This window comes from Idiotropiscis lumnitzeri, chromosome 4 (assembly GCF_059441095.1).
Source record: "Idiotropiscis lumnitzeri isolate Australia: NSW breed Sydney's pygmy pipehorse chromosome 4, RoL_Ilum_1.0, whole genome shotgun sequence".
Classification (NCBI taxonomy): domain Eukaryota; kingdom Metazoa; phylum Chordata; class Actinopteri; order Syngnathiformes; family Syngnathidae; genus Idiotropiscis; species Idiotropiscis lumnitzeri.
In genome coordinates this window covers 23,671,541-23,815,719 of record NC_142394.1, presented here as the reverse complement: position 1 = coordinate 23,815,719, position 144,179 = coordinate 23,671,541, and the positions used below count along the sequence as shown (strand labels likewise).

General features: G+C 41.1%; 1 long non-coding RNA gene across 2 annotated transcripts; it reads right to left on the bottom strand.

The window, feature by feature from the left end:
• Nucleotides 1-26,935: 26,935 nt before the first annotated feature.
• Nucleotides 26,936-132,641, bottom strand: LOC148338644 (uncharacterized). Of its 2 annotated transcripts, none has more exons than XR_015842970.1 (6): nucleotides 132,621-132,641; nucleotides 107,788-107,919; nucleotides 30,503-30,571; nucleotides 27,648-27,889; nucleotides 27,096-27,243; nucleotides 26,936-27,017 (listed from the first exon to the last, which is right to left on the bottom strand). It is a non-coding gene; the product is annotated as an uncharacterized LOC148338644 (long non-coding RNA). The 2 variants fall into 2 exon arrangements; XR_015842969.1 differs by lacking the exon at nucleotides 132,621-132,641 and adding an exon at nucleotides 122,857-123,079.
• Between the last annotated feature and the right edge of the window lie 11,538 nt (nucleotides 132,642-144,179).

Here is a 144,179-nt window from a genome sequence, read left to right as displayed (position 1 = left end):
AAAGCCCTTTATTGAAACCTTAATCCCATTTCAAAAGCATACTTTAACACCGTATCCCTGATTTGAAACCCTAACTTGTTTAAAAAAAAAAAAAAAAAAAAAAAACATGAATCCTAAATTATAACAGTACTTTGAAACCCTAAACCAGTTTCAAACCGTATTTTAAAACCCTACTCTTCGTTTAAAGCCCTGATCTAAAACCCTACTTCAACTCTAGTTTAAAACAATAATTAGAAACCCTAACGCTACTTTCAAACTGTAACCCTTGTTTAAAATCCTAATTTGAAACCCCAACCATGGTTTAAAACTCTATGTTGTAATCCTAACTTTAGTTTCAAACCTTACTTTGAAACCCTAATCCTAATTTGAAACCATATTTTGAAACCGTAACCTTTGATTAAAACACAACTTTCAAACCCTATCCCCCAGTTTTAAACCCTACTCTGAAAACCTATTCTTACTTTAAAACTCAAACCATTTGAAACCCTAACCATAATTTAAAACACTCAAACCCTAGTTTAAAACCCTACTTCCAGTTTAAACCCTAAACGTAGCTTCAAACCCTACTTTGAAACCCCATTGCATCCCCCGCCCCTCCTTTTGCACACCCCTGCCGTTGGTTTACAAACTGACCATCTGCACTGTGCATGAATGCGTGTGAGAATTTCTGGCTTTCGGAGAGAAAAGTCCTCCTGGCGTTGCTGCAGGCGGTCCGGCCCGTCCAACAACACACGTGCATGTGCACACACTCACGCACACACACACGCGCACACACGCGCACAAAATCTCACTTCCGTTGATTTACATTCAGATCCAGTTGTCGTTGGACTTTTTCATCCTCACAAATGTTTAACCTGCATGTCAACAGTTACGCTACAGCGTCTCACAGGTGTGGGCACGCACGCGCACACGCATGCGTGCACGTATAGAGTGAGGAACAAAGCGATTGATTGTTGAAGGGGAAGAAGCTTGCGCAGGTTATTTCCCCAAGGTCTTTGTTTTCTCTTTATTGTGTTGAAAATATATATTTTTTTTATTTTTATTTGTATTCTTATTACCTTCCGTGAAAAAAAAGAAGACGCAGAAGTGCGTGTTTCATCCCAGCAAAGTTTGACGCATTTACTTCTGTGGTATTGGGAATGAGAAATGTAGAAAATCGTTTTTCAAAATTATTATTATTTTTTTAATTTTTAGAACACATTTTTAATGATATTGTAACCATGACAACTAGATGTAAGTGAAAGGAAAACGATTAAAAATAAAATACCAATGTGCATTCTACAAATTGTTTCTTTTCTCCTTTACCGATTAAAAAAAAAAATGACATTAGCAATTATGCTCAGTGGCCGACAATATGTTTTCCATTACAAACTTTCAATCTAAGGAATGAAAAGTGCATTTGAAATAATATATAACGTAATAAAAAGCTAACAAGCTAACCTTAACCCGAATCAATTCCTGAATCCTAATTCGAAATGAAACCCAAACATAAAACATAAAATAATTGAAACACTCAACACAACTAAATTTCATGTTTTGGAGCAATTTAAAAACAATCTCAGCAGCATAAAAAGAGCAGTGCAAAAAGTGAAAATCAGAGACAGTCAAAACAATAAATTAAAAAACAGTAAATGTTATAAAACAAAAAAAACATTCCCAGTGGAAAAACAAGGAAGCAAGTCTGGACCTCCGAGTCCCGGGCAATTTTTTTTTTTTTTGGCACTCCTTAAATTGGAATTCTGAATCTTTGGTGCTGATCCAGATCCTAAAACTAACCAAGAATTAAATTCTAAATGTCACCCTCAACCTAACATGGCAGCAATTTCTTGTTTTGTTTCCTTGATGAGCATTCCTGATCTAAAAAGTGGTGCATCGTTCATCCAAACCCAGCCGTCATTAAAAAAAAAACTTGAATCGTGCTCTTCACAAACGCGAACAAATGTTACTTTTTGTCCAGCTAAGGAGAAAGTTCTGATCTGGTTTCAAAGTGAAACAAGTGGACACAAAGTCTGAAAGTCACGAAAAAAGTTAATTAAAAGCAAAGCAGTGATCTTAAAGGTGAATGTTAAAGGAAACGGGAGGGGGGAGGGTGTGCGTGTGCGTGTGTGTGTGTGTGTGTGAGAGTTACAAGGATGGGGAGGGTGAAGAAGATAATGAAAATAGTCCCTGAACTTGATTTCCTTAATCACTGCATGTCCCTCTTTCTGTTAATTGAAGATAATTATAGGATTTTAATTTCCTTATGTAGGTTAAAGAGGAGATGAAGACGGCGAGGCACACAAACTTTATTAGCCCGCTCGCACGCACGCGCGCGCGCTCAAAGCTTCCGCTAGGCTCGCTAATCACGTCTCGTTAGCGCAACGAGCCCATTGACGAAACAACAGCTTCGGTTAGCGCGGGCCAGCCGAGCGTCGCGTTATTAGCGCCTCGTTTATGCAACTAAACACACGCACGCAAATGGTGGACAATAATTTATGAACGTCGAGCTGAAAACGCTGTAAATCCATTACAGCGCCTTCCGCCCCGTTGTAGAACCTGAGGCCCGAAGTGAGGCCGGAATAAATAAATAAGCGCATGAATAAAATAAGACGTCTTACGTAAGAGCTTTTATTTGATACAAGAGCTTTCACACGCGCGAGTAACACGGTCGCGTTTACGTGACGAAAATAGAATTCAGGCCGCTGACTCACAGCTGCGCCTTGATGGGTGACCTCACTCGAACCCAAACCGAATCCTGTTTGGAGGTGATCCAACCTCACCGAACGACACTCAAGACGAAAGCCAACCCAAGTTACCCAAAGGTCGGGGTCTGACTTGGCGCTGAAGGGTCATTTGCCCGTAGTTTGTGGCCCTACCCCGAAGGTTTTCCGAGACTTGAAACACGTCTTGTTTGTCGTGAACTCGCATTTGAAAGAGGACGGGACAAGACGAGATCTTCGCCCACGTATCAAAACAAAGACTAATTTAAAACGTCAATTTTGTCATTCCAATATTCATCAAATTATTAGCAAGTGTTTAATAAACAAGCCACGCCCCATCAAATACATTTGTGATGAAATTAAGGCGACATGACAATAGTTGACATTTTGTTTCAGGCTTGACTGAAATAATATAAGTCGATAAAAGTCTGACAATGATGCCACTTATGCATTTGTTTTTTTTTTTTTGCATGTGTTCGTTGCCATAGCAACACGTCATTTCCAGGCATGGTGGCGTCCCCTCGGCCTTCCTCCGTCTTTTAAAGTCATCCGGTTCTTAATGCGTCGCCGAGTGTCTTCAAGTGTTCAACCCCGTCGAGCATTTTTCTCATTCCGTCCTTTCTTCTTCTTCTTTGGTGCTTTTTATCTGCGCCAAATCCAAGATGTCAGCCCGCGGAGAAGCCGAGTGTATCGGCGCATCAGAAGACGCCGCCGCCGCCGCCCGCTTGTCTTCAGGGCCCACATTCTCTCCCCCCAGTTCCTTTTTAAATTTTTTTTTTATTCTTTTCCTTCCCTGATGCGGGGCACATTAATTGAGAGACGGCGGGCCCAATGAAGGTTGGGGCGGGGGAGGGGGGGTTGTGGGTGCGCGGGGGCGAGAGGGTGGGCGGCGCGCGGCGGAAAGTGATGTTCCTCGATGTGCACGACAGCAGTGGGAGGGCTGTGATGAAAAAGTAATGATGCTAGTTACATTCTATTAGAGGAAATGTGAAGTCCCCGCCCCTCCCCCCTGAGCGCCCCCCCCCCTCCAATATCAGCATCAGCCACAGGAATTCTGGGACATCGCTCGCACGCATACACACACATTTTTTTTTATTTTTATACTATCTCCTTCCATGTGTTAATTTTGCCGCTTTCATGTATTTTTAATGTGATATTTCACACAATTACGACTTTGTAGTTTGTGTTTACGCGCATGCTACGATGCTGAGCCTCATTGGAAAATTCCATTAATGAACTGGCAGACTTCAACATTCATGACATCTTCCTGAATATTTATCATTTCCAGATTTCATATTCATGACTTCATTATTTAATATGCGCCTTTTGGTGCTGCAGCGCCACCTTGGTGAGGTGTGAGTATTACAAGGACAGGCTCCAATCTATTGTGCTTTAAACCCTAATAGTTGCATGATGGATGATTTGGAAAGCATAATCTCGGGTTAAAACCCGAATTTGAAATCCTGAACCTCGCTCAAAACCGTACTTTAAAGTGGGATTAAAACCTCATTTTATGAACAGGAAACTACAACCTTGCTTTTGAAAACACTAATTTAAAAACCTAACGTTGTCTTGAAACCCTAATTTGAAGATGGAATTTGGAATTTCGATCCTGGCTCGAAACCATAATTCAAACATTACCTCGGATTTGACGCAATCTGTTGCAAGCTTGAAATAGGTTTAGGGTGTCAACATTTCAAATAAAGATTTTTTTTCATCTTTGGTAATTAGGGTTTCAAATCTGAGTTTCGATTTCAGTTAAGGTTCAAAGCACGATTTTTTTTCAATCGTGTTACTGAATCGAGATGGAAGGCAATTAGGGTTTCAAATCTGAGTTTTGGTTCCAGTTAAGGTTTCGAGGGTTCAAATTAGGGTTTTTATTCAGCCAGGTTACTGAATCGGGTTTGAAGTCCGTTCGGGTTTTAAGTTAGGGTTTCCAATTAGGGTTTCAAGGCTGAGCCTAATTCAGGTCAGGATTGAAGTTTAGGTTTGAAATAAGGTTTTTGAAATATGTTAGGGTTATGGTGTCAAGGTTTTGGTTCAGGTTTCAATCCCAAAACTCACGCTTGAAACCCTAATTGAAAAGCCGAAATTTATTTTTAAAATTATTGCTTATTTCTTCTTTACGACTTGATAGTTTTTTCCTGGTTCTTTTTTTTTTGTTGTTACTTTTACCTTTTTTCTTTTTTTTTTACTTGACATGTTTCATGACTGTTTTCGTTCTCAGCATTTTTTAAACTTTGTTTCTGACACAGTTATTGACCTAGTTCTTGACTTGGTTCTCGAATTGCAGCTCTTTGTTTTTCTTGGCTTTCCGTGTTTTCCGAAATCATTTGTGACCATTTCAAAGTTGATTTTGTCTTGATTTATTCATTAGTTGCTGCGCCTCGTGGCATAAGGAAGGAGGAGGAGGACGAGGCAGCCGAGCACGGAGCCTTAAAGCAACATCATTTAGCGCATGGCTGCACCGCCGCCCTTAGACACCCCCTTCTCGCTGTCATCCACCCCCTGCGCAAGAGATCACAAACTCTCACAAGTGGACGATGAGCTGTCCGCTACATAAAGGAGAATGGACAAAGCAGCATGTAGAAAACTCCCTTCTGTCACGAGGATTATGTTCCAGACTTGCCCTGCAATAAGTGATATCCGCTTTTTTTTTTAAAAATACTCAAATGTTTTGCAGCAATTCAATTTTTTTCACATATTTCAACACACTTTAAAAATGATATACAAAAATTAAACAAACAGTGTACCGATCAATGCCTTTATTTTTTTTTTCGGAATTATCATCTGATAATAAACATCAATAATCCAAAAATGTAAATCAGTAAATGAAACTGGAGCGGTTGCTTTCTGTCGTCGTAAAACGCAGGATTACAAACGGTTGCCATTTAAAAATCGTCAGCAAAAATTTTGTACATCCTGTTTGCGTTCCCCTTTCAATTCTTTCAAACTAGACAGCGTGCCACCATCTAGTGGTCGGAAGTGGTATTGCACCGAAAATTAACAGGAGGCAGGACAATACTGAGTAATAAACGGAACAAAAAAAAATCTGCAAAATTGCAACGCCAGAAAAACCACAATGAAGGAGGGATTTATTTATTTTACTGCCGTCACTTGTTTGGTAACTATGGAGGCCCCTTATGATCACAAGATGTTTTTTCAATTGGATCTTAATGTGGGTCTTGACTAGATTAGACAGGAGTGGTTCTGATTATGGTTCTTGACGTGGCTCTTTTCTGGGATTTTGGTTCTCACTGCTTGACGTTTTTTTTTTTTTTTTATGTGGTTCTTGATTGCTGTTTGTCTCGGTTCTTGACTTCCGCTTCAACCTAATTTATTGACGTGAAGCTTAACTTGATTCTGTCCTGGTTCTGAAAGTGGTTACTTCTTCATAGTTCTTGACTTGACGCGGTTCTATAAAGTGACTATTGACTTGGTTTAAAACTTTTTAGCAGCACGATTTTTGACAATTTCCTTCCCTCTGATTCCGCAACGTTATTTTAGTCTCCGGTTGCAAACCAGCGCTGGCACCAGCTCGTTGTGAAAAGGGCGTAACGGTAAACAATATAATCGCCACATGCGGTGGTGTCGACGTGAACGGAAACACACGACGACCCTTCTCATTTCCATACCTGTGAAGAAAGTTTTGGCATGTGCTAAATTTGCACGTCAGCTTCAGAGTCACGTCACGGCCTTGTTACCACGCCGGCCTCGGCGTCACCCGACCGCCCGTCGTCCAGGCCCGTCTCGTTAGCCGGCGGTCTCGCTCACGATCTAATTGCCGGCAGGGAATGCGGATCCCCGTTTGTAAGCCGTGGACGTGTCGCAAACAATGGCGGCGAGCAATTACGCCAGCAAGGCGGACAAATGATTGCAGTCCAAATCTTGTTATGGTTAGACGGAGAAAATAAACAGTTAATGGGGTAATTACAAGTCGGCCGGCGAGTCGCGGGCGCACGCGGCGCTCGGTCAACACAAAGGCGACGGCTCGGTTTATGATGGTAAACAGAGGCGACTGCGGCGTAATGCCGTCTTTCTCTGATTGGCCGCCGCCGACCCCGCAAACAAGGAGGGCCGCGGCGAAAAAACGACACGGCTGCCAAACGCAAAAGTTTTGGACGGAGGAGGAACTGAGTTTGCAAAAAAAATAAATAAATAAATAAATAAAAGATAAATGGTGGAGGGAACTTGATAAAAGGGTGGCAATGTAATTATTTGTTGGCAAAAAGTTTGTTGTTTTGTTGACTTTTTGTGCGCCGCATTGGAGTCCATTCAAACTGATTTTCACCCCATTAGGAACTCGACAAATATGAGAAAATGGTTTTCTTTGAAAAGTGCACCATGGACCTCCCGACATCACTACATCATTATCGGACACGCGGTCACAAACAGTCGGGCAAGTTTGGAAACCACGTTTAGGTTTTCAAATTATGTTTTCACGCCATCATTACGGTTTCAAATTTCAGCTTCATGTCAGTTTTAGCATTTAAATTAAAGCTCGGAAGCAGGAATAAGGTTTGGAAACAATGTTGAGGCTTCAAAGCCAAAGTTAGAATTTTAAATTAGGGTTTTTAAGACAGGCTCGGGGTGTCAAGTACGGGTGAGGGTTTTGAGACAGGGATAGGGATTGAAACAAGGGTTATGAATCAAGAGTAGGGTTGCAAGAGAGACAATCCCGGGTTAGGGTTTCAAATGTGGGCTTAAAGTTAGTTTTAAAATATCATATTCGGGTATTTATGCAAGAATAGGGTTTCCAAACAATGTTAATCCTCTGTTAGGGTTTCAAGACCAGGCTGGGGTTGTAAACCAGGATTAAGGCTTCACAATAGGGTTTCAAACAAGGTTTAGGGTTTCAAGATAGGGTTGGGTTTTAAAGACAGAGTTAAGTTCGGGTTTTAGATTACGGTGTCAAGGCTGAGTTATTTTTTTCAAATAAAATGTGGGCTTTCAAATTAGGGTTTCAGGCTACATTTAGATTTAAATCCAACATTAGGGTTTCAAATTTGGCTTTCATGTCAGGATTAACGTTTCAAATTAAGGTTCTAAGGCAGGAATAGGGGTAAAAAATGATAAGGCTTCAATTAAGGCTTCCAAGCCCAGGTTGGGGTTTCAAATCTTGGTGAGCCTTTTAATGAAGGGTTCTTCGACTGGGTTAGGGTTTCAGGTAAGGCTTTTATGGGAAGGTGACGGTTTAAAAAAAAAAAAAAAACACAAAAAAAAAACGGCGGAGTTTTAGACTGTTTTAGGATTTTAATTAAAAAAATAATAATTTAAAGTTTGGTTTAGCATTTCATAATAGGGCTTGTAGGCAGGAATTTGGTTTTGAAACAATCTTAAGGATTCAAATTAGGCGCCCTACTTTGGGTTTCAAAGAAGGATTAGGTTTTGAGAGTAGGGTTTCAAACCTGTGTTGTTAAAAATTAGGTTTAGGGTGTCAAGTTTGAGTTTTAAAGTCGGCTTTTGAGACAGAGTAAGAGTTTCAACCAGGGTTAGGGTTTCAAAGGTAGGGTTTCAAGTCAGTTTTAGCATTTCAATTTCAGGTATGAAGGCCCGAATAAGGTTTCAAGACAATGTCAAGCTTCAAAGTAGGCTTCCTAACTCAGATTAGGGTTTTGAGGCAGTGGTAGGGTTTTAAACAGGAGTTTCCAGAAAAGGTAAGGATTTCAATTCCGGGTCAGAAACCAGCTTGAGGATTTGAAAATCGTGTTAGTTTCATCTGTAAAAATGTTGTCATTGTTTTGTGCACATTTTGCAAATCGCTGTCAAAATGTTGTTGCGAGTTAATCGAGGCCACAAAAATTCACACTCAGTGTAAACGAACCCCAATGGAATTTCTGATGAAAAGAAAAAAATGCTGAATTTGCCATAATTCATATTTACATCACAAGCGTCAGCGAGCTCGGCGCATATCTCGGCCAAAGAGGCCTTATCTGCCCGCTCGTTATCAGCGTTCGGATGCGCTCGTCGCCATATCCGACTTGATAACTTCATATTTCCGAGCTCCTTAGCTTGGGAGCTCATGGTATCTGCGCGCCGCACACAAATCAGACGGCTTTCATAATCATAATTCACGCATTCTTCAAATCAACGCAGGTCGCAGGCGGAGGCTGACTCAGGAGTTTGCCGCGTTTTCCTCGAGGTCGCTTGAGTGCTTTTTTTGCGCGCCCGTGATATTTCTTGTTCCAGGCGAGGCTTTTAGAGGCTCGCTGGAAAAAGTCAGCCGTCGAGCGGCCTTGAATCAACACACTTAGTAAACCAGTGATGGGATTGGACGATAAATGGCCGGCCACATGCGGCTGCCGCTGCTGCTGTAGCCTCCAGCTGACGTTTCCGCTTTCACGCTGACACTTTGTAGCCACGGCCAACTCTGAATGGTCGGAGAGGTTTTAAAAATCCAGCCGCTGAAGCCAGTTGCACGTATTTCTATCGTGAGTAAAGTCCAAAAAACCCCAAAAAAATCATAATGGAAAAGACACACAAAGTCAGACATTTTAGTTCGAGGCAGAAATTTATGGCTCTTTTTTTTTAATTAAATTATTATTTTTTTTAATCATCCCCCGCAACAATTTTCACAGTGTCGTGAAGTTCGGTCCACGTGTCATCCATGAGCAGACCCACAAAAACAGTCTGGAGTAACCATGCCTGAAAACAAACAGGAAGTCGGCCATTTTGTTTCCAATCCAAAAGAAAATTGAGGATTAAATTAGCTCAGGCTAGGAATATATATTTTTAATTTTAGCACCTGAAAACAGCCTAAATTGACGACATGATATTTTGTAGTCTATCATGAGTAGACCCACAAAAATGTCTCAGGAAACCATGACCAAAATATATCTCAAAATATCATTTTGACGCCCTAATTTAAAAATGTAATTTAAATTGAATTTAAAACCCTAACCACTAATTTTGCCTAGCAGGAGTCATCAATCCAAATGCAAAGTCCAAGAAACAAGCTGCTCATTTTATGTCTGGTGAGGTTGGACCCGCTCCTGATTGGCTTTGGTCCACAAGTTGTCTCGCTTCACGTCTTCCGCTTCGGACACGCGGGAGCGTTCAATTACGGCGACGGGCCGACCGCGACCGTCTCACACCCGCCCTTGAACGTTCGCCAGGTCCTACGCGGATTTCGCCTTCCCAGGCATTTTTTTTCCCCCTTCGGATCGAAGGCCAACGATGTTCATGTGCCAAAGGCTTTCCAGTCCATTGATCAGCTGAGCGTGATGGAGAGACTCTCTCTCCGGTCTGTGATTGACTGACATGTGCTCAACAGACTCAAATGCTCACTCAGGAAATACTCAAGGAAAGTCCGGTTGGAATAAAAAAAAAAAAGTCACCTCTCACCACCAATAGATGCCAGTGAGTATTTTTTTTTCTCTTTTGAAAAATCAAGCACCTGAAGCAAGATTTACTCAGCAACATGAAATTTGGTGGGCATGAATAATGTGAGAAGACTCACCAAAAAAATCTCGAGAAGCCATCCCTTAAAATGACCCATTTAGCGAGATCCTAGTCCCTAGGATTATTATTTTTTTTTTTTTGGTGGTGCGCGGGGGGGGCAGTTTGACTTTTTGGTCTCTCTGTCTGTCATGTGAAGACTCACCAAAAAGCCACAACAACCACTTTGCTTTGAAAAAGACCTTTTTAGCCCTTGACAAATTAGAAAAATTTTATTAGAAATTTGGTCGAAATGTCTATTATAAGTAGACCCACAAAAAAATATCAGGAAGTCATGTCTGAAGAGACATCATTTTGGTTTGAAGGGGTCCAAAGGACTTTTTTCGGAAAATGTTTATCCCCTAAAGCCAGTTTGACTTAGCGTCTAATCACTGTGTTTTATCACGAGCAGACCCACAAAAAATGCCTCAAGAAACACTGCCCAAAAAGGACGGAGGCACTCAACTAATTTGTTTGGAAGTGGACCACAAAGCTAAATTTCGCCACTATTAAAAACTTCCTTAATTAAAAAGGACAACCGGAACTTTTTTTTTTTTTTTTTTTAAGCAATGATTCAAATTGGAAGCAATTGTTGTCTCCTGTCTTGAGGGACTCAAAGTGAAACTTTTAAAAAAGTGTTCCCCCTTGCTATCAAGTCACAGCCCGCGGCCCAACGTCTGAGCGACGCTTAATTAGCGAGACGCCTGACTGACTGGAAGCAAAATAATGAAATAATTATTTCGTTTAGCTGCTGTGCGATCGTCACTAAGATTGAAATCTGATAACAACATTGAAGGAGGAAAAAAACAACAACAAATCTCCTCTTTGCAAACCTCTCAAAATTGAAACCCAAACCCGATTTGAAACACTAGCCTGTGTTTCAAACCCTAATCCAGAGTGGAAACCCTAATTTCGAACCCAATCATGTCTCGAAACTCTCGCCCCCTTTTTGGAACTGTCAATCATGTTTGAAACCCGAATTTCATACCTTACTTTGAAAGTCTAACTCTGTCTTGAATCCCTTATTTGAAACCCTAACCAGTGTTTCAAACCCTAACCCAGGATAAAAAAAAACCCAATTTCAAACCCAACCATGTCTTAAAAATCTCCCCCCGTTTGAAACCACAAATCATGATTGAAACCCTAATTTCAAACTATCATACATCTTCAAAATCCAAATCTGGTCTTCAAACCCTAATTTAAAACCCTAACCATCGTTTCAAACCCTAACCCAGGGTTGAAACCCCAATTTCAAACCCAACCATATCTCGAAAATCTCCTCCCCATTTTGAAACCACAACTCATGATTGAAACCCTAATTTCAAACTATCATACACCTTCACAATCCAAATCTGGTCTTCAAACCCTAATTTAAAACCCTGACTCAGTCTTAAGAACCGATTTTGAAAACCTACCCCGACATCTGAAACCAGAAAGCTGCTTGGAAACTCAAAATCTATTTAAAAGCACGACTCTGAAACGCTTGCTTGAAAGTGTATTCAAACTGCGTGAATGCCTTGACGCCTTACTAATTTATGGTACCTTTAAACTGTTTTAAGATCCTAATATGACACCCTTAACGGTGTTTAAAAACTAACCGAGGATTAAGACCCTAACTTTAAACACAATCCTGCCTTGAAACACTAACCCTGTTTGAAAACTCTCATTTAAAAATCCTAGCCCCCATTTGAAACCCTAACACCGTCTTGAAACCCTAATTTGAAACACGGGCAATTTTTTGAAAATTTTAAAAACAACTGGTTTGAAATTTCACTCTCAACTAAATTCTCAGTTGAAACCGTCACCGTCTGGGAACCGTAACCCAAGTTCGACCATCACTTCCAGGTTGATCTTGACGCCCAAAAAAAGATCTTAATACATAAAAGTGTTGTTGGGTGGAAAGAAGAAAAAAAAAAAATACAGTTCATTTTTAATTCCACCTGTCCTCCTCTGGGAAATAACGTTTGTGGACAAGAAAAGAAGCTTTCAATATTGTGTTTGCTTGGCATCGTCATTATTGTGGATATTCCTGCAGCCCCGGGGTGTGGGTGCGGTGTTGAGGGCCGGGTGGGGTGATGAGCTGGCAAGGGCGCCTTTGGTTGGACCTCGCTACAGGAAACACAGAATGCCCTCAAGCCAAAAAATATACACGCTGAGTCACAGAACAACTTTACACAACTTTTCACTCCACTCCAAAGTTGAAATTGTTTTCACTTTATCGGTCATCTCATATAAATTCATTGTTTTATTATTAGTGAGACTTGTTGCTGTGAAGTAGAGGGCTGTTGTAGTTCCTGGACTGACCTGTGAGAGGCAGTGTGGTGCGGCCTGACTGCTGAGAAAATACAAAGAAGAAGAAAAGTGCTCCAAGTTAGTCTCATGTTAGCTTATTTGCGACGCAAATCATCTTTTTTTTTTTTTTTCTTTTTGTGGTAAAAGAGTTTGAACATTTCAAACTCTAGCCCAGGTGTCCTCAATCCTGTTCCTGTTTTCCGTCACTCCCTGCTGCAACACACCTGATTCAAACGATCCGACAATCTGCAGAAGCTGGATAACGATCTTGATCATTTGAATCAGGTGTGCTGCAGCAGGGGGGAAATGGAAAACAGGCAGGACAGCGGCCCTCGAGGAACAGGATTGAAGACCCTTCTGCTAATCCACGTTTGAAAAAGAACCCCCGTCTTAAAACCCTAATTTGATAACCCGATTCCTAACCCTTGTCTTAAATTGTCTTGAAACCAGATTTTCAAACCCTAACCCAGCGAAAGCCCTCATTTGAAACATGAAGCTCAGGACAATCCTGTCCTGAGACGCTACTTTGAATTGCGAATGTTGGCTTGGAAACTGACTTTGAAAGTTTGGACATACGCAGACGATGAAAGTATCGTATTGTTGTTGGTCTTTTAATTAGATGGCGTGATTCTGGGAGGGCGAGGGCGAGGGCGGGGGGTGGGTTTGATAATATTACCGGACGATCCTGTTGTGAAGCGGCGGGTGGCGGTCCAAAGAATTCCCCCCCATCAAATGGGACGCAAGAAGTCTCCCCGGATGCCGTCTATAAAGCCGTCGAGACATTTGGGCGGCGCACGGGCGGCTCGGCGTTTGATTGATGATGTCTGGGTTCAATCAGAGAGGCCATTCGTCAGCGCCGCACTTTAGCGCCTTTCGGATTCTGGTGACGGCAGATTAGGGATTTTTTTTTTTCCCTGATGTTTTGAGGATGTTTTTTTTTTTTTCCTCTCCTTTTTCCCGCCGTCCCGATCGCACGTTCGATTAGCGTATGTTAATCCGCCGCCGCCGACACTTTATTTTGCCAAGTTTTACGAGGTGTTTACGGATGAATAAATTCCGAGGAGGACCTCCGCCAGGATGATTTAAGATGCGGGAGGAGCTACTAAACGCTCACTCAGCGTTTTCGCTTTTGATTCTGAACATCCATCCAAACGTCAGCGACTCACTCACATGACGTCAAAAGTTTTGGACTTGTTGTTGTTCAGCCAATCAAAGAAGGGTTCCCCATGCAGCAGATGAACCAAAAGGATCAAGTAAAATAATCACGTTCGGGGACCTCATAGGACCAGATTTTTGATATTGCACAAAAACTTTTGCCAAAAAGGGAACGTGATTCTTTCGGACACAAAAATCATCTAATTACGCGAATTCCAAGCAGATTTATGACCGACTGTCATATTTGCGAAATCGTATCACGTTGCTACTTTAATGTTGCTGCTTTCTTGCAGTTAGCGATGTCGTTGTTTCTCCTTGTTTTCTGTTCACACCGACATCAACGAAGAACCCCGCGCGGTCTCGAATTGCGAAACACGCAGACGTCCGCCGGCGCTTTCTCTTCCGATGGTGACGCGTTTCCGATCCAGTATTTCCCAGGGAAGATCGGAGCGTGCAAAGTGACTGCAGGGCCTTTGGGGCCACGAGAGGATGCACTAAAAGGCGCTGCCGCCTCGACCCTGACAGTTCATTTAATCATATTTATATTCACAGTGGAGGAACGTCTCAGGGTTAAGCTGCGCAAACCCGCTGCAGTCAGTGCTTTTTATCTCGCCGCATACTCACAAAAAAAAAAAAAAAAAAAAGCTGACCTTCCTCTGTGAAATTCCAGCAAGGAGGGGAAGACGGAAAAGTCGTCGCTATTGTCAGAACACTCGGATCCGCTCTTGTATTCATTTAGCCTGGCTAATAAGCCGCGCCTCTTGTATTCATTTGCCTCGGCAAACCGTCCCGGAATGTACTCGATGTGTTCCTACATTTGCTTTTCGATTCGACTGTGAGCCATTAGCACGCGCGCACATTCAGCGAGTGCACACACGCGAGAGTAAACAAGGCCTCGCGCAGAAAGGCAAACACAGCAATATCGAGCGGCGCTGGCGCATTTGCATTAGCCGCCATCTCCTCGCTCTAACCGGTCCCCGCAGTCTCGTTTAATTGAGGGCCGCCGTAAATTTCCAGCGAGGCCCCCCCCCCCTCTCCTTCCTCCATATTAAGCAAATTAAACAGTAAATTCCGAGGCTGCTTTTTGGGCGGGAAAGAAGCTCGGGACGGCACGATTGAGAGCGAAGCGAGCGGCGCCGCTGTAAAGCTGTCGCGGCGAAACGGATTCCAACGTTTGGACACTGGTGTTTTTCAACGGCAAATCCCAAACGGGTTCTTGGACGTTACATTTAGCATCCTGCCGCCTTTTTCAAATTGCTCTTTATGTACTTCAGTGCCACGAGTTTTGCGATCTTGTTGATTACAGTTTTGTTTTTTGATGATGTTGCGGTTCATTCGTGTTGCTTTCAAGGCAGCTCATTTTTAGTTTTTCACTTCCTAAATTTAATTAATTCCGAGACTGTTCATGAGTCGAGGCGATTTTTTCCCATTAACTTGCTGGCAATCAGAATTTTTTTTTTCTTTTTGTCTTTTTTTTTTAAATAATCAGCAGCAGTTGGGTTGGTTTCACCAAAACCTCCCGTTAATGACAAAAAAAAACTGAGAAAATGAGCTTTTAGTGAGAGAAACACGTCAAGGAGAAGAGTGACTTTGATGGTAATATTTTTAGTTGACACTTTATAAAACCCCAAAAAATCAAGACTGAGAAAGGGCTTCTGTTGGCCAAATGTAAACGAAGAAGGATTTTTTTATTTTTTGCCCATATGTGGCGTCAATATGAATAGCACAATTGTTTGACAAAGTTTGACAGTTAGGAAAACGTTTCACAAAATTTCTGAAGTTGCCAAATATTCGTCAAGACTGAAATGGATACGTGAGGCAAAATGTATTTCCAGTAACACCGTGCCACGTGACGTCCTGTTTTTTTTTAACGCATTCCGTTCAAATAAGTTAATAAATAAGTAATGTGGACATAAAATGATATGATTTTTTTTAATTTTTTTCCTTAAAAACAAAACCTTCACAATATATTTTCCACAATTAATGGGGAGGAAAATCAATCTCATAACATAAAAATTTATAAAAATAAAATAATAAAAAAATAAATTAATTAATTAATATATTTGAATATATTAAAAGAAATGAATTGGTAAAAACATGAATCTGTGGGAGCACGTAATGTTGGTTTCGTGCTCAGCTGTTTTGTGCCGTCCTTGAATGGGAAATTTTATTGGAGTCCTTTGCAATGAAAAAAAATACATTTTTATTTTAATTAGTTGTTTACTTCAAACCCTTTGTCGTTGAGTTAGGATAATAGATAAAATATATTAACTCATTCGGTTCCAGCCGAGTAAAAAAAAAAAAAATGGATCTTTGACGTATTTAGCCGTCAATGGTAATAAATGAGTTAACAGCATTTTTATATTATTTAAAGTAGCGCTTTTGATTACTGAATATGTAAAAATGTTGCATTTTGATCATGTTGTGGGATTATTTTGTGTTGTTGATGCTTTTAAGTTTTGACATTTGTTTCCCCTGGTTTTTGATTTGCTTTGCTGTTTTGGTTGTCTTATCGAAAAAAATGTCAACCCTTAATAGACACTTTGAGACAAATGAGAGGACCAATTGAATAAAAACGTGCATGCAAGAAGACAGTTTAAATACCAGTCGGCTGGCGGCTGCCAAGAAGGGCCTAATTATTATTTTTTTGGAGTGCAGTCATTTAAACCAACATGAGTTTTCTTCCGCTTTGACGCAACGCCTCATCTCGTCTGCTGATATCGAAGTCGAGAGAAATGCGACAGAAGCGAGGCGGCCTTTCTTGTTTTCACAATGGAGCCGAGTTACGACGATATTCGAATTGACGCGATGGAATTTTAGAAGCGCAAATAAATATTTTTCAAACAGCACTGGTGAGCGTGTTCTGCCGATGGCAAAGCATTCAATTAAGTGCAAACAATATCATGCTAATAAGGGACAATCAGTCATCGCTGATTAGGATTTAGTGCCTTTTACAGCCGTGGCGCCGCTTCCGAACACTTCCTTACACTTGTGCGCCGCCCCCACAAAACGGGCCGCTTCCATAAATCAAGCCGGCACTTCATTTAAAAACTAATAGAAGCGTGGAACCCCCCCCCGCCCCCCCAACTGTCCCCAGCGGTGCTTCTAATCGAGCTGTTTTAATCTGCAACCAAAGTGAGCGCTCTCTTTCTTCATGAACTAACCACCGCCGCCACGGCGACGACGACGACGAGGCGGCGCTTTGAAGCACCTGCGTCGTTTTGTAAGACCGCGAGCGACGTTTTAACGAATTGTCAACGCTGCGACGCTCGCGACGAATTCCAGGAAAAAAAAAAAAAAAAAAAAGAAAAAAAGCCACATTTGTCTATGTTGCTTTTATTCTATTACGATATCAAGTGAAATACAATTTAAAAATAAATTAGAAATAAAAAAAAAATTACGAGGAGTATTGCATCAGAGAATTTCTGACGTAAAATTCAATTATTTCAATAAATTAAATTGTGCGGGGCTAAATTAAAATAATGATCACAAGTAGTGTTCTATGCCACTAAAGTATGCCTAAATAAAATAGAATCCAACAAAATTAAATGAAACAAAAAAAAAATTTAATTAAAACTAAGTCAACAAAATGAAATTAATCAAGCGATGCTGAGGGGGGCACATGTGACCGTGGGGAGCATGCTTTTTTTTCTGCCATATGACAATAAAGTGTAATTGCACATTCACTCCAGTAGTTGGCAGTGGCGCTCTCCTTGCTCATTGTGCGCAGCAAGTATTGTGTAGGTTTGTTTTGCAACGAAAATGAGGGGCGCAAATTCTTTTCTTCTTGCTAGGGGGGGGGGGGGGCGTAACAGAAAATAATTGAGAAGCACTGGCACAAGCGAAGGTAAACAAAATGAAAATTCATTAATTGAAAGGAAATTAAATGAAACAAAATCACAGGTAATTAAATCAAGTAAAATAAAATGATTAAAAAATACATGAAAAATCTAATAAAAAATAATTAGTCATGTAAATTAAAATATTAAACGAAACAAGTCAATAGAAAATAATATTTAAAAAAAAATAAAATTAGAAAGATTAAATGCACCAAAATAAAGAAAAATCAAGCAAATCCAACAATAAATTTTAGAGAAAGCAATTAATAGAATGAAATGAAATAATGAAACTAAATCAAATGAAAATAAATAAAATCGGGCAGCACGGTGGATGATGGCCTCACAGTTCAGAGGTCATGTGTTTGATTCCGGCTCCGACCTTCCTGTGTGGAGTTTGCATGCTCTCCCCATGCCTGCGTGGGTTTTTTCCGGGTATTCCGGTCTCCGCCCACATTCCAAAAACATACAAGGAAGCCGAGGTTACGCCTCTTGTCGTATGCCGTCTGACCCACAAATGTTGCAACTTCTTTTTAGCCGGAGAAATTTCGGCCTCATCTCCCTCATTTTTGATTTGTGTTGACGTTTGTTTTCTTCCAAGCCACACATACACACACACAGAAATCAATCCGAATCTCCGTTCATCCGTTTTTGCGGCGCCAAGACGTCGCTTGCGTGATTGACGCGTTTACCAAGCGGAGAAAAACAACAAATGTTTTTGTGTGTTTTTAACGTGGCACAACAAACGCTTCCTCTAATCACCGTTTCATCACTTCTTCTATTTTCCCCAACGCGTCGCGCGCTTTTTGCCGTTTAGCTTCCGGCAATCAGACATTTGAAATGTTTTTTTTTTAATTTTTTGCCTTCCAGTCACGCTCGGAGGCCTGATGTTTGTCCCAAAGACATTTTACGTCGATCAATGTTTGATTTGATGTTTTAGTTTTCAGCGTGTTGAAGGCAGCACAATGATGCTCAATTTTTTTTTTTTTTTTTTGTATTTAGAAATTACTCCATCGAGGCAGTCACTGGAAATCTACGGGAAAAAAACTGCATATCCCACAAATTTTGTGAGCGAACGCAAAATATTTTACGGGGGAATGCAAAGTTGTTGTTTTTTTTTGTTTTTTTTAACTTCCATGTCATCTTACGGATTCCATAGAAATCAGATGGGAAAAAATGTGAAAACCTTTAGACATCAGCCAGTATGTCGGGCAGCAAATCAAAGCTGCTATCTTAATTTCCCGTGAATTCTATGCAACTTTTTGCAAAAAAAAAAAAAAAAAAGTTTACAATTGAAACGCTGAAAATTCTTCACATTGTACTTTATTTTGATCATTTCCTAAGGAGTTGTAAAAAAAATAATATTGTTCAGTTTCATTCGAACATTTACAAATGTATATAATAAAAAAAATTACGTAGCAAAATTATTATGTGCACAAAAGAGAATTTTTTTTTTTGCAATTTGCGTATCATAGAGTCACCTATAATTTTCGCGATTGTTTCACCTTGCAAAGTGGAAAGGTTTCAAATTTCCGTTCATTTTTACGTGAAATTATTTTTTATGGCCATATTGTCTTTTCTTGACTGTTTGGGGCAGCATATACATAAACACATACAAAAGTTAACTCAATTTGCTCCACAAAAAATGTAAATTTTTATTTATTATATTAGGAGGCGTCACATACTCCGTAAATTACCGTTGTCACACTTATGGATCGCAAAAAAAAAAAAAATATCGGAAAGGAATTGGATGTCCAATTGTCAATCAATCGCTATCGACTGGTCGCCAGTCAATGAAGAACGAGGGACTGGTCGGTGAAGCTCACAGCAGGGATTCAATCCCACAACCTCAAAACTGTGAGGCAAGCATGCTAAACAATAGTTTGTAGTTGTCCTGAAAAAAAATTTGACTGTATGTGTGTGTGTGTGTGTGTGTGTGTCTGGGAGCATCCGTATACAATGTGTGCACGCGACACTTTCACTTGCTATTTGCTGAACTGGTTGAAAACAAGCTGCTGAAGATTAGCACACTGTATCTTCACACCCGAGGCTTTATGTCACAGGTACACACACACACGCACGTGCACACACGCACACACACCCCGCACAGAATAAAAGCCGCCCTTCATGTGCTGTCTGGGCGGCTTAGGAAGCTTCATCATGATTCAGACATCAGTCAACACGCGGCAGCGTGAGATTAAGATGGCTTTATTTGGGCCACAAGACAAGACAACTGCACTTCCTCTTCTCACACACACACACACACACACCCCAAACAGAGATACAACACAACTCTATCACAGGTACACGAACACACTGATGTTCAGAAATGTTCTGTTTGCGCTAAAAATTGGTCATGTGACACTTTTCCCAGCATACCACAAACACACACACATTCTGTACTCACACGACACACACATTTCTCTCACAGTCGTGCGTGAGAACCCACGTTAATATTCCCTCTCACTCCCTGCGCATGATCTGGCAGACGTATTCGTTCTTCTTACACACGTCCATGTACACACTCTCCGACACACACACATGCACGCACACACACACATTGTGTACAAAACACACTCTTTGTCAAACATTCACAAATATGCACACGTATATACACAATCAAAAAGTTCTCACACACAAACATACACAAGGAGTCAAACTCACACACCATTCTCTCCCCCTCTCTCTCTAACTCTCTCTCTCTCTCTCTCTTTCTATATCCCCCTTTCTGTCTCTCTCTCTCTCTCTTTCGCTCTCTCTCTCTCTTGCTCTTTCTCTCTCTCTCTGTCTCTCTCTCTGTGTGTCTCTCTCACACTCTCTCTCTCTCTCTCACTCTCTCCCCCTCTCTCTTCTCTATCTCTCTCTCTCTTTCTATATCCCCCTTTCTGTCTCTCTCTCTCTCTCTCTTGCTCTCTCTCTCACTCTCTCCCTCACATTCCGTAACACATTCTGTCCATCATAAACACACACGCACACACACACACCATCCTTCCGTCACACACTTACTAACACGTATACACTCTCTCCCACTCGCAGGCGCACACTCAGGCCCTGTCTTTCCAGCTTATGCCCACATGCTGGCACACACACACACACACGCACGCACAAAATTAATGTAAGGGAAAAAAAATAAGTGCTGCCGATGCAGTAAAGGTGTTCCTGCGACAGTGTTCACAGCCTGCTGCATGGGGACGTCCGCCTCCACACTCTGGCGGCACGCGCACAGCTGAGCGTTAGATTCCCCCGACCTCCCGCCGCAGGATCCTCCCGCCCGCCCGCTCACTGGCGGGTCCCGGCGGGCTTCATTAAAGCCGCGCTTAGCGCTTAAATGGCGTCCGCGGAGACTCCGGCCCGTCCCGTGACGACCGAGAGTTTGACGGAGTCGCTGACTCGTGAGTAATGAAGAAGAACGAGAGCGAGAGAAGGAATTTCACTCCTCCAGTGGGGATTACCGCTACGTGTCATAACATTATAAAGCTGTGGTGAAGCAGCATGTGGCTCAGGTTACTCACATAGGCCGGCGTTTCATGTACAGTGGTGCCATTGAAGTACATTTGAAAATTCAACCTTTGAAGCCAGTTTGATTGAGCAAAATGACATTTGGTAGCTCTGTCTATCATGATAAGACCCACAAAAAAATCTCAAGAAATCATATTTTTGTTTCCTGTCAGGCAGCCATTTTCGTCTTATTTTTCCCATTTCGACAGAGCCTTCAACTCCTCCAGCAGATTTTGCCTGATTGCTATCAAATCTGAGCCTCGTATTCTAGACATATGGCGAGGGCTCGTCCAGATTTGTTTTTATTTGCCCATTTCCACATCAACTTGAAATAAACCCCCAAATGCTTAAGAGCTCAAACTGCCACCTGACTTCTCAGGGAGGAGCGGTGGAATGATGGTAGGCTGGCAGAAGGTCTCGGGATGGGCGTCCTTCAAATTAATCTTTTTTTTTTATTTTATATGTTTTAAACACACAAGTGAGTACAAAAATTTACGATCGTCATTCCTGGTTCTTCATTGGCAGCTGGCAAAGCATCTTATAGGCATACTGATGGTGATCATCATTTTTCAAAATGGACTAATGTTACTGCAGACTCCTGAAGCGACAAGCACGAGCCAATAGGAGGAAAGTGACGGAAAGAGAAAAAACAAAGCCGGTGATCATTTCACACTTGATATACGAAGCAAAAGTGCAATATGTCTACTCAGAGAATAACTGAGTGAAGTTACGCAGAAGCACGTCGATGGTAAATTAAACATAGTTGAATATAGACTTCTACCACTGGTTAAAAACAAAAAAAAAGTATGATACTATCGCAACGACTCATCGAAAAACAATCCAGTAACGCATTTTCTTAGACTACCTGCCGATGGCCTCAAATGACGCCGTCTCAACACACGAACAGAGGCTAACGGTTTAGCTTGTTAATAGCCAGCTAGCTCTACATTCTCATTCGCTGACTTCCACATCACTCGACAGGCCAGGCACGCCTTTTAAAGGCACACACACATTCAATGTCACGGATACTACAGTAGAAAGTGAGTGAACTGCAAACTGAAATAGTGATGATCTTGTCTCATTTAACTCCCACATGTAGCTTCAACTTTCTCTTGTCAAAATGACGGAGATAGGCGCCAACACAGCGTCGCTGTCGCATCTGCCATCGAGTATTTAATGGTTCAGCCTGGATAGGTGAACAACAATTTCATAACAGTTTCTTTCAATCGGAAAAGTGATCCAGAAAAAGTGGAGTATTTTTATCCCGAATAGGAAGTGTGAAAATTGGTTCTAACATAACCACACACACACACACACACGCACACACACAAGGTCCATATTTTTACCGACCAACTCTGCTTTTACAGGAAGTGTCTTTAGACATGTTGTTGGAATAAAAATGTCCTCCAGGTGCGCGTGAGAGTGGCGACATGAAAAAGCCTTCCTTCAAGCCGCCTGCTGATGTTTTGACCTTTTCCGTATGAAAGGCAAGATAGAACGAGGGCGGACGGGATTTGTCGACTTTGTGGGTTAAGTGGGCATTTTTTACAGTGTGTCAAGCGTAAAAAAATAACTTTCTTTGCTTGGATTCACGACAAGGCGACTTTGGAGAAAGGGGAAAATGTGTCCTTCTCCATGGTGAGCCGTCTTCAAAGTGTGCGCCGCGATGGCGGGCGGGGGGGGGGGATGCGCGGAGGGGGCGATAAGTGTTGGGGATGTGTTAAATTTGAATACAATAACATAAAATAAAGCCGGTTGTCACGCTCAGGCAGACCTTTCCTTTCTGTCCAAAGCTGCTCGACACAGTTACGGATTTACCAAATCCTCCCGAGACGAAACCAACTCTGTCGCTTCATTGTGTGAGAGGACGCCCCGCCCCCCAACCCCAGCCTCCTGTTGCTCCCCCCACCCCTCCCACCCCCCGAAACCCTCTTCTAGCCTCCCATCATTCTGCTGCTCCTCTCCGGAAAGTCAGGTGGCAGTTTGAGCTTTTAAGCGCTTTGGGATTTGTTTCAATTTGATGCGGAAATGGAAAAAAAACAAAACTATGAAAAAAAAAAAAAATAAAGATGGATGGTCCCTTGCCGCATGTTTAGTATACAAGGCTCAAATTTGACAGCAACCAGCGCTTTGTCTTTACAGGATCGCTGGGAAAGGACAATATGAGGTTAAAATCTCGGCTTCAAAGCAAAATTTTTCAGGCATGACATCTTGAGATTTTTTGTGGGTCTGCTTAAGATAGACATCCTGACCAAATTTCATGTTGATTAAAAGACTGACCTCAGAGGCTCAATATTAAAATTTGCATGACTGGCTAAAGCAGGCGTGGGCAAACTACGGCCCGGGGGCCACATGCGGCCCGTTAAAGGTTTTAATCCGGCCCGCCGAATTTGAAAAAAAAAAAAAGAATAAACCTTGTTCATGTTTTATTTTCTAAATACTGCGGTTTTTCAAAGAAATATTTATTGTAGTAATGCTTCTGGTCACTTTTATTTCAAATTAATTGTATATTTTTTCTCCGATGAGGTGAGGTGACCAAAACACTCCAACCATCTGCTCCTGGTCCGGCCCCTCTTTCAAATTTTAGAACCCATTGTGGCCCGCCAATCAAAAAGTTTGCCCAACCCTGGGCTAAAGCGATTGAAAATGGCCAAAATGGCAGACTTCCTCTGATTTTTTGGGCATGGCTTTGTGAGACTTTTTTTGTGGGTCTACTCATGATTGCTAAATAAAACTGAAAAAAATTCAAAACATTCTGAGTCGATTTTCGAGCAAATTCAGATTCGAAGAAGTTTCACCAGGGCGAACACGACTGGAAAACCGGTGAGTTCTTGATTCCACTAAAATCTTGCAAAATAGTGATTCATTTGTCCTCAAAATAACAACGCATAAGAAACTAAAGTATTTAACTACATCCTCGGGCCTGAAAAGAAAAAAAAAATCTATTATGAGCAGACATGTCTCGAGGGTCACCTGGTCCACTGAGCAGCGTGGAATCGCGAGAAGATATTGAGATTGAAAAAAAAAAAAAAAGTTAAAAGCCGGGAAATAACTCCTGACATTTTTTGGATGATTTTTTTCCCTTTGATGTGCTTGTAATATAATCTTAATTAGCAGTGTCTGTTTTGCACAAGTGATCTGTAACATTTATCTCCAAACGGGAGAAATAAAAGCTTAATAAGAGGTAAAAAAAAAAAAAAAAACTTTAATGAGGAAGAAAAACTATTTCAAGCGAGAGGTGAAAAATGGAAAATATTCCCAGAAAGGGAATGATGATAACAATAAAAGGCAAATGGCGTGAAAACATCTGGTAAAAATGGCCACGGAGCTTCTGGGGGGGAAACATTGTGGCGGTGTGCTTTAAATACGCGCAAATCAAAAGTCGGCTGGCTAAAAACTGCTTGGGGAGCCGCTCCGTGCGAAAAAGATGCCAGCGGGTTTGAGTCCATAAAAAGTCAATGATGGCAAACGCGGCTTGAAAAACACAACCGCTCGGGAAATCTTCTCTAATGGAAAAGACGCTGCGGAAAGGCGGAGCTGCGGGAAAAGAAAATAAATAAACATGCTGCAGATATTTGAAGATGAAAGATATTACCAAAAAATAAAAAAAACACCAATTTCAACAAATCAGTTTACTTTCGCCAAGATGCTCGCCAATATCGAAAAGACTTGATTGCATCAAACAAAAACAATCGCTTTGAAAATTCAAACCCCAAAGCCGAATTTGGTAAGCATGTCTATTACGAGAAGACACACACAAAAAAAAAAAGTATCAAGAAGCCATGCCTGAAACGACACGGGGGCGGGGGGGCTGCCATTTTGGTTGGAAGTGGCCAATTTGGTCTTAATTGACTCAATTTTGGTGAACATGATTTTTTTTTTTATATGTGGCAATATGGAATTTGGTAGGCATGTCGAGCACAAAGAGACACACAAAAAAAGTATTAAGGAGCCATGCCTGAAACGACACGGGGGCGGGGGGGCTGCCATTTTGGTTGGAAGTGGCCAATTTGGTCTTAATTGACTCAATTTTGGTGAACATGATTTTTTTTTTTATATGTGGCAATATGGAATTTGGTAGGCATGTCGAGCACAAAGAGACACACAAAAAAAGTATTAAGGAGCCATGCCTGAAACGACACGGGGGCGGGGGGGCTGCCATTTTGGTTGGAAGTGGCCAATTTGGTCTTAATTGACTCAATTTTGGTGAACATGATTTTTTTTTTTAATTCAGTTCTCCAAGCCAGTTATATGTGGCAATATGGAATTTGGTAGGCATGTCTAGCACAAGGAGACACAAAAAAAAGTATTAAGGAGCCATGCCTGAACTGCAATTTCAGATGGAAGTGGTAATTTTTGTCCTAATTGACTCTATTTTGGTGAACGTGATTTTTTAATTATTTTTTTTTATTCAGTTCTCAAAGCCAGTTATATGTGGCAACATGGAATTTGGTAAGCATGTCTATCACAAGGAGACCCACAAAAAAGTATCAAGGAGCCATACCAGAAACGACACCGGACGGCTGTAATTTTGGGATGTAGTGACCATTGGAGGCTCAATTGACTCCATTTTTTGGAAGCTGATTTTCTTTGAAAATTCAACACCCAAAGCCAGTTAAAAATTTGCTCAGCATGTCTATCAGAAGGAGAGGCGCAAATAAGCCACAAGAAGCCATTCCTGAAAAAGTCACATTTGGCATTTTTGGGCAAATGCCCTTTTTAGACTCATTTTGTCCATTTTGAGTGTTTTTTTTTTTTTTTTGTGCGATTCATCCACATCATATTTGATCGCTACTAAATTTGGATATTTGATGCTTTTTGGATCATTTTAGTTTTGGACTTTGCGTGTGGCTGGACCGTGGCGGTGAAGTTGCATTACAAGGGCCCAAAGGGTCAATATTGGGCAAAGCTTAGTAACGATGATTCATGAAAATACGTTGAAACTAAGTCTACTACTGACGCTGAAGGATCGTTAGTAATCAGAAGACTTCATCGAAATGAAGGTGACACACAAATTCACTTTGGAGCTGGTCGAAGCTCACGTTGGTGTAAGCGAGGAAGCCGACGACTCGCGGGAGGAAGCAGCTTGAATCGCGGCCAAAAAAGCGAGAAGAGCCGACAGGACTTGAGAAGCGGCGAGGCGGCGAGTAATTAAAGGTGCTCCTAACGGGAGGCTAGTGGGAGGGGGGGGGGGGCGGTGCGTTTGATGTAACACTTCCCGGCAGGACCGCCTTTCACGCGTCCGACAGGAGGGGCGCTAACATGACAGTTGGCGATGAATACGTTTGTTCCGCCGCTTGGATAAACACGCGGAGCGGCTGACAGCAGATCGGGAAGCTATAAATACTCGGCGGTTTAATTAGGGCGGAGATGACCCCTCCCGCCTTTCGGGGGAAAAAACACGCTTTCATGCTGCCTGCCTTTTGTTACGCACACACACAAACACATTGAAAGCACGACGGCAGTTGACTTTTTTTGTAGATCTATTAAGGATGGATATTTCTACTAAAGTTCATGTTGACAAGTCAAACTGGCTTTGGAGGATGGATTTTTTTTTGTTGTTTTTTTTTAACTTATGGAGGTGGGCGCCGTCAAACCAATTGAACATGAAATGGTTAGTTCAAACCAAAATAGTTTGGCATCATGAGACCTCTTAGCAGGGCTACATATGATAGACATGACGACAACATTTTGTTTTTGAGAAGCTGACTTGAGGGGCTGAATTAAAAAAAAAAAACGAAAAAAACAAAACAACTCCAAGGCCTGCTACTGTTTTGTATTTTATAGCGAGTCATCAAATCTCATTAGCTCACAGGCAAAAACACAGAAAAAACCCCATAAGTTCTGAAATTTACATTTATCTGTTCAGTATACTCGGTTCAAATCTGCACGCAATTGGACCCCACAAAAAAAAAAATGGAGTCAGTTCCGTCATGAGCTTCTATTATCACTTTAAATTCTCTACTGATCTTCAAACGATTGTGTTGTATTTACCCAATTCGGTGAATTAGATGGGATCCCACTTCTGACACCGTCTCGGAGTAGATGAGTCGATTGCCAGAAGCTTCCATGTTTCCTTTGGCTTCACGCTCTTTCCCTCCTGGGGAATAAAAGATGAGGGGGTAGAAGAAGCGGGGGAAAGTGGAGTGATGGTAGAAGGCGTGTTTACAAAGCATACCATCTGCAAAATAGTCAGGACGCATCCAGGAAGCGGAGGCGGCGCTCGGCCTAATGGAAGCTGATGAATAAAATGTTCATCTTTCATCTATTTCTCCATTTTCTCGCTAATATCTGCCCGCTGTCCTCTTCGCTTCTCCCAACGCCGTCTGGAGTGCGGCAAAGAACATTTGGTAATTGAAGATCATTGTCTCCGCGAGGGCCTGCAGGATTGAGAAAGTCTCATCATGTGCGCACACACACACACACACAATTTAGAAAAAATAAAAAAATAAACCCACTAAGATGGCTTGACGCCAGTAAAAAAAAAAAAAATGTATATATATATATATATTTAAAAAAAATATAAAAAAATAAAATAAATATATATATATATATATTTAAAAAATATATAAAAAAATATATATATATTTAAAATATATATATATATATATAATGAAAATATATATATATATATATAAAAAGAAAGAAAATATATAAATATAAATATATATATATATATATATATATAAAATTATATAAATATATATATATGAACATATATGAATCCCACCTTCAATCTCAGACCTGCTCCTCTTTCCTTCATTCTTTCTTTCCTTCCTTCCTCCCCTCAGACCTTCTTTTCTTGGTTAAATTGGATTTTCATTTGTGACCGAGCAAAAGCAGCGTCCGCGATCTCGCCGCCTGCCTCGCATCAATTTTCTTCCGTCTCCTTCTTCTTCTTTTTGCTCTCTGGTGAAAAATATGCCCTCAGCCTCAGCCTCGGACAGCAGCTCCATTTTCCTCTTGATGGATCTTGAGGAGGAAGAAAAAGAAGTGGAGAAAAAAAAAAAAGAACTATCAATCTATCCGTCCGGGCGCCTTTGCCGTCGGTGTGAGAAGTTCAGAAGATGTTGATCGGGCAGAGGATGTTCCTGCCGCTCGCTCTGACCTCATGCATGCACACGCTGCACAAAAACAACTTGCTGCTTTAAGAAATCTGTCGATTTCGCTGCATGGTCGGCGAGTGGCTGTCACATATGCTTCGCAGTCGAGGTTCAGGGTTCAAATCGTGTCATGTTTCATCCAAAAACGTGTTAGCATGTTAGCTTCATTGAACACCCTCAATTATCCCCAAGTCCCGAAATTGACCGACAACATGTGCAAGCCTTCCAATGGGTTACCTATCGATACAGGTGCGTAAACAATAGCGTGTAGAAGATGTGTGGGTTGTACGATATCATCGTCCCACTCCAACCGCCGCTTTGCATCGATTTGGCTCGAAGACGATGGCGATAAAGCCGGCGCTTCAAGTGAGGCGTAATTAGCTGGCATCCCTCCGACTAATGAAGTGGGCGCCGCCTGCTCCGCGAACCGACGTCGGGTGATCAATAACGGGCCGGACAAGCTCATTGCTCAACGAGCACAGCGCGCCGATTCCTGCAATATCGGCCAGGAGTCATTTTGAATGCGCCACACAAACGCGTTCACTGTAGTGATTGATGTGGCTCTTGCGAATTGGGAAGATCACTTTCTTTTTCCTATTTGAAAAGCTGTCCACGGTCATGGCCGATGCACCAATTTTTACATCAAGGCTGGTTCCAAGAGAGGAGAGCATTTGAATAGTTCTCCACTGTAGTCACTGATTACCAACTTTGACAAAACAGGCTCTGACATCAAGCTTTTGTAAAACATCAAAACTCAAGCGTACTGAAGAAAATACCTTTTATCAATAACTGCCTTCTGTAGTGACTGATTTCCAACTTCAAAATAGATCAAAACTAGCAACCTCGCTCATATCATATGGAAGGAAACATCTTACCAATATGTGTACACTGTAGTAAATGATGCAGAACATTAATATTAAGTTTTTATGAATATAAAGAAAAATAGCTTCTGTCCACTGTAGTGACTGATGAACATTTTTGACAAAGCCAACCCAAATATTTTTTTCGGTAATGGCCTACTGTAGTGACTGATCTAAAACATTTGAATCAAAAACTCAAGCATATAGAAAAAACAAATATTTTGAATAGCTGCCATCTGTAGTGACTGATTTCCAACTTCAAAATACATCAAACTAGCAACCTCACCGATAGCTTATGGAAGGAAATTTTGGATGTGTTCCCTATAGTAACAACTTTCATATTACGACTATGAAGAGGAAAAGCTTTTTAATTTCTGACTTCTGTAGTGACTAATCGACAAAGATTGGTGCCGACTGTAGTGACTGATGTACAACATCCAGCCACGAGATTCAAAGCTGGTTTTTGAATTGCTGTACGATGTTGTTGTTGATGTGCAACTTGCACGTGGACTCTTATGAATGTAAAAAGAAAGCGCTTTTGCATTCTTGTCCACTGTAGTGACTGATGCGAAGCTAATGTACTTGTAAATTGTCTGTCATCTCTTGAAAACGTTCCCTTGATGTTCCAAGGTTGTTGTTTCCAAAGGATATCGCGCTGGTGTCATTTGTGAGCTATGATATATTTGAAATATTTCTTTATTTGACTGGCTTCGGCCATTAAAGGCTGAAGCATAACCGCTGCGTTCTGCAGCCACGTGCAAAACTGACGATAAAACAAATCAGTCTTTTTTTTTTTTTCGCAGCAGCCTTTCCTCTCTTGTCCAAATCAAGTCTGCTGGCGCTCGATAAGGACGCCGCCCCACTCCTCTTATCAGACAGGAAGTCAACAGCGTGATAGAGACGCCGGATTTTTGATCAGGTTTTGTTCCCGTCAAACACTTTGGCTGAAACTAATTAGCGAGCGACACTCTTCTGGAACTTGACACGCCTCTTTCGACATGAGACCTAACTTCATTTGATTGACCCCCTGATACTGCGAAGCCCACAATGTACGTCCACCTTTACACACTCTTAAAGGAAATCCGTATGATTGTCGATATGAAATTTAAACTATGGGATCTTTTCGATTTTTATTAAGTCATTCACTACCGGCTGAGTGTAAAATAAAAAATAAATAAATAAATATTATTATTATTAATTAATTTATTTATATAATAATTTTTTCATATAATTATTTATTTAAGCCGTCAATGGTAGTAAATGAGTTAACTCTGATATTAATGAATTATGCAAACCTTAATTAAGGTTTTTTTTTTTCTTTTTTTTATGGGTTACATCAGTGGCTCTCAAAAAAAAAAGTACCACCATAATGAAATTAAAATACAGTCCTGTAGATGGGCCAAGTGCTCATCAAAAATAAGATTTTATATTTCTCTAAAATACTATTTAAACATGGACGCTGGGCTTAAATATAAGAAAAACAACTCATTAGAATTCAGGGGAGCAGGAATATTCAATCAAAAATAATTTCTTTCAAAAAAAGGGAAAAGAAGAAGGATCAAATTATTCAAAACCCAAATTTAAGGTGACAGAAGCACAATAAAAAAAAAAAAGGGACTTACCACCAAAGACTACAGGCGACCTAACGTGACAAGAGAACGTGACGCACGACATCAATGACCCGAGACAGACTGAAGGAAAACAGAGAACAAGAAACAAGTTGATGAGACAACAAGGCACACAAGAGCAGCCCACAAGTGACTGGAGGGAGCTGATTTGTCAACATACGGAACAAAATTAAGCAAAGGAAAACCGGACAAAATTAAATCTAATCAAAACAATGCAAAAGTCAACAAAAGCGCGTAGTGATAACTGCACACAGATGTTGTTGTTACATATTGTCACGTGACATCATGGTGAATAAAAGGTTTATAACAAGGTAATAACAAGACTACATTTGTAACAAATATATTGGGAGGAAGTGAGTTGCAGTTTGGGGGCAGAACTTTTGAAAAGATATCATAGTCAGAAACTGCGGGAACGGAGTGTGTGTGGGGGTGCGTGTGTGTGTGTGTAGTGGTATGCATGGTGAGCTTTGAGCTAAGATACGGTGAGGACTTGCCAAGGAAATACAATGTTCCCATTTTTGCCAACTTTCTCAGTGCACACAAACTTTGTCGTATCCCTCAACCCAAAAATAAAAATGACACTTTAAAGTATTTCGGGTCATTTTAGCAAAAGTAACGACAATTCCGTTTGAAACAATGGAATGCTGGGTATTTTTCTGCTCTCAAATGTCAAAACAGGTCAAATTAAAGCCAACGAGGAGATAAGGGTTAACGCACCATCTCTTCCCTCGCCACTATCGCCTCAGCCGTGGAATTCCCGCTCGCTTATCCCGGCACATTTCACTAACGGCCCTTTTTTGCCGAGACGCTCCGTTAATTCCGAAGTCAGCACAAGTTTTAAACGAGCCCCTTCGACTTGTACCGCCGTTGCCGGGCGGATTAAACTCAGTATTTTAAGTGTCACAGATGCAGCGGACGGGAAAAGCCACCAGAATTTTTTTTTTTTTTTATATGCTGATGTAATGAATTGATTCAGTGTGCATATATTTGCATAAATTTGCATAAATCCGGGATTGGCCAGCCCGAGTGCATACTACAGTGTCATTTAAGGGAAGCAACTTTTAAAAGTGAATTTGCTGGTTTTACTTTGTTTTCCTACGTGTCGAGATTTTGATGGATGAAGGAATTTGGGAAAAGATGATGACGACGTTTGAAGATGATCAGATGATGGCCTGGAAGTTTTGGCGGTGTCCTGAAAATTGCAGATATCTGACATGATTTAGGGTTCGTCATTTTCAAATCAGCTTTCTAAAGAACCCTTAAAAATGTAACGAAGATCATCCGAAAACAGATCTGCTGTAGCCTGAGTCACTGACGCAAAAAAAAAAAAAATAACGTATCATCCTACGAATTTTGTCACCAGATTCCTGAAGCAGTTTGAGGTCCGATATTGCTTCTTTCTTCAGGGTGGGAAAAATAATCCCTGGTAGGTTGAAGACACCCGATATCCGAAGCATCTTTTGGAGATTAAAAATCCATTATGTGTTGTTGCCCTGACAAGGAACATGATGTATCAAATGGATTTTGATCCGGGCTATCCTAAAGCACCTTGGGGCAAATTGAATTCCAAATGCTCAATTTTCTTGGTTGAATTTGAAATCGTCTGAAAGGTTGATGACACCTGAAGCATCCTAAATTCAAAAAAAAAAAAAAAAAGATATAGTTAGTGTGACTGCTCCGACATGGAACATAATTAATTATATTCATGAGGGTCCTGGCTGGAAAAACAAGCTCGCAGGAAATGCATATTCCAATGAGTTTTCACACTTGCTTTAAAAAAATTAAAAATAGAGCGACACCTCTCGACATTCCAGATCCTTCCTTTTTTTTTTTTTATCAAAATCAATAGGAAAAGTCCAGAAAGTCGAAAGTTTGGAAGCTTTTCATTGCCCCGTGGGAGGTTCAGTGAACTTCAAACCGGTCAGGTAAGAGGAGAGTCGAGCAGGTGGATGGCGAGACGGGGGACACCTTAAACCTTCGTTATCTAATCGCTGGTCGCCTAATGAGTCGGTAGGACAAACGGCGACTCCCATGTGGGGCCAATGGGGGCGGTCGGGTCCTATTGTGCGGGCCGGGCTAATTACACGGCGGTCGTTTAATGCGGGACAAGGTAGGGGGAGGGGCGGATCTGGTAGAAGGAATGCGGTCACTCGGGTTACCTGTGTTTCCTCCGAAACACACTGCGTCCTTGTTGAGGAGATCCGTCAAGGGTGAGTGGTCGGGAGGGGCGGGGGAGGTTTGGGCGTTTGATCCGGCACATTCCGTCTTCTCTTCCCAGGAGGATTAAAGCAGGAGCAACTCAGGAAAGACGAACAATCAATCTCATTCTTTTTCTCTGATTACCTCCCTCAAGGAAGACGTTTTTGTACGTTAAGTATGAATAGGTGACAGTTGAAATTTGTCCGACAAACGGCTGACATTGGATTTAAAAAAAACAATGGATGAACATAACTGGACAGATCGGGTGGGTTAGACTTGAAACGGGAAACATTTTGACACCGGCTAACCTAAAGAAATGTCAACCAAAAATCGGTTTTTTTTTTTCAATTGAAATTAATCGATTGTTGCTACAACATGACACAATGCACAACAATAATCAGAAGATCAGAAAAAAAAAATGTGGTCGGCAATTCAGAAGGTATATTTAGTTCTTGATCGAGACTGAATGGAGTCCTCAATCCTTAGTATTCCGGCAAAGACCCCGAAGGCCACGTCCCGTCAGATCTCCTAACAGGAAGTGCCTCAACGAACTTGGTGTCAGAAGTGGGATCTCTTGACTGAGCTTGACGATTATTCATCCTTGTCCTTCCAGCAAAGATGCTAAGCAGACCTGGACCATGTCCATCGGGATGTCCTCGGAAAAGAAATGCTTGGGCCATTTTTCCGCGTTAACTTATTCACATTTTTGACCGTGTGACTGAACTTCACGCACACACATTTAGCTATCAGCTTCCTGCGGAGTGTAGTCCACCCCTGATGTACACGGTGTTCCTGCAGGAGGGCGGATGAATAATGAATGTCTGGAAGGAAATGATACAACATTATGGCCCAGTGTGTCCACTCTAATGGTATGTGGCCCAATTTAATGGCTGGTCCAGCCCACAACGTAACAATGGCCCCCGCCCCCGTCCTTCGGGACCCCCTAGAGTGGCTGAAAAGCCACGGGCCGCCGCGGGCGTGCCAGATGCCTGATTTATGGTGCGCATTTGCTCCTGTGGTTCTGGTTCCGGTTCTGGCAGCGCGACGCTAAAGTCTCCCAAGGCAAGCTGTCCGCCAGCCAGCAGGCAAACGGAGATTCTCTCAGGATGCTTTGCTGGAGATGCAACAATTCCGACAGTGGTTCATTCATCATTCTGCCATGGCTTGGCTTTTTTTTTTTTTTTTTTACATTCATACTCACAGTTATTGTGAAAAATACAGGAGCAGTAGCAAGTGTGCTAATTTGTTAGCTAATTCGTTTCTCTGTGTTAGTGTCAGTTACGTTGTTTTTTTTTTTATTCAACATGTCAAATTGTTATTCAACGAGTGAGTGAGTCAGTCAGTCAGCTACATTGCTAGTTATTTAGTTAGTTAGCTAGCTAATTTGCTAGAGATTTTGTTACTAAAAAAGTCAAATTGTTAGTCAACGAGTGAGTGAGTGAGTCAGTCAGTCAGTTAGCTACGTTGCTAGTTATTTAGTTAGCTAGCTAATTAGCTAGCAATTTTGTTATGAAAAACCTCAAATTGTTAGTCAACGAGTGAGTGAGTCAGTCAGTTGGCTACGTTGCTAGTCATTTAATTAGCTAGCTAATTATCTAGCGATTTTGTTATTAAAAAACTCAAATTGTTAGTCAACGAGTGAGTCAGTCAGTCAGTTAGCTACGTTGCTAGTTATTTAGTTAGCTAGCTAATTAGCTAGCAATTTTGTTATGAAAAAACTCAAATTGTTAGTCAACGAGTGAGTGAGTCAGTCAGTCAGCTACGTTGCTAGTCATTTAATTAGCTAGCTAATTATCTAGCGATTTTGTTATTAAAAAACTCAAATTGTTAGTCAACGAGTGAGTCAGTCAGTCAGTTAGCTACGTTGCTAGTTATTTAGTTAGCTAGCTTATTAGCTAGCTATTTTGTTATGAAAAAACTCAAATTGTTAGTCAACGAGTGAGTGAGTCAGTCAGTCAGCTACGTTGCTAGTCATTTAAATAGCTAGTTAATTAGCTAGCGATTTTGTTATGAAAAAACTCAAATTGTTAGTCAACGAGTGAGTCAGTGAGTCAGTCAGTCAGTTAGCTACATTGCTAGTTATTTAGTTAGCTAGCTAATTAGCTAGCGATTTTGTTATGAAAAAACTCAAATTGTTAGTCAACGAGTGAGTGAGTCAGTCAGTCAGCTACGTTGCTAGTCATTTAAATAGCTAGTTAATTAGCTAGCGATTTTGTTATTAAAAAACTCAAATTGTTAGTCAACGAGTGAGTCAGTGAGTCAGTCAGTCAGTTAGCTACATTGCTAGTTATTTAGTTAGCTAGCAAATTAGCTAGCGATTTTGTTATGAAAAAACTCAAATTGTTAGTCAACGAGTGAGTGAGTCAGTCAGTCAGCTACGTTGCTAGTCATTCAATTAGCTAGCTAATTAGCTAGCAATTTTGTTATTCAAAAAGTCAAATTGTTAGTGAGCTGTTAAGTCATTTCGACAGGAAGCTGTTTAGTATGTGAATTTGTTGGCTAGTCAGATGGTAAATTATCCAGTCAGAAAGCCGGTCACTCATTGGCTAGTTTGTTCGCCAGTCAGTTACTTTGTTAGTGAGGAATTGAGTCAAGTTGTTAGTTAGCTAGATCATTTTTCAGTAAGTGACATCATAAGCAAGCAATTCAGTCAGGGAGTCAATCATTCAGTCAGTTGGTTATTTAATTGGTTAGTCAGTAAAATTTCTGTCAATCTTAGCTAGTTAATTTATCAATAAGTCATTAGCATGCTATTTAGTCGGTCAGGCAGTAAGTCAGTGAGTAAGCCCTTGAGTCTATCAATAGATAGGTCAGTTATTTAGTAAGCTAGTCATCAGTCAGTCAGTCATCCAGTCAATGAGTTACTTTTTTAGGAATTGATTTAGTCAGTCAGGTTGTTAGCAAGTTTGTGATTCAATCAGTCAGAGAAAAAGTAAGTTACTCATGAGTTGGTAAGATATCAAGTCAGTTAGGGAGTCTGTCAGTGACTTTGTATTACTCAGCAGGTCAGTCAGTTTGTGTTGTCCGTAAGTGAGCTATGAAGACAGTCAATTAGCGAATTAGATAACTATTCAGTTTAGCATGCTGTGGCTGTACAACCAGCGTTGTCATGGTAACCACACACCGATGCGAGGCTTCCACTTTAGCAGGATGCTGTCATGGTGTAAATGAAGGAAGAGGTGGTCGCTAAGCTAATCGCTTGTCCTCGTGCGTAGCGTAGCGTCGGATCTCATTACACGCTGGATGAAGGCAGCCGAGAAGTGACTGACTGAGTGCACCAACTTCTTCTTCCTCTTCTTCTCCTGCGAGAGGCGGCAGTGGCGTGATTAAGACGCATCGTCCCACTTGGTGCATTCATCAAGCGCCGCCTTAATGAAGAGATCACAGGCGCAGATGCGACACGCTGAAATATGATGCCATTAGACTCTGACCCGCGGCATTTAGCTTGTTTACCCCTCAAACCCGATGCCCAATATGTGAAGTGTAAGTGATGACCTGCCACGCCGGCTCGGAGAAGGACAATCTTTCATCCCCGGCTCTTCAAACAGGAAGCACATGCGCGCTTGCCTTTGCCGCCTCTCTGGTGGCGATGATGCTAATAAAGTGACAGCGTGTAGCGCTTTGTAATTGCGTTTGTGCCTTGTTGAACAAAGAGCGAGCGGATAGTTGGGGAGCGGCAGAGTGACAATCTGTCCGCCTTGCCGGGAAAATGAGCAGGAAAATAAAACAGCCGCCTCATAAAAGGTTGCGTAATGGCGCCATCCAGACGCTGGCTGTGACCTCATCGTTTTGTTTGTTTAGGATGTTTGGATGTCGTTTCGATTCGAATTGAAATGTGAAGAGGGCCATCAATTGTGACGAGGGGCTCGGTACTAAATCATATCCGCCTTTGAAAACGTCAGTCTTAAAACACATTAGACCAGAACCACCAAAACAAAAAACCCACATTGCTAACAAAAAACTGTTTCCAGCCAGAATTAACCTTCCGAAAACTAAAAATATTGTTTCAATCCAAGAAGATGATTGTCTCTAATTAGCATGTTACATAAATCCCAGCACAACGTGACCCTGTGTCCCCGCCCATCCCGCCAAAAGCCGGACGGGTATGGACGGCGTCCAGCTAACACGCTAGCGCGCACTAATCCGCCATTCTTCTGTTGAATGTGCATTAGCATAAATGCTTGGCAGCTGCGGTTAGCATTGTGTCGTTAGCGACTCTTTTGTTTCAATCAACCTGTTGTCCTGGATGGGACACAGAATCTTGTTCCATTACGTGACACTATGGACTCTTAACACCAGGACCCACAGGCCCGTCTAGTCAGGAAAGTGGTGGTGTTGTGTTGATTTACTAAATTTGTGTTCTAATGGCACAAAAAAAAAATCCTAGTCCTGAGTCAAGGTTGCTCTGGTTCACGTCAGCCGGGTGCCATGTCACTTAACAACAACAGTAAATCAGTCCTCAATTGTCCCAAATCTGATTATTTCCGTAGAACCTAAATCCTGAATCCAAGCAGTGTAAAACTACGACAGAGCTGCATCAGTATATCAAGTCAAAAATCACAAATAAAAAAAAACAAAAAAAAAAAACATTAGGGCTCAAAGATCAGCAGAATAGGATCAAGTAGTGGAGCCCAAACATGGTGAAGCTGCATTTTGCTGTTATGCAGCACACAAAGAAGAATAAGATGCCAATAGAAGTGAAGTCAGCCCAGAGTGTAAATGCTTTTAAATCCAGGGTAAACATTTTTAAAGGTCTTTTAAACATTACACATCTTTTTTTTTTTTCCTTTTAGTTATTTTATAAAGCGAGCCTGAGGGCACGTTGACATCAATTTTAGTTGACAGCAGAGGGCGGTATTTGGTGCCTTGAAATGCATGAAAGTGGTGAAATAATTTGCTTAATTATTATTCCACAAACACAATATTTACGGAATACTGTGGTTACATTAGAAGGGACAAGATATTGCTAAGAACATTTCTGATTCCCATTAAAACCTCACAAATCCCATTCCCAAGTAGTTTTTTTGCCCATCAAAGTTAAAAGTTAGTCTTGTTTGGTTTGATTCACGGTGAGAATAAAATGCTCTTGTTTTATATGTAAAACGTAAAGCAAAGTTCATAAAACATAAGTATGACTCTGTGTGTGTGTGTATATATGTGTTTGTGGGTGCGTGTGTGTGTGTGGTCGTGTGCGCACGTTTGGTCGTTACGCATGATGGATGCGTCCGCGCTCTGAAACGCTGCACTTCATAAACGCTGCCGTGGCTTCCGGGGGGAGATAACGAGGGGAGGAAGAGTGAGATGGGAGTGGGGGGTGTGGGGGTGAAGTGGGGCTGTGTATGTGTGTGTTAGGTATGAAGAAGTGGCGGTACGAGGGGTGGGGGGGTTGGTGAATGATGGCGAAGCGCTCAGGTTTTAGGGAGGCGGAGGAGTCTGTTTTCACTCTAATCTGTTTACTCTGCAATTTGTGTTTTCACAGCCAGTCCATTCATTCTGCTTAACCTGACACTTCACTCGCCGACAGGAAGTGTGTGTGTGTGTGTGTATATGATGGAGTTAGAGAAGTAGAAATCTCATTTAAGCCTCCATTTTATAGACATGCAATGTGTATGTGGGACTGCATATTCGGCGTGTAACACATTTACAAGATCTCCTGTCATTAAAACTGAGGAAAGAGCATTTGGGATTGTCAAGTGCTTTAATGCGGATGACTTTGGCAATTATCCATGATGTAACCAAACACTGGATGATGTGTGTGTGCGACTTCATATGTGGCCCTTAGCACATTTACTAGAACTCCTGTCATTAAACATGAGAACAAGAGTGAAACGCATTGTGAAGTGCTTTAATGCGGATGACTTTGGCAATTATCCATGATGTAACCTTACACGGGACGGTGTGTGTAGGACTCCTTATATGGCGCTGAACACATTTACTAGACCTCCCGTCATTAAAAATGAGAACAAGAGTGAAACGCATTGTGAAGTGCTTTAATGCGGATGATTTTGGTAATTACACAGGACGCTGGTCTAATACATTTGTTAAGCGCTGCGCGAATGTGCATTTGACTCCTTATACAGAGCTTAACAAATTTATTAGCCCACCAGTCATTAAAAAACGAGAAGCATCATGACGTGCTCTAACGCGGCTGATTTTGGTAATTACACAGGGTGGTGGTCTAATACGTTTGTGAACCACAGGATGGGTGTGTGTGGATGTTGAGCACATTTATGAGACCACCTGTCATTAAAGAAATGAGAAGGATTATGACTTGCTTTAATGCGGTTGATTTTGGCAATTAAACTGGGTGGTGCTCAACTAATACATTTTCTTAAGCACTGTGGGTGTGTGTGTGTTGTGTGTGTGTGTGTGGATGTGACGCCATACTATGTCTAGAGCTTAACAGATTTATTAGAACACCTGTCATTAAAAAACAGAATCATCATGAAGAGATTTAATGCGGATGATTTTGGGAATTATACTAGTCGGTTAATCAATGTACATGCCGGCGTGCGCCTGTGTGTGTGCATGCAAGAAACATACGCAGCGCTTAACATATTTATTAGGCCACCTGTTAGCAAAAACAAAGAAGCATCATGAATTGCTTTAATCCAGATGATTTGGGTAATGGCCAATGTTCTAACCTTACTGCGCTTTGGTCTCACACATTTGCGCGTGTGTGCGCATGCGATGAGCACATTTATGAGACCGCCTGTCATTAAAAGCGAGACAGTAGCATTGGGTGTTGTGAAGTGCTTTAATGTGGATATTTGAGTCATTACCGGTGTGGTAACCTTACACTCAGTGCTGGTCTAAAACATTTGTTAAGCACTGCATTGATTGTGTGTTTGTCTGACAGCTCGTTTACTGGGACGCTGTGTCTTTAACTGTGTGTGTGTGTTTGTGTGCGTCCATTAGCAAGGTGGGATTGTAATTATTCAGCGGCAGTAAAGCCATTAGCGGCGGTGGCGGTGGACAGAATGTCCTCGCTGTCGCACTTCGCTTTGCTGTACTTTGAATCGTTATTGATTTGTTATTTTTCAAAATTTCCTCCTGAAGGATTAAATGAGCATAATAAATTTGAAATAGAAGAGGGGACTGGAGTTGATTTCCACAACATTTGGGGACACGGAGTATTATCAAGGCCTACTTAAAGGCACTAATAAACCGTACTAGTTGTTGAAGCAGCTCGTTTCAGCAATGACGTACGTGTTGGTGAAATCAATAAGTTGTGAGTTCACGCAGCAAAATATTTAATTTTTTTTTTGGAACCAGTCTGCTTTTAAGGATCTGCTCACGCAGTCTCAATACGATACTTCTTCAATGCATTACACGCGATAACTTAAATTAATCTTGAAATTTGCCTCATGAACCGTTTGCATTTTTTGACTACGCAAGACGACACTCTCTGTTGCTGAAAGCATTTCGTAAACCCCTGTCTTTAAACCAACGACGCCATAGAGAGGAGTCCAAAAATACAACTGGTTCATGAAGCATACTTGAAGCTTCATTTTCCCCATCACTAACAAACCTCTATAAGAGTCAAACAGACAAAAAAAAATATACAATCGCGTCGACTCCCATGACGAAAAAAAAGAAAAACTAAAGTTGCTCCATTTCTAAAACAAAGCAATAAAAATGACAATTGCTATTCTTTTGGGCTGAGGAGAGCGGGGGTGGGGGGGGTACACGCCTGACTGGGTGCCAGTCAATCACAGGGTACAAACCGACCAAATAAGCGTTCACATTTATTGTACCTAAGCTGCTGTGAAGACTCGATCATCCTTGACAGATGAGCTGCGTATTGCAAAGGCGTCACGTGACAATCCCATAATTATTATTTACTTGGCAGACAGTCGTAGAAGTCATTAAATAAATGATGAAGTGCACTATGACCTCATTATAAATGCATTAGTTAGTCTTCATCAACACACCTGCCTGAATTATAAGTGAGCACGCTAAAAGTCGGGGGTTGAGCATCTCACAGAAAAAGAACTGAATGCTAGCGTTGATTTTTTTTTTGTGTGTGTGTCAACATGAATGGATTTAATGACAACTAACATTTAAAACTTGTGCTTCCAAAAGCACCTCCAAATAAAATGTATTATTATTATTATTATTATTATTAACATAAAACCTGTTAAGTAAGTAAAGTCTAAATTAAATAATGCTGTGTAGACTGATTAGCGATTAATCGATAAATCGCTCAACATATTAATCGAAAAATATTTTGGGATAATTGATTAATTATTTGGAGACAATCACTATTCTAGGATATTTGTAGTCCTGCATTCAAGCAGACTGATTATATGCTGTCTTTTTTTCAAACTAAAATCAAGGCTTTTTACGAAGACGCTCAACTTGAATTTGCCGATCCAATTCAAAATCACTGACCGTTATAAAACTTAACTTGACACGACTAATGAGAATTTACGAGATCACAAGGACTTAATACTCCATTTCACCCGCTATAGAACAACAAAAGGAATTATTCTAGTTTAGTCGCAAAATATAACTAAATAAAATGCTGACACTTTTTGAAGAAAGAAAAATAAAGTAGTAAGAGTCTAAACAAAAGTGGCTCCTGCAGACCGCCAAACCGCCGCATTGTATGGTCCGCATTCATATTTGATGGCGTGACGTGCAGACAAAGCACGAATCTCGTCTCGAGGCGACGAGCTGCTGTAAATCTGAGCAGGAATCAAAGGCGGGCGCAGGTGAAGAGACAAGGTGAGGAGGCCCGTGGAGCTCAGAACAAGCGGTCGGGTTGCTTTTGAAGTGTCAAAACATCGGCAGGTCAAAACCGCGCCGGCCGCAGTAGAGCTCGGGCGGAGCTGACAGCTTCCCCGGGCTGAGACTTTTGCCGCTTTGACAGCAGATGCGACCGAGGCGTCAGACCGCCATCAAAGTGGCGGCAAAGCCTTGAGACGGGCCGGCAGGAACCGGGCGCTTTTGTGATGTCACAAGGGGGCTCGGGGGAAGTTGTACAGTTGGGTGGACTGCAAAGTTCTGGCGTACTGGCACCTTGACTGCGTGCCCAAAAGATGGCAAACATGCTGCATTTGAGGTTTTTTTTGTTTTTTTTTTTAGATACAAGTCATTCGGCTGATTTTTTGGCTTTGACATAAGAGCCCTGACTTGAGATATGAGCGATGCAATGCAGGCAGTGAACTCAATTTATTCGCTTAAAGATGTTTCTTGCCATTCCCAGTTGAAGTCGACTGCCAATCTAAAAATCTAATTTAGAGAATTACATCCTCCGTGAATGGCCAATGTGTAAAAAGAGGCGGGGCTTATGCACAAATCTACAGGTTTCACAAAAGTCACATAGGACAAAACATTTCAATTAGTTTTGTTAAGACTTCAAGAAAAGCAGAATATTCAGATTTTGGGATGAGTCAAGTTTGATTTATTTATTCCTTTATCACAAAAGACTCTCAACAGGCACACGGTTGACAAGGATTAGCGACATCCTGATCTAAATCGTAATCGGCCGCTGCAGAGTCCAAAAGAGCAATCGCCACTGAGCGAACTATTCAAGCGAGAGAGAGGGGGGGGGGAAGCGGCAGCAAAACAGGCCTAAGTGCGGTTGAAATCAATGCAAGAGTATCAAAAATAACTCCAGATTGAAACATTTCTGCTGAGTGACTGCGTGTTGTGTGGAAAAGAGTGAAAATAAGAAGAAATGTTTCAAATGAAATATTTACATTGAAGTAATTGTAACTTTGCCATCACAACGTGCATGACATCACCCACGTCGACTGCAGAAGTCCGACTGTAAACAAACGACTGCAGTTTTCAAACAGCCGTTAGTTTGTCCATTGGCAAGGAAGACGCATGCTCCAAATCTTTTGTCCCATTTACTCCTGCCGCTCATTTCACTTTGACGCCAGCTCCGGTCTCTCTCCAGAGGTCCAATAGTTTTGAAATAATATTAGGGCTAAAACTTGGACAGCACGGCGGCCTCACAGGGTTCGATTCCGGCCTTCCCGAGTTGAATTTGCATGTTCTCCACGTGTCTGAGTGGGTTTTCTGCGGGTACTCCTGTGCCCTTCCCCCATTCCAAAAACATGCATGGTAGGTTGCAAAAAATGTCGCTTGGCGTGTTTGCAACTACCTGGCAACCAAATGAAAAACAGCGTCCAAAGTACGAATAAAGTAGAATGTCAATGGGAGTGAGCTTCAGATTTACAAGCGCACACAACAACCAGCGATATTCTCTGCCAAAAGTGTTTTGGCGTAACATTAAAAAAAAAAACAAAAACAGGAGAAATCGCAAGATGTAATGTAGCCGCCGCTTTGAATTCTCACGAGTCGAGACATTAAATATAACGTAAATACAGTACATTAGAGGCAAATTGAGCACAAAATTAGAGGCACGTGCATCAAAAATGATGTAAATATGCTTACATGATTAGCTTATTAGAGAAATGTCCCAATCGCGGGCCCAGAATTTGGAACCCCAAAGCAGAGCCAAAGCCAAACTGGCGCAAAAACAGAACTTTACTGAACCAAAGGCGCACACGAACGTGAGAATGAAAGAAACGCAAAGTAACCAAAACAAGAACGACATCGGCAGGATGCAAATACAGCACCAGGTAAACGGCAACAATATTCCGGCGACTAGCTTCCACTTCTCCAACATCTTTCTACCCAGCTGATTGGAATGTCAATCAGGTGTGCACTGGAGGCTCCGCCCATGCACCCGACCAGGACCGGAAAAACACGTCATCCAGCGAACGTGATCATAAAAAAACAACAAAAAACAAAATGCCGACTCCTGATTGGCCCCCGCTCTTTGCTCGCACCCCCGCCCGGCCCCTAAACGCTGCGGCGTGACAGGCTTAGCGGCGATATGAGCGGACGCCTTATCTGCTCAATTCCAAATTCATAAATCTTTGAGATCAGATGAAATTGAAGCAGCTTGAAAGGCTAGAGGGTGGGGGGGGGGGCGTTGCGGTTGACACGTCTGAGTGGCTCCGCGGGCCGGCTGCATGCTAATGTAGCATCACGCGCGTGTTTGTATGTACTCAAGAGCCAGTGTTGTGGCGTCCGCATGCATTTATGCATTTATGCATGAGGGTCCACTTGGGTGCTGATTCACTGTCAGTGCCGACCGGCCGGCTTGTTTTACATTTTAATTCTGTAAATGTTTAACATCCATATCTCGGCGTCGGCTTTAATGTTCATGTTTTTAAACTGAAACAACCTTTAACTTAAATGAACCCCGCTCCTTTTATGACGCAACGTGACCCTGAATCAGGCAAACATTTTAGATTTCAATTAATAATTACAGTATTAAAATGAGAGTGGTGCAGATTATGAACAGAGTACCGATTAAATATATACAAATGTTTGTTGCTGACACTTATCGACTCCGCTGGGTCAAACTGACCCATTACTACAGTATTACGGATTAAGTTTTTTTTTTTTTTGGGTATTTAAGCTAAAATCAGCATATATTTGCTTTTATAATTAAAAATGTTTGACAATAATGGATTATGATCCCTTGGTAATACACACGATATTTATTGAAACGCTCAGTAATGCGTTAACAATGATGAACCGTTTTGTACTTTTAAGCATCCTGTTAGCTTTGTTTCTATATGGTCCACAAAGAATGCGCATGGGTCAAAGTGACCCGCTGCATCATTTACAAAAAAAAAAAAAATATATATATATATATATATATATATATATATATATATATATATATATACACTTTTGGGTCACAGTTGAAGTGTGTACATTCCACAATATTTAAAAGAAATATACATAAAATACATTTCCGTTATTTATTTCTTTTTAAACAATATTTTTGAGGTCAATTTGACCCACCATAAAGCGTCTTCAACAATGTTTCTGCCATACAGGGTTGAGGGAGGATACTGGATCCTATTCCAGCTTACTTTGGGCAAAAGTCGCAGGGAACAAAGAGAAGAAAATATATAAATTCTAAATTATTATTATTATTATTATTATAGCTCATGATATTATCTCATGAAGCACAAAAAAGTCACAACAAGCCATGCCTGGAATCAAACAGGACGTCGTCCTTTTAGGTCTGAAGCAATTATTTTGGTGTCAATTCGGCCATTAACGCTAATTTGAAAATTTATCCCCAACACCAGTTTCAACGATCGATACTAAATTAGGTCGATAAAATTTTTTTTTAAAAAAGTCCTAGAATCAAACAGGACAGCGGCCATTTTGGTTTGGAACAGACATTTATTTGGGCAATTTAATTGCTCCGTAAAAGCAGTTTCACGAATCACCACCAAATTACGCGGGTAATTTTATAATAAAAGGGCGCAGGAAAAAGTCTCTTGAACCCATGCCCGGAATCAAAATAAGCGCCAGCTATTTTGGGATTGAAGCAGCCATTTTTCAGGGAATAGGCCCATTTGCATTCCTCCAAATCACTACAGCTTCGACTTCTACTGCCATTTATTTTTTTCCGTCTCCTTTAAAATGTTGCTCCCCACAAAAGTTGACGCCTGGGGCAACTGCCTCCCCCCATTCCCCCAAATGCGCCACGCAATGGCAGAGTTTCGGGTGCAGATTGAGTCTGAGATGTAGCGTGAGATGAGCGCGCTCTTCGCCTCCAGATACAAAGTCTGCCTCTCGAACTGGCTAATTCCTTTTGCTTCCTCTGATTTATCTTGTTTTCCTGCATCGTGTCAGCTCTTGGCCCCGATAACAACTCCCCAAAACCCTCCCCATCGCCTCCGCCTTCCCCAAATTACATCAGCCGCCCATCGCTGGATGAAACCGCCAAAAAAAAAAAATAAATCATCCGGCATTGGTGTGTTTTAGATTGGGCGTCGATCAGCGTTTACGGACATGGACGAAGCATCTTTTGATGAAATCATTTCAAGTGTCGGGGAGCAAACAGCACAACGGGGGGCCTCGTATGAGAGTTGTGATCTGACTAAGCTGACTCATCATTTTCAAGTGTGGTATGAAAAGACAAGACAATCTTTTGGCTGAAATGTCAGTGCTGGGTCAGAAGTAACTCCAAATGATAAATGCTGAAGTACTGGATTGCTCTGGGGGCAACTCAAGACCAAGACTTTGAAAGATTGAGACTGAGCTCAATTCAATCAAGATGTTTGAGGTCGAGGACATGTGAAGACCACGCCTTTGAGGAGTTGAGAACAAGTCATGTCAAAGACTATGAAGGGTTCGGACTGAATCAAGATCAAGACTCTGAAGGGTGCACACCAAGTAGACCAACATTTATGTGACCAAGTTAAGTCTGCACAATCTGAGATCTGGTCAAAACCAACACCAAGAATTTGGTGGTTGAGGTCAAGCACAATTAATACTTTGAGAGGTTCTGATCAAATCAAGTTAGAGATCGTGAACAAGACTTTAAGGAGCTAGGAATAGATCGGTACCAAGACGTTGAGGAGATAAGACCATGTTCAGACAAATACTTTAGGAGCTGAGACTAAGACTCAGACAAGCGGTTGAGACCAAGTTAAAAGCATATAACCCAATAACTGTCTGGACAGAAACCTGGAGGAGCTTCATCGTTAAAGGTACAGTCAGCTTTTTGATTTTTGATTGCCGCATGCTCCCGAGCGCAGAGAAAGACCTCAAGAAGGTCAGAAGTCAAACTCATTACCAAGCGTCAAACACAGCAGCGCACGGTTCAAAGAATCCCATGTAGCGTTGCAGGAGGTCCGTGCTCCTTCAAACAGTTTTTGTACTTTTGTAGTCGTGGTCTCTTGCGCGTAGTAGAGCGCGGTACAACGAGGTAAAGTGCCTCCCTGATGGCCGCCGACAGTCGGCGGCTGGAAATGTGACAGGTGCCATCGAGGGAAGACCATCCAGTACACATTAGAGCGTACACCACTCGAAACGAGCTCGGCGAGGCCCTTTGGGACGGGGGGGATGGGGGTGTCGGGGGGGATAACCCCGTCATAAAAGGCTAATTAGCTACCCCCTCTATCTACCGCCCCCCACCTCACTCTCATCACAGAGCGACACCCCGGGAGTGGGCCTGCTGCCTAATTCCATCATTTCCCCCGATGGATGTCGGCTCACGCTTGGAGCCTGTCAGGGGACGCCGCCGCCGTCGTCCTGATGGAAATTACTGACGTTCCTGATGATGATGAGAAAAAGACAAACTGTGACCGCCCGACAGATTCTTCGTTCATCGTTGTGCCGCGTCAATCAAAAGAGCGCAAGACCACTCGTCCCTCTTCGGGTGGCAAGTGTCACATTTCCTTTCATTTCAATGGCACCAATCACAGGGCACAAACAATTAACGGGTCATCAGCCAATCACACGGAACATCCACAATCACACCTTGGGACGATTGAGAGCAACTTTTTGATTGGCGGGCCAGAAGGGGTTCTAAAATTTGGCAGAGGGGCCGGACCAGGAGCAGATGGTTGGAGTGTTTTGGTCACAACACCTCATCGGAGAAAAAAAAATACATTTAATTTTAAATGAAAGTGAACAAAAGCATTACAAAATTAAATATGTCGTTGAAAAAACTGAAAATAATTAATTATTCATTTAATATTTATCAAGTTTGGCGGGCCGGATTAAAACATTTAACGGGCCACATTTGGCCCCCGGGCCGTAGATTGCCCACACCTGATTTAGAGCCTTCAACTATTTTGACGTTTTTTTGTTGATGTGAGAGGAATCCAAAAGCGGGGTGAACAAAAGCCACGCAAGCACGGTGCGAATATGCGGTCGAGGTTCAAACGTAGAACTTGAGAGATACAAGGCGAAGCGCTGATGCACTGCAAGCCGCACGCTAACAAAACAAAATCCCGCTCAGAGACGCATAACCACGGCAACTTTGAAGGAGCCTACTTGTCAGGATTGATTGGGATGAATTCCCAACAGGCGGCAAAGCGGCAAAGCCATCAGACGCTCGTGTCAGGAGGCTTTTCACTTACATTTGTCATCGGCGCCGGCGCTTTGAGGATGCCGACAGTGATTGAGAGCCCCGCGCCTTTTTGTCAATGAAGGAAATCATTGACTCTCCCTAAGATTTCTATGAAAAGCACTTTTGGCCCCACGGAACCTTCGCATTCACGGCGCTTGACAAACGACAAGAATCTTACACACTTGACTCTTCGAGTGGTTCGCGCGAGGAGTCTAATGCAGTCGTACTCCCATACGCTTCACTTCACATGGCCAGGGCCTTGCAACGTAGGAAAACTTGTCGTACACTCGGCCTAATGCATATATATACTGTCAAGCGATTGCATTTTTTTTTAACGAATTAATCGCAAAATATTTTCGGAATTAACTGCGATTAATCACATTTTTTAAACGACTATTTTTCGTGAAGCTTGGAACAGAGTCATTTCTTGAAATCAGGATTTTTTTTTTAGGTTATTTTCTTTGAACCTTGAATACGATCTAAACAGAGTCATCTTTACAGGCATTTTTCTGAAATTTAGTTCATTCTGGGAAATTTCCTTCCGCCCGACTAGCGCCACACTCCAGCGGTGTTGTTTCGCAAGGCGTCGTGGCAACTTGAGCACGGTGTTTGGTTCTGAGATGATGTGCAAAAGATGTACAGCTCATATGAACAGTATTTGAATTTGCAAAGTCTGCAAATAATGTTTTAAGAATACAAAGTTGACTTTATTAATACAGGCGAGTCCCACTGAGACTATAAATCAGTTTTTCAAAGGAGACCTGGCCGAGAGAGGCAGCATTTGGATTTGGATTGAAAAATCTGTGAGTCATATCGAAGGATTATTCAAGCATTTGAGGTACATTTTTTACAGACACCGACCAGTTCCGTGCGCTTTCGGTCATTCTGCGATAGATTTCACGCTGCGGGTGCAGAGTCACCAAAAACCTTTCCACCAATTTCTGTTTGGACCAGAGAGAAACAAGAGGTTCTGAGAATGCAACCAATATTTTCTGGTATTTCTCTGCCTGCTAAAAAAAAAAAAAACAGATAGCGAGGACGCGGACCAAGAATTGGCGTATTCACAATAACTCATAAGAAATAAACGACGACAAAAACAACCTTCAACGTCAGGAAAATTGCAAGTGAAGGCCCCACGTAAACAGCTGAGCAGCCCTGCTAACGATGTCACGTGCTCTCAGTTCTTATCTAGTGCTGTTGTTCTTTTTCTTCCCGCCATCAGAAGACTTCCTGCGGCCTGGTAGCTGGGCATGCCAGCCTCCTTCCTGTTTCCTGTTTGGCCGCCATCATTAACGCTCGGAACCCCGGGCCGACTGTCACCGGCGTCATTTCTAATTCATCAACCCCGAAGTTGCCTCGTACTCGGGAACGTGGCGGCTGGCCTAATGAGAGGAGGATCCCGAATATTCTTCAATTCTTTTTGGACTCTTGTGTCTCGGCTGTAGTTGGGAGCTGTTTCGGAATTTGGGAGCGTTTCTCCTCCCCGCACTTCTTACAGTATGCATGTAATTATATTTCAGTCTTTTATTATATATATGAACTATATATATATATATATATATATGAAATATATATATATATATATATATATGAAATATATATATATATATATATCTAAAATATATATAAATATATATTTTAGATATATATATATAAATAAGAAAATATATATAAATAAAAATATATTTCTAAATATATATTATATATATATATATATATATATATTATATATATATATATATATATATATATATATATATATATATTATTTTTAAATGAAACTTTTGAGCCGGTAAGAATTCAAATTTGCCACGGCATTCTCCCGTCATCTGTTTGGTCATTCAGAAATGTGTTGCAGCAAGTTGCAAAACAAAAAGGTAAAATCTGGCGCAATCGGCACACATGAACACATTTAATAAACAGCATCTCTTTGGAATATTTTATTTTATCCGGAATGTTTCTACCATGTCATCCGATAAATCTTCATCGTGAGTTGCTCTCGATGACGCACACGGTAGCGTTGCTATGCTGCCATACGGGCTTTTTCTCGAAAATTGATGCTTTGTATCATTTCGTTAATGTGATCGTGGTGGATTACGTCAGATCGGACCCACTGAAGGCCCACGTACCAAATGCACAGCCCGCTACCGCTTTTTTTATGGAGGTACGGTGCCGAGTGGCGCAAATGTTATTGGCTTTCAGTGAGTTGTTTTAATGATGCGTCCTGTGCGGTATAATTATCAGCAGGGCTTCACTGCCGAGTTTGGCTTGTAAAGTCTGTGTCGTGTGTTTCTTTATGAGCTACACCGGCAATAAACTTTTTCATCTTTTTACGAGCTTTCGCTTCTTTTTCCCCCCCACTGCAGGATCACGTCAGCGTGCAAGCGAGTTCTTTTGCTTGATTTGCCAAAAGCACGACGAGGTACCAGCTACCTTTTTGAATATATATAGATATATTTTTTTTTCTATCTGACTGGGGTTCTGGAGATCATTTGACACAATTATCTCTAAAATTAACTCGGTCTCAGACTCAACAATTTATCAAGTCAAAACTGCAGGGACAATATGTCATTTTTTTTTTTCTTTGAGGAGCAATTTTGCTAATTAGTTCACTTTATTAGAGGAGCAACTTCCTAATTTTAATGAGCATTTATTTAAATTTTTTTGCTGGGCCTTTTTTTTTTTTTTTAAATCATCCACTGTACTTTGCATTTTGAGGATATTAATTGAGGAGATCTCAAAAGTGAAACACACGTCAGGACTGTAAGTGTTTCTCAATGACAACGATTGACATGGCCTTGCCGTCTTTCCTTGCGATCTTTTCGTGAGTACGATACTACTCAGAAGAGATGAGAAGCGATGATGAGTGACTTAGGACCGACGACACGAGTCAACCGGTGTGGCGTCGCGAGCAACAAGCGTCCATCGATGCAAGTGTCCAGTGCAACAAAGGTTTTTGATGCGATCATAAAAATGTGTTAATCCGCGTATCTCAGTTTTGCTATTTTGAGTTTTAATGAGGCACATGGAAATTTCGACTCACAGACTGCAACGCAAATCTTATTTTGAACCTTGATACAAGAAAACCGGCTTGAATATAAATTTGTTGGTATTATTTCGACCAAGAACAACATTTGAGGTTTTGGTCTCAACCTGATCTCAACCGGCCTGGGGTACAAAACCCTTAAAGTTTTTGCCAAGACTTGGTTTTTAACTCCGAAAAGTCTTAACTGGGTCTCAATTCCGTGATCTTGGATCAGTTTCAATCCCATCCAACTCTTGGTTTGACTTGGTCTCAATCTCTCAACAACTGACTTTGTCTAAAGTCTTCAAAATCTTGATTCGTTCTCACCCCTTCCAGTCACGGGAACCGGTTTGTACGTTTGAAATTGCGCTGTCTAGCCTTTGTGTGCACATGATTGCAAATGAATAACATTCTTGACATATTCGAACACCAATCAGAGCATTTGTGGTCTGCTTGAATATTCTGGTGATTACCTCCATAGAGATTCTGATTATAGATTGATCTCAGTGTCAACTTAACTAACGCTTGCATTGCCTCGTCGTGATGTGTCAGCGAGGCTGGGCTGAGGAGGAGTTGCAATAAAAAATAAAAATAATAAAAAAAACAATTTAACCCATCATGAAGTCATAAATATATTTTTATAAAAGCAGGGAAGGATCATTGAATACTCTTAATCCTTTTTATATCAGAGGCCTTGTGAACATCAATACAACTTTATTGATATCGCGCATTTCACAACAGCTGGCGTTGTATCAAAGCACTTTCCATATGGCGTAATAGAAATTAGCAGTCAATTAGAACGCAAATTAAAAAACATAAACACATATACGGTAGACAACAGAAAGACAGCTGAAAAGTGACTCATCGAAAAGTCTCATGTTGAGTCGAAAAAGCCAAAGAATAAAAATGTCTTCAAATGAGATTTAAAAGTGGACTGAGAGGGAAGGGGCTGGCCTAACCGCTAATGGAGGGGTGGGCAAACATTTTGATTGGCGGGCCACGATGGGTTCTAAAATTTGACAGGATGACGTGTTTTGGTAACCTCACCTCAAAAATACATTTAATTTGAAATGAAAGTGAACAAAAGCATTACAACAAAATATCTGTCTTTGACACACCACAATATTTAGAAAACAAAACATTAACAAGGTTTATTCATTTTTTTCAAGTTCGACGGGCCGGATTAAAACGTTTAACCGTCCGCATTTGGCCCCCGGGCCGTAGTTTGACCACGCCTGCTCTAATGGAAGGTCATACCATACAGAAGAAGCGGCAACAGAAAAGCCGCGATTCCTTCTGAGACTTCGCCTAGTCCTCAGCGTCTCCATCATCATGTGGTCCGCAGAACTCGGGGTAAAGAAGCTCAGGGAGGTAGGCCGGGGCGAGGCCATTTAAAGCTTTGAAGACAAACATGAGTATCTTAAAATGAACTTTAAAGTACAATGGGAGCCAGTGAAGAGAAGAAAAGATCGGGGACCTTCGCTCCTTCTTCCGATCTCCAGTTAGAAGGCGAGCAGCAGCATTTTGGAGCAGTCGGCTGGCTGACTCCAAAATGAAGTGCATTCACCAAATCGCTCGTTCACCAACGCCAAGAGCATGGCAGTTTGTTAAGGAAAGTCCTTCCCTCACCTGACGCTGACTGCTGATTGGGCGTCACTTTCACTCACAAAATAAATGGCGCTTTGGAACGCAACACTCATGACCGACATGACACTCGTCTTAACTTAGTCCGCACACCTCAAAGTCTTGTTCACGACTTGGTCTTAGTGACTCAGCCTCATTTCCTCAAAGTCTCCGTTTTTGACTCAGTCTCAACTTCTGAAGCCCGGTTCAGCCAACACATCACACATGAACCGATTTCCGCAAAAACCTCATGACATTAAACGTGACTTCACAGTAAACAAAGATGGCGGAATAAGAGGAGGCAGTGGCAATAGTTTGTGGTTCGTTGCTCGAAGGGAGAGGACACAACAATCCATGATTTTCTGTTGGGCTATGACTGTTTTGATTACGGATTCCCGACCGTGCCTTCGTCCATCAAAGTCTTGGTCTTGACTCCGTCCCATCCACTGAGATCAAATTTCTCTCAGCAGACTCATAACTAAGCAGATCTTAGTGCCCCGCAAATTGAATGGAATGAATGAAAATGAGTCCGACTTAGACTTTGTGGTCACGCTGTTTTCCAAGCCTTTAGCGTGAAGCCTACTGGGAGCTAAGTGGCGCTAGCAGCTCCACACCAACGCCCAATTGGGTCGAGGCAAGATGGTTTCAACTCATAAAACATTCAAGCTTGTCCCGGAATTGGAGCCAAAAAGTACTTAGCGAGGTGTTTGCAGATAATGAGAGGAGGAAAATACATCCCGATGAGCCCTCCAGCTCAGCGTTGCCAATCCATTTTTCGAGAGATGTTGCTAAAGGCTAAGATGTTGCTATTTGCTAAATGACGTTGCCATTGCGTGAGTATGTGATAGCAGAGCGACTACAACAGTCCAAAAGTCGCTAAATCTATCAAAAAAACTGCTAAGTTGCATCAGCGCTCCGGCGGCGGGTGACCTCTTTCAGGGAACGACGCTGCTGGCAAAGATTTCTTTCATCCCGGCGGCTTGGATCGATAACGCGAAGCGCAACATGGCAGCTTGAGTTGCTCAGTGTACCAGCACGGGCGTTCTTCTACCTGCGCCGGCTCGTGTTTGAAGGTTTTGTCACGCCCAAACGAACCCAATTTGACCACGGCGCTAACTTGACGTCAACCAGAAAATGGAGGCACGCGGCTGGAAAATCTCTGGCTGTCACACGCGGGGCCTCGGTGGAACTCGGCGGCGGCGTGCCAAGATGATCACAACAATGCCATCCTGCTGATCAAATCTTTCGCAACAACTTTTGGGGCACTAATTGTCATCGAACCTCCTCATAAAGTTTTACACAATGCTAATGTAGCATATTTACATTTTTCACACAACCATTTTCAATACCGCATATCATTATTAGGGTACCAGCTGTACACGCAGCATTTTCCAACAATACTTAAAAATATTTATAATTTCATATGCAACTGTGAATGAATTAGCAAAAAAATAAAAATGAAATAAAAATAAAAATAAATGAGCACCGCTTTTCAATATCTCCCCTTTTTTTTTTTATCTTTATTCTCACCCATGTCCTTCTTCGGTAGCGACTTGCACCTTCCGAGAATGACACTTCATCTATTCATGGACTAGAAACAACTGATAAGGTACAAAAATGATAACAATAAATCTTTTGTATGAGGAGCTTCAAAATGTCATCCATGCTTGCATAGTTGACATTGCAAAGGGTCGTAATGCTGAATCGGAATTATTTGCGAATTTGTAAGTGTTGCGCAACATGTGGCGATCCTTATTCGCCGTTTAAATGGGATATTTTATATTATATTGTATGCATCATTAATAGGCCATCTGTATAGCTCATTCAAAGTTGTACGATAAATATTATTTAATGCATGTGCCACTAATATAACATGCCCACATCCTATTTTTTCTGTGTCCACGTTTTACATCATATCGAATGTCTATAACCTCTAATAAAGCATATATACATATTGCTGATGTCAGAAAGGAACCTCCCATTTCACAATTTGCTCAATTTAGTCATTTTTTTTTTAAAAATCGATGCAATTGGACATTTCAGTTTTTTTTACCTTTTACTGAGAAATTTAAAGTGCTGAAAACGGCCCCTTCTCGGCTGTGATGCAACGCTGATGGTTGGCTCCTTCATGGAGTCTCTTGAAAAATTCTAATTGAAAAATTATGCTTACATTTTTTATGTGCACCTATATATATATTGTTACAATTCCTTGATGCAGCTTGCATCAAGGTGTAAAAAAAAAAAAAAAGTCCTCATAAATTCCATGTGCGTGTATTTGTGTGTGTGAGTGTATATATTTACGCTTTTTTTTAAGGCTTTTTGAAGCCTTTTCAGGCCCCCATAAAATCAGAAGCGAGCCTCTGCAGCGGCAGCCCGAAGAGAAGAAATGTTCCCCGGAGCTTGCGCGTCTCAGCATGCTTCTAAAAGCTGAACGTCTGCCGCACTTTGCCTCGCGCCGCACAACACTTTCATCAACACATTTCACACTTTGCCGTCTTCATTATTTACACGCCGCCCGCCTTTGATGCGCCCATGCCGGGCCCCTCTGCAGGATTCGGCCAGGCCGAGCTCGTCTGAGGGTAAATCCGACGGGTCGCCGGGGGAGTCGCAACGCCGATGATGTCATCTCACTGAAAAGCTTTCATCAGACGCAGACACCCCAGGAATGTCTCTAATTCTTTTCATCATTTAGTTCATTGGACTCCAGTCAAATGTACTGTTCTTGTGGGTTTTTTTTTTTTACTCCTCCAGTTTTTGTCTGGGGTTTTGATAGGGTCTTTTTGGAACAGGGATATTGGTTAGGTTTGGGGGTGTGGGTTAAAATCTGGGATTTAAGATATGGGGTAAGTGTTAGGGGGGTAGGTTCAGGGTAAGGTTTGTATTTGGGTGGGTTGATTTTTGGTGAGTGGGTTCGGGGCTTTGACTTTACCGTTCTGGATAGTGTCAGGGAGGTCGATTTTGCATTAGGTTCGCATTCGAGTTAGGGGTTTAGAGTTATTTTGGTAAGGGTCTGAGCCCCTTCAAGTCTTAGTCTTCTGTTAGTCTAGACGCCTCAGTCTTGGGTTTGACTTTGTCTTGATACTCTCTAAAGCCCTCAAAATCTGGGTCTTGACTGGATCGTAGCTCCTTCAAGTCTTTGTGGTGACTATCTCAACTTTCAAAAGGTTTCGCTGCGATTGGCTGGCAATCAGTTCAGGGTGTCCATCGCCGACTGCCCCAAGATAGCTGGGATGGGCTCCCGCAACCCTCCCTGCGACCCTCGTGAGGAGAAGCGGTACAGATAATGGATGGATCGTTCACAGCTGCTGAAATTCTTGGTTTTGACTTGGTCTTAGCTCCTTAAAGTTTTCTTCTTCAGTCCTCCTTAGTCTTGTGTTGCGTTTGCTTGACCCTGTCTCAACACCCTCATAATCTTGGTCTTGACTCCACTTCAATCCGATACATGTCTTGGTCTTGACTTAAATCATCAAAATCTTGGGATTTACCTTGGTTGTTGCTCCTTGAAGACTCAATGGCACTGGGTCTCATCCTCTAAAAGCCAGATATGGTCTCAGCTTCTTAAAGTCATGAGCGTTGGTCATTAAAGTCTTAGCCTTGATTTGGTCTCACCCTTTCAAAGTCTTGACTCTGTATTGACCACTCAAAGTCATGTTAACAAGAACATTTTCCAGGGTTCAGACACTATGTTGATCTCAAAACTCTCGAAAATGTAACATATCGTCAGCCAGATGGATGCAATGCAAAAGCATTTGAAAAGGCGCCAAACCCCAAAAAACATTTCAAATTACTCTCATGACTTAGTCCAATGGTCTCCAGTCAAACGCATCACAGGACGCGTCCTGGTCAAAATCTTGGTCTTGTTCCCGTGATTTTTTTTTTTTTTTTTTATCGTTCTGCAGCCATTATTTCCTTTGTCTCTCAATTTCAGTGTCATCGTGTTAAAGTTGTCTTTTTTTTTCCCCCCTGTATCCTCTCTCCACTTCATGTCGGTTCCGCAGCGTTTGAGATTTTCGTCTCCCTCCACCCGGCAATCCTATCACGGCAGCCATCTCACACTCCAGCCGCCACTCCATCGGCGGCTTATGTTTGTTTAATACCCTCTGGAGTTGTCTGGCCGGGATTGGGTGTCTGAGGTGCGATGCTCACAGATTTCCAATTGATGGGAAGAAGCGAGCGAAGGCGATGGAGCGGTCGACCAAAAGTGTTTTGGCCCAGAAAGCGTTTGGTGAGGCCTATTTACCGTCGAGAACGGGCCGGCCAAAGTGGAATGAAAACTGAAAAGGCTTCAGTGGAGAGCTGGGAATTATTTTTTTTTTTCCCAGTGAAATTGCAGTTTTGTGCCAGCGTGTTAAGAGCAGCAACATTCTTTTGCTTTCTCCTCTGCCCAATTCCTGCTGACGTTTTTTTGCAGCCACTCGCCTGCTTTTGATTGAGGTCCATCCAGTGAGTGTTTATGGGTTTATACATAATCACTTCTTTATATAAAAACCTCACGCTAGGTCTAAACCATTGGTGGGCAAAGCGTGGCTCGCTCCATTTTTAAATTCAGCTCACTGAGCATTTACATTATCGAGAAACCCGTTTTTTTTTTTTAAATGTGGTTAAACTATGTATCTGATGTCATTATTTTTTCATTGGTTTATGTCAATAAATAATAAGAATAATTTTTTCCTATAATCAAATGAAAAATATTTGAAAATCTTTTTAAAATTAATTAAGTTAATCAATATACCATATATTCAATAAAAAAATACATAAATAATTGCCTACTGTATTATTTGAGTGTTGGATGCATGCCTTAAAGGGGAGGGGTCTAAGTGATTGACATCAGGAGCTGGAGTCGGATTGGCCAGTTAGTTTTAGTCGAAAATGGGACCTACACGAGCTCCTTGCAAATGTTTTTATTTTGTATTTGTGTATTCGACCTGTTCAATAAACGGAGAAGCGTGTTTTACATACACAGTTTTTATATTATAATTTGTACCTGGGAATTTTACTAAAAATTTAAATGGTTGATGCAGAATAAGTACACACTAAAGCTTGTCAATTATCGTGCCATTTGCACTGATTTTTGTAGTTTAAAATGGTGAGTTTAAGGATTTCAAGCGAAATTAACAAAAGCACGTTTTAGCTCAATGCTAAAAAAAAACAAACGATTTTCCTTTACATAGCCCAATATTGATAATATGTCTTTTCCCCCAAAAATTTACATGTCTTGACACGCCACGTGAAATCTTGTCACTACGCGAAAGTAGTGTATCAAATCAAAATGGCGGAAGCAGTGAAGTCAGCACCAACAAGCATGAGGGGATGTATTTATTATTTTGATCATGTTATATTGCTTAAATTCTTCATGTAAATATCAATATTTTTACTGATGCACCAAAAGCAGTTTGTACTAATTGCAGCACTGATTCTTCTGATGCCTTCCATTCAAAATTAAAATTGGTACAACGTGAAATCGTTGATTGAATCGAAAATCAATCGAAAATCGAGCTGGGCTCTTGTGTATCGAATCAAATCGATTTTGGAAATTTGAATCGATTTTTTTTTACTGTGACTTTGACATCTGATCTACCGCTTTATGCTTTGCTCTTTGTCTGGCTTTACATCCAAAAATAACAACCTGGTGAAAATCAAATTCTTGCCTGCTGATTTGTGGGAGTGTGATATAAAATCAAGTGTTAAGACAAAGCAACAAATCATGCCTATGCTTGCACACTCATCTAATGTTTCCTTGCCTGTTCTTGCAACTCCTGCATTGCCGTCCGTCTTCATATTATTCTCTCCCATGTTGATTTTCCCCCAAAAATACATCCCCCCCCCATTTTGCTGCTTTGCTCTCGCCGCCCTCCCGCAGTTTGTTGCGCCCGACTCCATTCATCCTCCAACACTTTCCCCCGCAACCGCAAAGCCAAACAGATGTTACGTTTGAGACTTTATTTCATGCGGTGAGGTGACGCAGGTGCGACCGTTTTTGTAAGTCACGTGCGCGTGTGCCCGCGAGAAGGACGGCCGCTGGGCTGCCTCTCGCTTCCCGTTGCTAAGCAGTTGCTGCTAACAGTCGCCGGAGAGACAGCAGACAGCTGCTGTTGTTTTTTTCCCACTTGACATGTTTGCTTTAAGGCTGAATTTATGCTACATGGTGGAGTTTTTTTTGTTTTTTTAAATATGGTGCAGCGGTGGGTAGAACATCCAATCATAAATTAAGTACATTCGCAACATTGGAGGTTCATGAATAAAATATTTTGTAAATGTATATCAAAGCTGCTAATACAAGAAATATTTAAAAATATTACACTAGTTGTGTTGATGTAAACATCCTAAATGAGACGGACTGATATTAAAAAGGATAAATATTTGCTACATGAGAAGTACATGAATTTAATATGATGTCAATATCAGACATTTAAAATGTAACTATTAGAGTCCGATTGACATGAAATAGGATGTAAATACCCTCAATGATATGGACATACATTAATAATGATGCAAATATGAAACATTTGATGTATATAGACATGAGTATGTGAAACATTGGAGCTTTGAAATACAATATAAATAAAGTAATTATGCTACATTAAATAAATGACGCATATAATATAAACAAGCTTCATTAGAGGTATTAAATAGATAATATATAATATATGAAGTAATTATGCTACATTAAATATTTGAATGTGCCAAATTAGAGTGTATAAATTTATTAAATACGATCTAAATATGGGAAGCACGGTGGGTGACTGGTTAGCACGATGGCCTCACAGTGCAGAGGTTGTGGGTTCAATCCGGGTTCTGGCCTCCCTGTGTGGAGTCTGCATGCTCTCCCCGTGCCTGCGTGGCTTTTCTCCGGGTACTCCGGTTTCCTCCCACATTCCAAAAACATGCTTGGTAGATTGATTGAACACTCTAAATTGCCCCGAGGTATGAGTGTGAGTGTGGATGGTTGTTCGTCTACGTGTGCCCTGCGATTGGCCGGCGACCCGTTCAGGGTGTACCCTGCCTACTGTCCGAAGACAGCTCCAGCACTCCCGCGACCCCCGTGAGGAAAAGCAGATCGGATAATGAATGAATGAATGATCTAAATATGGTACATGCTGTGTCGACATTAAATATGATGGAAAAATGCTACTTTAGATTATATCGATTTTAAATATCATGCGTATTTCCTGAATTTAGAGGGAACCTCATCAAGTATGATGCAAGTATGGAATATTAGAGGAGCCTAATTTGAATTTGAATTTTAAATAAGATACATCAGAGGTATGTACATATAGGATATAAAGTACATTTTGTGTAATAAAGTGCTTCTCAATTATTTTCAGTTACGCCCCCCCTGGCAAGAAGATAAATAATTTCAGCCCCCCCACCCCCACCCGCTCTCCGCCGCAACTACGAATAATAGCATTTTCGTTGCAAAACAAACCTACACCGGAGATTTAACTCGCTCCGCACAATGGGCAAGAAGAGCGCCACTGCCAACTACTGGAGAGGATGTGCAATTACACTTTATTATAGTACGGTGAAAAAACAAAGCATGTTCCCCAGAGTCACACACGCCCCACTCAACATCGCACCCCCCTCCAGGGGCGTCCGCCCCACTATTGGAGAAGCACTGGTGTAATATGACACATTAGGTGTACAGATATTAAATATGGTATGAATATTTTTTTATGAAAGAGTCTAGCTGCTGTATGATACATTAGCGGTGTATATACTTTAAATATGTAATACGGTGCGTTGAAGGTTAAATACGGTAAACAACAGTAGATACATTAAACATGATGTGAATCTATTGCCTTTGAAGTGTGTAGACATAAATATGATGGAAGTGTCACATCTCGCTACGTGCGCGCTTGCGGCTATTCTGACAGCGGAGGTCACAGAGGTTGCCCGAGTCGTTCCCCAAAGTGCACCGCCGAGGCTCATTTTGCTACTGGAGCACTTCTCAAGTCTCCTTTTTATTTCCATCTGTCTCGTAACCACTCCACGCCGTCATCCCCGAAAGGAAAGGAACATCACTTCACATCAATCAGCAGCCGACGATGAGAGGGGCCCGTCTGCAAATCCACTGACTGCCTGTGTAAGTCTTTTTCTGCAAAACGGTGGGAAACCCCACCCAGGTAATATTGCCAGCGTCAAGTTAGAGTTGGAGCGAGGGATAGCGGTTTGGAGGAGGAGTTAGCGGTTCGATTAGTGGTTATGGATTAGCAAATTATAATTGTCTGATATGGTCATAGCGTTTGAGGACAAGTTCAGGAGTTTGTGGTTGGATTGCGAGGAATAGATTAGGGCCGAGGAAATTACAATTAGAGGCTTTACTTTGAGTCAAATTTATGGTGTAGAGTAAGAGGGTGGTAAAATTATTTTGTAATTAATTAATAATTACAAAATATAAAATATTTTGTAATTAATTAATAATTACAAAACAGAGTTAGATTTTTGCTAACAGTTCAAATGAGGCGGTCAATTTACATTAGCTTTAAGGTTTAGCAATCAGGAAGTTGGGAATAGACGGATATGGTTCAGGTAAGAGAATATGTACGGTCATTAGTCTTCAGGTGGTGTGCTGGATTTGGGGTTCGACTTGTATGCCACTGAGCGGTGTTTGTTCGAGTTTGGGTATTGTTCCAGGTTTAGGGATTAGGGAGTCTTGAGTTTGGGCAGTGATTCTCAAGCTTTGTGCAGTGGCGTGAGAGAACAACAGATGTACTGCAAGAAAAAAAAACAATCTCAATTATTATGATAAAATTTTTTTTTAATTCTAATAACTTTTTTTTTTGGTTAATCTATCTATGCCAACTACATCTAGTTCCAGGCTAAACAATGAAATGCTCTTCCACTAAACGACTGAAGTTACATAATCAACCCGTATATATCCCTTTTTTTGTGAATCGTTTTTTCCAAACGGTGTGCCGTGATTTTTTTTTCCCATGTGAAATTTGTGCCGCGGCTCAATAAAGGTTGAGAAACACTGGGTTAGGGATTATGGCCTTTGAGGGTAGAGTTCGGGTCAAATTGAAGGGTTTTGGAGTCGGTGGTCAGGATTGGGGGGGGGGTAAGGTTAGCATGTAAGCGTATGAGGTGAGAGTTCGGGCTCGGGGGGGATTTAGGCTTTAGGGAGTAGGAGATTAGCAGATGGGTGTTGTAGAAACTTCAATTGGATTAGAATTAAAGAGACAATTTTATGTCTAAAATGGGGGGGGCGGACTCCTGGAGGCTCTGATTGCTAGCAAGCACACCGCCCCCCCCAACCCACCCCTCCCCACGCAGCCTCCGCTCAACATCCATCAACGCAACTTCTCCGGAGGGTTTGTGCGATCTTGCTGCCGTCAGCCTCACTTAATTCAGCGCTGGCTTCCATCCAGACGCTAACGACAATTGGCTCTTGTTACTTTTCTGCGGATGTAGCATCTTTGGTTGGAAGCGTCGCACGGCGGCGGTGGCGGCGGCGGCGGGGAGAGTCTTCAAACTGTCGCCAGGGAGGAAAAAAGTGTGTCTGTCTTGGAGCCCCTGGTCAGCAGTTTGAGAGCCCCGCCCCCCCTACCCAAATCATACTCACTAACAAGCACTATAAGTAGCCTTGCAGCGCACTTTAAATATCTCTGTCCCCGCCAGGCAAAAAGAGGAGTTGAGATTAACAATATCTGAGAATTTTGTTAAAGGGTTCCAGACAAAATCTTAACCAACCATGGAGCCTATCCCAGCTACCTTCCGACAGTAGGCGGGGCACACCCTGAACCGGTCGCCAGCCAATCGCAGGGCACACGTAGACGAACAACCATCCGCGCTCACACTCATACCTCGGGGCAATTTAGAGTGTCCAATCAACCTGCCATGCATGTTTTTGGAATGTGGGAGGAAACCGGAGTACCCGGAGAAAAGCCCCGCAGGCACGCGGAGAACATGCAAACTCCACGCAGGAAGGCCGCAGCCGGAATCGAACCCATGACCTCTGCACTGTGAGGCCATCGTGCTAACCAGTACACCACCACCGTGCTGCCCAAATCTTAACCAAAAAAAAAAAAAAAGATTTAGAAAAACATGACAATAAAAGTATGTCCAAGCACAGGCTGGGTGAGGTCCAAAAGGGTTCGAGATTAGGATTGTGGTCAAGGGATTAGGATTAGATTTACGTTTATGCGGTATCTTTACAATGTTTCTGCGGATCGGAGGCATTGTTGGGTTTCGGGTTTTAAATTCCAAGTCACGGTTGCGATTGAGGTGAGAGCGTTAGTGTTCGATATATCGTTACGGTTTGAGACGACGACACACAAACAGAAACTGGTGTGATTGTATCGTGTAATCTGACTGGCAAGCAAACACAAATCCACATGAGAAGAGCGCAAAGAGAGCCTCTGGTCAGCAGTTTGAGAGGCAGAAAAAAAAAAAAAACTCGACATCAAAAAGCCCCGCGCAGTCCTCCCAAACACGCTGGCAAACGAGCACTTCCTTAAGTAGCTTGCCAGCTCTCTTTAAACAAGCAAAGTGGGCAAAAGAGACAGCTTTTAAAAGGCAGCATATGGCCACGTTGGATCTTACCGTGATGTATTGTCACGGGACATCTCAATACCCCCCCTCCCCCCAATCCATTACCCCGCCTTCGGCTTCACCGCCAGATGTCGACGTCTCGCCCTGAACAAGATGTGCCGTCGCTGTGAGGCGACCGGTCGCCGGTGAAGTCGCTTACTCGCGTCACGGTTATGCTGATGGCGTTAATAACAGATGAGAAGGCTGATTAAAAGTTGCAGGTGCATCAATTATCCAGCCGGGAGAACAACTACAGAGCGTCTTTGATCAACTTCCGTTTTTTTTTTTTCCAGGAAGGAAATGAGGGGGAAAAAAAAGAAAGTTGGATCTTTGAACAGTCCAAACCTCCAAGTGCATAATTTCATCTGAATGTGATTACGGGTGAGCCAAATCCAGTCAGGTTTACAGCGTTAATGTCGCCCTTCTCAAATTGCTTCACAACCTCACGGTTCAAAGATATTTATTTCCCCCCCGCCTCCAGGAAATATGTTTGGGTGGAAAAGGAACACAGGTTGGGTTTGCGGAGGAAAAAAACAATTGGGGTAAGAATTTGTGAAGAAGAGTGAGGAACTTGATTTAGTTCGTAAGTACAAGAATTTGCGCTAGAGTTAGGTGCACTGGTTAAGATTCGTGTTGAAGATGGAAAAAATTTTGAGTTCATGGGTTAGATTTGTGATCAAGGGTTTTTGCTTGGCAAACTTTTGGATTGGCGGGCCACAATGGGTTCTAAAATTTGACCGAGGGGGCCGGACCAGGAGGAGCAGATGATGGATGGAGTGTTTTTGTAACCTCACCTGGTCAGAGAAAAAAACTATAAATAAATGAAAGTGAAAAAAAGCATTACAACAAAATATGTCTTTGAAAACCCACAGTATTTAGAAAACAAATTCATTTCATTTTTTTCAAGTTCGGCGGACCGGATTAAAACGTTGAACGGGCCGCACGTGGCCCCCGGGCCGTAGTTTGCCCACACCTAAATTAGGCGTTTAGTCGTATGAGTGGTGGTTGGGGTTGGGATATTTTTGGTATGGATAAATAGTTAAGGTTGAGGATTATGTTTGGGGTTCGAACATTGCTGTGGTAGGTCTTGAGGGTTTGGTTAAAGGATCAGCGTTTTGGGAGGATTGGGACTGCTATTGATGTTCGGGTTCTGAGATTACGGGATGTGGTTAGGATTTGCTACATATAGGGTTAAGTTCGGGTGAGTGTGGCGAGAATTATCTGATAAAAAAAAACAAGCAGAGCAAAGTGGGTTCTTTTGAGCAAGAGACAAGAGTGAGGGAAGAAAGTATGAAATAAGCAAAGTTGTCTTTGAACTATCGCTCCTCCAGCTGTTCATAATTGAATAATGGGACCGGCACGCCAGAAGACAACCTTTGACCTCTTTGGTCGCTTTTCTGCGCGGCATCTTTTCTTTCAAAGATAAAACAAGTCAAACGTTTGTCAAGCTCACAAAGAAGCATGAATGCTCAGCAGCACATTATGATAAAATTCGCAGTCCACGCGTCCAGCCAGGTCCAAGGCCAACCTCGAAAAATTTGCTTTAGGCCCTTTCGCAAAAAAAGTGGCCAATGTTCTTCATTCTCGCTCACTGAAAAAAACAAATGCTGACAGCTCCTTGGGTAAAGCACATCTCGGCAATTGACAACCGCCCAGGAATGTTGCAGCGCACGTCCAAACATCTGTCACTCAAAAGCAGTCGAGAGGCCGCATTGTGATCGTTGTGTCGTAGATGTCTGATACCTTCACTTTTCCAAACACAGAATGTTGAAATGTGATGTCAAGCAGCGAGTTGGGGGAAGTGAAAACAAGCTTGAATGACACCTGCTTTTCTAAAAACACGTTTGACGCTAATTGCCAAACCCGCGCAAATACGAAAAACTAAATAATAGTGAATTGCGGCGCTATAACGTTAAACTGTTTTCCACTATTTCAACTTTCCCTGATTTATCGTGACGTGCGGTCACAGTCGTTCCTTCCCCAACATTCAAGAGCTTGAGCGTCTTGGTTTGCTTCAGCGCTTGCGACGTGCACTTAGCTAGCTAGCTAAAATGGCCGTCCTTTCGAAAATCTAGTGTGGCTGCTTGGAGAGCCTCGTTGTGGGCCCCGAGTGCAGGAAGGTGGAAGACGCAAGGAAATGATGACTTGGGATTCTCGGTTAGCATGGCCGCTCGTTATCAGAACGCGTAGAAAGCTCGACCAGGTGGGAGATATTCCAGCCACCGATGGCGAAAAGCGGGAAAATATAAGAGTATTTATCGAGATATGCTAGCGGAAGTAGCGGCTGTTTTTTTTCGAAGTGGTATTTGCCGTTTCTAAGGGCTGAGAGGTTTTTCACGAGGTAGGAAGATTTATTTTATAAGCTTGGCAATTTTCAGTTTGTGTTTTCACCAACATTTTTCAGTGTTCTAAGTGACATTCATAAAACATTTTTTTTTCATTTTATAGAAAACGTTGACATTATTGGTAGGCGGTAAATTATTTGATCTTCACTGAGACCTTTGCTCTTTTCAAATTGAAAAAAAAAGAAACTGATCTGAAATCAATTTCGATCACTGTTCCGAATGACGACTTCATTCTTGGTGAGTGGATGCAAACAAACGACCGACTTGTTGTTCTTGTGAACTGTACGGCTCTTCTGAGATCATAAAAAAGGATGTCTTCCTCGTAAAACCACAACATTCCAAGACAAAGCCTCCAACCTGGTCGAGCTGACGGCCTCAGTCGTGCCATCAAAGAGCCGCCACGCCGAAGATGGCGTTTGCCGCCGCCGCCGCCTCCTAATTGGCTCCGGCAGGTCACCTCCGCCTCGACTCTCACTTGTCGGCCGTAATACGCCGGACATGTCCGTATGGGGAACCCCGCCATGCAGGGAAAAGACGAAGCTTAATTGAGGAGGAGAGTTTGGCGGAGAATGACTGGAGGTGAGGCGCCGGGAACAAGAGTGGTTTTAAAAACATAAAAGGGGGGGTGAAGGGATGAAGGGGGCAGCACGACGGCGGGCAGTTTCCTCAGAACGAAGCGACTGAGATGTGGGATGAGAGGCTAAATCAGGGGTGGGCAAACTTTTTGATTGGCGGGCCACAAAGGGTTCGAAAATTTGACAGAAGGGGCCTGACCAGGAGCAGATGGATGGAGTGTTTTGCCAACCTCATTTTATCGGAGAAAAAAAAAACATTTATTTTTAAATGACAGCGAACAAAAGCATTACATCTTTGAAAAAAAAACATTAACAATGGTTATTCATTTAATTTTTTTTCAAGTTAAGCGGGCCAAATTAAAACGTTTAACGGGCCGCATATGGCCCCCGGGCCGTAGTTTGCCCACGCCTGGGTTAGCCTAATCAGATTAACGCTAAAGTTAGGGGGAATGTCTATGGTTTGCAGTCAGGGGATTGAAATTAGGGTTAGGTTTATTTTTTTTTAGGGCGGAGGCCACGCAAACGACAAAATAAATCTTCAGTGGATTCCCAAGGTTGCTGGCTTTTAACCAGGTTTAAAATTTCAAATTAGAAGCCGTCGACTTCTAAAGCCTTCTGAAGAGGAGTAGGACTTCAACAGGAGCACCTCATCATCATCATCATCATCATCATCAAGCGTCCTTGCAATCAAATAAAAAGTCGGGCAATTGGTGGTGAAAAGGCGGCAAATGAGGCCCAATCAAGTGGGAAGAAGAAGAAGTAAATGAGTTGGAATAGATATGCCAATGAGGCAACGTGTCACCTTTCTTGATTTTTTTTTTTAAAGTCACAGCGACAACCACGCGGAAAATGTTCATTTCTTCTTCTCAGAGAACAGATAGCGACGAAATTGGCGTGCATTAAAACAGCTGTTGTTTCAGGTTTTAAACGATGATTTTAAGTGAGGGTTACAAATTACGGTTTTAATTCAAGGCTTTTTTTTTTTTTTTGCAAATTAGGGTTTCAAGCATGGGTTCCGCTTTAAAATGAACAGTGAGTATCATGTTGATTTGATTTCGGACTTCTTTCGTTGTATTTGTCTCATTCAGAGCTGGCGAGTTGGAAAAAAAACATTTTTTGGGGCGGTGAAGATGACGAATGTTGAAAGCGGGACAAGCCCCTGGCCCACTTCCTCGTTTTGTCAAAGATTTTTGCCTTCAATCTGTGTGACTAATTGAGAACAGCCAGTGAGTCAAACAATACCGAAAAAAAAAAAAATCCTGAGAAATGGTCGGATGAAAGAGTTCGAAAAGACTTTCAGGTTTTTCAAAGACAACTTGGAGACGCTCTCCGCTTGCATCACTTTCCATGTACGCCTTCGGAATCCTAATGCCAGATACCAGATGTCCCAGCAAAGACAAAAAAAAAAAAGAGGGAAAAAAAAAAAGAATACTGGTGAATCCAGCCGGAAGGGACGTGAGCTGTCTCTCCCTGGGGGAGGTCGCACCTCAGCGCCTCGGACTCTCCGGCTCGTTTTCATGCTGCTCGACTCCGAAGCTCAAAGAAGGTTTGACTCATCCTCCGTGGAATTGGATTATTTCGGGATATGGACCCAACACCCACGCAACACACACACACAAACACACGCGCGCACCCCCACGCACACACACCAAAAAAAAAAACACGACACACTCACGCACACACACGCACCCACACACACACACACACTCAGACAAAGACACAAAAAACACACACAATAATATGCCCAACACACTCGCACGCATAAAGACGCACAAACACCTTCACGCAGACACACACACACGCACAAACACACAAAAAACAAAGACACATTCACAGAAATTAAGTAAGTCTGGGCAATGAATCAAAATGTAATTGTGATTTGCATTTTGGCTTCTCTCGATCTTAAAAATATTCCAAAAGAAGAAAAATGTGCCAAAAAGCTCAGAGTGTCTGCGAGTTCCCGATTTTATGAAAGTACCTAGAATGCACCATGTTGAGTTTGTCCTCCGTAAGCATCCTTGAAGATGTTTATTCACACCCAAGGTGAAATTTACAGTAAAACTAATTACACAACAAACATAATAACGCCAAAACTTTGTTCTAAAAACATCGCCACTGCTAATGCTAACGTCAATGAAAAATCCCATTGACATGCTAACAGGAAATTAGCATCAACTCCCGGCAGGGAGATTCCTACAAATAACAATTTTTCACACACAAACGCTGAAGCAATTCACAATTTAAAATGTAAGAATGGATCCAAGAGTATGATTGAGGTTAGTTGAGTTTTGGTAGTTGAATAAATACCATTTGGAAGAAAGCTTAAAGAAAGCACAAAATCAGACATGCGCACCCCGACGCCAAGACACACAGACACACGCTATCCATCACTTGTTAACTTGTTCTTCCTCTCTGCTGCACTGCTGTTGTGCAGGAGGGACGCTGTTGGCTTTTTAAACGTCCCCGTGGTGAAAAACGCAACCCCCGAAGCACATTCCTGCCGGCAGGATTTATGAAGGAGTCCGAATTCTGGTCTTTCCCCAGCTGTTATGACAATGCGCTCTCAGACACGACGACCCAGAAACACTCAAATGTCATCTTTGGTGACACTTTTACGACAGGAGTTTGAGGATGATTATTCGCAGACATCTCAAATGGGCCGACACCTGTGGGAACACCAGCGCACCACTCCAGATCCAGGTCGTACCTTATCTGACCTTGCAGAGCGAAGTAAATCCTGGAGTTTCCTGTTTTAGGGCGAGTCGTCAAAATCGCAATCTTTGCAATGGGCAACACCCCAATGCACACGTTGAGCCTCGAGTCTCAAGCAGCCCGACTACTTGCGCTGGTCATCATCTTTTCGGCTTTTTGTGAAGCACCGATGCCTCCGTGGGGCGACATTTGTGATTGTAGGCAAAGGTCGAAAAATGCGCAATCACGTCAGGGTTCGTTCAAGGTCGCAAATGTTCGCCACGGTCGTTGATACTTTTCTTGTCTCAAGAAAAAGATAAATCAATAAAACTCTGTTGAGGAACTGTTGGCGAACGTCTGGGGAGAATTTGCGATTGAACGAAACCCTGATGAACTCTGACGTGAACGTGCATTCGCCGCTGTCGACAAAACTCGCAATTGTTCGCTTGAGGTTTTTTTGGGCAACGCTGTCTACTTTTCAACCCACATTCCCAAAGGAAATTCAAGGCGACTTTAGGGGATGAATTTCTAAATAAATTTGTGAGTACACAACTGAATAAATTAGCAAAAAGAAAAATCAGAAAATGTTTCTTTCCATGCATGGCATTGTGAAACTTTTTGGTAGATCTACTCCTGATAGGAAAGCTTACAAAATTAAAAAAGACAATTTTAAAAAAGTCAAACTTCGTAAACCCTGGCAGAGGAGGTTGAAATGAGAATAATAAATAAAACCTGGAGAGGATTTGCAGAAACGATACATCAAGGTGGTACCTGACAAATCACCTCACCCGAATGTTGATTCTTCAACAAATTTCGTTGAGGACCTTTGGCAGACAGTTGCAAAACATTTTTTTCTTTTTCGCAAAGACATTTTAAAGATGATCCAAATTTGATGGTTTGCGACCAGTAAAACTGTTTGCAAATGTCTTGGTGAACGTCTTTGCAACCTAGAATGAACCCTGATGAAAAAAAATAATAATTTGGGTTTCTTGAGACGTTTTGTGGTTCAATTCATCATAAACATTTAAGTGGCTAAAATGGGCCCCCAAAAAATATAGTTGGGAGTAGGGCTGGGTATCGATACAATTTTCCAAAATCGATTCCATTTTTAATTCACTTTGATTGATTTTCGATTCAAATGAAATTTCAGTTTTACTTTTGTATGGAAGGCCTTCTCAGAAGAACCGATGCTGCTATTAGTACAAACCACTTGTGGAATTAGGTGCATTAGTCAAAATATTAATAATAACTAATTCATAAAAATTAATATTTACATTAAGAATTGAAGCTAATGCAGTATCGGGCTATGAAAAGGAAAATTGATTTAAATCGATTTAACGATTTTTTTTTAAACCCAGTTTTATTTGGGAGCAAAGTCAATTGAGACTAAAATGTCCTTTTTAAAAAAAAATAGTAGACGAGTAGTGTGTCTTTTCAGGCAAGAGGTTGACATCCATATTTTACGTCGACTAAATTTTATGACTCGACATCAAACGGGCTTCAGAGGCTACATTTATAAAACATGGGTGGGTGCAACGGAACATGACATTAAAATGGTCGACCTTTTGTCTTTTCAGGCATGGCTTCTTCCACCTTTTTTCGCGGGTCTTCTCTTGGTCGACACGCCGACCACAATTCGCGTGACTAACGTACATTGGCTTCGCTTTACGTTTAAAAATGCATCGCGCTTCACGTAGCTCCGAAGCCAACGCAAACACGCCCCCTGCCGTGTCTCGGTGAGGGTGAAATGTCAGCGTCGTTAATCGGCATCTGTAACCAATCTTAACAAATGTCAGCGTCGGTTATCCCCCAAGACAAATCTGACCAATTACACCCTCTGACCTTTCCGCTGATTTGTTTACAGCACCGCAACAACATTTCCTTTTGTCCTCAATTGTTCCACTTTGTTCACAAGCAAAGACACGTCCAAGGATTCACGTAAGAGTGGCCAGAAGGTCAACAACTGTTGCTCTCGTTCGGAACCGCTCAATCTTTCATATTAAATTGGGAGTATCGGCCCATTCGGCACATCACGCGGCGTCTCGGGAACATCGGTCATAAAACCGCTTCTCGAAGAAAAAATGGATTTCTTGCAGGACTCGGCAATAACAAAACTGGTAAAATGTCAAAGAAGTTCATGTTGTGTCAGAGCATCATTGCAAAATCAGGCGGAAGTTTCTGATCACAAACTAAAAGATCATGTTTTGGTGTGTGTTGTGTGGCTTGAAAAACATTTGGGAGGGTTGGCGTTACGTCTGGGAAGCCAGAAAACTTGAATTTCGGATTTATGAGACTTTTGGCTTTACGGATATGGTTGAACTTAATAATGGGTTAGAGTTGGGTTCTAGTAGTCCAGGTTCAGCAATAAAGATTAGGATAAGGAAGGTTTGAGGTCAAGAAATGTGTTTAGGAGTTAGCGTTGGAAACAGGGATAAGCACAGGTGTTTAGCGGAGCTTTCGGATTTGGGCTTGATGGTTGAAGTTTTAGGAATTCGGCATCAGATCGGGGTTTCACATTTAGGGTGGGGGTTTAGGGTTTAATGATACGTTAAAGCAGTCGTCCCCAACCACATGGCTGCAGAAAAACTTGCAGTACTTTCGGTTTATTTATTAAAATATTTGATTGCGAAAGATGACGCACGTCAAGATTTTAATTGTCTCGGTTGCATTATGCTAAAATTAAAACCACAAGCTAGCAAAATGAATAAAAACAGACCACATATGATATGTGCTCTGCACAATATGCAGTGAGGACTGAAAAAAAAAATTAAATAAAAAATTAAAATTAAAAAATAAAGGTTGCTGCAAATGTTCTGAATTTATATGAACCGTTCTGTGGAGGACAAAAGTTTGGAGACCACTGCGTTACAGAATTAGAGTTTAGGTTAGGGATTGGTTTAGTGGTTCAGGTTTAGTTTTGTATTTTAGTTTTAAGGATGAGTTTAGAGTTTTGCGCATTATGATTTAAGGCAGGGTTGCCCACGATCACGATAATTTGGAGGCTTATTCAAAGCGTGCTGATGAGATGATTATTTGAATCAGACTTGATTTAGAGTTTAGGGGTTTGTTTAATTTTTTATTTATTTTTTTTGTCTCGGTTAGAATTTCGGTGTTAGGGCTTCGCAGATACGGTGATGGATGAGGGGTTATAGTTCGGGTTAAGGCAAGGACGAGGTTTAGCCATTGGATTTAGAAGTTTATGTGAACGTTAAAAAATAAAAATAAAAATCACATTAATGCATCATCTGGAATATTTATAGCATCTGACTTTTTGTTTTTATTTGAATGCAAGGATTAAAAAAAAAAGGAATCCTTTTAAAACAGGGGAGGTTGTCGTGCAAATAGTAAAGGCCAACATGCTGTGTGCGTCAAGAACGCTGCTTTGGCGCCGCAGTGATGAAACCAGTTGAAAGACAGCAAATTTAGCCTTGTTTGTCCGTCTGTCACGCGCAATTTTCCGGGCCGGCGTTTAACGGTGAGGCTTCATTTCTCTTCATTGGCGCGGGAACGAGCTGACAGCTCTCCTTAGAGGACGTCTACACAGACGTCTCCGACGGGATCAAATCATTTTCACCGCGTGACGCTCTTGCAGACAAACAGCATTCAGGCCTCAAATTGACTTGACGTGATTTTTTTAAATTTTCTTTCGCCGCGTTGTCGACAAAACGATTTAGTGCGCCGACAAGTTGTGGGAGTCAATAAATATGCTGCTACATCAAAGCAATTGGACGGGGATTTTTAAAAATGCAATCACTCTTTCTTTTTTTTTTTTTTTTTGAGACTTATTGGTGGAATAACAGAAGGTAGTCATATTTTTGGAGAAAAATAAGTTTGAAAAGAAAACAAAAAGAGTATTTTCTAAGCATTATGTGCAAGAATAAATGTGTAATAAGGTAGAATTATTTTTGGGAGGGGAATGAAGCGTAATATCAAAATAAGAAAATTGTATTTGCAAAAAATAAATTAAAAAAATAAATAAATAAAATAAAAATAAAGAGTAGAAACATACCGTATTTACCAGAGTATAAGCCGCTACTTTTTTCCTAGATTTTGAACCACATATTGAATGTTTAGCATAAGTTTCAATTGTTAATTTATTTGTCAATCACGGACAGATACATCAATCGGGTAACAATGATGCTTACTCACCATAGCAAGTTCCATTATTTTCTGTCTCCATGGCAACAAATGCATCAGTTTGTGGCTGCACCAACAAGTCTGAGAGAAGCATTACTACGCACATTTCATTGTTAAGAATGCGATTGTAAAATTTCTCTTACAAGGTATAGCTCCGAGTGCGACTCACCATATCGTGAGAACTATCAACAATGCAATGAAAGTAAAGCCCAGCAGGGGAAAAAAATCCTGCAAATCAAACTTCACAAAACTGCTTTCAGGAAAAATCGAACAGAAGTTGTCAGGCATAGAAATCTGTGGCATCAACGGATTACGAACACGGCAGCTCACAACGTATTTCTGGCCGGAATTTCAAAGGTGTACGAGCGTCCGCTTGATGTTTATTTCAAGCTACCGGGACAACAATAAAGGCTTTCTATGTCCTGGTTATTTTTTCGCTTTGAGTTGAGCGTGTCAAAATAAGATGTGCAAGCCAATGGTCACGTGACTCAATAAATTTGATTTGGCGCTTCGATCGCTTTGCAGACACTTGGATATCTGGAGCAATTCCAAAGGTAATACAGTCACTTGACTTTATGCAAGCAGACATTGAGTACATTTTAAAATCTTCGGCGTTACTGCCGCCCGTCCCCATCCCCAGCAAACAGCAATGTAATAAAATTTAATTGAAGAACAAACATGGCCTTTATTTTGATAAAAGCCATAAAATAAGACTAAATAAGTCTTAGTTGTTTTTTTTCTCCCATTAAGTTGCGTGCGTGGCTGAATCCCAAACGGGGCAAATTCGAAAGGCTCCTGATTGGCCCGGTGGGGGAACAGGCGCGACAAACTCACCAGCGCCGAGTTATTTGTCGCTGATTGGCTCAGTCAGCGGGGATGATGACTGTGCGCCTCCGCCGCCTGATTTATTTCCTTTCATCAAGCTTTTCGCATCTGCCAAGCTCCCAAAACACAAATAATTCATGTGTTGCTGCCATGAAACGCGGACACGCACATCGGCATCTGCACGACGACGACGACGACGAGGCCCAAGCGGGTCGCTTTGAGATCATCTTCGGTTGCGTGTCAAGCCATCATGGCGGCCCTCCCCACGGGGGAACCTTTGACATGACTGTAAAAGCAAATGTATGTCCGACCACGGCGCTGTATGAACTAGAAAAGGACGTAGGGGGGGGGGGTGTGAGGGGCGTGGGCTTGCAAGGGCGAGAAAACAAGAAAGCCACAACAGAAAACTTTCAGCAAGTAGAGCATAAGAAGCCATACAGGCACGTGAAAACACCACATGAGCGCAAATTGCCTGCTTTGCATTTATTTCGCGGGCTTTTATGCGACAATAGCAACAGGCGGCCACAACGGGGAGTCAGCCGCTGACAAGGCAAGGCATTACACATCTTTGTGTTGTTTAATGCGTTGACTTTGCAGAAAAGAACGCTGTAATACGATCTCGGTCATATTAGATTATGTTGCAAGGAGGAATCAGTAATAATTGTTCGGGGGGTTTTTTCGTGATAAAAAGCATATTCAGGGAGTAAAACTGGGGGCACTGGGGTGGATTGGAGGTCTATAAAAAGCCATAATAACACAAGAATGATATATATATATATTTTTTTTTAATTTATTTTATTTTTTTTGTACGTGTATGTGTTGTATTTTTTAAAAGAATAAAAGTGCAACATAATGAGAAACATCTTTATTTATTTTTGGGGAGGAAAAAGGTCATATTTAAAGGGGAGGACAAGCCAAAAATATTCTGAGCAATAATATGTTCTATGTACCTTCACTAGTCCAAAAAATGGCCTTCTGATGAATATTCCATTTGTGGAATATGAGTTAAGCAGTAATATTCACCCATTTTTGTTCATTTCAGCGGGCGACTCAAAATGACTTCACAGTTGCTCAGGGCTTAGAAAAGCAACCAATCATGGCTCGGCTTAAAAAAAAAAACAAAAAAAAAAACGGTGAGCCATGATTGGTTGTTACCTGAGCACTGAGCAACAAAAGTGACAAAATGGCCGCCATCAGAGATGGCAAAAAACGGGAGGATTTTACTGCTCAACTCATATTCCACAAACGCAATATTAATCAGAATGCCATGTTTTAACAAGCATCGAACATTTTCTTGCGAAGAAAAGTTTAGGGTTGACTTGCCCTTTAAGGAAAAAAAAGGGCAGAATATTACTAAAATAAAGAATATATTTCTTTAAAATGTTTACATTATTACAAGAGTCATAAAATGTTTAAAAAAAAATGTTATTTTTATAAACTGTATCACAAATATTACAAGAATAAGTTGGGATCTTTGTAAAGAGTAAAACGATTTTTTTTCTTTTTTTTTTTTTTTAAATAAAGGGCGACAGGAACGGACGGGAAGGTGCTCAGAAATCAAAACCTATAATTGATGAACAAACAAAGTCATTCGCTTTCAGCTAAATTTGGTCACATCTGCTAGCGTCCACGTCACTCAAACTACCCAGTGGAAGCGGCATCTCGCAATTATCTACTTTTTGCTCATTTTCAGCCTTTTTGGAGAATGTGAGCCATAGTTGAAAATTTCTGGAATGTTCTGTCAGTAATTCAGAAACAAAATATGGACAATCCAGAACAGCTGGCAGCTCCGGATTGATTAGGACACCTCCGTTTCATGAAGACGAACTCATCCACAACATGATGATAAATTGCCCAGCATTCATCAGAGCGTCCGCGAGGTGCGCGAGAATCCAAGAACGTCCTCCCGGTGGACGCACGTCGACGAGGCGCTTGTCGCGGCGCCATCCATCATGCCGCAGACCGGCCTTATCGGCAAGAGAAAGACGGGAATTCCTTTTGGTCACGTGGTCAGTTCGCATCCGCTGATGATTATCACATGACATCATCCGGACCAGACCGGGAAAAAGGCACCGTGGAAAAAAAAAAAAAAAAAACACTCGCCGCACATAAAGATAGAAAGGAGATAACTTCTCAGGCTCCAGAGTGTACTTTTTGTCCAGGGGGATGAGACATCAGATTTGAAGAATCAAACTGTATTTATTACAGAAAAAAAGGAGTATGCCTTGCAGGGAAGAAAATGTGCAATATTGAAAGTATAATTCGAGGGAGAAAAAAAAGCACGTTTTATTGACTGATAAGGCGGGGAAAAAAATCCTGAAACAACAGCCATAATTTTATTAGTAAGTTGTTTAGAATGGATTTTTTTTTTTAAGAAATTCTGTAATTAAATTAGTTCTTAGAAACAATGTTTAAAACAAGAAAACAATTATGTATTTTCTAGGTAGTAAAATTGCTTAAATAATTGGAATAGAGATTTTCTTAATCAATTTTATAATAATAATTATATATATATATATATATATACATATATATTTTTTATTTTTTATTTTTTTTTTTTAATGTAAAACTTACTATTAGAATAAATATGTACTTTCCAAGAACAAAAGGCTGAGACATTTCTGGAATAACGTCTTTTTTTTTTTTTTTTAGTTGAAAGACAACTCTGAGGATTCAAAATGTAACTTGAAACGCTTGCTGTGCTGATGCTGCCGTAGCCAACATGCCAGCTGCATCTGCGAGTCCAACGTTGGCAGATTGTGCAACATTGATTTTGTGGGTTTGTGGTACAATTAAACATAAAACGCAATTTGTCCATATGCATGCATTTAAAGGGCCAGCGCACACACACACACACACACACGCGTGTAATTAAAAGCACACATGGGAAGCGGGAACATAGAGGTTGGCGAGCGTTTGAGGTGTCAACGAGTGTTTGGCCGCCAGCTCACAGGTAAGCGCTTCTTCTTCTTTTTTTGTTTTTGTTTTTCTCAACACGGACCAGAGGAAACGCTACAAACGCACAAAACGCTGGCTGGCAAACAGTCGCCAGCCAAAAGTACTCTTGTCGACGCGACGGAGTACAAATTCGACGGCGGCGGCCAATCACACGGCCATCTGGAGACGCCCATTGATCGCATTTGCGCAACATGGAAAATGTGGTCGCAACAGCTTTCATTTTGTTTCCTATTTTTATGACCCAGGAAAGAGCAACAACGCTTCCATTAAAAGGCGGAAAATGACAATAAACTCTTCGAAAAAGTTTAATTTCTCAGAGAAACTCATGATTTAGAAAAAGTAAGTATACTTTCCAAAAAGAGATTATGAGAAAAATGTAAAATTGTTTGGGAGTGGGGGAAAAAAAAGAGATACTCAAAAAAAAGGCATATAGTCCAAAGAAAATAAAGACACGGGTTATTATGTGTTTATGATAATCTGTATTTACAAAAAGGTCATTTATTTTCTTAAAAAAAAAAACACAAAATTTTGGGAAACAAAAGTTTTATATCATTGTATATGTTCTCCAGAACAGGTAGATTTTTAAAATAAAATAAAATATAATACATTTTGGAGATTTTTGAGAAAAATATCAACAAGAAAAATATTTCATATTTTCAGGGAGGAATAAAGATGTACACTTTGGAAAAAAAAGTGAGGAAATGTACATATATTTTTGGAGAAAAAAACGCTATTTTTGAGAAAAAGATTATAATTTGGGGGGGAACAAGACAGTAAAAGCTTGACTTCCTTTTTGCCTTTTTTTGTGCCTTGTTTTGGTTACGTTGTTGTATTTTGTGTTGTTGCTGTGGTGTTCTCGAAGTTATGTTCTTGTTCTTTTCTGTTGTTAGTGTGCTGATTTTTGTCATTGCCTTGTCCTTGTTGTTGCGTTGTTGTGTTCTGGTTGTATTCTGTTCTTGTGATGATTGTTGAGTTTTTTGTTACGCTTTTGTTGTTGTTGCTGTTGTGTTGCATTCTTGTTGTGTTGTTGTTGGGTTAAGACATTTTTTGAGTTGTTCAGATTGTTGATATAGTGCGTTAGTTTTGGCCATGTTGTTTTCTTGTATTATTTTTTTTGTTGTTGTTCATATGTTTTTCGGTCCAAAGTGTGATATTGTTGTATTGTGTTTTTTTTTTTTTTGTTATGTTCCTGCAATGTTTTTGCTGTGTGGTCTTGTTCATGTTATGTTTTTGATTTGTGTTTCTGTGTCTTCTGAATTGTGTTCATGCCTCTTTGTTAGTCTTGTATTGTTAGGTTCGTCTTGTGCTGTTCTTGTTGTGTTGTTTTGTTCCATTTCTGTATTTGTATGTCGTCGTTGTGTTCTTACAGTGTTCTGACTCTGTTATGTTCCGTCGGTGTTGCTTTATTTTTTTGGACGTTTCTATTTTGTTCTTGTTGTCGCGTCAATTCTTTTGTTGTTAACATGCCAACTTGTGTTATTATTGTACCGTTACGTCCTCGTTGTATCGTGCGCGTGTTCTGCTGTTGCGCTCCTGTTTTGTTAATGCGTCGCGTTCCTATTGTATTCCTGCAGTGTTGTGTAGCCATTAGATTGTTTAGTTCGTGTTGTTCTGTGTTTGTCAGTTTGTTACATTCGCGCGTGCAAAACGTGACAACCTGACAAGCGTTCAAACTCAGCAGCCGCATCAGGAACTCAAAGTGTCATCTTTGTGCGGAGGAAAGCTGACGCGGTGAGGAAGCGTTCACTTGGGGGGGGGGGATATGATGGAAGGTTGTCTTTTTTTTTGTTTTTTGTTGTTGTTGTTTAGTTTGTTCTGTTTGGGGGTGGAGGTGTGTTGAGAAGCATCCTGCGATCCACAATTCTCAAAATGGAGGATGAATAATGAAAAGGCGTGGACGCAGATGGCGTCGGCGTGGCAGCTGTGCTAAATTCTCCCAGCATGCATCTGCGGTGTTTATCGCCACCGCGGAGCCGAGCGGGAACAAGACAGAACGGAAATACGACAAAAACATCTGCGCGTGATCCTCACGGACCACCACGCACACACACACACACACGCACGAAGAAAAACTTTCAATAATGAGTCATTCTTTTCATCCATCCATCCATCCATTATCCAAGCCACTTATCCTCACGAGGGTCGCGGGTGTGCTGGAGCCTATCCCAGCTGTCTTCGAAGTACACCCTGAACTGGTTGCCAGCCAATCGCAGGGCACACATAGAAGAACAACCATCCGCACTCACACTCATACCTCGGGGCAATTTAGAGTGTTCAATCGACCTGCCATGAATGTTTTTGGAATGTGGGAGGAAACCCGAGTACCCGTAGAAAAGCCACGCAGGCACGGGAAGAACATGCAAACTCCACGAAGGAAGACTGGAGCCGGAATCGAACCCACGACTTCTGCACTGTGTCTCACTGTGAGGCCATCGTGCTAGCCAGTCATACTTTTCAGGACAACAAAAATAAGAAAAATCACACCACAATAAAAAAAAATAGACTTCATGAAAAAAAAAAAAAAAAAAAAAAAAAAAAATTAAAAAAAAAAAGAATATGGCTATTAAGTTCATCATTGACCACCAGGAAAAATTCAAAGTCTTACACAGGCTATAAACCCTACTTCAAAACTCCTACCGTGTCTCTAAATCTTAATTTGAAACCTGAGTTCTAAACCAAAATTTGAAACTCAAATCATGACTTAAAATCCTCCGTGTAAACTCTAACACTGACTTGAATGCCTGTGTTATTAAACTCATAACCATTTTGTGAAACCTTTCATCAGAACCCGAACTCCAGGGTAGCAATCCTAAGTACTGCACTGGTCTGAAATTCAAATTCCAAACCCTAACCTTGCCTTAAATTCAGAGCCCGAACGGGCAACTCTAATTTGAACCCCAACCAAGTGCTTGAAATAGGAGCTGTCGCTCATGCCGCCGCCATTTTCACCCGAGCAGGGCGTTGAGCATCACCCGCCGAACGGTCGTCGGGCTAAGCGAGAGCGGCTGGAAAAACTCCCGGCGACCGAGCGGCAAGATAATGGACATTTAATGTTCTCTCAGCGAGGCCCTTCTTGGCGGGATTTAATTGTCTTAATGGCGGCTCAGATCTGCACTGCTGTTTGAAAGCCGGATGTGCGCCCAAGGGCGTTAATAATTTATGATGTCACAACGGCACCACAATGCTTACACGGGATGCTGATGTCACGGGTTGAGGATGACGTCATTATGACTTTTTCTCAAGTTAAATTAATATCTGATTCAAATCAATACATTTAATGGGATGAAAAAGATTGATGATGCCTCGAGAATCTTTGGAAAAAAAATTCAAAATCAACCAATAGAAAAAAAATGTTTCCTGAAAACAATCTGAATTAAAGGAAGAGACTTCAAGTGGTTTCTCAAAAACAATAATCAGCATCAAAGAAAGAGACTTCAAATGATTTTTCATGAACAATACTGAGGATAAGCGGCTCGGATAATGGACGCAATAATGCACATTAAAGCAAACACGGAAGTAAAACAAAATATTATTTGTTTTAACCGAAGGCAAAAGTGTTGCTCAAGAAGAAGAATCTGCATTGAAGCACACAATTTCTACTACGTATATGAGCCGGGCCATGTGGTTTGTTTTATTTAAGCACACTTTTAAACACCTGTTTTAACTGACTACAAAACGCTTTGTAAACAACAATCTGCATTAAAGCGCACATCCATCAAGATCGGAATGTTCTTCGTTACAGTTTTGCTTTTAACTAAAAGCCAAGCACGGCACACTTCCGGTGATTTGGCAAGAACACCTGCAGTAAAGCACGCTATTGGCTTTACTTGTTTGAACTCCAGAAGAATAATCCGCATTAAAGCTCATATTATCTACAATGAGCAGAGCCATGTGGTTGGTTTCATTCGAGCAAACCGTGGCTTGTAACTGTTTGTTTTGACCTGAATAAATACAAGTTCTCTCGAACAATCCGCATTAAAGCAAGAAACTTGAAGTGATTTCCCAAGAACATTAATATGCATTAAAGCACACTATGACTGAACAACTAACTCAATCGAAAAATGTTTCTTTAGAAATAGTCGGCATTAAAGCCAACCATACAAATGATTTCCAGTCACTGGGTTCGGACAAGAATGTTCCAAAGTGAATCAAACTAGAACTTTTGACTATTTGTTCAAACTAGAAAGATAACCAAGAACAGCAATGTGAATTAAAGAAAAAAATATTTCATTAAAAGGGAAACAAGACACAAAATTGCTTCTCAAGAAGAATAACCCGCATTAAAGCAGAAGATTTCTACGATATGAGCCAAGCCATGTGTTTAACAGCTGATTCCCTCTTGCCATCTCGCCACTTCAGCCGTTTCTCAGCTTTGAAGCATCCTCAATTAACCGGAATAAACCCGCATCCCTTTCACCCGCATCCAATCCCCCCCATCCAACACCCCCATAGGCTAATTACACCGCCAGCCGCTTGTTGTGGAGATTGTTTGATGAAATATGAGTGCAATAAAAGTCGTATTAAGAAGAGGCGCGGTGCGCCAGCGGAGATGGCATCACATCTTCCGTGTTGTCATCTTCATCATTCCCGTCACGAGCTAAACGGCGCTGTTGACGGGGGGGCGGGAGACACGTGTCGGGACCGGAGGGGGATCGCTCATTCATCCCCCAAATGTTATTTCTATGCAAATGAACGCGGACCGAATTAGAGGAGACGGGCTTGCGGGAGTCCCGCCGGTTGCCACGGCGACCGGAATCTCATCATCATCATCGCAGTCAAGTGGGGCAAAAGAACCAGATGAGAAGCTAGTCGAGAGGCTACAAGCTGAAAGGGGAAAAAAAAAAGAGAATCTCAGTAGGAAGCAACCAACAACTTTGGACCAAACAGCATAAAAAAATGTTTTCAAACTGCTTCAAACCAAAATGGCCAACTTCCCGTTCAATTTTGCGCAACTCTTTCGAGCATCCTGTCATGATAGACATGTCCACCCAATTTAGTATCAGTGGGTCGAACTTGTTATTTATTTTTAAGTCAACTATTTGACCAAATCGCAGCAAAATGGCAGAACAACAATGACCGACTTCCTGATATACTCTAATAATGGCTCATTGAGACTTTTTTTTTTTTCCATGATGAGACGTACCCAACCAATTTCGTGTTGATAAGGGAAATTGGTGTCACAGGATTTTTTTTTTTTTTCGTCAGATAGGCCAATGTGACCTTAAAATAGATCAATCCATCCATTATCTGAGCCGCTTTTCCTCACGAGGGTCGTGGGCTTGCCGGAGTCAAAATCCCAGCTGACTTCGGGCAGTAGGCGGGGTACACCCCGAATTGGTTGCCAGCCAATCACAGCGCACACAAAGACAGATGACCGCTAACACTCACAACCAGACCGAGAGTGTTTGTTTTTGGAATGTGGGATGATACAGGAATACCCTTAGAAAACCCACGCAGAAACGGGGCTGATTTTACAATTTGCTTAAATGGCCAAATTAAACCTAGTTCAGGCATGTGTCCTGTCATGATAGACAAGATCTATCTCGGATGTCCACAAGTGAAATCTGAGTCTTGTTTTTTTTTTTTTTTTTTTTTAACTGCGCCTAAAGGGCGAATGGGCAAATTTTCAGTGTTTCGCTCCGCGCCGGCCCGTGCGAACTCCATTCACTTCAATTCTATCACGCCGCTGGAAGTGCTCGCAATGGATTTAATGCGAATCGAGCATTAGATGGCTGGCCGCCGCGAATCAAAATGGCCGACTTCCCATTCATTTCCTGGCATCTTATTATTATAGACATGACCACTGAATTTCACATTGATCACCAAAACTGACGCTGGGGTATTTTTCTTTTCTACAAACCGAGAATGCTCATCACATTTTCATACCTTGTTCCGTCCACATTAGTTCACACACATAGTCCAAAGCCAATGATTGTGTTGGAGCAGTTATTCTTTTACCTTTTTGCACATTACTGATAATAAGCAGTTCGTAAAATGGGCAGTTCTGTGCGACATCAGTAGAGAAAAAAATTGTCATAAAAAAAAATTCAAAATGGTTGTAAGAGTCACGGTTGCTGGGCGCCGGCTGGCCTGTGTGCTACCTCTATCCGGACCCTTTCAATATTGACAACGGCTAGGGGGGTGAGTTTGATGGGTGGAGCGGGTGTCGGTATGTGGTAGAGTGCATGAAAACAAAAGCTGCTCTATTCCAGAGAAAATTCAGCACATGAAATATTTAGTGTTGTTTTATTTGACACACACACACACACGCACGCACAGTTTCTCCCTGCCTCCCATGATTCCACTGGGCTCTCTTGCCAGGAAACGCTCAGCCTGGAGCGCATGGCCCGTCTGCGATAAAGACACGGCAGCACAAGAAGAAGAAGAAGAAGAAGAAAATTCTCCAAAGTTTTCTTTGGACTTGCAGAGAGCACACACACACACTCTCTCTCTTTCCAGCCGGCATCCAGCAGACTTCTTAGGAGATTAGAAGCTTTTAGGCATTTCGCAGCCTCCTTTTTCCCTCCCGTCTCAGCTGGGGTCTAAGTTAGGCTGCGGTGACCCGCGGGGGCTTTCACAGCGCCCGGCCCTCCCCAGCTATCTGCTGCCACTTGGCCACTTGCCGTGATCATTGGAGAAAATATCTGCTGCTTTTTCACACAAGAGTAGCCACAAGCTCGTTTTGGACAGCCAGATTTGGGAGGGGTGACAGATGGAGGATTTTTTAAGATGGGTTTGAAGTAAACCGGGGCTTCGGGAGCGGAGTCATTCCGTCTCTATGAATCTCCATCCCACGTCAAAATCTGATGGTGGGGAGCTGACATTTTGTGAGGTTCCTGTTTAAAATTGCCAGCTTCACACTAAAATGGCGGACTTCCTGTGGTTTTTCAGACATGGCTTTTTGAGATTTTTTTGGGAGGGCTCCTTTTGAGGGGCCTTCTCTGCTGGCCTAACATAACCATGAAATCATGATCATACTCTTCGCATTTTTGTCATATTATATCCTAGTGCTGAATTTTTAGATTAGAGGTTTTTATCCAATCAGAATTCAGCGAGCTCGTGTTGCCGGGCAGATTTCATAATACCAGTGGCACGGACTATTTGTCCGAGGCCTTCAGATACAATCGTACGTGTCTCAAGGGAGCTTTTACAGCTGATAGCTGCGATAGCCAATCAGATCAAGCATTGATGACAGTAAGGACTTCTCGTTGGCCTTACGTTGATGAGCGCGGCTTGTGATTGGATACTCACTTGGAAGAGGGCAGCGCTATGCAGAATCAACACACCAGAAAGGCGTAACTGGCAACTGTTGGAAAATCTAAAAGATATTCTTGCTTTTTTAAATCACAACGGCCGAAGGAAGGGAAAAGTGTGGATTTAATTGCGGTTACACTTGCGAGGCCATTTTCAAGACGGACCTTTCAAAAGAAGCTAGGTTGTCTAAAACTCACACAGTAATGATTAAGTGTCTTTATAAATCATGGTAATAAATATATATATATATATATATATATATATATAAACCCATTCAGGAAATAAAACAGCAAGTGCAAAATCTTTAGGTTTGAAACAGACATTTTGGGGAAATTCAAACTGGGCAACGCTAAATTATTTTTTTTGGCCTGCTTTACAATGGACATTGCGCTTGAAAAACCCACATAATTAAATGCACTTTTCCAAGGTAATGAAAATTTAACGGCGCGCTTATTATTGTTCTTGTCGCTCTGAGAACGTTTCTAATATTTAGACCATGTTACGAGAGGGTCAAAGCGTGATCCTCTGGTGACGGAAATAAAATGTCTGCACAGTGCGTTCTCTTCCACATTAATTTGCTTCCCTCTGCGGGGCCGCCTCTGCCTTTGATGCGTCTCCCTTTCAAAAAGTAAAACAAGACATGAATTTAACATCGCCGCTGTTTATCTATTCTCAAACGCGGAGGAGGAGAGAAAAAAAAAATGTTTCGCTTCGTCCACGTCGCTGAGACCAAATTAACAGTTCAAAGTGGTTTTAATGCGTCTGTGTGGCTCGCCTCGAAAGGATTTGCCAGCACTTTTCAAAAAAAGACGCAGATACAGCAGAGGTGTTTGATGTGCTCGCGACCGTCTGAGCGCCCCGACGGCTCTCCACACCATTTAACATCCATTTTTCATCAGCCGCCTTTGAACAAGTTGCTGCCATCCGTCGCTACGCCAGCGCCGTTGGCCTCTTTGGCTTCGCTCGCGTCGTCTGTGATCCGCCTCGCCACCGCCGCCGCCGTTCGCTCGCATTTGTACGCGCACGCTTTCCAAACCGAACTCCACACGCTTGCCGGACCCTCGAGGAGGAACGCCCGATTCCGCACGGGGCCCCAGAAGAGTAGACATAAGAATTGGGAGATACTGATAAGAAGTGTAATGTGTGCAAAAGATATGAATAAAAACTACAGGGACATCCGTGCGAAATTAGAAGAAAAATTTAGGGACACACACAAGAAGGGAAATATGGCGAAAATGTCAAATTAATTGGAGGTGAGCAGTGAAAGTCAAGAAGAATTGGGACACCTACAGGAAAATGGGGCCAATTAAAAAATGAGCATTTATGATGATAAACACATGAGACATGTTCAGGATTTTATAATAAGGACTTTTGACAAAAATATTGTGACGTAAAGAAAATGTTTGGGATTAAAAACGTGTGAGATTGGACAAAAGCATTTTGATACCGATGCAAAGTAAAAAATAAAAAAAAATTTTAAAAAAAGGACAATATCAGAATGAAGTTTTGGGTGACCCATCGGGAAGTCAAATGGGAAAAATGCTCAGTTTGAAAAAGTATTTGATAAACGTATTGGGACACCTCCAGGAAGCAAAGAGGGAAGTGGACAAAAGTATTGGGTCACATACAGGAAGCGAAAAGAAAATGACGTGAGCAAATGTATAAAAACAGACATTCACACCTCAAATAGTGAAAATATCGCTTTTCCCAAAACATACTGATAATTAAAATGAAAAAAGGATTCAGATGCCTACAGATATTATAAAGAAGAACATGTCCCATTTTAAAGTGACGGGACAACTAAAGGAAGTGGAAGCATCCACATCCACACCCTCCAATATTTCATTCAATAAATTACAAATAATCAACAAAAAAAAAAATAATCTGACATTCCTCCTTGGTGAAATCCTTTACAAGAAAATCACTTTCAGGCTCACATTGGGCGTTAAAACAAAATGGCAGACTGGAGCAGAATGCCACGCGGCTTTTGATTGACAGGAGGCCGACACGGACCAGGTCCTGGTGGATCTGGACCAGCGACCTCGGTCTATTCCTGTCAGTCACGTCAGGAAGAACCTTGACTGACTTCATGAGTCCAACCAGTCTTTCAGTAAAACCAAAAGCACTGCCACCACTGTTGTTTTGTTTTTGTACAAGCGAAACAAAACACTTGAGGAATTGAGCTAACCGAACACTGATGGTCGGCAAAGGTTAAATGGATTCATTAAAAATGTTTCACCTCTCAACCAAAAGGCATTTGCAGTTGCTTAAGTAGCCCCCCTTTGTTCCAGTGTGGGCCACAATTTTTGTGTTTGCCGTGTCGTCTACGTAAGTGGTTCTCAAATGCGGGTACTCGTACCCCTGGGGGTACTTGTAGGAACTCCAGGGGGTACGCGAGATTTTAAATAAAACAAATGCTTTTTAAAAATAATCATTGAATGAATTCAATGTTTCAGGATATTAGAAGTTCATAAAACTAATTTTAGATTCGGTATTTTATTCAATTTCATTATTTTAAAATCCCAGATTCTGCCCCATACAAGAATGGTTCGATCCAACATGCAATCTTTCGTTACCTGTCAATCACTTAAAGACACAAACAATGGAGTCGTGGGTGACATAACTAAGGCACAAGTGCAAAAAAATGCCAAGCCAGAGTCGGCAAAATTACGGTAGTATTTTGAAAATAACATGTTTTGATTGATTTACCCTTTAAGTCAAGGATGGGCAAACTTTTTGATTGGCGGGCCACAATGGGATCTAAAATTTGACAGAGGGGCCAGACTAGGAGCAGAGTATTTTGGTAACATCACCCGATCGGAGAAAAATAATACATTTAATTTGAAATGAAAGTGAACAAAAGCATTCCAACAATATATATGTCTTTGAAAAACCACAGTATTTAGAAAATAAAACATGAACAAGGTTTATTCATTTCATTTTTTTCAAGTTCGGCGGGCCGGATTAAAACGTTTAACGGGCCGCATGTGGCCCCCGGGCCACAGTTTGCCCACACCTGCATTAAGTATTGGTGACGGGTATCGACAGACTCCGTAATACGTTAAAATAAGGTATCGGCCCAATAATTTATTTGGATTCACAACCACAAGTTGCAGAGCTCTTCTATGATCCAAAAGAGGACACTTCAAAAAAGTGTTTAAAAAAAAAAATAATGGCGTTTGAAAGGTTCTAAAGTTTTAACAAAACAGATATTATTTTTTTTTTTTGGTTTTACCCAAAAATACTTTGCGGTGGTTATGGGGTACTTGGATGATAAAATATTTCACAAGGGGGTAACTCACTGAAAAAAGCTTGAGAACCACTGCCCAACGTGATTGGTCAAATACAGAGATGATTACAACACATACATATTGATGTTTGTTAGCGACCTTGACGAAGCATCGACAATATTTCTTTGCTCGCGTGTGTGTGCGCCGGAACACAATAATGACTTTTCCTTTTGGCGGCTTTCATCAAAGTCTCCACTAATCCTCCCTGCTTGACATCATCAAGAAGGTCAAGGGCCTGGTGTGATTGTATCTGGGTCAGGGTCAACTCCTTCAACTCTCGATTGGTTCTCTCACTCTCTCGAAAGGATCATCTGCATGCGGGAGAGGGAACAAAAACATGGAAAAGGCCAACCGACGTCGAGGCGATGATGCAAGCGGCTGGCAAGACGAGCGCTAGCGCAGCGCTAGCCGCCGTTAGCGATCCAGCAACAGGAAGGCAAACCCTGCGAGGGTTCAGGTGGGGAGCCCAGGCCTGGGGAGTTAGGAGGTGGATCTTCTTCTTCTTCTCCATGGGGTGTCGTGACACCGTTGCCACTTCTTGCTTCTGTCAAAACCGAACCCCCGAGGCCAAGATGAGAGGCGCCGAGTGCTTCTGTTGCATATTATACAACAAAACAGGATGAACGCTCAGGCTTCCATTGATTTCGAATGATTCAAGGTTCTATATTATTTTCTTGCCCGGATTTTGTTTGGAAAGAGAATTCCACATTTTAATTCGGTCCAGATGCCTCTCGACGCCGTCCACCATGTTCGTGATGTACCTTCGCTCTCGCCTATGATCGACAAATGAGTTCACGATGACGATGCTGCTCCGTGAACATGAGAAGTGAGGAAACACCAAGCGGGGGGGGCGGGTACTTTTAAGTTCCAGAAAACAAAAAGTAAGTCGTAGCTATTTTGGCAAAGATCAGATTCATTCAAAGTCACAAAAAGAGTCCGACTGATTTATTGAGCCCTGATTTTGATTTGATGTCGTCTGTCTGCGAGAAATTCTGTTTGTACTTGTCGCTATTCGTAGACCATCTCCACAATTATTTCTCATCGGAAGAATCAGTTTCATTTTGATTAACCTACGACTTCAGTTGCAGTTTTTATTTGTCACAAATGTCAGTGAATCATTTCCAAAGGAGTCTGGAAATATTTCTTTAAATCCTAACGATTCTTAAAGATTTATGGTCTCAGAGTGATATGATTTTATTTATTTTTACCTTTTGGGACCCATCCTGATCAAATATTTCTGAGACGACACAATAAGAATCCCATTGATTTTGAATCATTTATGACACTAGATTGTTTATTTACATCTATTTTACATCCAGGTAGCAATTCTGTCCGTACCTGTCACTATTCTTAGTGGATCATCTCCACAGCTGTCAGAAATTATTACTCATACGTCAAAATAAGAGTCCAAATTGATTTTTGAATGATTTATGACCATAGGTTACTTTTTCCATTTCATTGTTTTACTTTTCGGGAGCAATTTTGTTTGGACATGTCACTCACTGATTTTAATGTCTCATCTTCACAACTGTCTGGAAATATTTCTCAGACACCACAGCAATAAGACAATTGATTTTGAATTATTCTTGTTCCTGGATTTTATTTAAAAAAACAACTTTTTAGTGCATTTCTGTTTTTACATGTCACAATTCTTAGTAGCTACATCTCTATAACTGTCTGGAATTATTTCCTGATGTAACAATAATCTTTTTTGATCCTGAATGATTTATGACCCGGTGTTTCATTTATTTTCTTTTTTTTTAATATTTTATATAGATTTTGTACTTGTCACAATTCTCAGTGGACCATCCCCACAATTGTTTGGAATTAACTATTGGACCAAAAATCCAAATGGAATAATTTTTCAGATTGTTGACCCTGGATCTTTTTTTTTCTTCTAATGTATTTATTTATTTATTTTTTTTAAGTGTACCTCTGTTTATACTTGTCACAGTTCTCAGCCTATCGCGCCCGCAACAGTCTGAGATTCTTTGACTTCCCAGAAAGAAGCCTATTGATCTTGAATGATTTATGACCCCATTTCTTACTTTTTGGTAGCAATTCTGTTTGTACTTGTCATAATTCTCAGCGGACCATCTCCACAACTGTCTGGTATGATTTTTCAGATGTCGCAGCAAGAATCATTTTTCTTTTGAATGATTAAGCACCAGGGGTTATTTCAGGTCTTGGGGTCAAAGTTGAACAGCTAATCAGTGATGACCCATCCGTCACATGAGCCACTTTGATAGTTCACATGTTCTCATCTTGCTCGTCTTACATCATCATCTTGTCTTACCTGGCCCTTTCCACGTCCTCCTCCTTTTTTTCATCCTCTTCTTCTTCTTCTTCAGCGAACACGTAAGGAAAAAAACACAAGGCAGCTTTCTTTTTATCTCTTGACACTTGAAAGAGAATCCATGTAAAATTTAACACGGCTTCGCTGCCAGCAGCAGCGATCCGTCCTCACTGGGATGGGAGGAGGGCGAAGTGGTTGGCGGTTGGGAGAGGATGAGAAGAGTGAAGATGGGGGAGGTGAGGAGAAGAAGGGTGACAGGTGAACTTGTCCTTTCCTGATACGGCACAGACGCGACGAGAGCAGCAACACTACGTCGCAGTGTCGTTGGAGCAACTTTGATGCACTTGGCAGCCAATCATATGTGAAAGGCCGGTATGGTTGCAAGGCATTTTGGGAGTTGTAGGTTTTGAGAGGCTGGCCGTTTGGTGGGGTTGACGGACAAATGGAGGAATCCAATTTAACTGAAGTGTGAACATATGCTCGTGGGCTATTAACTGTAAACCCAAATTCAAGTTAGCAACTCTAACCTATTTGAGACCCTGACCCTCATTGGATGTTCCAATTTGAAACCTCAAACCTGCTTTGAAATCTTAATTTAAACCCTAACCTTTTGATTGAAACATTAACTCAGATTTGAATCGTTAATTTCACAGCCTAACCTTGACTTGAAACCTCATTCCACAACATTGGCTTCCATTGATGAATTTATTTCTGTAGCCGTTTCCATCCAAAGTCATTAAGCACATTATGGTAAAAATCAATCACCAAAATAAGAAGAAAAAAAAAAATTACAGTCAATCACTCATTAAGTCCGCGGGAAAAGATTCATTAAAACTATCAAATTCGAAACGGGTTGAAAAAGGTTGAACTAATTCAATAAAAAAAAAAAAAAATTAAAAAAAAAAAAATCCCTCCTGTTTGTTTACTCTCCTACCTTGTCGCCAGTTTCTTGAAGAACACTCACAGAGACGGCTGGTCAATTATGCATATCGCATATTAATACTTCATTTGGAGAAGAAGAAGCAAGAAGAAAGAAGAGCCGCGCTGCTCTTCACCCAAAACGAGCCCAGAAGCACAAAAATCTTTTTTTTTTTTTTTCCTTTAATTATTTGATCCAGTGATGCTCTAAATTATTATATTATATGAAATTGTTCTGTATTATCTTAAATTCGTCCCCTCGGGAAGTGTTGGGACTTATTGGACTTCTTTAAAATGAGTCTCCCCTTCCCTTTCCCAAGCAAACGAGATGACCGAGAAGCACTTGGCAGAAAGGTTGCCGCGATTCTAAAAATCTAATAACCACCAACAACTGAATAAAGATGTTACTCATAATCCTCAAACTGGGCTCGTTCAGTTTGTCTGTGACATGCATATATTTTGGGCGACCATCGTTAAAATCTTCTGAGTAAACTCAGCTACAAATAAACAAAACTCACCTCATTCATCCAAATATCGTTTCAAAAGTTAACGGCGGGATACTGTACATGATTGCAGCACCTGGAGAGTTATTCAAGTCATGTTTTCGAAAATAAAATGTTTGATTCTCTCATGTATTGGATTTGATTTGTCATCTGAGTTGTTGGTGAGGAAACAGGATGCACAAATGAGTCCAATTGGTCTCTTGATGGGAAATACGGGATCTATTTGAATGTGTTACGTGTCAATAAAAGCAGAATCGGCCGTGCCACAGGTGAGACTCAACAGATGCTGTTTGCACTTGTTTCAATCTAATTGGAAATCTCACAGGCATGAAGGACCAGACAAAATGTTGCCACGGCGACACGTTTGAGACCGACGCATGCAGAGAAAGCGACGAAAAATAAGGGTTGCTGTTAGATTTGGGAAATTAAACTGTACTTTTACTGTTTTCTTAATTTATTAATTTGAATTTAATATAGCTTCAAACTGGAATAGAAACTTGAACCCTTGAAACCTTCATACTGACCTGGAAAGCCTTGCAAACCCTAACCCAAAGCTTGAAATCCAAATTTGAAACCTTAACCATCGCTTCAAACCGAAATGCGAAGCCCTAAACTAGACTTCAAACCCAAATTTGAAACCATAGACCACATTGGAAAGCTTAATTGCAAAAGTTTAACATGGCTCTAAACTCTCATTAGACCCTGGCTCAAAATTCAAATTGTAAAAGTGTGAACTCGGCAACAAATGTAAGCACTTAAAAACCATATACCCAACTCAAAACCATATTTTAAAATACAAAATTGGTATCAAACCCTAATCTTTTCTTTGTAATCATGACCCTGGCTAGAACCTATTCTGACACCCAAAACTTGGCTTCGAAATCCAATTTGAAACCTTAATCATGGTGTGAAGACCAAATGTGGAACCAAGAGCCAGGCTTAAAACCCTAATTTGAGGTGTGAAAAAAAAACCAGCTGCAATTTGCACTTGTTGGAAATCTATTTGTAAATCTAGCAGACATGAAGGTCTAGATGAAACACAAGGTCGCTGTTGCCACGGCGACACACTTTGGCACTCGGACAAAACATCGAAAAAACAAGGTTGGACGGTAGACTCGGGGCAGCTGTTATTCTTATCCAAAAGCCGGCGTAATTACCCCGGCAACGGCTAACCAAATTGTCCGGGCTGGGTCGGCCAATTAGATGCGGGCGGAGTGGCTAATGGAGAGCCAATTACACAGACCTTCTCCCCATTAGCCTCCATTTGCAGCCAAGAAATTTAGTGGCGGCGGATGGACCGGCCGTGACGTCCAAATCAGATTAGCGCTCGCAGAGCACTCAGACGCGGCCCGAGTTGTCCTACTCTCAGACGTGGGCGTGGCCTTCCTCTGTCTCGCGGCTAAAAAGCAAAAATAAAAGCTCTGCCTTTCAAAATTTGGCACTGGAGATGCGAGAGGTGATAAGGAGGAGTGACCTCACTCGGGGAGGACATATGATGTATTTATTACACAACACAACACAAAAGAGAGACAAAAAAGTCGCTTTGCCACAGGGAATGGCAAAACCCTTGTTTAAAAAGAACTCATTTGAAACATTAACTTTCTGTTTAAAAACCTGAATCAAACTTGTAACTACAACATAATAATTGAAACCATAATCCAGATTTACAGGGTAACTCAAAGACAAAAAAATGCTCTATGCAGGCCCACTCGTCGAAACATGGCATTTTAATTGATATTGTGTTTGCCTAATATGAGTTAAGCAGTAAAATCCATCAGTTAGCCATCTCAGGGGGCGGCCATTTTGTCACTTGCAGTCGACGGAAAATGACATCACAGTCGCTCAAGGCTCAGCTAACGACCAATCATGGCTTAGCTTCAGAAAACAGGTGAGCCGTGATTGGTCACTACCCAAACCCTGAGCAACTGTGATGTCATTTTTAGTCGACAGAAGTGACAAAATGGCCGCCACCTGAGATGGCTAAAAACAAGTGAATTTTGCTGCTTAACTCAAGCTTCAGAGAACGTAATATTAATTAGAATGCCGTGTTTAGACTAGTGAAGATGCATAGAACATTTTATTACAAAGATGTATTTTTTTGGGGGGGTGTGAAAATATAACCCCTCCTGCTCATCACCTTTTTATGAAATCCTAAACACGGCATCAAACAGTAATGCAAAAACCTAACCCATGCACGAAAACAAATTTGGGCCTTTAAACCCCAAAACACTATTTAAAGCACTGAACCCAGCTTCAAACATTCACTTTTAAGATTAGTCAGGCAAAATAGTAAAAAGACAACTGTTGTTCTTAGAGACTTCACTACACAGCCAGTGTATACGTTTGGATGTGGGGACGACTTTGTGCTTTTTTTTTTTTATTTCTAGGTATGCGTGCGCGTGTGTGTGAATTCCCTCAGTTGTTGCATTAATAATAAGCAAGAGAAGCAGATTATAAATGGAGGCGAGGTGAGGAAGAGGCGTCTTCTCCACAGGTGGAGAGAGAATGAATATAAAACATTGGAATGTGTAAACATACACGCACACGCACACACACACACACACAGGCACGATTAGAATAGGAAGCGGCTGGACAAATGCTATGGCAAGTTTATCTTCCAAGGACCCCTGGAAATGGACAAAAGACTCGGTTTTAAAGCAAAATGGCAGACTTGCTTGGTTATTTTCTGGATTCATTCTTGATATCCAGGTCTTCCAATTTTTTTAATGCTGCTAAGTGAAACTGACTTTATTAAGAGTTTCCCATTTCATGGCGAGTTATTCTTTGCTGTAATGCCCCACCCATACGCAAGGATGGAAAACTAAAACTTTTTCACAATGTAGCATCTTCTCGCTTTCTGGTATGGCAGGTTTGAATTTAGTAGCAATGAGAACAAATCTAGAACAGGGGTCATCAATTTTTCAGAAACTGAGAACTGCTTCTTGGGTGAATAATGTGAATAGCTACCAGCTTGATACTCACTTCTAAAAGAAGAAGAAATTTGATCAAATTATCTTTAATCATGTGATTATTGTATGTTTTTATTATCAATTAATGGCATTCATTTATGTGAAGATACTTGAACAAAACTATCAATATGCAATACACTGTCTACATCAAGTGTGGTCAAACTACGACCCGGGGGCCACATGCGGCCCAAACGTTTTAATCTGGCCCGCCGAACTTGAAATTAATTAAATGAATAAACCTTGTTAATGTTTTATTATCTAAATACTGTGGTGGGTCAGAGATATAATATTTTGTTGTATTGTTTTTGTTAATATTAATTTCAAATTAAATGTATTTTTTTTCTCCATCCATCTGCTCCTGGTCCGGCCCCTCTGTCAAATTTTAGAACCCATTGAGGACCGCCAATCCAAAAGTTTGCCCACCCCTGGTCTACATTATCAAGTAGTCACTTAATTTTTTTTTCAACAAATCTGGTTTGGCACAACTGAAGCAATTAAAGGTAAAATGAAAGCCCAAAAACAAAATGGCAGAAGTCCTGTTATTCCAGGCACGCCTTCTTTTTTTGTGGGTCTAGTCATGTTAGACTATGATGCCTACCAAATTCCATGTTACTAAATAAATTGGCTTCAATGGCTGAATTTTCAAGTTCATGTCAATGGAAAGTAAAAAAATCTTTTCATCATTTGCGGCTTAATAGAGCAACAAACGTTAGCTTGCGCCGGTCGCAAGTTAGTTGCAGTCAGCAAGAAGAAGAATGATGATGTCACAGTAAATAAAGGCAAGTTCCCCGTTTCCCTCCACGGTTCGGTGAACACACGAAGGGAGACACCGGCCTGATGGAGTGACGCTTTTAAGAAGCGCTGCTGGTAAAGTGTTGTTTCTTTAAAATGAAGATTGTGTACGTGGGCCAACCCCCTTCGCATCCCGCCAGCGTTTTCTGCTGGCCTGGCACTCAAGTTTATGTCGTACGCCGATTGGTGATTTAGATTTTGACAGAAGACATCTGCATATTCTGCTGACGTACCATTTTTATTTGCTTAAGCCTATGTGTGTGTGTGTGTGTGTGTGTGTTAATAACAGCAACTATTGACTTGTCGTAAAGCCGTGGTCCTTGAGAGTATTTATGACCCGCCCCGCAGTTCGGAAGCATTTCCTTCCAGTCGAAGCAAAACGACTCCCACCTTCCTCTTCCGACAAACTCCCAGAGTTCATTGCGCCGCTTCCCCCGCATTGGCGCCTTGGATCCATATGAAAAGGAAAGCTCGACCGCGTCAAAACGATCGAATGAGAAGCCGAGACAAAGCGTGAGGAGATGAACTCGACTGAGGGAGAAATTAATGCGTCAGGGTTTTGTTATTTCGGGTAAACGGCAGATGCAATCCATGCTTCAAAATACATCTTTGGCAACAGCACAAATAGTTGGATTAGAAGTGGATCTGAAAAAGCAGACAATATGGCCACTTCTAAGTAAAATACTTATTTTGGGCATGGTTTCACTTTTTGTGGGTCTAATCATGATAAACTTTAGAATTTCATGTTGCGATGCCAAAATGGCTTTGGGGGCTGAATTTTGACCGCAAATTATAGTGGCAAATATCTCTGGAAACGAACCTAAAAACGACTTTTTGAGTATTTTAAGGCCTCAACCCCACCGATCCGACGTCGGCCATCGGAAAGTTGGAGCCCTTGTTCGTCCGATTCAACATGAAAAATCGCGTCGGGGTGTCGGGACAAATGATCGCTGCGATTGGCCGTCAGCCAGCGAATCAGTGCACTGGACAAGAACGGGACGCGTTGAAACCAAACGGTGACATTTGAAGCTGTTCCTCAAGAACTAAATCAACTTCGCTCATTTTTTACATTTCCTCTATGGACAAAAGAGTTGGTTGGACAGGAGAGCGCAAAGTCGAAATACCACCTGTGGCGTGGTAGTTGGAGACCACTGCCCTAAAGGCCACAACACATCAATCTGATGTCGACCGTTTTATTCAAGAAGAGCTGCCGTTATTCAACATCAACGTGAAAGGCTAGGCAGTGACTATCGCCCCCGATGGCATGGAAGGGTACTACTTCTCACGCCCGCGCAGAAGGTCCGGAGTCGTTCGCTTCTCCGTCGGTTTGTGTGGCGTGTGTAATCGAGTGGTCAAGATGCCAACTGTCTCTGTCTCTATAAAACTCACAAGCTAGCGAAATGAGTAACGATAACACGTACGAAGCCAGCTCAGCACACTAAGAGGACACCGGTACAATTTTTTAAAAAATTTGGTTCAATTTAGAGGCAAAATGGCAGACTTCCCGTGTCTTTTCGGGCACAATTTCTTTTGAAGCTCGATCACAATGTACATGCCTACCAAATTTGATGTCGCTGATTCAAACTGGCTGTGGGGAGCTTAATATTGTTTTGATTACATAAATCCTTTTCATCCAGCGGTTTGTATCTATCTCAAATACAAAGTTACAATTCGATAGACATTGGAAGAGCGCATATAAATTGGCAAGATTACCTTGAAAACTGAATCGGTTCGTTTCTCTTTCCTGGCATGATTTCTCAAAACTGTTTTGTTTGTCCGCTTATGAGAGACATTTCTAACAAATTTCAGGTTGCTTTAAGGCCTGAATTTGAAATGGAATCTGTGAGGGGCGATTTGGATTCGTTGCCAGTCCAATACTCGACGGTGCGAAAGCAGGCTGAGCTTTAACGACTTCAAGGGGTTCAACTTGAGTTAATTATGTGGATGATTTACTACTTTTTATTGCCACGCTGCACTAGCTTATTGACTGCACTGACTAAGCAATAAGAGAGTACTTTGCAACAACGTCCCAGCACACTTTGACGGCATGATAAATAAGAGTGACTCATCAAGTCTTCTGTTGACTGAACCCGTGCTAAAAATTGCGGGATTTTCACTCACCGAGGTTATTACGAGAGCATTTTTATAGACAACGCACGGAAGACAAACTATGTTAAAATGTTACAATGGTTTGACAATGATATAGATTGTATCACAATACAGAAATTGTGCGCTAATTAATATGTACACCGATTGAAATAAGGCGACATATATAGAAAGTTTTCTTTATTAAAAACAAAATAAATAAAAATGGTTGAAAAAAAACATGAAACCATTTTTTTATGAAACTGTTGAAAATTTTAAATATTCAAGGGACAGTGTGAGGAATTTAGTGCCATCTAGTGGTGAACTAATAGAATGCAATGACCTAAGTTTGAAGCACGTGCATTCAGAGGGGTCACACGTCACACATCACCAATTTCTTCCGCGGAGTTGCGAGCAAAACATCAGCACAAACAACTTTGAGCATTCCTTCCCTGGCAGCCTCTTGTAAGGGGGGCGTGGCCTATGTAATATAATGAGTGATTACTGATCTAGATTATATTTAAAAAATGTACATTGATGCAATAGAACATTTTTGCTTATTTTTTTTTTCATATGAATGAACATTGAAAAAAAAAAATCACTCTACACACGCTCTCTTTCATTTATCAAGGTTTGTGTTAACGATAATAGTTTGATTTTATTTATAACACATTTTACTTTTTACATTTGGAGCACTAATCTCAAAGTGCGCAGTCCAGGCAATAGTAAAAGGCGATGGAATCAGACAGATGAAAGGGGGGATCAATACAAACAGTCAGCAGATAAAATCGGATCAAATCAGCCAGGAAACACTTTTTTTTTTTAAGAAAGGTTTTGTATCATTTTTAATACAGCCACCATCTGTGGAGCCCTGAGGTGGTCAGGAAGGGCATTCCACAGACGGGGAGCATCAGACTCCACGGCCCGGTCGCCCATTGTCTTGTGCCGAGTCTTGGGCGGGCGCAAACGGTGCAATTGGCATGACGGGCTGAGGAATGTGGGTTGAGGAGTGTGCTCCTATTTACGAACTTGCATTAGGACCCGAGCAGTGCGGTAATTACCATATTGGAGCCTTTGTAGGCTCTTGCCAAGGGCGTTGAAGTAGTCCAGGGCTTCTCAAATAGTGTGGCGGGTACCCCTGGGGGGGCGCGGTGCGATGCCGAGGGCTTTTTTTTCCCGCTGTACTACAATAAAGTGTAGTTACACATCCACGCCAGTAGTTGGCAGTGGCGCTCTCCTTGCCCATTGTGCGTAGGCACAGACACGTCGCTTTGAGAGAGATGGCCGGAGTTTGGCAATTTGCTGATGATATACGACATTTTGAAAGAGGGGACATATTCGCGAGAGGAAGCGCATTTATTTCATTGTCTGCATTTTTGTTCGTTTGTATTAATTTTGTACTGTAAAAGTTGATACAAGGTAATACTGTGGAAAAACTTGCTGGGGGGAAAAAAAAAACATTTTCAAAGCTTGTTTGATAACAGGAGGAATAAAGCAAATCCCAGAAGGAAAAACAAACAAGCTAAACTTGCTTTAAATAATTGCATTGGCGTGCTTTTTCTATAAGCGAATGAAATTTTTATTCTATTTATTTTTTTTTTTTAACTAAAACCGAAAACCTTGTTTTATGGTAACGGTAATCCTTTATTGATCCCCTGAGGGCAATTTAAAGTGTTACAGTAATACAGAATGAAGCAGCATACTGCACAAACCAGATTGTTTGGATTTGAATAATCAAAAAAATAGAATACAAGAATGTAGCAAAAATAATAGCATTGGGTAACTTTATGTTTTTTTAATAAGATAAAGGCATGAGATTTTTTTCTTTTTTTTGGGCGGGGGGGGCAGCAGATTAACAGCATGCAAGGAGTCTATGGATGAGTGGATCCATCGATCCATGCCCTTGATGAGGCGACACCACCTTCATCCTACACTGATGTAAACAGACAAAAAGTCACGACAGAAGGTAAGAGGTGGAAGGGGAGGACATCCAGAATTGGACGCAGGTGTAAATAGCGACGTCCAACTTGGCTGGCAACCACAAACAACACCCCCCCCCCCTGCTTGCGCGGTAATACTGCTGTTGACGGTTGCAGACATGACCTGCAACAGATGCACAGCCTAATTCACCCCGCGGACCTCTAATGGAGACAAATGGACGAGGCAGCCGGCGACAGAAGGTGCCGCACATCTATATTCATCCCCGTTTACACCCAAATGTGACTTTTTGGAGGGAAGGGTTTCTTGTGCCACAGAGGGAAGTTGAAGTTGTGACACCTGCCCTGCCTATCAGCGGCACAATAAATACCCGGCTAGTTTATGACGGTGCGATTTGATTATTTAATATGTGTTTGATGGAAAAGTCAAAGGAAAAGTCATCCGTACAGGCACTACAAAAAAAAAAAAAATTGCACAAAATTCTGATTTGTCGGTTTAAAAAGGTTTGACACGGTACCAAATGGCAAGACAGTTGGACGACTTCCAAACTGTTTGAGAAGACGTCACATGGTCAAGCTCTGACATTGTGGACTTGAGACATTTAACTTTGACATCACGCTACACATGCTTATATAACTCATTCACTACCAGCAGGGTAAAAAAATAAATAAATAAAATAAAAAAATTGACCTTTGACGTCTTCAGCCATCAATGGCAGTAAATGAGTTAAATTTGATATCACGCTACACCCACATATAAGAATGGAAAAAATATTTATAATTAGTTAAAAATAATTTTCTCTCGCGTTAGGGGAAATAGCCAAATCCAACCTAAAAAGGCTGCTTTGAACCAAAACGATGGCCTTCCTATGACTTTTTATGCAAACGAAAATACCAGACTTCTATTTTTTTTTTTTTTTTTTTAAACATGTCTACTTGAGACTTTTTTTCTAGGTCAATTCATGATAGACACGTCGAGTAGATTTCAGGTTGTGAATTGTTACTGGTTTAAGGGGTTGCATTTTCTACAATAATGATAGACCGATATGCTTTTCTCAGGGCTAATACCGATACCGATTATTAGTCGTCATGGGGGCCGACAACCGATATTTCATGCCGATATTCGTTGAAAAAAAGGGGTAAAATGGTGTCCAAATTTTTGTTAAAAAAAATAAACTTGACTTAGTTTAAATGTCTTTAGGTACATGTTTATTAAACTACTAGTGATTAACAACATTATAAAGCTTTTTTTAGATCTTAGAAAATAGACAACTTTGTTGTAGTAGACTGACATTTATAAAAAATTTCGGCAAATTCTGTCGCTATACCTGCCTTTGCTATCCGGACCTCTTCCGTAGTGCGTTCGACTTAAGGAGAAACGCAAACAGGAAGCTTACTGCTAAACCAATCTGGGGGTGGGCCAATCTGCCTCTGCAGGCAGGGCCACGAGCACGGCAGAGAGAGAGAAATGCGTTGCAGCGAGCCAAAATAAACCAGCTTTTACTTTATCAGCCTTTAGATTTCTAAAAAGATCGATGCCAATAATCGGCAAAATGCCTAATATCGGCCCCGATAATCGGTCTATCAAGGCCAACTTCCTGTGTCTTTTCAGTTTTGCTTTCTTGAGACTTTTTGGTGGGTCTAGTGATGATAGATGGGCCCACAAAATTCCATCTTGCTTCAGTGGCTGAATTTCCAAAGATTGCTGAGACGACAGAGACGCTTTTTGAATCACAGGTTCACACTATCATTTGATTTATTAATTATGTGTATCAAGAAGCACATTATTATGATCATCTCTCTTCACAAGAGTGTCTTCTGGTGACTGTCCTCCCTCGAGCAGTCTCCTCGTTTCCCAAAGAATTCCCTCATCAAGTGCTCATTCTCCCCGCCGTAAAACATGATGATTCCCCACATTTACATTTAGAGGCGGGCAGGCTAAGCGAACGAGAGAGAGCGAGGATGGGATGGGACACTTAACACAAACTCCCTCGGACTCAGCCGGGAGTCGTAACCTCGCCGGTGAATTACAGAAATGTCCTTTTGACGCTCAGTTTTACGGCCTTGCCGCTCCACTGCCGCTTCCTCGCGGGAACGCTTTAGCAAAGTCAAAGTGCTGCTTCTGCAAAGTACACAAACGCAGGAGAAGGAAGTTTAGGATGTTCCTCGGTCAGGATTCCTTGGTTTAGTTGGTTCCACGTTGAAATGACTTCCTCGCATATTAGCATGCAAAAATCCTTGATTTGCAATTTGTGACAGGTGAAGTTAGCATGATTCGCAAGTTAGCCCTCTGGCTCGGTCGGATGCCCATTTTTGTGGGGTTTGCGACAATTCTTTTTTAATAAGCCCCTAGGACTGACTGGCAAAAAAGGGTCAAGTGCCCAGCTCTGGAAATCCCCTAACAAAAATAAGTTAGCATAGCATAGTTAGCATAATTCTCAGAATGTAAGTTCCAATGGGTTGTTCTAAAGTTGACCCACCCTTATAGTCAATATTTTCTTCATTTAACAATCAATCACCAGATTTCACAGCTTACATACTACAGAGATAAAACTTGACAGAGATTTATGTTGTCATTTGTATGTTAATGTACTTTGAGTGGTGAAAAAAATAGACATCGCACCAATTCCTCTTTGTGACATGCTAACACACTCCAGTAATTAAGACCCCTTCATAGCCTTAAAATAAATATATTTCAAAAACAGTCGTTACCAATACACAATGCAACACAATACAACGTTGCCAGAAAAATTCGGTTAGGTGCATTTCCTTCTCTGTCCACAGGGGGCAACCAACAATCGACGACAGGAATGTACTCTATACTTGCACTGGAACGACTTTAATAAGTTGAACCGGAAGTTCAAAGTTTTCTTTTTTTTTTTTTTAAATCATTTTATACAAGACCGAGTAAGCTAAGTGTCCAGCGGATACAGTTTTATTGGTAACTCACGCTTTATCACGTGTGAGTCATCAGGCATTTCGTATTTTGCGTAGCGAGTGCTTATCATTTTTTGGTTAACATGATTAGCATGGTTAGCAGACGCTAATTCACATTATCACCAGAAAACAACTTTTACTTCACCAGTGTGGATGTATCCGATTTTTTTTTTAACTCTTTAAACACCGTTTGATTATTGAGCCAGAAGAGCGCCTGTGATTGAGGCTAATTTATGATCTTAGCGTAAATAACATCCTCAAATGAAAATGACAAGTGTCCAGAGACGAGAGCTAAACTCTTCTGCCGGAAACGAGATGATTAACGTGCCCGTAAATGGAGGATCAGCGCATCTGAGGCTAACAAGCTCTCGCGGCTTGTTATTGATCCAGCCTCAATTGATCTGACTCAAATCAGAGCAGACGGGAGCTGATCAGGCTAATTATGTTAGCATCATGCATCCATTTGCTGCATTATTGATGTGCTTCCGAGGCGAAGCTCACCTGTTTTGTTTTTTGTTTTTGTTTTTTTTTCCCCTTTCTGAACGAGCTATGAGGAAATTAGGACCAGTATGATGATTTTTATAATTGCTCGTGTTGTTTTGACATTTTTTCTTCGTAAAATTATCTTTGCCTTTGGCGAATTATCCAATGTTGCTGCCATTCTCTGCCAACGCAATAATGAAAACTGTTAGCAATTTAGTGGCGCTCATCCGTCTAGTAAAGGTAAAAATTTGTTTGCAATTGGGAAAAAATGTATAGGATGACAATCTTTGAAAGAACATGGAAATACATGGAAATTGTGAAATCGACATTAGAACGGCCACTTCCCGCATCGAGATTTTAGTCTATTCATGATAGACATGCCCACCAAGTTTTAAGCTGGTAGGAAAATCTGGATTTATAAATAAAATTTAAAAAAAAAGGGTATAACTCAGCTAGTGACTAAAATGAGAGCTTAAAAAATGGTTTCAGGCATGGTGTTTAAACACTTTTTAGTGGCTGTATTCAAGATAGACATGCCTGTCAAATTCATTGTTGCCAAAAAAAACTGTCCTCAAAGGGCTCAATTGAAAAAAAAAAAAAAAAAAAAAGGTTTCGCCCTTACACACAAAAAAAGCTACGTTTTCACCAGGATGAATTTTCAGAAAAACAAATTGGTGAGTTTTTGAGTATGTGCAAGCCATTAAAACCGACAAAGAGAGGAAACAATTTCAAGAGGACTCTCTCACTGCATACTCGGGTTTTCATTATCATTTTCCAAGATAGAAAATCTTGGTAGCAGCTGCTTCACGGCAGACAAGAGCGACCTATACAAGCAAACATCATTCAATGCAGCTTTCTTTTAAAATATGATCCTCCCCTCATCCTCACCCTTATCATCTGTGCTTGTGCGAGCCTCACCTGTGCTTCAATTGAAATCTAAAATGTAAATGTGTTTTATTCGGCGCGGAAACTCTCTCCGTGAGGTGAGCGCGGGGCAACAACATCTCGCCAAATCATTTCCCCGACGCATTTACATGCAAATTCGGCAGTCCGCTGCCACAATGGAGCTGGGCAAATCATTGTCTCATCACACAGAGATGGATTTCATCCCCCGGCATGAATCAGGGCCGAGCTGAATTCATATGCCGAGCGCTCCGAGCCAGACTCTTCGTCTTCCATCACCGGGGGTGCGGGTGGTGGTGGTGGTGGGGGGGGGGAAGGCAAACAGCCCGGACCCTTTAGCATTTGCGCAAATGTCAGCGAAAAGGACAGACCTCAGGAAGTACGCACAGAAAAGCTAAAAGAACAAAAGAGAAAGAAATAGGAGGAGCCGTGGTGCCAGTCACAAAGTTCGAAGATTTTCAAAAACGCCAAAGTTGAACAAAGTCCAATTGAAACAATGTTTGTCGTTACAGCAAAGTGATCCTCCAATCTCAATATTATGAGTCTCAAATTTGAAATCAAACAATCTTTTTCAATAGCCATGTTGTGCCAGCGGTAAAATCAAAGTTGCATTGGCACGCCCCTTTATCAAACGAGGGAGAACAGTAGATCCACTTGCCACAGCACACAAAAAACGACTGCTGTGAAAAACTATAAAAAAAAAAATTGCTTCAATTCTTAATCCTTGGGCTATTGTGACCCACAAAAACACCCGTTTGTGTCCAAATGTACTAGGTCACCCTTAAACATGGACCAACATGAATCCAAAGACACACTGTCACAAAATGTCTGCCATCTTTCGTTACTCGAGATGACTTTTTGTAGGGAATATATTTCCTTGCATCTGCAGCCAGAGAGTGTCCTCCCGTTGAGACTCCCGCTTTAATATTCATCCGCGACGTCCCGGCAGGCCGAGCCGATACCTCCGGGCCTTCAAACCAGACAGGAGACAAGAGACAAGAAGAAGGAGGAGGGAGGGGAGGAGTGGGAGGGTGACGCTAGAAAGTGTGAAGGGTTCAGCCGGAGCGTGGAGGAAGGCGGTGAAGAATACACCTTTTTCATCGTGACGTCACAAGGTCGCAAAAGATGGAGATTTCGGTGATGGCACGACGAGTCATTTGACTAAGAAAGATTGAGGAAAATGAGTAAATATCTTGGAATGATTTTCTTCGCTACTGCCGCATTGTTGAATGTGTGAAATGTCAGTTAAAAGGACGCATGAGATAAATGAATTCCAAGAGACACTAAACGTCAGCAGTAAGTTATAAATTGAGTCAAAAATAGACAAAGCGGAAATTCGGACAAAGTTGCCAAGATCATTGAGGGATGAGCCGAGTGTAGTCATGTAACGGATCACATAAGTCACGGTTCGGATCGGATAACAGATTTTGAGTCATTGATCTGATAAGGGGGAGAAAAAAAAGATCAATTAAAGGTTGTCTTCATTTATTTCATAAAAGTTTTTTTGCCCATTAAAAAAAATAGAAAATAAATCAATAAATAAAAAATATAAAAATCAACTGAATGTATATAATTACGATTTAAGAACGCAATATAAGGCAGACACATTCGTAATTTATGAGGCACAGTTTTTAAAATAAAAAGGTATCCCGCCTATCCTGAATATTTTTAAACTGATTTACAGAGCAAAAGGCTTTTTTTTAAATAAATGAAGACAAAGTTGTATTGAGCTATTTTTGTTTATTATGAAAAATAAAACGGCAAAAATAGGCAAATTTCCTTTCTTTAAACACAAAGAGTGCATTAAAAAGTAATCAAGGTCCACGATATTGTAAAAGAAGTTAAAAAAAAAAAAAGCTACGGAAGAGCTGTTGAACTACCAGCCAGGGGACTTGTTGTTAATGCTAACAACTAGCTGTTAGCCACTAAACCGGAGACTTGAGCTGTAGCATACATAATTAACTCGAGTTTTTTAGCGTCCTCAATTTGTTACTGAATATGATTTTGCGATGGCGTTGTGTTGATTGGTGCCAACTATGAAATGTAAATAAAAACGGCGATAAGTCAAGGCAAAATGTCGAAAACGGAAATCAAGTTAGCTGTTACGCCACTACGCAGGCAAACTTCAAAGTAAAAGTCTGCAACAGGCTATTTCCTTGGCATCAATGACTCAATGTCTTATTTGATAATTTTTATTTTGAAGTTACACATAGCGGAAGCGCCGTGTATGTAGAGTATGTTTGCAGCTTCCTTGACATGATTATCAAACGATGTTCTCGGGACAAGAAGCAAAACAAATCACGTTGCCTGCAGTTTTTTTCGTTTTTGCACCATTCGCTAAGTGATTTGACGTTTCTCTAACTTGAATTCATTGCACAAACTTTTGCTACAAGCCGAGTTTGAAAGCAAGCAACGGGAGTTTTCCGAGAGCCGACAGTTCACCCAATGGCGTTTAACACATCCACAGAAAAACTAAATCAGCGATCACCTTCGTACCCGCTGGAAGTAACCTCGCACTTATCGTTGACAAACATTTGGAAAATGTCCATCAGGGTGGACGTGGGAGGCGTGAAAAGATCGCCGAACCTTTAGTGAAAGTAGAGAGCCGGAATACAAGATGCAACATGAGATTGGAAGCAGGAAGGGCTGTAATCCACTTTCAGGTGTAGTGGCCGTGACTCCGACCGGATGCCTGGCAGCTGATATCCACTTTTATTGAATAACAACCCACCTGGGAAGCATCGAGCCTGACAGTTGCGCTTATTTTTCCCTGACGGTGGACACACAGAGATCATGACCGCACATGGAGAGATATGTTGAGAAAGGAAGGATTTTTCAAAGCGACTTGGCCTTTCTAGCACACGTAGAAGTTGTTTTTTCTTTTTTAACTGTCCTTAAAACCGCTCCAAAATCTCTCTTTTTCATTTACTTCTCAATGCAAAACATTTCACATGCCTCTCAATAAAAGGTGTCTGACATCCTCGGGTTAAATATCACACAGTGGAAATAATTACACCGCAGTTATCATCATCTCAATATTTGACCTGCGATGAACCGGCGACCAGTTCAGGGTGTATCTCGCGTCTTTTGCCAAAAAGTCCTTTTAGTTCCCAAAACAACCTTGTTAAGTTCACTGAATAGCATCGACTTTGATTCAGTACACAGATTCTATTTGAAGTGGCAGATTTTTTTTTTTTTTGTGTGTGTTGTGTATTTTGGGTTTGACCTTTTGTCCACATTCAAACATTTGCGCTTTATCTCTCAGTCCAAATTTCCCATAAAACTTTGAATAGCAGGCATTTTGGGCATTTTACTCACAATTCAAAGCAAGTGTCCCGGGTGATTTAATAAAAGGTCGCCGACATTCTAGAGTCAAAATCCACGAAGGATAAATGCCTTGAGATATGAGACGATGTTCGGCTGATTTTTACACCTGGACTTGCGAACTACAAGTGCTGTGTTGTGGCAGGGTGCTTAATTGACTTAAAAAAAAGCAGAAGTAAAAATAAAAAGGTTGATTTAAGACACAATAAACTAGATTAGGGATGAGCAACTTAGAATATGGTGGGGGCCACAAAGGACCACGCACTTCATACACACAGTCAGACCAAAATGCCATTTTAAATCTGGACAAAAAGTGTACACTGTATTTTATGGACCCAAGGTACATCCCAGTATCTTCATTTTTCATGCTCAAATACTTACTAAAAGATCCACTCTTCGACAACGTATTGCGACTTTTTTTTCCCCCAGTACAGATGGCTCTCATGCAAAAAAAAATACCATTCAAAGGTGGCACAAAACTGCCTAACAGAAAACCAACATGAAGTCCAAGAACTAATTGTGTGCATTTTTGTGCTAGTCTGTTCGCTGTAGTTCGTTGAATTGTGTGTCTTAATTAATTGTTGGGTTACATTTAAGTAGTTTTGCGTTAAACGCCCCTTCTGCATTCTGAAAGAGTCTGATTGCCGTTATGGCATTCATCAGATAATGGCTCATAGCATCGCTCTAGTTTTCATTCCTAATGAAGTTGAAACTGTGCCACCTCACAACTTAAAACTACTTTTTGTAATGTTCGGACATTAATCAAACGGCCGCTCTGAGTGTGAGAATTACTCCATTAACAAAAACATGTTTGCTAGATTGGTTGAAGATCCGGTGCGGTCAGTTTAATTAAAAACGACTTTCTGGGATGTTGCAAAAGGCAGTTCATGTTGTTTCATGACAAAATTGTCAAGATGTTTACAAAACCGTGTTAGTTCGGTTCCATGAGCATTCAAATTGTCTTTGATGTTTGAACCTAATGAAGCGATTGTGTCTTTGATGTTGATGTGATATGTTGTTGGGTCGTTGACGAAAAAATTGCCTTGGATGTTTACATAAAAATGTAGTTTGTGTTGATGGCTGATATTTACAAAAGCACGTAGATTTGTATACAACTACATCTTTGATGTCGCAGACCAAAAAAAAAAAAACGTGTTAGTTAGGCTGTCTTGATTTAATTGTCTTTGATGTTTAAAAAAACTATCAAGGTTGGTTGAGAGAGTCAAAGTTGAAGACCAAATTGTCTTGGACGTTTACAAAAAACAATTTCTAACGTCTCACTCGTCTTTGATGTTGCAAAAAATGAAGTTTAGGCAATTTTGTTTTGATATTTACAAAAAACACTTTTGTTAGGTTCTGCGATGATGCTAAATTGTCTTGGATGTTTACAAAAAACAAATACATTAGGTTGGTTGAAAACTTACAATAAATTTCTATTCATGCTGTTCAAAGCACCCAATGTGTCTTTGATGTCTTTGACAACTCAAACCGTATGTCTGTTTTATTTAAACGGCGACTAAATTCTGAACGCGCTTGCGCTACCTGCAAAGCGGGAAGCGACAAATCCGGGTGACATGTGAGCAGAGGCTAAAGATGACAGCAGGGGAGGGACGGCGGTTTCTGGAGGGGAGAAAATCCACCGAGGTGTCCCTAAAACGTCTTAAGAGTGCCGCAGATTGAGTAATTACTCCCATTTTCCCATATTCGCCGCAGCATTAATTCACCTTAATGCCAAAATATTACAGCCGTAATCTGGAGCAAATTCCTACCTGTCATGGCAGCTTGCGTGCGATTAGAGAAGGCGGGCAGGATGGAGGGAGCCAAGGAGGGCTGGGTAGACGGGACCGCAGCTGCCTTGTTGATTAAGAGGGCCAAGTGAGGGCGAGACACCAGCGTGAATCCTTGAAAAAAAAAAAATAATAATAATAACATTAATTTGTTACACTTTGGTTGCCGAGCCGGGCCCTCATTGGCATTTTTTTTTTTTAAAGGCAAAAGCAACATTTTAACACTGCGGTGAGTTAAGCACTGCTAATGGTAAAAGTCAAATCATCAATAACAACAAATGATTTGGGCTAAATATCAGGCCATTAGGAGAAAAATGGTGTTGCCAAAGAAAAAAGAATGATGCCTATGAACATACAAAGAATAAACAAAATGCTTTGCAGATTCAAAAATGGTATTTATGGTATTAAAAAAAAATCATTAGATTAGTGTAAGAACTATACATTTTAACGTCAACAAAACGTGTGAGATTTACTGCAGACTAAAAAAAACCTAAATAAATCACCTTAACTGTTCAGAAAGCACATGAGGAGGGTTTTCGGGTTATTAAAGTTCTGGAATTTTACTTTTTATTTTGGTTGGAGTTTTGCTTTTTAATTTATTTGGTTTGAATTACTTTTCAAGGCGGCTATGTTAGTTTTGATCAGATTTAGTTTTTTCAAAAGCACTGCTTTAGTCTAGATTCGGTATTAGTTTTTCTTACTTTTATTTTATTATCTTTGTTTGTTTTAAGTGTTTTACTTGTGTGCGAGATAAAAAAAATGACCAAGGGTATGTATTGTCGTAAAAATTCAACAAAAATATTATTTTAAATAATACACGGAAAAGTTTACACTTTTAACAGCACTAATTAAAATAAAACAAATATCAAGGGTGCCTTATTTATGAAGTTGCCAACTTCTTTTGGCTTGAACTAATATGGAGAAGCATTAAACCAGATTGTACAGTGTGCTTTATTTATATACTATATTGTATATATATTTTTTTGTATATATAACATCAAGAGCAAGTTATAGTTCTAAGCACGTTCCTTAAAGACTCAAATTGTTCTTCAAGTTATAAGATGTATTCTTTTGCAGCAGTTTTCGCAACAATTGAGCACACATACATACAAACACACGCGCATTGGCTGCTTCGATAATACTGTTGACGCGGACTAATAATGCAATCACAGCGGGACGTGTAGGTTTTAGCAGAGGCGGCTCTTCCGAGGAAGAAGGTGCTGGCCCTGATTTACAATCCATTATCTCACGAGGGTGAGGATGCCTTGACATTCTGCTCTCATGGATGTACAGTACGTCCCAGTGCTGATGTTTTTATTCCACCGTAATGTTTGTAAATCCTATGTGTTGTAATCAATACGACAAGATAAGTATATTGGAATTTAATTTGGCTACGATACCGCCTACAAGAAGCAGAGTATGGAATTCCATTGAGGATACTTTGTCCAAGTCCCTGAACAAAAAGAAATAAAAAATAAATCCCCTCCATTACCTTCGTTGTAGTATGCCGCCTTAGTTGATTGTATTGTGGTTCATGTTTTCAAAAGTATGAGCGTCAAATACAGTCAGGAAATTAGAGATCTAATTTATAAGGCGGCTCTTCCATCGCGCCACACGGCCAAACCGCCGACTTCGGACCAGGAGGGCTACCAATGCCAGGGCTCGTGTCCACTCGGACGCCAGTGAAAGGCCTCTTGTGGATTTTTCCCAAAGCGTCTTCACTCTTCAATCACGCCGCCACTTCATCAAGAGGCATCAATCAGCACCAGGCGAGAGAGCGAGCGGACGGTAATTACACACGCCGCTGATTTCCCTGGAGGCAGACGGGCGCGCCGGTGGCATCGGCACTTTATGCGGCCCGACCCAACCGGCGTCCGCTGAGGGTTCCGGCCTCTCACAGCTCGTCATCAGCGGCGACCGGCATCTGATTGACAATCAGGTGCAGGGCAAAGGTAGAGAACGACTGCTTGGATTGAGAGACGACACAAAGTCGCGGTGTAATTAATCGTTGTATTCTAAACCTTAACACGGAAAAAGTCGAGTGATTGACGAAGAATATCATAAAATAGTACGGACAGAAGCAAGATAAAAAACTAAGAAAAGTTGGTTAGGATTGTTGAAGATTACATTTTCTTTGACGTTGAAAAAAAATGTGTCAGGCTCGTAAGTGTCCAAAAAACTAATGTACATGTTTAGTGTAGAGATACACGACACAACTGATTCACCAACAACAACTCATTTTTGTAAACATCAGAGCTGGGCAGTACATCCCGGGAACGCAACGATCCGGCCCGGTCGGACGGCCATTTATTTATTTATTTTTTTTTCAAAAAATGTTTACAACACATGAGGGGGTATCGCTAACACACATTTTGTGTAAATACACCCCCAAAAAAATTCATTGGACAATTTCCTTTTTTTTTTTTTGTGATCAATGCCGATTAAGTCAACCACAAACTTAGTGTATGTATTTTATTATTATTATTTTTTTTTTTTGCATCAAAGACAGTTTAGTTGCTGAAGCTAAGATACATGCTTTTGGTAAACATCAAAGACAATTTCGTCATCTATAAAAATATTGTAAAACACCTAAACCAACTTTGATATTTGAATGTCATACCATGTTTTTTTTTTTTTTTGTGAACATCGACCATTTAGTCACCCATGAACCTAACGAACATGTTTTTGTAAATAACAAACACAAGTGTAAGCAATTTTCTTAGCAAATTTAGTCTTGAGCAAATGTCAGAATCAGAATCAGAAATCCCTTTGTCATTGTACACAAGTGTGCAACGAGATTAGAGAGCTCCCCTCGCCAGTGCAATACAACAATAATTCAGATAAATATATAATTTAGATAAATAAGAGAATAGTTAGTGCAATGGAAAATAATACTAACAGATGTTTTGTGAAAACGCCCGTCAATTCGAACTCTTGTGACAATGTTGTCATCAGGAAAGCGAACGAACATATTTTCGTAAAGCTCACAGGCAAATTTGTCATGAGTAAAGCTGAATCCGGTAGCGGCCGGGCAATATGATGTCATTTTACCGGTGCAGTTGATTCCCAAAATAGAGATGAAAACACAATCACCCATCAGAGAGGCAATTATTCTTCAAAAAGTCAGGATCAGGAATTGTCCCGAGTGGTAGAGGGAATTGTGGGTAATGAGGGTGTAGTTCATTTAATTAATGGCAGACTGGAGTCAAGGCGTGGACGAGGCCGCATGGAGGCAGGGGAACTAGATGGAGTCGTCCGTGGGTCTACCTGATATTCCGCTTGCTTTTTTTAAAAAAAAAAATCTTAAATATAAAAACAGCAAGCAAACATCACTGCCGTTTGTTTTCGTTGTCAGTGTGAGTCATTTGGATCATGGGTCATCAATGTGAGGCCCGCAGGCACCACGGAGCCCCATGAGTTGCGAGCGGGCCTGTTCTTAAAAAAAAAAAAAAGAACGCTCAATTAATATAAATAAAGTGTGAAAATAAATTAGAAATTGAGTTAAAAATGTCAACTGTCACAATGTGTGACATCACGTTTTAAAGGAATTACGGTTTCAAAGAAGGATTAGTGTTTTGAAGTAAGGTTTCCGAAGGAGGATTTGACTTTAGAGGTCAGAAAATTGAGTAAAATAAATAAATAAATAAATAAAAATTCAGGTTCCACTTTAATATCATTGCACTTCCGCAAAAGTACTTGTTAGCTTCATTGAGGACTAAATTGTCTTTGACTTTCACTAAAACAGTCGGAACGTTAGCTTCGCTGAAGACGCCGCTTCACACTTTGTGCCGGAAATATAATAAAAAGTCCAATTACACCGGCTTCAGTGCTGTTGTTGTAGTCATATACCAGTAAAATGGTAATAACGAGGCAATTAGATTACTAAACACGAGCGAGATGATGAACTTGATGGCAGCACATTACTGCACATTGTGTGGAAATTGCCGCAAGTACAAAATGAGCTTTAAGGCCATTCGGGGGACTCCCCTGAAGACTCTTCTCTCTCTCGAAAAAAAACCAACAGACAAAGAGGATGTTCTAGAAGTGCAAAGCATGTGAGCAACATTGCCGTTGTAAATGTCGACGCAAAGCAATTATTCAAGAGATCAATAATTGACCATGACGTCCTCATTACTTTAAATTGGGATGCGCACTGAGAAGTGTTCTTCCGATGTTAAAATGGGGTCACACCCGTCTTTAGAGTGCTTTTCGGCGCGAGTGCGTGCATGTGTGATGACTCAGCGGGTCATGCGGAGGCGGCGCCCGATGCTGCTGGTGCTCTCGACCAATGGCGCGTCGTTTAACTGCTGTCCCGGAAGAGAGATGAAAACACATCACCCATCAGAGAGGCAATTATTTTTTTAAAAATAAATAAAAAGATAACAGGAAGTGTCGGGAACAGGAAGTGTCCTGTGTGGCGGAGGGAATTGTGGGTAATGAGGGCGCAGCACGTTAAATTAGCAGTGGAGTGGAGTGCAGCAGATGGAGGAAGGCAAGCTGTCAAATGTAAACATCAAAGACGATTCAAAGTTGCCGATAAAGCTAAATGTACATGTTATCGCAAACACAAATTAGTCTCGAATGAAACGAGCGTGTGTGATTTTGGAAGATTCCAAGGGAATTTAGGCATCAATGAAGCTATTGTGCCAACTTTGTGTAAACATCAAAGCCAATTTTGATTCTTCAACACCACAATGTAATTTGAATACAAAATGACGACACTCTCAATGAGCTGCTGTTTAACACAACGCAGACCCAGACGCTCACACGCAGAATAAGTGGCCAACCAACTCCAGGTCCTGACGTTATTCACAAGGCCACATCCCTGAAAGCAGGTGTGGGCAAACTACGGCCCGGGGGCCACATGCGGCCTGTTAATCGTTTTAATCCGGCCCGCCGAACTTGAGAAAAATTAAATGAATAAACCTTGTTAATGTTTTCTTTTCTAAATACTGTGGTTTTTCAAAGACATATTTTGTTGTAATGCTTTTTTCACTTTCATTTCAAATTAAATGTATTTTTTTTTTCTCCGATGAGGTGAGGTTACCAAAACACTCCATCCATCCGCTTCTGGTCCGACCTCTCTGACAAATTTTAGAACTTATTATGGCTTGCCAATCAAAAAGTTTGCCCATCCCTGCCTGAAAGGCACAGAACCGACACGGAAACATGACAGTTCATTTAGTAATTACACTTCATAAAATCGATTTGAACGTTGTTATACAAAAGAATATTATATATATATATTTTTTTTATAATTAAGAATTAACAGAGCAAAAATTTTTTTAAAATGATCGTAGTGTTTTGAGGGATCAAGAACTGTCATTTCAATTCATCCCAATGAGGATAATTGATTTGAGATACAAGTAAATGCAGTCATTGTAAATATAGTTCCCGTTACGCTGGGCATTTTTTCCTTGGTCACGAAATGAATGAAACTCATAAGCGTGGGCACCACTGTACGAGGATGTTAGGTCGACTGAAGACTAAATGGACCTTGATGATGCCAAAAGGTGTGTTTGGGGATGTCAAGAGGGAGGGGCGCATGTTGCCATGACAACGTGCCGAGGAGAACATCGCAAGCGGATGACAACGCCAAGCGACTCGTTCACTCGGTCAACCTCATTAAGTGCAGGATTGCTTTCCAGTCTGTGTGTTCGTGTTGTGTTTTAGTTTTTGGTATATTTTGTGATTTTTGTGTTGTGTACTTTATGCATGTTTTGTAATTTTGATTGCTGTTCGTATTCTCAGTTTTATGCATCTCCTGAGTATTGTATTTGTGTGTTTTGCTTTGTCTTTTTTTGTGTGCTTTGTATGTTGTGCGTCTTGTGTGTGTGTTTTGCGTGTACTTTAGGCTTTGTGCATGTTTTGTGCGTCTTTCGTGTGGTTTTTTTCTTGTCTGACAAAGAAGACAAAAAAACAGACTAAGACTGTTTTGTAGTTTGGTGTGTGTTTTGTGTGGTATATTGGATTGTGTGTTGCCGCTCCAGCTGTTGTGAAATGCGCTATATAAATAAAGTTGTATTTTTGTTTGTGTTCCAGGTTTTAATATTTGTTTCTTTTGTGTTTTGTGCATGTTTTATTTGTATGTTTGGGTATATTTTATATTGGGTGTTTTTAATCAGTCCGTGTTTCTGTGTGCGTTTGTTGTGTTGTGTGATTTGTGTGAAGTATTTGGTATGTAGTGTTTTGCGTGTGTTCTGTTTTTGTGTGCGTTTTGCATGTTTTTGTTATTTCTGCTTTATGTTTGGATTTTTTTTCTGGATTTGTGTCCGCTTTTGTGCTCTTTTGAGTTTATTTATGTTTTGAGGCGTATTTTGACATTTTATGTTTTTGTCTGTTTGACTAATTATGTTTATTTTGTTTAAGTGTTTCATGTCACGGGCGACATGGTGGGAGACTGGTTAGCATGTGTGCCTCGCAGTTCAGAGGTGTAGGGTTCGATTCCGACAACCATTTGCCCGCGACCTTTGTGAGCAGAAGCGGCTCAGATTATTAGTGTAATGTTTTATATACAGTGTGTTCTGTCTTGTACGTGTTTCTGGGTGTTGTGTTTTCATGCTGTGTTTGTGTGTGTTTAGCCAACGCCCGTTCAGTATATTAACTCATTCACTACCAGCCGAGTTAAAAAAAAAAAATAAAATAAAATAAAATAAAAAGGGATTTTGGACGTATTTTGCCGTCAATGGGTGTGAATGAGTTAAAGCAATTATTGCCAATTTCGTCATTTGCGCATTCTCCGAAGTGCCCCGGAATCCCTTATGTCCCACGGGCCGGGCAGAGGTTAATTGTCTTTGTTGGTGTTTGCGGTGACGTGAGGGAGGAGCTTTATGTGGGAGAATAACAAGAGAACAGCAAGCTCCGGTCGCGCTCGGTTTTTTATGATCCGAATTTGTGCTCCGTTGAACGGGAGGATGCCGCATTGACACGGCAACAACAAAAGTTTATATTTCTCAACACGAGACGGATTCAAATACCGAATCTTTGACTGTGAGGTGGACATGCAAAACACGTTAGAACAAAATAAATGTTTTGTTCCCACAAATGCGTTGAAGACTCCAAATTGTATGTACGGTTTCGAAAAACACGCCTCAATTTAAGGAGGAAGTTATCGTTGATGTTAAGAAAATTCCATTTGGCGAGCATTTCTAGAACTAACATTGCCAATATCATGTTATGTTGCGTTGTATGTATTCTTTTAGTTTCCTTAGTAATTTTTTTCTTGCTTTGCTTTTAAATGTCTTCATGTCATTTTTTGCTTTTAAAAGTTGCTCTTAAATGTTGCTTTGTAAACTCTGGGAAGCACATTGAATTATCTTGCGTATTAAAAGCGCAATATAAATAAATCTGTCACTGGTGTTTGTTTACAAGCGACATCAATTACGTTTGTGAAAGCTCTAACTTGTCTCTGCAATGAACAAAGACCAACAGAGCGATGATATTCCGAATTACCGGATCCAATTGTCATCTAGGATGATGGGCAACCGACATCTTTAAATAATCCAAAAATCATCTTTGAAATATTTCTGATCAGGCGTCGGCGATGGAAGCGAATGAAAAAAAAAAAAAAAGGTTAAAGAGTGTCGTTAATGGGCCGCGGCGACCGTTCACCTTCGCCTGCGTCGGTCTGTTCCGCTCTCTGCCGGGAGGATAATGCCCCCCCCCTCCGATTGAGGATTCATCCCTCGTCCCTCAACTTTTGCTTTTTTTTTTTCTTTCCTCCTCGTCGCCGCCTTGCCGCCGAATGCAAATCCGCTCTGTCACATCCTTTTAACTAGCCCTCCGCCCTCGTCTTTCTCGCAGCCTTTTGCTTTTTTTTCTCTTTCCTCCTTGTGGAGGATTAGCAGCCGTGCGTGACTGATGGGGAGGAGATACGCCATCAGAATACGTTACAAGCCTCTTCCTCCTCCTTCTTCTTCTCTCTGAAGTGGCGAGGAAGTCACTGATGACTACATTGTGCGTAGAATAAATTGCCCTTGATGTTTACCAAAAAACTTGGATGTTGCGTTGTTGATGAATCAAAATTACCTTTGATGTTTGCCAAAATACCTTTTTTTTTTTTTTTTTTTTTAACATCAACGATGACTAAATTGTCCTTGATCTTTACAAAAATCCTAAAAAGTAAGTGTCACTTCTACAAAAGCCCGTATGCTAGTTTGGTTGAAAACGACTTTGATGTAAAAAAAACAACAACATTTTTTTTTTAGAATCATTTAAACTAATTTGTCCTTGATATTTACAAAATACGGACATTCGGCTCATTAACAAGCATTATTATTAGTACTAGTCGTAGTAGTTTTAATGGCACGTGTTAGTGAGGTTGTCGACGAACTTGATAATTAAAAAATAAAATAAATCAATGTAATTGTCCTTGATGTTTAAAAAAACATTTAATTGGTTAAAGTATCAAAATTTTCTTTGATGCTTACTAAAAGCATTCGTTAGTTTCACAGCCTACTAAATTGTCCTTGAGGTTTACAAACACCTTTTTTGTCGATTCATCGATGACTAAAGCGTCTCTGATATTTACAAAATACGTAGGTTAGGCTGGTTAAGACTAAATTATGCTTGATGTTTACTTCGAAAAAATCTTGAAAAATAAAGACATTAACAAAACATGCCAGCCAATCGCAGACCACAAAAAGAGTCGTTCATTTTTTTGCGCTCACACATAGGGACAATTCAGAGCATCCCATCAAGCAACGCTGCATATTTGTAGAACGTAGGAGGAAACTGGAGTACCCGGAGAAAACCCACATAGGCACGGGGACGACACGCAAACTCCGCACAGGAAGGACAGCACCGGAATCGAACACTGCATCTCTGAACTGTGAGGCGGATGTGCTAACCAGAATCCACTGATCCACCTCCGTTAGGTTCATCCACAACAAAAATGTCTTCACGTCTACATACATACATTAAGTTGGTTGACAACTAAGTTGTTCCAGATATTCTAAACTGTCAGCCGTGTTTCGAAAACATGTATGCTACGTTCATTGACGACCGTTTACAAAAGAAACTCGTTTCGTCTGAATGAATTCTCAGGATAAAAGAAAGGACTGAAGGTGGTTAAGGAAGGGAAGTGAAGGATAGTGAGCGGCGTGCTTGTAATCCATCTGGGTGGCCTCCTGGAGCCCCTCATTACTGTCAGCGTCTGAATCATTCTGACGGCCGCCGTGGGTCTCGTGCCAACGCAGGGAAATGAAGTGCTTATTAGGAATTCCGCCGGCACCTGCCTGCACCCCCCTCAACTAGGTTGAAGCCCTCCCCCGCAAACCTAACAAGGATACAGTCACTCAGCACTGTGCTGGCGCAGGAGTTAGTGAGGAGTGTGTCTGTATCATCCCCCTGCCAACAAGACTTCATTATCTGCATCTGTGACGCCAACGACTGCGTGCTGGGTATTGTAAGAGCAACTTTGATACTGGCGGGACAGCTATGTCATCATTCAGAGTAGCCTTTAGTTGTCCTGTATATGACAAAAACTTTTCTTACCCACATGACCAGCACACACTTAGTGCTGACAATGAGGCGCTCAAAAGCGGCCACGCCAGAGGATTATCGGAAGGAAAAGCGTGCTTTTAGGGTGTATGCCGAGCTAGTTGGCTAACTGCAAACGGCAATTGCGTAAGATAATGCTGATGAGAAAAGGAGTTTCATATAGTGGGAAAGTGGGGACTTACTGTGTGTTTGATCAATTTCAAGATCATCAAGAGGAACTGTTTAGCTAAAAAAAAACAAAAAACAAAATCAGGAAAAGTAAAATGGTGAAAAATAGTTTAGTGCTGTATCTACACAACTGATAAAGTTCTCAGTCTTATTTTAATCTCTCTATATTTATTTGATTCATTGAGCAATCATTTGATGAATTTTCATCTCTTTGTTCAAAAAACAGGACAGTATTTCAAATTGAAAAAAAAAAATCACAAACATGAATTGCTTATGATTTGGTGACGGGTTTATTCTGTGAGAAAGTTAAAAAAATACATAAATAAATGAAAAAAAATAAAATAGACCAAAAATTTGGATCCGAATTTTCCAAAGTAAAAGCAGACGCTTGCGAATGTCTTATTTTGCTAAAACCCAAACATAATCCGTCTTCTTTCATGCAGAACCACAGAGATCTGAGAATATTTACAATTCAGAGGTTGAAAGTTAAATAAGTTCTCTCAACGATCAATCAATTATCAAAGTAGTTTAGTCGATTAGTTGTCGATTCATTAAAATGCTCAACTAAAACAAGTCATTTTTTTCTCACGAAAATCCACCAATTATTAATGTGAAATATAAACGAGCTTAATTGAATAGGCGGAGATTTTACAGTAATTATAAATTTACAAACAACTGCAATTTTAATATAAACAGAACACCTATTCTCGCTGCTCTGTGAAAACAACTTCAAATTTTCAATGTAGCAGCGGGGAAATATACTGTACCTTCATCCCCAACTTTTATCTCTCCCCTTTAAAAAGAAGAATTAATGACTAAATTGTATTTGTACAAAAACTAAATTCATTGATTCAGGTGAGGTAAGAGTGCACAGTTTGTATTTGTTCAAGTATGCGTTTGCAAACAATTTGTGTACACACGTATTATCATCACACGATCTTGGAAGCAACCTTGGCATAAGCTCGAGTCTCATTAGCCGGAAAGGAAAAAGTTGGGCAACTTTTTTTTTTTTGACTCACAAGTGTAGCGCAGCAACCTTAACTAGAAGACACACACGTGAGTGAGTGAACATGAATAATTGATGAGCCACATCCTTCTATTAATATTTCAGCACCGTCACACAGACACCAGCTCTAATATTTGTATTCCTACCTTTTGTTATCCGTCGCATATCGCCTAAGCGGAGTGGGCGCTTTGCCGCCTCTGTTGACAAACCGTTTTCCACTCGACTTTCAGGACCAACAAAAAAGTGTGAACACACATTTTGAATTTGGAAAGAAAATGAATGACTTTAAACTGCAGAAAACATATCATGGTTCAACAATCTACCCAGCAATTTGTAAAAAAAAAAATCTTCGACGGCGATATCCTCAATATCATGTACTACACTGCAACAAAATGGGCACGTTGGGTACAACAATCTACCTAATCATCTGTCCTATGATTTTTTTTCCCAACATCCTTGACAAACAATGGACACAATATTCTGGACAATTATCTACTCACAAATCCAAATCACAATCTGACCACAAAACACACAACATTCTATAAAACAATCCACCCAACAATATGTACAACAATCTACTCAACATCGTGTACCACAGTGTTCCCGAAATTCTGTCCAGCAATCTGTGAAACAATCCAACATTCCATACAATAATCTACCGCCCAATTTTGTTCAATAATCTCAACACCACTCACACGTTATAACAATCTACTCAACAATCAACACAACAACCTACACAACAATCTGCCCTACCTTGTGTGCAACAATCTACTCTGACAAACTAGCAATCTGGTAAACATCTGTTGCAAGAATCTGCACTACAATTTGCAAAACAACTTGCACAACCATCTACTCACGAATCATCAAAACAATCTGTGCCACAATGTATGCAACATTATGTCATGCAATCTACCCAACTATCTGTACAACAATTTACTCACAATCCTTTACAAGATTTGCAGTAAAACCTACACAATATTCTGTGCGAACCATCTGTCCCCAGGAATCTCTGCAACATTCCATACAAAAATCAAATCAACGTTTTGCCAACAGCGTGGATATCAATATACATAAATTACTCCTTCTTTACAACAATCTGCACATCATACAATACAACAATCTAAGAAACATTCTACACAATCAACAAAATGTACACTTTTTGTCAGATGACATCATTAATTTTTCAGACAGTATTTTATGCAATTAATAGCATCATTTTATTATTTTCATTCATTCATATTTAATTTATTTACATATTTATTTACTGTGATTAATAATTCAAGTTATGCCAGAATACTACATTTATACATCATTTTATTGCTCAAGAGATTTTCTGAGGCACAGCCTCAGGTGTGCGGCCTTCATATTGTCCATCAAATGAGCCTCTTTGTCCTATGAAGTCTTAAAGTGACAATCCCAAAAAATGTCTGCTGCTCCCTAACACGAATTGGTGCACTCACACACAGACAGGACCCCGTGTGCCCTCTTGTTTCCTTTTAGTTTTAATTGACTCTGTTTCCCCTTTTTTTTTCCGCATGCTTTATGCGCGCTTCCCGCATGGCACCCCCAGTTGTCGTGGCGACGTCACCCTCTGACAGTAAGTGGTGTCACATGTCGAACGACAGACGGGAGGCGAAGGGTCGAACTACAGGGTGATGGGTCGGGCCGGGCGACTGTCAAGATGTGTGACCTGCTACCGAACAGGAAGTCATGTTTTCATGACATCCTGTTGCTGGCCGTCACCACGGGAACAAACTTCACTCGTCTCTTTTGAAACACTTCATTGCTGCAAAATGTCACCCCTCACCTGTTTGTATGTTGCATGCCGAGCTTCAGTGCTGGACAATTTCTCCTTGGTTTTTTTTCCCCCAAGATTCCATGCAGTGTAGCAATCTTGCCTAATTTCTTCACGAACAATCTACAAATGTTGTACAGCAACGTTCTGTGCAACACGCGAAGCAACATTCTGTACAATAATCAACACAAAACTAAAATCGTCACAATATTCTATTTAAAAATTTGGACAACAACGTGTACAATGATGTATAATAGTAGACACAACATTCTGTACAGGAATCTACACAAAAAAAAAAATCAATTCAACAGTCTGTACAACAATCAACCCAACATTTGTTGCAGCAATCACCACAAAAAAAAACTAAACGATATACATTCTAAACAAGTTAAACTAATGTCATGAAGCAATCTACACAACATTCAATGCAAAACTCTGTACAAAAACCTTTACAATATTCTACACAACAATTCGTTGAACAATCTACACAACATCCAGGACAACAAACGACTGCACAAAATCTGTGCAGCAATCGACACAACAATCAGTTCCAAATAATTACACACAAATCTTTGCTCATTTTGTGCAATGTGACCTTTGTGAGGATAAGTGGCTCAGATAATGGATGGATGGATTAAACACAACAGTCTGCACAACTTTGTGCATGACATTCTATACAGCAATCACTATCCATCTAACCTTACAAAAACTTAAGTGACAATATGTACAACAATCTACCAAGTTTCTGTACAGAAATGTACACTGACTCTATACAACAAACTATCCAGAAAAGGACACCATTTCTTATATAACACATCACACAAGACTTCCGCAAGGTCACGCTCGCCGTCCTCAAATTTCACAAGACTTTATGCGCCTGATTCAGAGTTTGCAGCAGTCGAATCGGCCCTCTTTATTTTCTTTGCTTTTTCTAGCCAACCTGCGAGTTATCACTCAATATTTCACCGTATAATGCACGAAACATCAAGCGAGCGAGAGATCTGTCGCTGGCGATATCATAACCGACACACGGGCTTGCCTTTGAACGCATCGCGGCCAGCAGAAATGCTAATTCGGATAATTACCAAACATAGATGTTATCCCGTGTGTGATGTGAGCCGCAAATGGACGCAGATTGAGCTGCCATTTTGCCACTGATAATTGCCTTTTACAGAGGGGAGAGAAGGGTTAGTTCAGGGGGAGGTGGGGGGGCTTCATTGTGGAGAACACTTTGAAGCGTCCTGCCTGTTGTGTGCAGCGAAGTCGCTCCTCCATGAAATCCATTAGCTTGGCGCTGGTGCGAAGAGTGCCCGCTCAAATCATCCGGCGGCTTGCACGCATTGACCCCCTGCATGACTCGGGAGACGTCGAGGGTGTCGCGCGAGGGCCATAATTACGTGACAACCTTTAAATAACTGCAGCCTATACGTACCATTTGATAATGTGCTGCACAGAAACACATGCACTTACGAGGGGCGGGATAAAAAATAGAAAATAACAGATCCCTGCACCAATGAGTCCGATAAAAGAGGCTCGCACGTATGCTCATGATGACAGCATGTGCAGAAATCCACGCGAAACCTATGCCAACTTGATAGGTCGCCTTTGTGCGCAAGTTGTATGATTTCCGCGTGTTCAGCATGACAGGATGCGCCAAAGAACGCATGCAGTAAAACGCACAGGTAGCCCGGCGTGTACTAGATGTGATATGTTGTGTTGTATGTTCTGGGTTGCTAAATAATAATAATAATAATAATATTAATAAAGTACATTTACTGCTTCTTTTGCGAGGATCATCATTCGGTGTCCTGCGTGTGTGCGCGTGTGTGACGTCACGTCAATATTCCGTTTCCTAGGGAATCAGACTGTGGTTAAGGGTTGGAGGAAAAACATGGACAGGTTAAGTAATATTTTATAGTATCTTCACCCGGAGTGAACCACGGGATTTTGGCAAGTTCGGCAGGAGAAACGTTCGGTTCACTGCTGTTGCAGCGGCGGCTTGTCGGGGCATAGGCGTAAGTGATGTGAAACGGCCGCGCCAACCTGACAATAATGCAGTTATTTTATTTTTTTTTTTTTTAGTTAATTTAAATATGCAAATAGAACAGGCAGGGGTGAAAAAACACAGAGGCTAAAAAATATATTTGAAAAATACGTGATGGCCGCGTGACGTCATAAGCAGGCGCCCAGCCACCAAAGTACCCCAATCACATCTAGCAAGCCGATCACATCTAGTACCGACAAAAAAAATTACCGACACCGGCATTTTATTTTCCTCTCCCTCGTGTCATTTCCTACCATGTGACTCACGTACCTAGACACCATCCTAATTATCGTTCCTCACCACAACTACAAAAACGAGATAAAGCAAGCCTCTTACATCACACGCAGACATCTCATAAAGCCAGAATACAAAATAATGCCATAAAGTCGAACAAATGAGCACACACTTGAACCGATCTCCAAGCACTACAGCCCCAGCTGCGCCACACTCATCATCTCCAGCATAACACAAGCGACACTAATAAGTGAGAAATGTGACAAAGAAATATAAAATATGAATAAAGTTCATTATACTCACTGAAACAACATTATTTGGAGACTTGAATGGATCTTTCTCTCATCCTCTTGAGAAGAATTCAGTAGCTCTTTTGAGTGTCTAAATATGTCATATCCAGAATATAGTTTTCTTTCTACACAGTCTGAAGACATCTGTTGTAGTTCGAGTTGAAACTTGTATTTAGTGAATACTGCATATATAAAAAGTAAATGTATTACATCCAATCTAGTTTTGGCTCGTTAGTTAGCTTGTTGTCACTCGATAGCAATCTGTTTCAACGCCAATTCAAAAAGCATGAAATTGATGACACTGCAAACAAACATTCTGATTGGTGGATACATGTGTCAGTCAATTGTTCAAGGGGCGGAGCTGCATGGTGGCCAAGTTGACTCTCTGGCCATCTCCACACCAAGGGGGAAATTTTGATAGCCGTGTTTTTTCTGCCAATTTCACTTGGATGTCGCCACACGTACTTATTTTAATATTCTATAATTGTCTGTTGACTTTCACACCATTGCAAGCAAACAACATGGCCGAAAAGTCTTCTTTTTTTTTTTTTTTTTAAATCATACGATTGACAGTCATTGTTCCATGAAATAAAATGCACGAATTGCGCACACACACTCACAATACAAGCGGGAACAAACGATACAAAAGCTAAAAAATACAATTAAATTGAAAGCCACCTTTACAATTATGAAGAATTAAGAGCGTTTTTTTTGTGTGTGTCATTGTGCTTTTTAAATATGAACTCAATTAATGAGCCATTTATTGCTGGAAGCAAAATGGCATCGGACGCTGACGGCAATTGAATTAGTTAATCAGTGCATGAGATACAAGTGGAATATGAGATAGTACACAAAAGCAAACCGACTGCAAAGAAAATTGCATTATCGGGTAAATAAAGCTGAATAAAACGTAGCGTTTTACTTTGACTTGTTACTGCTTGGCATTGTTCTTAATATATGTTAATTTTATATCATGAATACTTCCTGTGGGTGGTATGATAAAGAATGACTCACGCAGGCGGGCATGTTTTCATACAAGATAATAAAATACATATATTACAGTCCATTATATACGGCTTTACATTACACCAAAATATGCTAATAAATAAAATGTTGATTTATTTTTAATTATTATTTTAATTATTATTAACATTATTTATTTTAATTACCTATTTAATAATATTAATTATTTTTGACAATGTTTAGTCGGTGGAGGAGGCCTGACGGCTTATGTTCTGGATGAACATAAAAGAATTTATAGACGAAAATTTTTTTTTTTAAATAATGCACTGTTGAATACAACAAGGTTACAAGTTTGTCTGCGTCAGGTGACTGTCACATGTATGACGACGCGTATTATTGAGTCAAGTCGGAACAGGTGGAGTCGACTTTTCTTTGGATGAGAGCACTCGTCGTGAAGTACTACAGTGCAGCCAAGGAGAGCCAAGATGACATTTCAGTAAGTGTCGTGTTCATTGGGGGGGGGATAATCAATTACACTAATTTCACCCTTTTAGGACACCCAAATCACTCACGCGCAAACTACCTGGCTTACCCGATTCGAGGTCCTGATGTCAATAAATCAGGCATGTCCATCATTTGAATACAATGTGTTGGAATAGGGAGACAGAATGCAGGATAGCGGCCCTCGAGGACCGGGTTTGGATGACCCTGCACTAAATGGAGGGCAAACATCCACTTCATAAAACCGGTTCATTTCATTACCTTTTCTTGTTTTAAGTTGTTACACAACATTGTGCTCTTTTTTTTTTCTTAGAAAAAGTTACAAGCTTGAAGAGTAAAATAAAATGATTTTTTTTTAACCATTCTCAGGCAGCAGACTAGGACTGGCAGTACAAACTTCTACCAACACATTTGATAGTTGGAGAACGCGACATGAAATACACGTTGAAAATGACAAATAAACCACAAGGCAAAATGTGACATCACGACATGATGTGGCGCCTCTTAACATCACATATGGATCCAATATGATGAAAAGTGCGACCCGCCCGCCCTGTGTCATGGCTACCGAGTCAAACGCCGGCCGTGACCTCAGCCCGAGTGGACAGCCTCTCTCCCATCTGTGATTGGTAGCCGGCCGACAACAAACACGGCGAGAGCGGCGGCGTCCTCGCATCTGATCAATGCATTCATTCGGTGACTCATGGCCTCGGCTAGTGGCTTCCTCGCGAGGCCGTCGGGCTTTGTCTGGCCGGAACCTCTTTTTACGCGGCAACTGACAGCGGCAGATTGGTGTGTCATTGAGCTCCCGCCTTTATTTCCACTGTCCATCAAAGCTGAAAGCTGAAGGGTTTCCAGTTAACGCTAGCTCTGAGGGCTCCCACGGAGCGCAAGGTCGGCAGGCGTATGGCGCGCGGGCGGCGACCTTGGCGGGATGGGGTGTAATATGAATACAATCATGCTGAGTGGCAAAATAACGGCGCCATAAATTCAATAAACAACCCGGCCGACCTGACTTCACCTTCCTTCACCATTTTTATTTTTTTACGTGAGACTACTTTTTCGGGGGGGGTACAGGACAAAGTAATGAAACCCACACCGACGAGGCCCTGAAAAGAGTTGTCTTCTCCCGACGAAATGTCAGGGCGCCCAAGCGTAGAAAAATGGAAGCGCGGAGGAGGCACCACTTAGCCGGGAGACGAGGACAGCACCACCTGCTTAGCGTCCCGACCTGTTCTCCTGTCGTCACAACTTTATTTCACGGAACAGTTGGAGGAAAACTGCCTTATTCTAAAAGTTCCCACGAATAACAACTGCTGACAAACATGCAGCAGATGTTCAGAAAAAAAAACTAAAAAACTTGGAACTGTTTGGTACAAACTGTCCTCAGTGTCTCCTGCACACTACCTGACTTTTTTTTTTTTTTTTCATCACAGAAACGTCTTTGGTTAGCAGAAGGTAAGAAACATGGCCGCACGACGAGCAGAACCTAAATGAGCATTCTTGTTATGTTTTATTATGTGAGGCGGCAGTGAATAAGACCTCGTTGAATTTATTTAAAAAAAAAATAAAAAAAGACAATGACTAAGTTGCGGGAATCCTTTCTCTTCCTTCCGGGACCGCGATGTCTCATCCTCCTGTCATTCATGCTTTGGTTGGCAAAAAGCGCAATTCAGGAAGCAAGAAACATTGCCGCATTACGAGCAGAATCAGAATGAGCATTTGTCATGAATCAGTGTTGCTGTGTTTTATCACGTCAAGCCACAGTGAAAGCGAGCCACACCAATTGGATCAAAAAGCCACACACGTTTGCTTGACTGCGTCCTCTGCCTGCCTGTGGGCTCTAAGAGGCCTCATTTGTTTGTTGGTAGTTGACAAAAGGCACTGCAAAAATTCCATTGGAAATTTTAAGCAAAAAATTTATTAAAATAAAATAAAATAATACTTAAAATAAGCAAAATTATCTGCCATCAGAGACAAGACATTTTCACTTGACAGGATTTTGAAAATAAAATACCTGGCTCATATCAACCACAGCTGTCTTGAAATGAGTAGTTGTAAACAAAAAAAGTAATTTTGTCTGTAATATTTCGAACTATTTTCTTAAAATAAACTCGAATTTGTTAACATTTGTTAAACATGCATAATCTAAATAAAGAGCTAAACTGCAGTTTTGTCGAATTGTTTTCATACTTGTGCTTTATATTTATCTTATTACCAGATTATGCAAGAAGAAAATTTGATTTATGAAACCCCACTTGTATTGTTGGTCAGTCATCTTTAAATGTTGAAAGTGTTTATTTTCAGCCTCACCGTACTTAGAACTAGCTGTGAACACTCAAAGTCGAGACTAAATTCAAATAAGATAATTAAGTATTTTTAAAAAAGCAGAATTATCTGACAATTTTATTTTAAGCAAAAATAACCAACAAGCAAATTTACTTTAGATTTAAGAAATTATGTTATTTAAGGTTTCACTTTTTGCAGTGAGGGCTTTCATAAAGAAATAAAACATGGACCACTGTTCAACTCATTCACTGCCAGTCAGGGTAAAATGAATGTACTTTTTGACGTCTATATCCGTCAATGGCAGCGAATGAGTTTTAAATTTGTGAAAAAGCCAATAATTTATTTTTGCCTCCCTTCCTTGCCTTCGCTGTGAATAAAATTGTAAAAAGGAAATGTGTGTCATGCTCCTGCGGGTGACGGTGATGGTCTTCACCATTAACAGAAAACATGGCCGCATTACCGCCAGAACCTGAATGAGCCTTCATCGTGAAATCAATATTATTCCTTTTTTTTCTTTTTATGTGGCGATACTGTGAACGAAACTCCACTAAATCCATTAAAAAAAATGAAGTTTAGACCCAGGCGTCCTTTCTGTCCCCACCATACGTCGTAAGCATCGCAGCCGTTGCATGGAGCGGTGATTGAAAGCGTCGGGCGTGAAGGTAAAGATGCCGCAACGCCCTTAAAGGACACTTCCTCTGTGATTACATTTACATTTAAAAGGTTCAATTTGCACTTATCGTGTTCTGACCCCAACAGGACCCCCCCCCCAATCTACCCGCCTACCGTCTTTGTCTTATGCCTGCTACCGTGGCCTCATCCAACGTTAGCCACTTCATTAGATACTCATTTGGAACATTTCTACATAAAAATACGATAAACAAACTTCAAAACGACCTTGCGTTGGTTGCATTTTTTTTTTTTTGCATGTGTGCAAAGCAGATCAACAGCATTAGAAATGAAAGTGTAAAAAAAAATAAAATAAAATAAAGGATCTCATAAGTGTCCTTGGGAATGTGGCAGCTCTAAAGTGTTGACGATGAGCAATGGCGAGTCATAATTAAGCGAAATTCATTAAGGGCTAAATTGAAAGCGTTGAAAATGTGATTATTTCTGACTTTGGAGCGACCTTCATCAAAGAGCTGAGAGTCAAAAGCCTCGTTTAGCAAGTGGATGCAGTCATGATGAAATAGAAGAAATGTAGAATGTTTAATGATATTTGGGCCTTCTATTTGCTGTGTGACAGGTGAGTCTAGAAAATTTCCTTAGTTGTCTTTTATTTAACAGGAAGACACTCGGGGGGGGGAATGAAGGAACTGATGGAGCAACAAAAACAAAAATTAACATACGAACCTGGCTGGGGAACAAGAAAAAAAAAACGGTACGGTAGCCGACTGGTTAGCACGATGGCCTCACAGAGCGAGTTCGAATCCTGCTCCGGCCTTCCTGTATGGAGTTTGCACGTTCTCCCCATGCCTGTGTGGGTTTTCTCCGGGTACTCCGATTTCCTCCCACATTTAAAAAACATGCATGGCAGGTTGATTGGACCACCAAAATTGCCCATTGGTGTGAGTGTGAGCGCGGATGGTTGTTCGTTTATGTGTGCCCTGTGATTGGCTGGCAACCGGTTCAGGGTCTGAAGACAGCTGGGATAGGCTCCAGCACCCCCCCCGACCCTCGTGAGGAGAAGCGGTTCGCATAATGGATGGGTGGGACCAACAGGTGTAAAAGAGAGGACAAAATGACTAACAACAACAACAACGCCTCGGAAACAGGTTGGGGGTTTGGGGAAAATAGGGAGAAGCGAGAGAACAAAAAGCAACAAGACTTGTCGGGTAACCTGGGAATAAACGGAGAAAATAGAGGACAGAAGAAATAATAGAAGAGAATAAAGACTGTTTGGAACATGAGGATAAAGGGGGGGGGTGAGAACAAAACGCATCCGATATCCAAACAAAGAGGACACAAAGAGGAATAATTAAATAAATAAATGGATAAATAAATAAAATAAAATAATAGAACCTGGATAGAACACCTGGGAATAGAGATAAAAGAGAAAATGCAACACGTGTTGGAGAGAGAGACCGAAGCAATTACACCTCTTCGGACCGTTAGAATTTGCGAATTTTAATTATATTTAGTGGGGATTTTTTTGTGTTTTGTAAATGTAGTTAGTTTGAATTCGTTTTCAGGACAGCTTTGTTAGCTTTTTTTTTTTTTTTTTTTTAAACAGATTTAGTAAGTTTGGCATTAATTTTCGTTTTTTTTAAAGAAACTGCTGTTTTACTTGTGTGCAAAATTAGAAAAACGCCACGGTGAATATTATATTATGAAAATTCAAAAAGAATTTGAATAGAGCTGTGAAAATGAAAGCGTTTTCGTTTTCTAAAATAACCACGCTCAACCCCTTTCTATTGATTTTTGTTCATTGTTATAAAGCGTCTTTGAGTATCCCGAAAAGCGCTCTATGGTTCACGTATCATTACTATTCCTAAAAAATAGCAACAGCAGCACCTGTTGGAAACGGATTGGGGAGCAACAATAACAGATAACAATAACACCTGGACCCTGGGGTTGAAACAAGGAGATAATAGCTCCGAAAAAAAAAAAAAAGCCGTGCCTTAAAATCTTGTCACAGGTATGGACTGGACAAAGCCAACGTGACCTCAGCATGCATGGGCGGCCACCCCCGGTGGGCTCAGCTGGCTCGCCGCAGCATGTTTTGACATGACGATCAGCATTTACATGTCTCACTGACCCTCCCCGCAATGATCCTCCTGCTTTTCCGTGTCGGCCGCCGCCCCGCCCCCTCGCGGTCTCGCGGGAATGACTCCCCGCGCCCTCTCCGCCTCTCCTCTTGGTCTGGACTTGTCAAAGCAGATTCTCATCAAATTAGCGATGTCCTGCACGGCGGTAATTGCTTGCCAAAGCCATTCCGCCGATGCAGATTTACGGGGTCGACTGTGATGGAGATGACGCCAAATTGGCTTGGAGATTGTGAGGCGGCCCGTCATGGCGGACCTCGAAATGAGCATTTGTGGCCAGAATGCTGATTGGTCGTGGAGGTCGCCGCTCAATTGGGAATGTAGATGTGTCGTCGCAAGGGAGACAGTCACACGGTCAAGATGGCGGACAGGTCATGGGAAATGTTGAAATGATATATATATAAAGAATTTCGAGCTTTTGGTTCTGTTTGGGTTGGGACAGGCTGGGTTAGGGTTAAGTTTTTGGGGAAGTGATCAACATCCGTCATCACGACGGGTGACATTATCTTTTTGGGCGGGTAGCCAATGTGCTAGCTCTCATTCTCAAGCGGTCCAACATTTGGGAAGTTACTCGGACACATGACTCGGGACTTTTACTTGACTTTGGGGGTATGGCTGAGGAAATTCAAGTGCCGGATTCGGACCTCAATGGGGTAATTAACTCACGCACGTGCCGAGGACACGTGCTTTCCCAGGGTAAGAAATCAACTTCTAGCAATTGTACTTCCTGAGTGGACATGCTAATGTAAGGTGTCTGATTTCGGGGTAAGGCTTAACTTGATTAAAAACACATGCTAAGCCGTTGTTGGTTGGGTCGAGGGTTAGATTTTGGGTTGGGGTTATATCTTCCTTTAAGAGTAAGCTTTGGATGAGTGTCATAGTGAAATTAGGTGTAAGGTTTAAATTTGGTTTATTGGGGCGGGTGGGTATGCAGTAGTCGGTGTTTGTGTTTCCGGGAACTGTGGAGCTAAAAATAAACTACTACCTTCTAGAATTAGTTACGGTTCCGTTCGGGTTTCTTGGATCGGGTTAAGTGTCTGATTTAGACTTTTGGGGTTTTTGGGTTTAGGTAAAGGATAGAGTTTAGGGTCACGATTTAGGCCCAATCCAATGACTTCCCCTTAAGCCTTGATCTTTGTCTCCCCCCTCCCCAGTTTAACTGAGGAGATGAAAACGAAGGATGGAAATGGGAACGCACCACATCCGCTACGTCATCACTTGGAGCCGCGTGCAGGTGTTGTCGTAAGTAGACGCGACTAATTATTATTTCCTACTAATAAGGATTATTATTGATTACAAAACGAAACGATGCCAAACGTGCTATTAGCCTCGATGCTATTAGGCCCGACTGCGTGCCAGCGAGCGTTAAGCAACGACTTTTAAAACACGACTAATTACAATAACCTCCAAATGTCTCATGAAACCTCAAGTTTTATTGGTATGAAAATCAATTTGTCACAGCATTCCCAAGCAAAGCAAGCATATTACTTAATTGAAAAGCCGCGGATCGGAAAATAAACCGGGGTTTCTTGGATGTCAGGGTTAGACTTTACGGGGTTGGAAGTTTATTGTTTTAAGTTAGGGTGCCGAGAAATAAAAATGAAAAGGACATTCTGCATCTTGCAGAAGTGATGCTTTGATTTCTATGAAGGCGATGTGCTCGTTTCCTTGGAAACATGCTGAAATAATTAAGCAGGAATCATCGTGTTCCTCTCTTCACGTTCAAATTAAACAAAACGTCGGCTGACATGTCAAGAGCGAGGATGAGGTCCGCCGCCTCGGTCAAAACTTCCTACGAGGCGACTTGACGCTTTCCGAGGCCAATGAAATATTTTGTAGTCCCACGTCCTCCCGCCGGCTTCCCATCACTCCCGCCTTTTCCGTCACCTCGCTTTGCCGCTCCGTTCACCGGCGGGACTTGACAAGCCGGCGAAAATAATTAAAATTCAAGCAAAATGATGAAAGACTTGCAGCGAGGCGTCCTTGAAGGGTCGACGGGGCCTTCGTGTTAAAAGCGGCGAGGAAGAGAAAACATCCCCCCCCCGCCCCCCTTCTCTCTCGTCTTCGCGGAGAATAATGTTAAGGCGGCTGCTCCCGACTTAAGGGCCTCTTAAATTGGAAAGGCAGTGGCCTATAGAGACATGTACCTGTCAAACAAATAGCGCCGGCTCGCCTCTGCCGCCGTGTTAAACTCTGACGGGTGACGTTGGGGTGGGAGAAAAAGGGGAAGGGGAGGGATCGGGGTTCACTGCTGTGCCGCTGTCGAAGGCCGTTTAGACTTCACAGATGATCCGCTGTGAAGTCCATTTTTACAGTTGGAGTGTGAAATCGAAGGCGATTTTCAAGCAATGTTCGGATGCGGTGCTTTTAGAAGTTTGCTTTGTTGTGATCTCGCAGTATCCGATGCGTTGCAATGTCGGAATGTTGGGGGGGATGACAACATCTTTCAGTGATGGGAAATTAAAACGAGTAGGCCACGCTCCTAAAAACAAAATAAATTCCTCAGAAGCTTTAACGATTATGATAAGATAGCCAACACTTTTTTTTTTTTTTTTTTGAGGGATGTTTGTGGAAAGTAGCCTAACAATTTTGAATTGATTGGACTGTGTGTATTTGTATTATTATTATTTCAATTAAAAAAAGTTGCTTCTGTAAAGAAAGAATGGCAGTAGAGCATGTTCACCCACTAAATTGTTGGCGAACGGGAAATGCCATTACATTTGTTCACCGAATCGTACGTGTGCAAGCGATGACATCACATTTGCTAACTGAATCCTTCGTGAACGGGAAATTACATGCCGTTCGCTCACCTGCTCGTTCGTGAACAGAAAATGAATCATTTTCTTTCACTGATTCGTACATGTATGAGAAATGACATAACAGTGACTCTCAGAATCATTTTTGAATGGGGAAATGACATCACGTTCACTCACTGAATCATTTGTGAACAGAAAATGAATCATTTTCTTTCACTGATTCGTACGTGTATGAGAAATGACATAACAGTGACTCTCAGAATCATTTTTGAATGGGGAAATGACATCACGTTCACTCACTGAATCATTTGTGAACAGAAAATGAATCATTTTCTTTCACTGATTCGTACATGTATGAGAAATGACATCACAGTGACTCTCAGAATCATTTATGAATGGGGAAATGACCGTACGTGTACGCGAAATGACATCACAGTGACTCTCAGAATCATTTATGAATGAGAAACGTTCACCCACCGAATAGTTTGTGAACGGGTAATTACCTCACTGATTCCATAAACGCCTCAGTAAAATCCCTCCTCCCTTTGACGCTGTCTGCTGATTGGTCGCTCACGATGATTGACGCAATGCGCGTTCCTGAGTTGAAATGAACAGAAAAAAAAGCGAATCACTTGAGGAAGTCATCCGTTCACTCACGTTTACCGAAAAGATTCATTCTTTTTGAACGAATCGTTCAAGAACGATTCAACACTACTTCCCAAATGACCGAACCGACTTTGTGTGAATGTTGCTGCTCGTGTTTGGCCATCAAGGAGATCGGCTCCCCTGACACTTCCTGTTAGCATTGATTAAGACAACATTTCAAGCATCTCCTCCTTTCATTATTCATATTCCCAGCCACGTGCTGCATGCATCATGCAAGATGTTTCCGACCGACAGCCGCGCTGGCTTTTTTTCAGACCATTTTCCAGCTCATTTTCTCTTTCGAGAGTGTTTGTTTTAGCTGCCAGCCGCGGGGCAGGAGGTGCAGTTAGCGCACGGCGTGATGGGAAGCTGAGAGCTGAATTACTGCTAATGGCCACCGCCCCGGACCAGCCGCTGAACATTTTACCCGTGAAGTTGCGTGTTTACCGGCGGATTTCGGCGGGGCTCGCTCCGGCAGCTCAACGCGGCTGCAGTGATTAAAAGCGTGACGGTGGGAGAAGTTGAATAAGAAGAACGAGCGGGAAGTGACCTGATCGTGACAATTTGGGAAGGGTTGACGGAAAACTTTTATTCTGGAAAACCCAAAAGTTTAACGTGACAACACAAATCAATTCTCCAGAAAGGTTCTGATTGAATTCATCCGCAACTGAAAATAGTCCCTTCGTCACTTTTTTCTTTGAGCTATATTTATTTATTTATTTTTTGGCACTATTTCAGTCAAATTTTAGAGAGACTTAAATATCATTAAACAAAAGGCCGTAATGTTAAAAGGGGAACTCAAGCCCCAAATTTCTTCACAATACAAAACAATTTTATTTCACAACAGCTGGAGCTGTAACAAAGCGCGGGCAAGTGCGTTGGCGAGGAGGAGCTCAGAGAAGTACGCTGGGGCGGGGCCATTTAAAGAATTGAAGTGAAAAAAAAAATCACATTCACTGCAATTAAAATAAGGTACAAAATGATTAATTCCAATTACCAAGCGATAAGATTTACCGATTTACCGATTACTTATAATCGGATGAATACGATTCACTCCACTTGGATTCAGTTTACAGAATTTTCCGGACTATCAGCCACTTTTTTTCTCCCCTAGATTTAGATTTTTGTTTTTTCCTCAAAAAGAGTTATTAGAATTACAATAGGACGAGAGCAAATGATAGGATGCGAAATAATATGTCACCCAAATGACCCCTCGCAGCGGTATATAATATAGTTGATTATCAATCGGATGCCATACGTGTCATTTTCACACCAGTCATGATGCAATATGTTCGTGCGCGATGGGATACAATATGATTATATTCCAATTATGGTGCAATACGATTCACATCAATAAGATACGACACAATGTAACAAATTACAATTTCAATGTGAGATGATGTGATATATACACCAATTGCAGCAAAAAAAACAGATTGATTGCAAAGTTTAATTTGATTTATTGATGATCCATGATCTGAGTTTTTGTCGACTGTGTGTTCTCTCTCGATTTTAGGTGTCGCTTGTCCCACGTCCACACTTTAGGTTCTCGTCCAGCCCGTTCCTTTTGTCGACCAATCAGCTCCTTCCAGTCACTCCGATATATTCCAGGTGTGTCTCTTTGTCTCGTCAGTTTGTTTGCATTTCGTTTCCCGCTTTCTTTAACTCTGCGATGGTTCATTTTTGTAGCAGTCATATCACGTCGTGATTTCCCCATGGTCTTCGGAGAAGTGTTTCGTCCCCCCCTCCCCTCCCATGTTCCTTTCTTACTTTGGAAAATGATTTTTTGAATGGGAATTCAATATTTTTTGTTCATGCTGGAGTACTTCTCCTGTCTCCTTTTTTCCTCATCAATCTGTCTGATGTCATCCTTTACCTCTCGCCTTGCCTCCCTGCACTTTAAAGTCCAAATCCTTGGCACATTCAAGTCACTCCAATTACTTTGCAATAAAATATATTTTATTTACTTACGACTTAATACAGTAAGATTCATTTGAATTAAGAAGTGGTGCAATACTACTGGCTACAATATGATTGGACCTAAATGCAATCTGATATAATTGACTTCAATTCCAACAGAATTCTTTCAAAATTCTTTCCAATTCATGTGATGCATTGTGATTTGTCAAAGTTATGTTATGATGAAATTCACACCAGCTCCAATTAGATTCCTTTAAACAATTAGCGTATTTTCCGGACTATAAGTCGCTCCCGAATATAAGTCGCATCAACTCTAAAAAGGGGAACGAATCATATACCAGCCGCACCAGACTATAAGCCGCAGTTTTCTATGTTGAAAAAAAAAATTAGTTGTTGACTGCGCGTTCATTTTGTACTGTGAATGCACATAAAAAGTACTGAAAACAGTGCCTTTTAACACGGCAACAACTTTGCTAATAAAAATGGAACAGACCCAAGAGGAAAAAATAAATAAATAAATAAAAATAATTTTAAAAAAATTATAATAATAATTAAAAAATAAATTTTGAAAAAATATTTGAAAAAAATATTTAAAAAAAAAAAAAAAAAAATGGATTTCTTTAGCATATTTTCTAAACTATAAAGCGCCCCTACCGGTGAAAGAAAAATCCACATAAAAGCCGCACCGCCGTATTAGCCGCATGGTTCAAAATATAGGAAAAAAGTAGCGGCTTATACTCCGGAAAATACGGAAATCAATGATCAGTTGTCGTTGAAGTGGTTAATTGCTGTACTTCTAGTGATAGTATCTCAGATCGATCCAGCACGCTGTCGATAATTAAGACGATTATTTTTTTTTTTTTTCTCAGCACATCCTTTGTCCAAATAAGTTTGAAGAGATCTTTGAGTTTCTCACGTGGATTCTTGTTAGAAGGACGGCTTCTTTTAATTGGCACCTCCGCGTGCTTGTTGGTTGACGGAAGTAACGCTTGGCAGCCGAGTTAAGGAGCAACCCGCCGAACACGCTGATAATGCTGTCACTGGCTAATTAGGGAGTGGCTAATTAAGGAGATGCGTGGTTGGCGCAATTAAAAACCAGGCGCGATTAAGTGTGCGCCAACCTGGCCGACCCACTTATGAGTGGGCGGTCAGCGGCGGCTCTTTGAGGTTATTTCCACAACAATCCGCCTCGTGACTCCACCTTTGATGTTTTCACTTTGCTGCCAGCGCCGGCCACTTATCGGTTGTGAGCATGCATGTGGGAACACACAAATGGGTGCAGACGCGCAAACCGCCAAAAGACAACCCGCTGAGTTTGAAAGATAACAAATGTCCATGTGAGAAAATCCACAATCTGACGGACGTTATGGAAGCCCGGTGGAGGTCGGCGGCGTTTTTGAGCTGGATTCTCCTGTTCGAACCTTCTTTCAATATTGCGAGACACTCCAATTGCGATTCAAATAGTCAAATTTGGACACATACAATATAATTTACTACAATTACGATTTGCTTCGCACCATTTACGATTCACTTCAATGATGATACGATTATTCACTCTATTTAAGATATTTAATTCAAGCTTATGTTTCATTTAAATTGTGATGCAACAGCAATTAGAATCGGACTAAAAAATTATTCACATTATGATAATTATTTCCCTACACCTACGATACAATATGATTCCCTTCACTTACAAGGTGATTCACTCAAATTCCGATTGGATTCACTCCACATAGGATAGAATCAAATCCAATTACAATCCGTTTTTTTTTTTCCATCAATTATATAATTCACTCCTGCTATATGAATTATTTCAATTTTGACTCAATTACCACAATTCCGATACAATTCACTCAAATGATGACACGATTCACTTAATCTCTGATATGATTCAACTCAATAACTATCCGATTCAATTGGGACAAAACATACTCAAATTATAAATCGGATTTGCTTCAGTTACAATATGATTCACTCCAATTGGAACACGATTCACTCCGATTTAATGTTAGTTGAATGTCAGTTAAGAAAACAAAAACCAGAAAGAAAAAACGACTCACTCCAAATTGTGATCGTTTCAAGTCAAGCGTGATCAAATCCACTTCATTAATGATACGATTCACTTCAGTGATTTAGTTTGCTACAATACCTTTCAGGTTTTTGCCACAATGCGTTTCACTACAATTAACACGCAATCACTTACGATGGGTTACGATAAGATTTATTCCCGTTAAAGTCCTCCTGGTGCCAAAACGGAGACCACGTTTGTAGTCAGAACCAAATCCAACGCGAGACTTTTAGTCGGTGTCAGCCTGAGCTCACTTTGTACTTCCAGTGGAGTCTTGAGCCTTTTATTAAAATACATTCTTTAAATATAATGAGCACTCAAAACTCATCAGAGAAAATGTTGCAGGAACATAAAATGCAATTAGTGAGTGGCAACAACATCACAACATGCTTTCATCTGTCCCCAAACAACACTACACCGCTCTAGAATTACTTCTTTATTTTTTTTAAGGTCTGCGCTATTTACCAAGAGAAAAAAAAACAATTTTGCTATAATTGCACTTTTTGATGAGTACATTTGTTTCATGATTGCAACATAATTGCACCATGTGTTTTTTTTTTCTCCACTTTGTGATTTCTGGACAATAATGAACCAGGACACTCAGCGGTCATTGGGTACACCATCTCATCCATCTCAGTACGAGAAACCCATCAAAAAAATAAATAAATACATAAGTATAAAAAAAAAAAGAAACCAACAAAAAAGACAATGACAACAACATCTTTTGGAATATTGTTGGTAAATCTGAGGAGAAACAAGGACAGAAGAGATATCGGAAAGCAAAATGGAATTGTTCAAGACAATCACGTGTGTTGGAAGCTGTTTGGAGAACCTGCTCATAAACAAAAACAAAACGAAACACAAACAACAAAACCTGCTCAAACCCGGTTCGGGAATTTCAGAGAACAAAAAGCAGGAACAAAAGACGACCAATAATGAAACTGCTGACTCAGCGGGGCACTTGAATACACGTTAGCGACGCAAGAGGTGACCGAGGGACAACACCTCCAAGCAAACAAACAAAACCTGCTCACACACATTCAAAATCAAAGCAGGGAAAACAAAACAAGCTGACCTCGGTGTCAAGATCCAGTCCTGGAGGGCCGCTTTCCTGCATGCTTTCAATCTCTCCGGGCTGCAGCGCACCTGATTCAAATGATCAGCTCATCAGAACGCTCTGAAGAAGCCTGAGAAGTATCAGGTGCGTTGCAGTCGGGAGAGATGGAAAACGTGCAGGAAAGCGACGCCTTCAGGACAGGAGTTTGACACCTGCGCTCTAGAGATTCAGGAAAAACACAAGAAAAAGTACAGTCGACTCTCTTGAAAGCTCCGCAAATTAATATTATTTTATATGGAGACTCACCTGGGGTGGGCAAACGTTTTGATTGACGGGCCACAATGGATTCTAAAATTTGGCAGAGGGGCCGGGACCATGAGGAGATGGATGGAGTGTTATGGTAACCTCACCACATCGGAGAAAAAAAAAAAAAACATAACATTTTAAATGAAAGTGAACAAAAGCATTACAAAAATATACCTGTCTTTGATAAACCACAGTATTTAGAAAATAAAACAATAACAAGGTTTCATTCATTTCATTTGTTTCAAATTTGGCGGGCCGGATTAAAACATTTAACGGGCCGCATGTGGCCCCCGGGCCGTAGTTTGCGCACGCCTGCATTAGCCACAACAGTAGCGACGCAATAGAGACCCAATCACGACAAATTCAAGACACAAAAGAAACCAGATACGCCGTAGACCAGGAGTCTTCAGTCCTGTTCCTCGAGGGTCCTGCCTGTTTTCCATCTCTCGGTGCCGCAGCACACCTGATTCAAACGATCACGATCGTTATCTCGCTTCTGCAGACCTTGCTGTTCATCTGATCGTTTGATTCAGGTGTGTGGCTGCAGGGAGGAGGCCCAGTAAAGAAACAGTAGATATTTAATAAAAACACAACAGAGAAAATCAAGTCACAAAACTCATAGAAAAATCAATTGAGAAACTGTAGAACATAAGAAGAATAGAGGGACAATAGAAACTCATATAAAAAAAAAAATTTTTTTCAATGTAAAATTGGGTGTAAAAAAACAAACAAACAAAAAAAAAGCCGAGTCGTGTGTATGAAGATAGACAAACTGTTAACGGGAAGAGCGTCGAGCCCTAACACGACATTCCCGAGAGCTCCGCTTGTGTTGCTGCTGTTGACAAGAGGTCAGGGGTTCCCCAGTGGCCCGTCTTGGTCTTCTACTTCAGGTTGGCATGTCGTCGTCGTCCGTGAGGGAATCCCTCTCGCTACTTTGTTTTGTTTTCCTCTTGTTGTTTCTGCTCGTTACGCCGGAGTCCCGCCGGGTTAAGATCATGTCTGTCGTGTCAAGTCCGCGCCGTCACTCGGCCGCCTCGCTGCATCTTTAATGCGCCTACAAGACTTGTGCATTTACGACCCGGTCCCCCCCCCCAAACGCCTCTACTCCGGGGCTGGAGTCAGATCGCAGAATGGCATCACTCTGGAATCATGTTGTACTCATTAGGGCTCGAAGCATGACGGAACACACGGGAGGTTTTGGAAAACTCAACCCCCCCAAAGCCAGTTTCACTTAGCAACATGAAAGTTGCTAGGCTTGTCTAGCAAAGGAAGAGTCATAAAAAAAAAATAAAGTCTCAAACGGCATTGCTCATAAAACACAGGAAGTCAGCCATTTTGGGTTTGAAGCAGACGCTCTATGGCAGGCGTGGGAAAACTATGGCCCGGGGGCCACATGCGGCCCGGCAAACGTTTTTATCCGGCCCGCCGAACTTAAAAAAAAATTAAATGAATAAACCTTGTTAATGTTTTATTTTCTAAAAACTGTGGTTTTTCAAAGACACATATATTGTTGTAATGCTTTTGTTCACTTTGATTTCTAATTAAATGTATATTTTTTTTCTCCGATGAGGTGATGTTACCAAAACACACAAATTTTAGAACCCATTGTGGCCCGCCAATCAAAAAGTTTGCCCAAACCTGCTTTATGGTCATTTTTGACATTCATGGGAATGTGAAAATTCAGCCTCTGAATTTTGTTTTTTCTTGAAATTTATTAGGAATTTCTATAGTGAGTCGACCCACAAAATGGCCAGGATGGCCGAGTGGTCTAAGGCGCCGCGTTCAGGACCCAGTCTCCCCAGGAGGCCTGGGTTCGAATCTCGAATTTCCCCATTGTGGGACTAATAAAGGGAATATTATTATTATTATTAAAAAAATCTCATGAAGCTTTGACAAAACAAACAGGAAGTTTTCAACTTTGGTCTTAAACTGGACAGTGATTTTAAATTGGACCAGCAAATTGGTGCTGCTGTTGAATCCAGCATTTTTTTCATCTTCTCAAGTTAAGTATTTTCTTTTATCAGCAGCACTTTGAAACAGTACGTCTTGTCACATCTCAGCTGAATTTGATTTGGAGTCAGCCAATCCTCCATCAAGCGTCTCCAGTTGGGCCAAAATGCTGCTGCTTGCCTCTGGCATCCCTTTATTGGCTCCCACTACATTTTTGACTATTATTCGTTTTCAAATCTTTAAACGGTCTCGCCGCATTTTACCTCAAGACATTTCCATTGCCCGTCAGTCTTTTTGGAATGACCTCCCAAAGAAACATCTTTAAAATTCATTTAGTATTTTTGGGCTTTTGAGTCAGCATGAGACTTGTTTCATGATTTTCAAGAAGCCATTCTTGGATTTTGCGAGAACATTTTGACCAAACACACTCAATCCTTCCTGCAGCCGTTAATTCTCTCATCTCTAATTTTCACCATGTTTGGCCCGCAGACGTCCATGTGGAACGTCTCCCAACACGAGCGCCGGCCGGGCAGACCTTTCATCACTTTTTTTAAAAGCGGCAAAACAAGTTTGTCTGATGAGTGACCTGAGCGGGGAGGGACACGATCGACTTTCAATTGAATTGGATTTTTGTGGACCATCAACACATCATCGGACTGGAAAAGACGCTTACTTTCTTTATGTTGTGGACGCCGAGTTACGTTTGACCCGCTGGCCGGCGGAACCGCCCGCCAGGCAGCCAATTTCTGAAAAATGTAGCCCATAAAATGCTCAAATTAAAAGAAGCATACTGGTTATTGCATAAATTAGCTCATCAATTAGGCCGCATTTGATATTCATGCACCGTCTGCTCGCCTCCACTTTGACTTATTACACTATTTGAGCTGAGTGTGCGCGCGTATGAGTGTGTGTGCGTGCGTGCGCGTGCGCTACTCCCAGAGAAATGTTGCTTTGGTTTCGGTTTGTGCACTTCTATTAAGTGCAAATATCATCAGCAACATCTTCCGTATTTGATGGACTACTTAAAGTTGCTCCAGTGAGATTTTTCTAATCTAATTTTTTTTTTTAATTAAATGCACTCCATCTGACATTTAACACACTTTAATGCTTGTATTTTTTTTTTTCAAGATTGCACACACCAGTTGTTGTATTTATTTCTGCATTGGTAAGAATTTATTCTTATTATTTCATGTATTTGAGTCTTAAAATATATTTGAACTCACCAATTTCCTGAAGAGCAACTACCAAAATTTAAGTCAAAGTTTAGAAATTTAGAAAAAAAAAAAATCCTCCCTGCGAAACTGTTGGACTGATTGAAACAGAACATGATGATTGTGTCTACTCTGACGGGATGCACAAAAAAAAACAAAAAAAAAATCATCAAGCACTCATGCTTGAACGTGAACAGTTTGGTTTCCAGCAGCAATTTAAAGTTTGTATTTTGAGAATTCGCCCAAATCGGTCGATGATCATTAAAATGATAGATGCTGCCAATGCCCGGCTATTTAAATGTTATTTATTTATTTATTTTTAACATTATATAGTTTGATTGAATACATTGACAAGGCGGTGATGCAAGGGGCTCAACCAAAAACTTTTAAGAAGTATATAAAAAAAAATTGGGGGGAATTTGAGAGGAATAATTATGACAACAATGATGAATATAATGATAATAAGGAAAATGATGATAACAATAAAGTCCGTAAAAATTAATGGGTGTGTGTTGGGGTGATTTATGTATTTTTTGTCATCATATATCATCCTAAATAAAATGAAAAAAAAAATATTTAAAAAAATTGGGAGGTAGATGAGTTAACATTTTTATGTTTGACTAATTGATTTAATTTAAAATAATTTTTTTTTAAATATTCACCCCCCCCCAAAAAAAATAATTCTATGTAATTTTTAATGCATGTATTTGTTTTTTTTTTTATGATTAATTATGCACTGTGTCACATTGTCAGCATACTAAAGAAACAAGAGGGTCAAACATGCCCCCTTTCCAACTGTCAAATTCATTCTTCTAGTTCACTATCCAAAACGTTTTATCATTATTATTAATCATTTGTGGAATACGTTTAACTTCAGTTTAAACACAAGGTTATGTTGATGTGAAAGAATCATTTCCAGCTCAATGTTTTTCCCATTCTGGAGTTGTGTGCATGATGTTCTTTTGAAGTTAACGCACCTGCCATGTGCACTCTGCTGGAACCTTTTAAAAGCAGCGTTATTTCAGCCATAGCAAATATCCTAATGGTCTTGTGTTGCTTTTACCACACACCCAAAAAAAAAAAGAAGAAAGAAAAAAAGTCCTGCTCGTGTTTGCTCATTTAAAAAAAAAAGTGCATTTTGTATTTGAGAAAGTTTGAACAAGTTTGAATAGAAAGTTTGTTTTTGTCTTTTGCATTTTCTTTTTTTTTTTTTTTCGTTCACACTCAGAATAGGAGATTAAATACATTTGTTATAAACAACTACACATTTTCCTTCCTCCTTACCTTCCGTACTCACCCCCTTTCCCATGGTGCACTTCTTTGTGTTGTCATAAATAGTTCATAGAAATCGGGCATGTTCATTTACACAAGAATGTATGAAAACATTTCAAGCACCCGTCCCCCAAATTCAATCGAAACTCGCCCATTATTATTTGGAGCATTCCAGGATTTGTGTTCGGAAAAAAAAAAAAAAAAAAATCCGCCCACCAATTAACATTAAATTGGATGGACATGCCTATCTTAACAGGATGCACGTCTGAAGCACCCATACTTGAACTTCTGGGCAAAATTACTGGCTTTGTGCTTTGCCAGGAAATCACATACACGAGCAAAAAAAATAAAAATAATAAAAAATCATCCCTCGGAAACCCATTTTTTCCAATCGACATGCAACTGGAAGGAAATGACTAACGTCTTAAGGACCGACCGATACTTAAGACTGAACAGGATGTAAGCTAGTTTGTTGAAAAAAAAAATGCATATGCAAGACATTTTCCTGAAACCATTTTCATCATTTGACTTGTGAGGACATGTGTGTCATAACAGAACAACATTTCCTTGGACCTAAGCCTCAAAGTCAATAAGAGATTTTCCATTGCAGTTTAATTGAAATATTTATTAGGCAAATTCCACGCTTTGTGCTTTTGTTACGAATTTTGAAAAAAAAAAAAATAAATCTGACCATGAAACCAATTTTACAGATCGACATGAACTTTTGTGGAAACGCTGAGAATTACGAGGACATACAAAAATGTGTCAGGGACCCAAACCTGAAATCAAACAAAACAAATGTATGTAATATTTCTGCAAGTTGTCCAAAGTTTACGCTTCCTCCGGGTGTCTGTTTCTTCTTCTTTGTCGTCTTCGTTCATTCAAAAGGACGAATAGGAAATTAAATAAACTCGTTAGCATGAGCGCCGCATTTACGTCCTCCCTCCCACTCGTACTCACTCCTTTCCCATGTTGCACCTCACTTAGACGCCATGAATTGTTGATGGGGCTAAAAGAACAACAATGCTCACTCCGCCGCTCATGTAATATTTAAAGGACAAGTGCGGCAGGCCTGGCAGGTCCGCGGTAGCGGCGGCCTTGTAAGCGGCGCAGCACAAAGGAAGCTAGCGTGCAATTAGCCGCCACCGCAGGGAAACGGCAAACAAAAAAGCTTTTTGGGCAAAAGGAGAAAAATAAATATTTCAGCGCGATTGTTGAAGTGCTCCGCTTTTCAACCTTGAATTAATTGGAGAGTGGCACGTAGTTTGTCTCCATGCAGCGCAAACGGTTAGCAACGGCGCCATAAAGTTTTGGTTATCAGTGGAAATTGATTTTTTAAATCAATTTTAATCCAGTAAAGGTGACATAAACGTATTCCAATTGATATTCTGAAGTCCTGTAGGTTCGACAGTACAAATGAAAACAGTTGCAGATTGTAACAACAAAACAAGACGAATAAGTCATTTCTACGGTCATTGGATCAGGATTGCTAAGAAAAAAAGAAATGTTCTTCCCTCTAATTTTGTGTGCCGCCGTCATCAAAAAAAGACATTTAGACACACAACTCCTTTTCTCGCTTAAAGACAAAGAAAGGAGATGCAAAGCGCTCCCTTTGAACACAATTTGAAACGCA